Source organism: Meriones unguiculatus, chromosome 4 (assembly GCF_030254825.1).
Source record: "Meriones unguiculatus strain TT.TT164.6M chromosome 4, Bangor_MerUng_6.1, whole genome shotgun sequence".
In the NCBI taxonomy this organism is placed as follows: Eukaryota; Metazoa; Chordata; class Mammalia; order Rodentia; family Muridae; genus Meriones; species Meriones unguiculatus.
This window is the reverse complement of record NC_083352.1, coordinates 89143551-89253651: the sequence shown is the minus strand read 5'-3', so window position 1 is coordinate 89253651 and position 110101 is coordinate 89143551. Positions and strand designations below refer to the sequence as shown.

Below are 110101 nucleotides of genomic sequence, written 5' to 3'. Positions count from 1 at the left end.
TCTATGAGATTGTATCTAAAAAAAAAAATCAGAAAAGAGAAAAAAAAAAGAGTTGTGGAGAAAAAAAAAAAACAGGAACTCCGGCCTTATCCACCCTCCAAAAAAACCCAGTCTATCAGTCATTCTCAATAATTTACAGTCGTCTGGGAAAATCCAAATCCAGGCAGCCAAGTGCAAAGCAGCTACAGCTGCTGAACTACGACTCCCGGGATACACTGCGCCCACACCCTTTGCGCACTCTCGAGTCCACTGATTACATAGGGCTGCGTGTTTGAGGGGGCGGGGCTTGGACTTGAGCCGCGAATAGGGGGCGGGACCGGGGCGGGACCGAAGAGGGGGCGGCGCTGCCGGCGCGGCCCGGAACACGCTAGTGGAGCGGAAGATGGCGGCGGCGGCAGCGAGTGCAGCCGGTACCCCACTTTGGTTGAGGTGGAGGAGCCGCTGGCTTTGACCTCGCTCTGGCTCCAGTGCGTGCGGCGGAGCGTTTGCGAGGCCCCGTGCGGCGGGCAGGGGGGGCGGCGGCCAGTGCACGCCGCCCTGAGGAACGCCCCGGCGGTTCTGCTGCGGCTGAGGAGAGAGCCGGCTCCGGGCCTCGGCGTCCTCCGGCGCCCCGGGCCCCGCGCCTCCTCGGGGGGTTGGCGGCGGCGGCGATGTTCTCGGTTTTGTCGTATGGGCGGCTGGTGGCCCGCGCCGTGCTCGGCGGCCTGTCGCAGACCGACCCCAGGGCGGGCGGCGGCGGCGGCGGCGGCGGCGACTACGGGCTGGTGACGGCGGGCTGCGGCTTCGGCAAGGACTTCCGTAAGGGCCTGCTCAAGAAGGGCGCGTGCTACGGGGACGATGCGTGCTTCGTGGCCCGCCACCGCTCGGCCGACGTGCTGGGTGAGTCCTCCGGCCCCAGGTCCGCCTTCTGGGGACTCCGGAGCGCCAGGCTTCCCCGCTTCCTCCGCTGAGCGCGGCGCCCCGCCGAGCACCCAAGCCGCCTTTTCTGCCTCCTGATCTCCCCACTTTAGAAATGGGGAAACCGAGGGGCAAAGCGGTGGAGCCACGTGCCCAAGGTCACCACCGCCTTGGGAATGTGTCCAGTCTGTCCCGGTGCAGAGCCGCACTTTTCTTAGTCACAGCCCCCACGCGACCTCTTCCTCCTGGCTCGGCGACACCTGCAGGCTGCTAACCTCACTTTGCCTTGCTCCCTCCTCCCTCTGTGCACCCCGGGAATCCCTGCTTCTTGGCGAGCTCCTGAAGACATCCCAGCTGCGGGATCCGGAGCAGACCGAAGACGGCGGGAGCCCGCAGCCCTGCCGCGGCTTTATTCCGCTGCCGGGACCATCCCCCGATATCCACGGAAGGGCCTTGGGATGGGGGGTTGGGGGGAGGACGGGACCGCTGGCCTGGTTAGAAATTCTAGCAGTACTTTCTCCCAAACACAACTTGTCTACTTGAGGTCAATTGGGGTGGCAGAAGGTCTCCTTGACCCAAAATAGAATGGCCGGACCTGCTCGTAGGCTGCAGCCAGAAAAGCTTTGGGACTCGGGCACAGCTTTTTAGGCCACAGGTGCTTCCTAAGTGCTCTCCCAGTGACACCTTTGGGGAGAGGAGACGAAGGGGGCTGTCCAAAGGGCTAAACAGTGCACAAGCTATCAGAAACGTTACCTAGGGTATGCCCTTGGAGTTTTTGTGTATGCCATTAAAGCTCTTTCAGGTCATGAAGCTCTCTTCCTTTGAAATTGAAGGACATACTGTCATTGGCTCTAGGTTCAAATGTCACTTTGGTTTCACTTCTCCGGTGACATTGAGTTTTTGGTTACTTAAAGTTTCATATGCTAAGACAAAATTGGGCATTGGAGCAAGTAATAGTATTTGTGGCAGTAATTTCTTTGTTTTATTTCTTTCTTTATTTATTTTTTTCTTTTTGGAGAAGATCTTTTTGTGGCCCACTTCGTGTGTAGTGGAGGCTGACCTTGAACTTCTAAGCCGCCTGCCTCCACCTCCCAAGTGCTGAGGACACAGGTGTGTGCCATAACTCCCAGCTCATGACATTATTTTTAAATCAGATACCAGTGTAATCTTGTAAGTTTTGGTGTTGTGGCATGTAGTGTTTGTGAACAAGATACTGAGAAGGTGGTTCTCATTTTAATTGATGAATAAACTTAATATCTATGCTGAGAAAAACCTTTTCGTGTTTAGACAGCGCTTTGGATACTGACCTTTCAGAGATTAGGTTTGGAATTATACAAATTCACCATGAAATCTGTCTAGACTCAAGTCTTTTTTTGAGAGGCTGCCATTAGCTGCTTCTCCAAGTCACCTAGGCAGCACTTCGCTTAGTGAACTTAATGATCTGTGCTGCCTTTCAAGTTACAGTAGCTGTGGGTAGGCCAGTGTGGGCCACTTCCCTGCCAACTGTGCATGAGGCCTTTCTTCAGGCTCAGCACTACCAAAAAGGTGTCAGAATTGCACTCATTCAAAAAGGCTAAGAGGTAATGAGCCATTACAGCTCATTCTTTAAAGCTGACTATAAGATAGTTTTTGTTTGTTTTCTTGAGAAACCTGTGGTTTGATTGATAATTTTGGAGTATAGTAGTTTTTAGTCCTGAGGTCTGAGAATATTAAATTAAAAAATTCCACGAGTAAACCATTCCTAGGTTTAAGTTACATTACGTGCTGTTCTTAGTAGTGAGGCAGAATCTTGTACATCTACCCAGAGTTGTTCTTTTTTTTTTTAAATTATTTAATTTTATTTTATGTGCATTCGTGTGATGGTGTCAGATCCCTTGGAATTGGTGGTTCAGACAGTTGTGAGCTGCCATGTGGGTGCTGGGAATTGAACCGGGATCCTTTGGAAGAGCAGACAGTGCTCTTAACCACTGAGCCATCTCTCCAGTCCCCCAGAGATCTTGTTACCGTTTTGTTTTGAGACTGGATCTTGCTATATTGCCCAGGATAGCATGAACTTCCGGTCTCAAGAAACCCTCTTGTAGGCCTGGTGATGGTGGCACATACATTTAATCCCAGCACTAGAGAGACAGAGCAGGCACATCTCTGAATTTGAGTGCAGCCTAGTCTACAGAGCCATTTCCAAGTCAGCCAAGTCCTCACAGAGAAACCCTGTCTTAAACAAAAAACCCTCTTCCTGGGAGGCAAGAGTCCTGGGAGTCCTAGGAGTGCTAGGACGACAGGGGACCCTGCTATGCCTAGTCAGGTCCTTTCATTGTTAGTTGTATCCATTTTTCATTAAAGTCACTGAGTAGACATCTTGATTAGCAAATCAACTGAAGATGTAGGGTACTAATTTGTATAGTTTTTATTGCAGTATGTGTTAATCTTAACAAATATTACTATCCTACTATACCTAATTTATAAATCACATTATTATAGGTATATATGTATTTGAAGAAGTACTTAGAGGGTTCAGTATTCCCTGAGATTCAGGCATCCATTAGGGTGAATGTATCCCTGGAGGAGAAAGGGGACTACTGTATCTGAATGTATTAAATCCACATGTTGCTGGGCAAGGTGGCACATACTGTAATTCCAGTACTCAGGAAGACAGACAGGTGGATCTGTGTGGGTGCAAGGCCAGCCTTGTCTACAGAGCAGTCCCAGGACAGCTAGGGCTACCCAGAAAAACCCTGTCTCAAAAAAACAAAGAAAAAAGAAAAAAAAAATCGTGTGCTGGTATTGTGGTATATTTACAGGGATATGGGAGATACTGGTCAGACCTTTTCTAAAAAAGCACAAATGTAATTTCATACCCTGGCATTCTGGCAGAAACCGTGCCTAGTTTGAGGTTAAGCTTTGCAACTTAATGGCTGTGATTTGTGGTCTTGGGTGTACTCTAAGAGTCTGCAGTTCCTTATCTGGAGAAGATGAAAGGAGTGGGCTGTCAGATGTTAAGGCTGAGGCTCGCCTAGCTAGTCTCGCTTTCCTGTTTTAGTCCCTTAGAGCATGCATTCCTATGGCATCGCCACAGACAGCTTCGGTAGACTTCTGGTTTGTGTCTGGCATTGAGCACTCAGTTAAGTTGCCTTGGTTGACTGGCTGTAGTGTCCGTGGCTGTGGAAGAGGCCTCTCCAGAGAAGAAAGCACAGAGGCAGGCTTACACAGACTCTCCAGCCTTCACTTCTGCAGGAAGCTCACCATGTGCCACCGGAGGCACACACTTGAGTGTCTGGTAGAGATCCCCAGCTCCTTTTCTTGCAAGGAATGCCATAGAACAGCCATACACATAGTTGCTTATGTACCCAAGAAGAGATCGGTCAGATTTGACAAAGATTGTGCACGAGAGCATACGTACACACACACCTGCAAATGGGGAGAGGGCATGGGAAGAATGAGGGACAGGTTCTCCAGGACCGTCCTGTTGTGGAGGAGCTCTTCCGGAAAGCCATCCTGGGAGTCACCTGAAACAACTTCCTAAGTTGGCCTCATTTGATCCTTGGCAGCCATGAACCAGTTCACCAGATGGTGCCTGCGCTGATATGAATTATAGGCTGAATTGCATTAACGCAAATCTCTGTGAGTTTGAGTCCCGCTTGGGACCTTGTCTCTGAATTGAGACTCCTTCTTGCTGAGTATCTCTGCAGTTTGTCACTCATTGTGGGCTTCTCAACTCTTAGGAATGAAAGATAGTTTCTTTTTGTATGAGAAATAATTTTTTTTTTATTTTTTAAATTGAAATTGGCAGGGCATGGTGGTACATGGCTTTAATTTTATCCCTTGGGAGGTACAGGCAGGCATATCTCTGAGTTTGAGGCCAGCCTGGTCTACAGAGTAAGTTCCAGGACAGCCAGGGCTACACAGAACTGTTTTTAAAAAAACAAACCTCAAAACAATAAATAAAATTTAAAACAGAACTGTCCTATTAGTCATGATGAAGAGTCCTTCGTGCCTCACACTACCATTGTCCCCACTGGATTTCTTTTAGGAAAAATTGGCTGTGGAGGGTGTGGTGAGAACAAGTACCACTCCCATCCCGTGGAAAATTGGCAGGGGCTTGTTGTCTTTATTGGGCCAGCAGGAGTAAGCCCACATGGGCATAAGCTGTGTGGACTTTCCTTGTACCTTCCTCCCTGAGGCTTTAGCCCTGAGCTTTGTCACTTTGCATGCTGTGCTTTTTTAGGTACACAGAACCATGAAGGCCACCTGATGTCATTAGAGTGCTCCCAGCCCCCAGCTACAACAGCAACATCAAAAGGCTGTTGAGAGCTTAAGACTTCAAAATCTTGAGGTTCACTTTTTCTATGTTTTGGTGATGAGCAGAGGCCTTCAGATGCTTAGGTGACTTCAAAGCACTGCTAGTCATTGGCAGAGACAGGCCTCTCTCTGTCATGCATGGAGGGAGGGGAAGAGACAGAATATGAATGTGTTTATAATTGAGTTATTCTCCCTGACTCATAACTGAGAAGCAACAAAAACTCCCCTGCATGCTAAACACAGTTTACAGAAACTATTTATTTGGAAATGGCAGGCATGGTCTGTGCCATATAAATTCTGGCCTCTAAAGATTGAGCTCTGAAGCCACTCTTAAAAAGCCAAGGGATGTTTGTTTAAGCTTGGTTTAACTTGGAACTTAAACGTGAAAATAAAACAGTTTTCTACTCCAGCCTTTGGTTTTGAGTTTTTACTGGGCCAGAATTCTGAAGTGTTTCTGTGAGTCTTGCCAATCTTAAAAATACTCTTTGGGCATGGTGATGTTTGTGTTTGTGTGTATGTGTGTGCATATTAATTTTTAAAAATATTTATTTTAGTGAGTGGGTGTTTTGCCTGCATGTATGTACTACATGCATGACTGGTTCCCTCAGTGGACATTGGGCTCCCTGGAACTGGAATTCACAATGGTTGTGAGTGCCGGGAGTCAAACCTGGGTCTTCTGTAAGGGCAGCTATTGTGGTCTTTTTGAGGCTCTTGGCTACTGAACCATCATCTTTCTAACCCTGGTTTTGTTTTTGAGACAGCCTCACTATATATAGCCATGGCTGACCTAGAACTAACTGACCTAGGCCAGGCTGGTCTCAAACTTCTAAGAGGTCTGCCTGCCTCTGCCTCCTGAGTGCTGAGATTAAAGGTATATGCCACAATGCCTGACTTTGGAATTTTAACATACAAAGATCAGGTGAGGAATGTGTAGCACTGATTTAGTTACAATAGGTTAGATTCAGCTTGTTGTTTCTAGTCTTTGTTGTTGTATTTTAGAGACAGAGTTTCTCTGTGTAGTTTTAGCTTAGCCGTTTAGACCAGTCTGGCCTCGAACTCACAGAGGTCCACCTGTCTCTCCCTCCCTGTGTGCTGGGATTACAGGTATGTGTCACCACACTTGGCTATGCACATGGCTTTTTAATCTTTTCAGGTATATTGGGAGTGGAATTACTTGGATGTACTATAAGTTGGTATAGCTTGAGTATATAATTACATAAAGAAAAATTTAAATTGCAGTAATTAAATATGTAGATTATGAGATTAATCAGTACTCTAAATATACCTGATGTCGTACTCTCTGTTTTAAAGAGAGAACCATCAGCTTAGTAATGTACGCCTCTGAGAGGCAGAGGCAGGCCGATCTCTCTGAGTCTGAGGCCAGCCTGCTCTCCAGAGCAAGTTACAGGGCTACATAGTGAGACCCTGCATCAAAAAGAAAGTGTGACAAGTATAGATTTACAGAAAGGGCTGCTGAGAGCCGAGTAGCCGCCATGTGGCTTTGCAGCTACTGTTAGAAGATGACAGGGTTGATGGAGAGGATGTCTGCTGTTTGCTGAGCTCTGCACCTCCCCGCCCTGCAGTGTGGGCGAGTTATGCTTTCTGTAAGGTACTTATGAGACACCTTCACTTTCAGCCACTGCCTTCAGCTACCTTTCCTGTTCACCAGTTTGTAATCTGGAGACTTTGGTCTCAACTTGACATTGCCCTGGCTTTGAGCTTTTCCCTCAATTTGTTAATCTCTAGAGGGCTTTTAGATTGATCTTTCTGTAGAGTAAGCCATTGGATTTTAGAAGCATAAATGCTTATACTTTTTAGATATTTGCAAAGACTTGTTAAATCTTAGGAGAATGTACAGTACAGATGGGCTCCCCTTGGGGAGGGATTTGGGTTAAAGGGGTCGGGGAGGCTGTCAGCCACTGCAGTGTAGCATCAGTAAACTGGGCAGCATGTCATCTGAATGGCTGTAGCAGTGTCCAAGTGGACTTGGTGCTGGTGTGTGACTCAGGAACACTACACTGGGTCAGAATATGACCTACAACCATGTCCTTTGGCAGATCAAACACATGTCACCTTCAGGCTAAATGCCACATTCTTTTATGTAGCTCCCCCAGTGTGTTTTCCAGGGCTGCGCCTGGGCTATGGGACTCAGATTTCTCAGGGAAATGTTTTGGGAAAGTAAGTTCACAGTATTTTATTTCTAAAGCAATTGGATTTCAGTTAGTTGAAGATAATGTGCCTGTTGAGTTTTATCTTTCAAAATCTGTACTAACTTTCCACCTCTTTGAGAAATGGTGTGTGACATCTAGTGGGCAGCTGCTGTTAGGAACATTTTTCATGTCTTTAACTGTTGCTAAAAGTTCATAAAGCCAGTCCTAAGTCCAGAGCCTTTGCAAAGTCTGCTGAGGACACTGTGCTGTAACAGGCAAGTTACTGGTCGTTTGGACCTGAGCTGGCCTTTAGTACAGCCCTCTCAGCTTAGCTGTAGATCGCCATGGAAAAAAGAGGTGCTTTGTGTTTCCATAAGATCCCAAGTATGGATTTGGGGGTGGACTGGAGGAGGGAACAGGCCCTTTTGTGTAAGACCTCACTTTGTCTCCTGTAAGCCATGCTCCATACCTAACTGCGGAGTCTGCCGCGTCTCCTCAAAGTGGCGATGGAGATGGCAGCGTAGCTCTGTGGCTCTTTTGAAATCTGTTCAGCTCCAAACACAGCTGCACTCACCTGTCATCTCCTGTGTCTCCTCGGCTGTAAAACTGACCAGTCAGTAGGTTTGGTGCAGTTAGTGTTGAAGTTAGACTTGAACCCAGGGCTCAGTTGTGTTGTCTAGTGCTTTAAAATGAGTGCTTCTGTTTTATGCTTGTAAAGTAACACCTCCTCGTAAGACTCCTGTGTGAAACACCCGTAGCACATACCTTGGCTGTGACCAGCGCAGCTCCCTCTGGTCTTTGTCCACTATTAGGCAGTGTTGCTAGCTTCTCCACCCCGAGTGTTTCATTGTAGGTATTTCTAGACGGATGAGCGGAGTCCGCCACATCTGCACTGTACACCAGAAGTCACTGAATTGGCCCTCTACTTTTATTATGTAGTTGTTCCCAGTTTCCCACTGTGAACTAACAGTGAGGTGAGCCACTGTTTGGAATAGCACCTTAGGGCTGCCTCCTTGAGGAACTCTGCAGCAGGCCAGGAGTGTGTGAGGCCCCGTTGCGCATAGCACCCGAGAACGCTCCAGAAAGATTGCATCCAGGTGCTTTGGATCACTTTCTCCAGTAAGTTTCATGTTGGTCTAGAGGGTGCCATACTTAACATGTATGAATTTACCAGGCTGTCCACAATTTATATCTGTTTTTGGTGTGAATCGCAAGGACTGCTAAGAGACTGCAGCTTTGCCACAGTCCATAAAAAGTGAGGTCCTACAGAATGTGTGTGCCAGGTCCTAGAACGTACAGACAGACTTTTATTGACCGCTTCTTTTGACCTTTCAAGGCTACCATCACCTAGCCCGTTTTCTTTTTCTGGCTTCTCAGAATCGTTGCACATCGTCATTTGAGGTAGCTGCTGAAGGTTGGCTGCACTCAATGAGGCAAACAGAAAAGAGCTTGTGTTTTCTCTTCAGTGTTTGGACAGCAGCTCTGGGTCAGGCTTGAGCTGTTCCCTAAAAGCTGGACTTGAGCTTTGGCCACTAGTGGGTAATAGGTCTCAGAGTTTTCCTGTGAAATGAGGTCTCATCGGGATGTCCCACTCACAGGGTACCATGGCTTTCTTGGTGCTGTGTGACTTCAAATTCAAAACTGATCAGTGTAGAAAAGCTTTTCAACATTTTAGTTAAGTTGCCAAACGTTTTTACTCTCCTGAGTCTTTGTTGACACTTCTGAAAAATATACCCGTGCCATGTGACAAGGCTAAGGGATACTTGATGGGAACCAAAAACCAAGCCTTTGCCTCAAAACTAATTCATGCAGTAAATATAAAGCCGTGTGCGAAACAGGATGGCTGGGCTTATTCACCTCTTGCCTTCTCAGGAGTTTCTAACCCAGGCTTTTTATTCTGGTAATAAGATTTGGAAGTCTGGATTCAGCCCCTCTCCCTGTCTCCTGGTTCTAAAGCCCTTCTCTCCAGAAGCAAGCAGCATTATACTAGTGCCTTGTGTGTTCTAAAGAATTCATATATATATATATATATATATATGCAAATAAAAGGTGGCCTATACATGGAAGGGCTTTGTTTACTGGGGTACATAGACATGGCAGTGGTAACGACAGATGGAGTTTCAGAATACAAGTAGGAGCTGCTGAAAGAGTTGAGCTCCATGGGGCTGTATGAAGGGCGGTTGGGAGGAGCTGGGCTCCAGGCAGTGCAGATGGAATCAACATAACTTGGTGACACAGGACCTGGGGAGAAAGGGAGGGATGGGTGGGAGCTTAGTTTGCACCTAGCAGATTTTCAGGGTTTATACTCTAGAAGTACAGGTTGAAGGGCTACTGTGACTGGCTGGGATGTGTGTGCAAAGGGAATAACTAAGTTTGGGAGTGAAAGGTGGGATTGCTTAGTGGCCTTTGGAGGCAGAATCTCTGCGCTTGTGGAGTGCCTATTGCTGGGACAGTAACACCCATGTGAGTCATCTGTACTGTGCAGGCATAGAGAGGAAGGGCTCTGAGGGACAGGTCAGCAAGACTTGGGAACTGCCAGGTGTTAGCCAGTCACTGGGGTGAGAAGATATTAGCAGCCATTCAGGTTATCACAATGACTGAAGAAAATGGCTTAGACCTTTGTACATTGCTCATTGTCTAAAATTTCCATTTAAAACAGAAGCCCTACACAGTAGGCAGCATGTGCTGAAGAGATGCTTGTTAAATGAAGTTGCTTCTGGGGAAAAGCCTGTTCATTTCTTCCAAGTGCAGGTGTACCTTTTTATTCCTTTGTGTTTTTTTTTTTTTACAGACAAATAAATGTTTCTTCCTTAGTACTTGCAAATGTCACTGTTGAATATTTAATGAGCTATTGAATGACAGGCTTGGGGAGTTGACTGGAGAATGGAAATGATCCTCTCACTCATCCTTTATATATTATCTGTAAGTGGACATTGCCTTTTGGTTGTGACCACTGACCAGTGTCTGGGGAGTTGGTGTCTTACAGATGGGAGTCAGAAAAAACTCCAAACACCTCCCCTGCTCACTGTAGACTGTGCCAGCCTTTGAGCTGCTCTCTAGTTTCTTTTTCTTTTCTTTTCTTCTAATCTTTATTATTACTTTATGTGCATGGCTAAGTCCTGTGTGTACATCTGAATCTGGTGCCCACATTGGTGGGAAGTTGGTATTGGATCTTCTGGGGCTGGAGTTACAGACGGTTGTGAGCCACCATGTGGGTTCTGGGGATCACATGTGGTTCTCTGGAAGAGATACAGTGCTCTTAGCCACTGAGTCATGGTTGTTCCTTTTTCAATCTTCTATTTTGATTGTGCTGCAGGCCTCAAGCCTTGCCATGCTTCACAGTGCTCTGCCTCTGAGCTTCATACATCCCTACCCCATTTTTGAGACATAAGATGTGACTTATTTTGAACTTTCTATGAAGCCAAAAAGCACCTTGAATGCATGACTGATCCTTCTGCCTCTTTCCTCCCAAGTGCTGGGATTACAGGTATGCACCATGATACCCAGCAGCTGGCTTTACTCACAGAGCCAGCTGTGAGCAGCACACTGACCACACAGGCTTCTATGAACCTGCACTCTGAGAGGTGAGTGGAGTATATTGCTGTCCTCAGATGGTCTTGGTACGAGCCTCTTACCTATGAGTAAAGAGGCTGAGGCTGGTTCTGGACACTCGTCTTAGTCTCTGTTTTAGCTGGTCAGATCTGCCTCGGAGCCTGCCCTGGCCCAGAGTACTGATGCTTGAGGGAGACTGGTGGTACTTTGTTTCATGGAGGTGGTTTTGCTGAGTATGAATACTGTGCAGGTGGCAGCTATACCTAAGCTAATAGTGAAACAAACCCCTTGCTTGAGACAAATCAGAGCCTGTGCTGATGTCAGGTGGCGGCAGGTCTGCCTTTCCCTCCGGGGATCTCCTGAGTGCCCTAGCTCCTGTGCTGCATTGTCAGGACTGACTGATGGTGAGAGGTTCTTGGCATGGGTGCAGGACCATTAACGTGGAGGCTGAGTTTCTGCACATGGGACTCTCTAGCCCTGAGCCTTTTTGACTTGTACTTTAACCCTTATTCTTCTTGGTGAAAATGCAGGGAACCTGTCAACATCCCTCCAACTCAGCAGTTCCGTCCCTCCAAGCTCATCTCAGATGCTTTTCCATTAGATACCCAATCCACTCAGGATTTTGTTTTAGTTTTGATTTTTGAGGCAAGGTCTCATGTAGCCTAGGTTAGCCCTGAACTCCTGATCCTCCTGCTTCCAACTCCCTCAGTGCTAGTTATACCAGTAGACTGTCACTACTGCCTTCTGCTTTTTTTTTTTTAAAAAAAATAGTTTATATTATTTTATAGTATCATGTTGGTTTATATCTGTTTTGTTGTATTACAGTAATTTATCCTAATTCTCTAGTCCTCCACCCAAGCACAGTAGTAGTTAGCTGCTTCACTCTAAGTTCCATGGGCAGGAACTCTACAAATCCTAAATCCCCTCAGCTGTCTTTTGCAACAGTGTTTTGCATGCAGTAGACATTGATGAACATGCTGAATAACTCCAGTGTTGAATATGAGCAAAGGATATAGTTTCAACTGAAAAATACTACTACTAAAAGCTTAACAAAATATGTGATTTTTGTTATAAAAAAGTATTAATAGTATTAAAAATCTTCAAAGTATAGGTCATAAAAAGATAAAAATAAATTAGTTGGGGCTGAAGAGATGGCTCAGCAAGTAAAGAAGCTTGCTGTCAAGCCTGATAACCTGAGTTCTGTCCTCAGACTTCACACAGTGGAAGGAGAGAACTGATTCTCACAGGGAGTCCTCTGACCTTCATGGGAGCTGTAGCATTTGCCCACATATGCACACAAACAACACCCACAGTGAATAAACAGACTGTCATGGATCTGGAGAGACTCTGTCGTAGTTAGGTTTACTATTGCTGTATTGAAATCCCATGAGCAAAACATGTTGGGGAAGAAAGACTTAGACTTTGGCTTACACTTCCACGTTATTGTTTATCGCTGAAGGGAGACTGGACAGGAACTCACACGGGGCAGGAATGTGGGGGCAGGAGCTGATGCAGAGACCATGGAGGAGTGCTGTTTACTGCTTGCTCACATGGTTTACTCAGCCAGCTTTCTTACAGAACCCAGGGCCACCAGACCAGGGATGGCCCCTCCTATAGTGATTAACCCCCATCAATCATTAATTTTAAAAATGCCCTACTAGAGCTTATGGAGGCCTTTTCTTCTTTCCTTTCCTTTCCCTTCTTCCTTCCTTCCTCCTTCCTTCCTCCTTCCTCCTTCCTTCCTTCCTTCCTTCCTCCTTCCTTCCTCCTTCCTTCCTCCTTCCTTCCTCCTTCCTTCCTCCTTCCTTCCTTCCTTCCTTCCTTCCTCCTTCCTTCCTTCCTTCCTCCTTCCTTCCTCCTTCCTTCCTCCTTCCTTCCTTCCTTCCTTCCTCCTTCCTTCCTTCCTTCCTTCCTTCCTCCTTCCTTCCTTCCTTCCTTCCTCCTTCCTTCCTTCCTTCCTTCCTTCCTTCCTCCTTCCTTCCTTCCTCCTTCCTTCCTTCCTTCCTTCCTTCCTTCCTTCCTCCTTCCTTCCTTCCTTCCTTCCTTCCTCCTTCCTTCCTTCCTTCCTTCCTTCCTTCCTCCTTCCTTCCTTCCTTCCTTCCTTCCTCCCTCCCTCCTTCCTTCCTTCCTTCCTTCCTCCTTCCTTCCTTCCTTCCTCCTTCCTTCCTTCCTTCCTTCCTTCCTTCCTCCTTCCTTCCTTCCTTCCTTCCTTCCTTCCTTCCTTCCTTCCTTCCTCCTTCCTTCCTTCCTTTTGTTCTCCCTCCCTCCCTTTTCTTCTTTTTCTGTGTGTGTGTGTGTGTGTGTGTGTGTGTGTGTTTTAAGGCAGGGTTTCTCTGTGTAGCCCTTACTGTCCTGGAGCTCACTATGTAGACCAAGCTGGCTCCAAACTCAGAGATCCACTTGCATTTACTTCCACAATGCTGGGATTGAAGGTGTGCCCCGCCACTGACTGGCCCATGTCTGACTTCCATAGAGGCCATGGAGGCATTTTGTTAATTGATGTTCCCTCCTCTCAGATGGTTTTAGCTGTGTCAAGCTGACATCAGACTATCCACTGAGCACAGATGGCTCAGTGTTTATGAGCACTTAACTGCTTTTGCAGAGAATCTGAGTTGTTCCTAGCACCCACATCAGGCTCACAGCTGCCTGTAACTCTAGCTCTAGGGGATCCTACTGCTTAGCCTCTGAAAACACCTGTGTACATGTAGCATTCATAGACACACACATACAGATAAATAAAATAAAGATTAAAAAAACAACATAAAAATGTTTTTGAAAAAGAAGTCGCTCATTTCCTAGCTGCTTTGAGGTGCCCATTTAATGCAGCAATAGAGTGGATGCAAGAGGCAGTGTTGGAGTTGAGGCTGCTTTGCACGTGGCCAACAGTAGGTGGATAGTGCTTTTTTTAAAATTCTTTTTATTTCATGTACATTAGTGTTTTGCCTGCATGTATGTCTGTATAAGGGTGTCAGATCCCCAAGATCTGAGCCACCATGTGGGTGCTGGGAACTGAACCTGGGTCCTCTCAAAGAGCAGCCAGTGATCTTAACTGCTGAGCCATCTCTTTAGCCCAAAGGATGGTGCTCTGAGGGGAGTACTGCACGGGCTGCCTGGGGCTCTCAGCTTCTCTCAGGGGTGCTTTTCTGGTCAAGCCCAGCTCTTTATTTTACAAAGGGATAAAGAAAGCAGGACATGCTGGGGTCAGGTTAGACATACATGGTTTGTGAGGTATCCTGTTTCCTGCCGATTGCATTGGAGAGGTAAGGTAGGAGGATTGAATGAGGTTAGGAATTTAGGGCCAGCCTGCCAGACTTTGATGAAGAGGGTAGGGAGGAGGGAAGGGTGTGCTCAGTTGTTATAAATATTAGGTTAACGCTTAGGGCCAATGGTCTAGATCTAATCTTACAAATTAAAAAGAGAAGGAAAACCCTTCTCATTGGAAGAAGCCAGTGCAGGCAAACAGATACCACATGGAAAAGTAACCAAATGGACAGCTCTTTCAGAGGCCCTCAACTCTGTACACACTTAGTGCCTTAGTGCCAGCACTGATCATAGGCCTGATCCAGGCAGGAAACCTGTCCTCCTAGGTGATCTGTTGGTTGTTTCCTCCAGTCCGGAGACCATTGCTAATGGTACTCAACATTTGGGAAGATTGTGTTGCAGGCCAGAATGAAGTGGCTTCAGAGAGACAGCACTATAGCTTGATAGTGTGTGGAGGGAGTCTGGCCAGAGATTCATTCAGATCTGTAAGTCCCCAGTTCCTCAAGCTGCAGTTGGCAGTTGAGCCAGAGTAGACAATTCCACAGTAAGTCTTAGGCTCTGGGTTTGTTGTTGTTGCTGTGAGATGGCTTGCTGTGTAGACCAGGTTGTCTTCAGTCTCGGTCTGGCTTCACAGAGATCCACCTGTTTCTGCCTCCCAAGTACTGGGATTAAAGGCATGTGCCACCGCACCTAGCTGCTGGTTTTTTTTTTTAAAGGTTTATTTTTATTATTTTTGTGTGTGTGTGTATGTATGTGAGAGTGTATGTGCATGGCAGATGTACAGGTGGCCTCTGAGGCCAGAGACGTCTAATCCCCCTGGAGCTTGAGTTATTGGTTATGGTTAGCTAAAGTTAGAGAATAAACACCAGACCTTTTCTCAAATAAGGTGCAGAGTAATAGAGGAAGGCATACTACATCAGCCTCATGCTTTCATGAACTCACACAAAAAAGTCATTTCAAGCTTATCTTCACACTCTTGTTTCCTAACCCTCTTTTCAGCACCTCTTACTACTTTTAAAGACAAAGAAAAAAAAGAGCTGGGTGGTGGTGCACATTCCTTCAATCCCAGCTCTTGAGAGGCAGAGGCAGGTGAATGGCTGTGAATTCGAGGTCAGCCTGCTCTACAGAGTGAGTCCAGGACAGCTGAGATTTAACAGAGAAACCCTGTCTCAAAAAAAAAAAAAAAAAAAAAAAAGGCCAAGGCAGCTGACCAAAATAACAAAGGTGGAGAGTGTGTGTTGTGTGCTCTTTAGCTTGACTACTGACTACTAAGTAGTCTCCTGTTTACTGACCTAATAAGGAATAGGTGACTTTTCCCCCCTACAAAATCTGAAACCTGAAATAAGTCATTTGCCCCTGCTTTTCATTCATTCATTCATTCATTCATTCATTCATTCTACAGTATTCTACTTGCATGTATGCCTGCAAGCCAGAAGAGGGCACCAGATCTCACAATAGATGGATATGAACCAACATGCGGTTGCTGGGAATTGAAGTCAGGACCTCTGGAAGAACCTTTGAGCCATCTCTCCAGCCCTCCTGCTTAGATCTTGTGACTGTTGCCCTGGGCAGTCCATTTCTTTGACAGAGTCTGGGCTGCTTAAAAGATCGACCCATTCTTCCCTTCTATCCTTCAGCATGATCTTAGATGTTTTGCTTAGAGATCTGAAGACTCAGTCTCTGGAGGGGAAAGACATAGGTTTCTTTGTGGTTAATGCAGAGTGGTTGCTTTGGGGAAGCTTTGTGTAAAGGGAATTCCTGGCTTGTTAAGGCAGGCAGAACATTGTAATCCCTGTAATTTCTCCTCTAGAGAACTGAGGACTGTTAGAGCACATCATATTGTGCAGCTGCTTGATGGGTGAATATATTTTTTATGGTAATCTTGCTCCCCCCCTCCTTTGGGATAATCATTTGCAGACACATTTCCCAGTCCTGAGTCACAGGGGAGTATTCTCCAACGCCCCAATAGTTGAAGCTTCACAGATGTTGGTGTAAATATGACCTGTTTCTATTGTTACAGCATCAGCTGTGCTTAGATCTCACTTTCATCTGGTCATGGTCTTCCTGTTGTGATGCCTTGTCAGGCTTGCAGGAGAGCGGTGGTTTGGATGAGAGCCTAAGTGCCATCTCAGTAGATGCACCCTGCCTATGAGCCTCTACTGTCTGTTATTCAGCTTTTAGGGTCCACCTAGACTCATTAGTTTGTTCTGAAGTTTCCCTTGATAGCAGGTCTTCCAAACCAAGCCACATGAGCTGTGTCACTGACAGAAAACCAATCCCTGAGAAGCAGCTCGTCTCACTGGAATGTGAGGCTCCTGTGTCGATGAGACTCAGCTCCCGGGGTGATGCTACACACCGTTTGCAGTTTTGCCATCACCTGTATTAAATGTGTTGTGATGAAGGAGAAATGGCATGTTTCCCTCACTGGTGTCTATATTAGAACTGGAATGCAGTGCTCTCTAGGCATCATTGTCCAGAATGATCTTATGAATAATTGCAGGTCAGTCTGGGAGGTGTGTGTAAGAGAGAGTTGAGAAGAGTGGTCGTGGGGCTGGAGAGACATGTCTGCTCCACAGTTAGGAGCGTGTATCCCTCTTGCAAGGGAATCTGACACCCTCTTCTGGACTCCTCAGAGTCTGCACTCATGTGGCACTGATATGTGTACGCACACGCGCACACATACACGCGCACCTACCTTAAAAGGAAAACCTCTCTCAAGCTGGGTGTGGTGGCTCACACCTGTAATCCCAGCACTTGGGATATAGAGGCAGGTGGATTGATGTAAGTTCAAAGCCAGGACAACCAGGACTACACAGAGAAACCCTGTCTCAAAAAGCAAACAAAAAAAAAAAAAAAAAAAGGAAAGACAGAAAGAAGAACTCCCGGTACGCGCCTGCCGTGGCTGAGTTGGAGACACGCTGATGGCAGCTCCGTTCACAAGCCTGCCGAGGTCTGCCTGCCTTCTGCAGTGTCACAGTTAGTAGCTGTGAGCAACTAGAGGGATAGAATTTAAAGTGCCACAGTTTGAGTTTATTTACAAAACCTTTCTTGGACTTTTGCCTAGAACAAAACTATTATATGAAATTAATGCAAAGCTTTGCCTGTTGGTGGTGCTGAGGATTGCACCCAGGGCATAGGCATGCTAAACTTGCACTGTGCAGCTGAACACCTTCCCAGCCCTCCAGCGCTGTTTTTATATGGTTGTAACTGTGGCGAAGATAGAATCATGTTAGTTTTAAAAATGAAAATTGTTACTTAGAATTCTACTTACAAAATTAATTAATTAGAGCAGAACAAAGAACAATTTGTTACAGAAAGGTGAGAAAGAACTCCTGAGAATGGGAGGGGCTCCAAGAAAGGAGTGTTCACAGTGGACACCTTTAAATAATGATAGGCAAGGCAGAAATGGCTTTGCTTCATTTCATTTCTTTGCTTGAGGAAGTCAGTGTATGTTTTCCATACACTACATATTTTAAAACTTTTAAGATCTGGGTCTTACAAGTGGCTCCTGTCTGTAATCTCTGGCGGTCAGGCCAGAAAAGAGGATTACTTTACATTCAAGGCCAGACTCAGGTACAGAGACACCCTATCTCAAAAACCAAAATACAAGTCTAATGCTCTAAGTAGTTTGTAGTTGATCGTTTCCAATACGGGACATAGTGCTGTAACTAGACTTCCTGTGCGCCATAGTCTCTTCTCAGGCTTTTGCTCAGCTGTTCTGATATGAAACCATTATCTTAATCTAATAATAGTTGTAACTGGATTGGGGGGGTCAAAGGAAACACTTGAGCCAGCTGTGTGCGCACAGCATGTTACTGCTGGAGACACAAGGTGGTTACAATGAGTTAAAGGCAGCTCTCCATTCTGTGATGGGTCTTTAGATGGCCTAAAAGGCGTTTTCTTTGTAACTCAGCTTACCTTTTCAGCCTCCTTCTCTCTGAGAGAGATTAGATCACAGTCTGAATACATGGTATTTCCTTGAACTCTGTCAGTTACGATTATCATTTGTTGCCTGAAGTAAGAAGGGTGAGCTATTTGGTCAGGATTCTCATTCCTAAAATAAAGTCACTTTGAGGACACATTCCTGCGATCCCTTACTCTTCCCTTCCCTAAGCCTCTCACCCACCACTGTGGTATCAGATCATACCCAGCTCAGTTCTGGCTTCATGCAGACACTTGTACAAGGATGCCTGCCGACCTTGGAGCTGAACACACATCCCAGGAGAGGTTGGAATTGTGCACTGCTCTTGCCATGCCCTTCTAGCTGTACATTGTCTAGTCAGCATTCACTGTGTCTCAAGTCTGTACATAGTGGTACAGGCTGGGCGTGGTAGCCATGTATGCATTAATCCCAGCACTTGGGAGGCAGAGCCCTGTGAGTTCAAGGCCAGCATGGCCTACATAACAAGTTCTAAGACTACGTAGTGAGAGCCTGTCTCAAAAACCAACAAAACCCAGAAACCTCTCGATGCATAATGTGCCGGCGTGAGGTCCAGGAGTGCTCTCTAATTGTTCTTCCGGAGATTGCCTGTTCTAGCCCAGAGTCTCAGCATCTTACACCCAGCCCCCCATTTCTGCCGTCTTCCAGCCATTGTTTGCACCTGCTCTGAGGAGTGTTTTTACAAGACATAGCTTTGCTTGTGTCTGTGATACTCAGGGACTCTGGCTGCTTTCTGTCGTGTACAGCAGCGCTGTCCAGTGGCAAGATTCTACAAGCCACATGTGCAGGCCTGGAGTTCTTAGTAGTTAAAGTCAAAGTGTAAAGGAGCTGGGTGCCACACACCTATAGTCTAGCTACTGTAGAGTTTGAGGAAGAAGCATTGCTTGAGCCTGGGAATTTGCCAGAGTCCTGGCAAATGGTGTAGAGGTGACCTTCATTCAGGTTGTGTTAAGGTGTGTCTCTATATTTGGTTGTTAATTGCTGAGCTGGTGGTGAGCTAAAGGCTAATAGATTCTGGTATTGTCATTGCTATTGAGGAATCTCCTGTTACAGTGCTGTGTAAAAATTACTCTCCAGTTATCTCTGGTTGGTTAATAAAGAAGCTGAAGAGCCTATGACTGGGCAGAGGAGACAGTAGGTAGGACTTCTGTTCCTAGTCTGGGGATTCCAGGTAGAGAAACACACAGAGAGAAGAAGAAGGTCTTCAGGCCACAAGGAGTAATGGGTCATGAGGACAAAGATGGAGCAGGAACTGCCAGGTCGAGACTAGATGGCAAATAGCATGGGGTACATGGCTAGGAAGTAGGCCAGGCTAGCATAGCTAGGTTAGAATAGATTGTTATCTGCCCAGTTATAGTACTTGGAACTTGTTAATGAATGTAACAAGTCTCATTATGCAGGTGCTTGAGTGGCCATAGAAAAAAACATTAATTCAACAACATGATATAAATCTGTTTCCAAAAAATTGGGGCTTGCTGGGTTGTGGTGGTACACGACCCAACAGAGGCAGGAGGATCTCTGTAAGTTCAAGGCCAGCTGAGTTCCAGGACAGTCAGGGTTGCACAGAGAATCCCTGCCTCAAAAAAAACAAAAACAAAATCCAAGCAAAAGAACAAGAACAAGAAGCTTTATTTCATGGCACCTTGTAGGCCGTCGGGTGTGTTAAAATGAAGCTGAGTATCTCCTTCCCAGCCACTGGCTAGCAGATGGTGTGGTATGAGCAACTGGAGCAGAACATCATTTTAGGTACCTGTTGCCTTTAAGGGACAAGGATCCCAGGCAAAATGCCACAGTCTCTTGAGGGGAAAAAGAAACTCAAATAGCACTTCATTTTTCCAGTAAAGCCACAGAGGGGAAATAACTTAGTTTGTTTGCATCTGGCAATCACTCACTAATGTACAAGGGGAAGAGCCACACAGTCTCACATAGCACATGGCCATTGAAGTAGTTGCTGATGCCCTGGGTGAAGAGTGGAAGGCCATGTGGTCTGACTCTATGATGGGAATGACAGTTTTCCCATGAAGGGAGCTATCTTCACCAGGAGCACAGAGTTTCAGCTGTTGAGTGAGGGGAGTTCTTGTTATGGACTGAGGAGGACTGGAGAGAGGAAGCACAAGTGTGTTTGCAGATGCATTGTGGGAGCTAATATGAATGTTCTCAACGTGGTTACTGTAAAACAGAAATAAAGAGGCTATTCCTGGGCTGACAGAGACGACCTGTGTCCCAGCAGTTGGGGCCCCAAAAAGCCAACAGAATCTGAAAGCTTTTCAGTCTCTCTAAAGGAGGTGATGTCCACCAGTTATGTTGTCAGAAGCCCTTAAGAAGGAAGGTGAGAGGCCAGGACCAAAGCACCCAAGATTTAGTATCTTGTTACTCCATGTGTCCTAAAACATAAATGCTGGCGTATTTCTCTGAAGAAACAATGCACTAAGAAACGTGAAGAGGCTATAGAATATGCTAAACTCTTAGCCAAGAGAATGAAGGAGGCCAAAGAAAACTGCCAGAAACAGATTACCAAGAGATGTAGGCTGTGCTCACTGAACGCTTCTACTTCTGAATCCAGTCCAAAGTAAGTCTTCAAGAGTCTCAAATAAATGATCAGACCTCCGGGGAAAACAGTGCAGACAGAAGGCCAGAAAGATGGCTCTGAAGGCAAAGGCACCTACCACCAAGTCTGACGGCCTGAGCTCACATGGAGGAAGGAAAACTCGGACTCCCACATACTATCCTTTGACCAGCACATACATACTTTGTCACGCCCATGGTCCCCCTATTAAAAAATGTAATAAAACTTAGATCAGCAATGCAGTTAATTTTACTTACTGTATTTAATTAGCACATTAGACCTGCAAACTTTTTCTGTGTGTTCAGTAGCAACCCCCTAAGGCTGCTGTGCAGGGTTCTTGTTGCTGGGACTCGCTGTTTCGTAATCCAGACTGTTTTACATTTCACAGCAAGAGGATCTCTGCACGCTGTAGTCACATGAAGGATTGTCTCCCTGTGAGACAGGTCCTTTCCCATGCTCTTTCTCTCTGTGAAAATTAGAGGCCCCTCTAGGGACAGCTGAGTGCCACTTTCAAACAAGACCTACTTCCTTTCCTCAGTGTCCTGTAACATTCTCTGTTCATGCTAGGACTCCAGTCAGAGTTCCTCTTGCAGGCACGCAGGGCTGCTGCGCACTATGACTCCAGCTGCTGCTGTTGGAAAATACTGTGCTGACATCTTGGGGGTCTTCAGGAATCTTCCAGGTCACAGTTTTAACAGTTTGGGGGATTTACCATTTATTCATGCATTTTGAGTAACGACTTTACCTCAGGCTTGGTTTGCCTCTTTCCTGTGGCCTGAAGTTTCACATACACAAGCAGTGCGAGTCATTCTGTGACCCCACACCCACCTCTTCTCTGTAGGTCGGTGAGTGATTTCCAGATGTAAACTAAGCTCTTTCCCCGCTGTGGCTTTATTGGAAAGTTGAAGCGCTGTTTGAGTTTCTTTCCCCTCGAGATATTGAGCCCGTGGCATTTGGCCTGGGGTCCTCGTCCGTTAAAGGCAACAGGTACCTAAACAGTTGTGCTGCTCCGGGAGAGAAGCCTGGCTTGATGAGGAAGGGCTGTTTGGTCACTCAGCCCACTGGTTTGTTATTTAAGTTAATTGTGGTTTTTGGACCAGGGCCTGGTTAAGAACAAATTCTTTCCCTGAGCAGGCAGTAGAGAATGCATGATTCATCATCAGATGGTGTGCCCAGGACTGTAATCTTGGATTCTGTGTTTTAACATAAATTGTTACACTTCAGCCCCGTGAAGTAAGAACTCCTCAGGAGAGGCCCAGTAAGCACACCTCTCTTCGACTCGCACACCTGCTTGAAGGACAGGGTGAAATGCCTTATCAGCTCCTGTGAGGAGTGTCACTGGAGGCTCTTGCCTGCTGCTAAGTTCATGGGTTCCCATGACTGCAAACCTCACCTGGTAGCTCACACTGAAATGGGTCTTCCACATAACAAGCACAAGGGCGGCTTTTCTTTAACTTTGTTATTGTTGCCATCATTTTATTTAAAGTTGGTAATGTGGGAATTTTCCAGTCTATCAAGATAGAGGCATGTGCAGCTCTCATTCAGTTTCAGCAACACTCCATTCATGACCAGGCTTGACTCCGCTGTCCTCTGTCGCCCCCACCTCCACCTCCAGTTATTCTGAAACAGATGCCAGGCTTCATACCATCCCATCAGTTGGTTTGGAATCGCTCCAGAGTGAGACTTGGCTTGCTGGTGGTCACAGAGTGGAAGAAGCTGCTGTTACTGTCCTTCTGTTTCCTTTGACTTTCTTGGATGTGTTTCATTTCTGTTGATAACCACCGCTACCAGAGAGAGTTTGCTGTGTCCATCATATTGAACCAGTTTTGTTCAAGTGTGTTCGTTGAAGATGCCTGTGAAAGTTGCATGTACAAAAATGTGAGTGTTATGTGGGGAGGGGATATTTTGTACTCAGAAGTGTTGAATTTGGCCCAGGGTGGGATCTAGTTGGTAGAGTGTTTGAGCCTTGTAATATAAATAAGTAAATAATTAAATACAAAATAAGTTAACAATCCTACTTTTTTCTTTTTGCTGTGTGCATGTGCATGCAAGTAGCCCAGACTGGCCTCCAACTTGCTATCTAAGTAAAGCTGGCCTTGAACTCTTGATTTTCCACCTCCCAAGTGCTGGAATTATGGGAATGCAGCACCATGCTTAGATTAAAAAAAACAAAACAACAACAACAACAAAAACCCACATTTATTCGTGTGTGTGTGTGTGTGTGTGTGTGTCTTGTCTGTCTGTCTGTCTGTATATCTGTATATGTGTCTGTGGGCATGCATGTGTAAACCACGCATGTAATGTGAAGGCCGGAGGACAACTCATGAGTTTTCCATCCTTACATGTGGGTCCCAGGGATCAAATTCTGCTTGGTAGTTGCCAATGTAGCCATCTTGTCTGCCCTTTCCCCAAATTTAAATATAAAATCTTCGGAGCTAGGGAGATGAGTACGTTGATTGTTTTATGCTCACTGTGTAAGCATGAAGACCTGAGCTTGGTCCCAGCACTCACATGAAAGTCCCCTCGAAGCGCTGGAGGAGGGCAGAGGAGGCTTCCTGGGCTTCCCTGCCAAGCTCCCTGCCAGCTGAGTCAGTGAGCTTACTGCCTCACAAAATAAGGTGGAGGGCCTGCAAGGTGGGTGGCTCAGCGGCCAAGACGAGTGCTTTCTGTGTGAGCGTGCAGGCCTGAGTCCCAGGAGCCACTCGAGGTGGACAGAGAAAACCACCCTAACAAATGTTTCCTAACAAATTCCGCGTGGGCTCCACGGCATACATTCCACATAGTATGTGTACACACGGAGTAATACACTGAAACGATGATGTTCAGGTGGAAAGTGTGGACCTCTGCTCTTCACACCCCTGTGCACATACATAAGGGTACGCAATAGGATAAAGCCATGGCACATAGTTTGGTAAAGTATGATACTTATTCTTGTGGTGCTGGGGATTGAACCCAGTGTGTTACACATGCCAGGCAGGTACCCTTCCCTCTCACCTGCATCCCTATTTACCCCCAAGAGCAATGTTTCTCGAGCTTCCTGATGCCGCGTCCCTTAAATACAGTTTTTCATGTTGTGGTGACCCCAAACCGTTAAATTACTTTCATTGCTTCTTCGTAATTAGGGTTTTGCTGCTGCTGTGAATCATAATGTAAATGTGTGTTTTCTGATGGTCTTAGGCAACCCCTGTGAAAGGGTCCTTCAGCCCCCAAAGGTTGGGACCCATGGGCTGAGCACCTCTGTCCTTTATTTCATTAATTGCTGTCAGTCCCTTATTTCCAAAACAATTGTTAGTATTTCCTCCAGGTCCTTTTGGAACAGCCATGTGTAAAGCCTTACTGATGTGAATGTCTGACGTTTTTCTGTTTCTTTAAAGCAGACAGACAGAAATTGATTTTAACTTTGGAAAGAGTAAGAAGCGTGTTTTTCAGGGGTTGAGATGGGAGGCTGTATAACCCTGCTGTCCAGGTTCTATTGACTGAACATTTGTTTACTGTTGCTAAAAGGAGCATTGCACAGACTCCACACGTAACATCAGCTCCGTGGGCCTGTGAAAGTCCACACTAGTACTACCTCGTAGAAACAGAACGTGAGCCACATACGTGATTTTAAATGTCTTAAGAAAAAGAGGGGAGGATAGGATTGGGAGGGGATGAGAGAGGGGGCTACAGCTGGGAGACAAAGTGAATAAACTGTAATTAATAAAATAATTAATTAATTAAAAAAAAAAGAAAAAGTGAAGCTAAGTGGTGGTGGTACATGCTTTTAATCCCAGCACTTGGGAGACAAAGGCAAGTGTATCTCTGAGTTTGAGACCAGTTTGGTCTACGAGCGAATTCCAGGATAGTCAGAGCTACACAGAGAAACCCTGTCTTAAAAACAAACAAAAACAGCCCCCCCCCCAAAAAAAATAGAGGAAAAAAAAGAAAAAGTGAACTCAGTCTCAGTACTGCATTCTCTATAGTGAATTCTACCCAGAATGTTATTTGTTCAAGGCACCAGGTGTATTGGGCTCAGGGTCCTGTGATTGTTAGGCAGGAGCTCTACCCCTGAGCTGGCTCAGCCGCTAACTTCTTACTTTGAGACAGAATTACAAAATTGCCCAGCCTGGCCTGCACTTACAACACTCCACCTGTGCTACCAGGCCTGGCTCCCAGAATGCCGTTGGAATATCTAGTCAGTATACAGCAGTGAGAACATCCTTCCTCCTGAGTTTTGAGAGTCTACTCAGAGCCTGTGCTCTGACCCTTCAGCACATGTGGACTGGCCAGCTCAGCCCTGTACAGGGCAGCGTTTTTTTTTTTTTTTCAGAAGGCAGAAGAAAGGGGTGGAATATGGTTTTCATTTTTCATTTTGTTTTTTATTATTTGTGTGTGTTTTTTACTTCTGGGATTTGGTTTCATGTGCACGAACACTTGTCCTGGCTCCATTTTTCTTCTCTTGGTGTTAATGGGCAGCTCTGGCCTAAATGTTGTTATCATTAATGTCAGTATTAAAAGGGGGCGGGGCTGGAGAAATCGCTCAGTGGTTAAGAGCACTGGCTGCTGTTTGAGAGAGGAGTCAGGTTCAGTTCCCAGTACCAACATGGCAGCTCACAGAGGATTAGTGCTCTTTTCTGCCCTCTGCATACACACAATGCAGGCAGAACACTCAAATAATCCCAGCGCTTTGTATCCCAGGGTCTCTACAGTGTAGTCCTGGCTGTCCTGGAACTCACCCTGTACACCAGGCTGGCCTCAGACTCACAGAGATCCGCCTGCCTCTGCCTCCCGAGTGCTGGGATTAAAGGTACATGCCACCAGTTACTCATAAATATTCAAAAGACCAAACAGTAAGCGGATGATTTAGCAGTGCTGAACAGATAGCTTAGTTTGTGCCGGGATGCTCCTGAATGAGACTGCATGCGCGCACACACCAGTGTGCCCTGGCGTGAGGGTGAGCTGTTAGGAAGAGGTGGTGACGGTGGCTTTGTGTTGTTTTGGCAGGGCTAGAGAATGAACTTAGGGCCTTGTGCCTGAGAAGCAGGGCCTCTGTCAGTGACTTATGTTCTCAGTCAATAACAATGGTTTTAAGAGCACTTTTTCTTTTTCAGGAGTAGCAGATGGCGTTGGAGGGTGGAGAGACTATGGCGTGGACCCGTCTCAGTTCTCAGGGACTTTAATGCGGACGTGTGAGCGGCTGGTAAAAGAAGGACGCTTTGTCCCCAGCAATCCTGTTGGGATTCTCACCACGAGCTACTGTGAGTTGCTGCAAAACAAAGTACCTTTGCTGGGTGAGTAGACAACTGGACCTCCTCCTTAACTGCACCCCCTAATGGCTAAACAAACGGGATTTTAGCAGTAATCCAGGCTGGCCTCAAACTCAGAGACATGCTGCCCCTGCCTCCTAAGTGTGGGGATTAAAGGTGCATACCACCAAGCCTGGTGTGCTTTTAACTGAGAGAGACCCTTTCTGGTCACTAGAGGCCTTCCTTGCTCACACCTACATTAAATGAGCTTCTGCTCGGTGACACAAGATGTCCCTTGCCTTTGGTCTGAACCCTTCTTCTCAGAGGTTCTTTTCTCATTGCCCTTTGGTCTTCCTCCCACCGAGAGCTCTGCCGGCTTCAGCATGGTACTGCTTTTCTTCCTTTTAAAGTTTTTATTTTATTATCAGGAGTGTATGTGCGTGCGTGGATGTGGAGGTCAGAGGATGACTCAAGGGAGTCCATCTTTTCCTTTCCTACGTGGATCAAACTCAGGGGGTCAGCCTTGGCAGCAAACACTTTTCCTGCAGAACTGGCTCAGCAGTCCACTGCCCTCCTCTTATTACTACATTTTAAAAACGTATTTGTTTTGTGTGTGGAGTCACATGTGCCACAGCACATATGTGGAGGTCAGAGGACAGCCTCCTGGCATAAGTTCTCTCTTTGCAGCACTCAGGTCCTGGAGCTGGGGGACAGGCTGGCAGGCCTTTCCTGTGCTGGCCCCTTGCTGCTCTTGGTCTTAAGTTGGTGAGACATTCTGGATTCTGTTTTAGTACCTCTGTGGGCGCTGTGTGATTATGGGAAAATCACTTAACATTGGATTGGAAAACAGTCTCCTAGACAGTTTCCAGCATGTTCTGTGGGCAAAGGGCACAGGACAGCCAATTACAGCGCAGAAGGTCTTGCTTTTAGCTGCCTAAAAGGTTTGAATTGGTGGTGTCATTTTCTTTTCCTTGTATATTTTCTTTCCTTCTCATTCACCTCCTGTAACTTGGAGATGGTAATAAATGTTTAAGGACATATTCAAGGTTTACTTAGAATATTAGGATTACCATTTCTTCTAACACCCACTGAGATAATCTTTTGTTGCCATGTTTGGCATGCACTCACCTCCCCGACCTAAACCACACACCTCTGCAGCCTTTGTAACTAACCTGGAGCAGTTATGGCAGACTGCGGAAGCTGTGGAGCCATGGTTGGGTATAGCTGTGGACACAATGGTTAGACTGTCCTTTAGCTTTTAAGAGTCTTTTACTACTTTAATGTATGAGTAAATGTCACACATGTGCATGCTCACGCAGGTCAGGAGAGGCCTTGGAGCTGGTGTTGTGAGCCACCCTCCTTGGGTGCTGGCGATGGGACTCGGATCCTCAGAAGAGCAAACTAAGGTGCTCGTAACCACTGAGCCATCTCCCTGACCTGTCTTTGCTTTCTAATCCAGCAATGGCTTAAAAAGCTTACCAAGCAAAAATACTCTAGAGGGTAAGCCTTTGTTGTTGACATAAAGGTCCCCAGAAACCCTTAAATGCATTAATAAGTTCTTAAGAATCCTAAGGGTTAGGAAGGAATGAGAGAGGGGGCTACAGCTGGGATACAAAGTAAATAAACTGTAATTAATATAAAAAACAAACAAACAAACATAAAGAATCTGAAGGGTTGCTGCCATGGTGGCAGTGCCTTTAATTCTAGTACTTGTGCTATAGAGGCAGGTGGATCTCTGAGTTTGAGACCAACTTGGTCTCCAGAGTGAGTTTTAGGCCAGCCAGGGATGCACAGTGAGACCTTGCCTTTTTTTTTTTAAGACCTTGCAGCTAGGTCTCTAATATGCTGGTAGAGCACAGATTAGCATGCACAGTGCTCTTCAATCCTCAGCTCCACAAAAGAAATGAAGCTGAGGGATCAGGCCTAATAAGGTTAGTTAGCTGAGTGCTAAAAATAATTCCACTTTCACCTGAGAGATTTGCCCAGGCGCCTGCCGATGTGGGTCAGCCACCTGAAGATCTGACCCTCATCTTCAGCCTCTCCTCTCCCGCATAATACTGGGGTCGCTTGAAACAGGGGGGGGGGGGGGAGCGTAAGCTGCTAAGCTGCAGGAGCCTTCAGTTTTTCTTCCTGCTCTGGCCATGAAAGTCCCATCAGTTACAAGGACTGTGTTGATTCCACAGGGGCCCGAAATGGTGGCCTGAGGTTGTCACAGTGAGTCATTGGGGTGTTTCCTCAGGAACAGCTCCAAGGCTGTGTCGTTTCTCACTCTCAAGATTTAATTCCATTAGCTTCCAGAAGATCTTTTGTGTGGCTGTTTTGTAATAGTACTTAAAGGCATTTAGGAAAGAAAGCTGACTCCACAGCAGATCATGGAGCAGGTTCTGACAGCACCTCTGGCTGGTTGCAGCACCCATACTTTCTCTTTTGTAGGCACCAATGGGATGTCAAAGTTATGTTTTAGTCAGTCTGCTTCAGATAGTTAACAAGGAAGCTGAATTGCCAAACATTAATGATGAAAGATGCTTATATTCTTTACATTAAATTATACATTTTCATGTATTTATTTATTCATATATTCATATTTTATGTCCATTGGTATTCTGAATATATGTCTGTATGAGGGTGTCAAATCCCCTGGAACTGGAATTACTGACAGTTGTGATCTACCATGTGGTTGCTGGGAATTGAATCCGGGTCCTCTGGAAGATCAGCCAGTGCTCTTAATCACTGAGTCATCTCTCCAGCCCCGAAATTATGTATTTTCATTGGGACAAAATAATAAATACCTAGAATCCCAGCAAGAGAACTGTGACTATCAGTCCCCATGCTCCTGTTTCCTCTGATGCGTCTGGGCACACAGTAGTGGCACTTGGCTCTAAGTGTGCTCTGCTGAGGCAGGCACAGAAGAGCACCTCTTCAGTTGGCTAGAAAGGAACTGAGGCAGGGAGAGGCTGTGTGGCCTGAAGGCAGTGCCCTGGTGTTGACTGAGCGCCCCACAGCTAGTTTGCTTGAGTCTGTCTTTTTTTTTTTTTTTTTTTAAGATAGGGTCTTATATAGCCTAAGCTGGTCTCAGACTCTGTGGCTGAGGATGACCGTGGGTTTCTCGGCCTCCTGAGTGCTGGGGTCACAGTTGTGGGCTACCTCATCTGGTTTACAGGAAACTGGTGCTTGACACAGGACTTGCTGCGTGCTCAGGGCAGCTAAGCTACATCTCAAGCCAGTGCTGGTTTTCTGCGTAATTTATTTATTTATCTTGTGTGAATGTATGTATGCCTGAGTATATGTATGTCCACAGAGGCCAGAAGAGGGCATTAGATGGGTTCCCAGGAACTGGACTTACAGATGGTTGTGAGACACCATTTGGGTGCTGGGAATTGAACCTAGGTCCTCCAGAAGAGAAGCCAGTGCTCTTAACCACTGAGCCATCTCTCCAATCCCCCAAGACTCTTTTAATCTACTTATCTCACTTATCTTCCCTTTCCAAGTGTATTCTTTAACACAGTCGCCTAGTGGCTAACCCAACTTTAAGCATTTGCCATGACTTAACTGGTTTTCTCCTCATGGGTCTCTCAGTGAGGGGTTTTCTTTTTTTTTTTTTCTTTCTATTTTTAAAAAAAATTTTTTTATTACACTTTATTTACTTTGTATCCCCCCTGTAGTTCCCTCCCCCCTCCCCTTCCAATCCCTTCCTTCTTCCCCCTTCTCCACGCATGCCCCTCCCCAAGTCCACTAGTAGGGGCGGTCTTCTTTTCCTTCCTTCTGATCCTAGTCTGCAGCTCTCAGGTGTGGGGCAAACCAGGATGCTCCTCCAGAAACCAAAGATTCCAGTCACAGCTGCTCCCTGGAGTTGAATGATGATGGGCACAGCCCAGGGGAGACCTTGAGCAGATGTCTGTGTTGTTTGTAGGTAGCAGCACAGCCTGCATCGTGGTGTTGGACAGAAGTAGCCACCGCTTGCACACGGCGAACCTGGGTGACTCAGGCTTCCTGGTGGTCCGGGGCGGAGAAGTCGTGCACCGATCTGATGAGCAACAGCATTACTTCAACACTCCATTCCAGCTCTCCATCGCTCCCCCTGAAGCTGAGGGGGTCGTCCTGAGTGACAGGTAATCTTGCAGCCCTTCCTCAGAGCAGGATGTAGCTTATCCACCCTCCCTCTTGTCCTTTTGCAGTAAGACACTGCCTGTCCACAGGACCAACTGTTGGGGCCTTTGCAAGGGGTATAGGTCAAATGGGAATCACAATTGAGCCAAGTTGCCCTAAACACAGTCACCTGAAAGTGTGTGCAAAGGCCACATCAGCTTTCTGTCGTATTTTCACGCCAGCAACGCACTGTGAGTGCATGCGTGGCCACTGCAGTAGAAGCTGAGTTGCCCAAAGGCCTCTGCTGGTGCAGGGTTTGCATACTTTTCTAAGGGGGCTCTGTCAGAGGTCCTCTTCACGCATGCACCCAACACAAGAGACGTGCAAGGCCTGCTGCCATCCCTAATGGGGTCACTAGGGTGTTCTTCTTTTCTTGCTGATTGCTAATGTCTCCTAGTTTATTTTTAAACTTCCAGGAACCTTTCAAAACAACTGGAACACTTTAAAATTAATTTTTAGTTGTTCTTTTCTTAGACTAGAGTAAGGCTAAGGCTTGGACTACACTTTGCTCAGCCACCTTACAGGGGCTGCACACGCTCCCCAGCAACCCCTGAGTGAGCGTTTTAGTGAAGAGACGCCTAGGAAATGGTCTTTTTGCTTACTTCTTTCTTTTCTACCTGTTACCCCTAGTGAATCAGAGCTTAAGGCCAAACTAACATAAAACAGGTATTTCTGCTGTCTTTGCTTTTGGAATGAGGATATTATATAATTAGGTATTGGTGTTTTCCATTTAAATAATCTGCATGGATCCTGCACCTGTAATCCCAGCACTTGGAAGGCTAAGGCAGGAGGATTACCAGTTTCAGGCCAGCCTGGGCTATATATAACAAGACCCAGTCTTAAAAAAATTAGGGCGTTGCTGAAAGAGGGAAGTGCTTCGAGCTCTCAGGTCTGCTGAGTGCCTTAGGTGGGAGAGCATCTGAGCGGACAGGACTGTGTTTATAAACGTTTGTTTCATGTGTTTGGTGGAGGTGGTGTGTGTGTCACAGCACAGGTGTGCAGGTCAGCTCTTTCCTTCTGGCATGTGGGTTCCCAGGGCCAGTGTCAGGTTTGGCAGCAGGTGCCATCCCTGAGCCATCTCATTGAACCAGCTTTCTTGTGCTATTGAGTGGGCTGTGACACACTGTAGCCATCTGGAGTGAAGACCTCGGTGGATACCAAGCTTGGCTGACAGCTTCCAGGTCATGGTGCTTCCTTTTCCTCACTGGCTGCTGCCTCTTTTGGCCTCTTGAGTACCAGATGCCCAGGCAAGCTTTGGGACAGGCAGGCTAGCGGCACAGTCTGCTGGCCTGATGTGAGGTGGAGGTGGCCGCCCGTGGAGCCCAGCTCGCCAGCATGTGACTATGGCTCGTGTTTCAGTGTGGTCGAGAGTTTCCAGCAGCACAGGGTGTTCAGAATGGACAGAGCTGCAGCTGGCGGAACACCAAGCTTGTGGGTGGGAGTGTTAGCAGAGCACGGACTGTCCAATAGGAGTGAGGCTCTCACAGGCGGAATGGCAAAGGCTTTCGTGGGGAAAGAAAAACCTCAGCATAAAACAGAGCCCCCATGCCAACCTGGTTGTTAATCTGCACTTCTCGAACCTGACGCGCTTGTAAAGACAGCAGGCCAGAGTCTTGCATGTTTGTCTGGAATTTTGCAGAAGGAACTAACCGACTTTCCATCATGATGGAAAGTTTTCTCTTCCTGCTGCTTGTCCTTAATTGTCACTCTTATCTATATAGATGTGTGCTGCCTCCTTTGGCCCTGTGAAGTTAAGCTAGGAGTTTGCTCAGGGTACTGTGTAGATCCTCGGGTGTGTACAAGCTTACTCTGAGTTTTTTTCTCAGTGTGTTTTCTATATTACACAGGTTTTCTGTTAGGCCTAGGATGCTCTGGCTCTAGCTCCTCTCTCAATCAGTGTCTAGGGTCTTCTGTTATTTCTAACCTTGGGGTCAGGCAGACCACTAGCTGTCTCCTCTGCCTGCCCTTTCAGACTGGGAGGCAGGGAAGGTGGCCTTCAGCAGTGACTGAGAGCCAGCTTTATGGGGTTATGAACTCCTGCTGCGTCTCCTCAGTGTTAGATCTGTTTCCTTCAGGTTTTGCCAGAAGAAACATCCGCCTCTCTTTCTTTAAAAGTTGTACCCAGATTGGGTATAGTGGCACACATCTGTCATCCCAGCACCCAGGAGGCTGAGACAGGAGAATTATGAGTTCAAGGCCAGCCTGGGCTACATGTTGAGACCTTCTCTCCAAAACAAAACAAAAGTTGTACCAAAAAAAAAAAAAAAAAGACAAGCAGTTTCCTCTGTGCCCTGCTGCAGCCACACATTCTCTGGGGGACCCTGGCACTAGGTTCTCTGCAGATAGACATTCTGAGCTCAGGCGTCTCTGTGTGTCTCTTCCTTATAGAAGTGGTAGTATCCGCCACAGACCCCTGCCTTTTCTGTTTAACCTATTACAGCGTTTCTCCCAGTTGGGAGGGTTACTCTGTTTTTTTCAGTGTGTCATTTAACATGTTCCTTGAAGCTCTACACAGCAGGCACACTTGACAGGGTGGGAGTTATACAGTCCTTAACTGTGCTAAAGCCTCTCTGGGTGCCTCCAGGTAGCCCTTCCTACAGGGGCTCATGTTCTCTGTGGGTGCCAAGTCTCCTGAGAGCCAGGGGAGGGATGCAGTGGTACAGATGGGAGGGGCTGGAATCTGAGGCTGCAGACTGGGCAGGAGAATACAATTCCACAAAAGCTGAAGTTAGATCTGGCTCAGGAGAGAGCCTTCCTCTTGAGCCATGTCATGGGACTGGCCTCACTGCCCGGGCTAAGGTTTACTAGGCTTTTGCTAAGCCTTTGACACTTACAGATGACACTTTCAGCTAATTTTTTTCAAGAATGGTATTTTAGTATGACTTTATGTTGTAAGATGGGATTCGTACTGTGGAAGGAGTATGGAGATCATAGGACACCTGTGGGAGTCAGTTCTCTTGCTTTGACATGTGGGCTCTTTGGTTGCAGAACTCAAGTCAACAGGCTTAATGCTGAACCATCTCAGTAGCCCAACTTTGCTTTAGTTGATGCCATTTTAAAAGCCTCATTACATTGTAAAATGCTGGTAGTGGGACCATTGACACATGTACAGGGCTTCATTCACCTTGCTGTCCCTCCTCTGTCCTTGCCACAGCCCTGACGCTGCTGATAGCACTTCTTTCGATGTCCAGTTAGGAGATATCATCCTGACTGCAACCGATGGGCTCTTTGACAACATGCCTGATTATATGATTCTTCAGGAGCTGAAAAAACTGAAGGTAATGAACTCGGAGCCTGGTGAGTGGGTAGTCCCTGGGAGCTATGGTCTCTGCATAGACAAGTTGGATGGAGCCTGTTGCATTGTCCCTTTGTTAATTTGTAAAGGACTATTTTTTGAACCTTGGGGAAATAATGGATGTAATAGTCCAGTAACATTCCAGGAACATTCAGAAGAGGACTGGGGGAAAGCCCTAACCCTCCTCCACATAGTGATTCAGGGGGAGGCAAAGGGTGCTCTTGTTTTCTGCCTGGTGTTTTATGCATTTGCTTATCCTTCGCTCCTTTTATTGCCACACACACTGCAGGCATGGAGGCTGGAAGGTCAGAAGGAGTTAGGCCAGAGCCAGTCCAGGCAGCGAGGGCCTGGGTGTGGCCAGAGCTGCAGTTGAGGGAAGAGTTTGGCTTCTCCCACAGAAGGTGGCAGGGCCAGAAGCTGGACTTCCCAGATTCTCTCAGCCCAGTGAAAGTACTGGCTGGCAGAAATGGGCCCTTTTGCTCTAGCACCTCACCATTCTGCTTGGGGTGTTTCTTCTGCTGTCCACACAGTAGTTCTGTGTCTGTAATTGGGACATATGAAAGGTCTTGTCCTTCCAGGTGCCAGCAAAAGCAGCCAAAACCATGGGAAGGGTGTCCTGACACCACGCCTGTGCTCACACGTAGTGGGTGCCCTGTGTGCCAACAGTGCTAAGGAGAAAGCACTCAGGCCAGGCCCCACCTTGGTGGGGGTACTTACAGCCTGGAGGAAAGTGGCTGGTAAAGAGATACACTATCAGCTGATGGCAGGTGAAAAAAGGAGAGAAATAAAGGGGAATGCTGCCTGAGACTGGCTTTTAACTTTAATCTCTGTATAAAGTTTGTTTATTTTTATCTTATGTGTATGAATGTATGCCTGGTGCCTGTGGAGGCAAGAAAAGGTTCCCCTGGAACTAATGGAACAGTCATGTGGACGCTAGGAACCAAACCTGGGTCCTCTTCGAGAGCAGCCAGTATTGTTAACCTCAGGAGCCATGTGTCTAGCTGGTTGACACTTAGACTGAAAGACTTAGAAGCTTTGAAGTCAGGGCTGAGGGGTCCTTGTCCACCCATGCCCATTTTATAGACAAAGTGGAAGCAGCTAAGGTCAGGGCCCGGGCAGAGAACACACAGCAAACCCGAAAGGCATTCTCAACCAGCAGGCTGCCTCTTGCTTGAAAAGTAAATATGGCTAGCAAGGTGTGTTCACAAACATGGGGACATCTGAGGCATCATGAAAATGTAGCCAGAATCCATCTTTTCAGACCACTCCATTTTAGCAAGAATACCTTAACATTTTCAAATGGGAAGCAAAAAATGAAAATCTTAAGGAAAAAAATACCTACATTGAAGATCTAGAGCATTTCAACAAAAGGTTTTTTCAAGCAGGGCTCTGATGGGCTTGTTTCCTCTTCCACTCTCTCGATGTCTTTTCTAACTAGAATAAAACTTACGTGTTAGGGGGAAATGTTCAGGTAAATTTTCTGCCTTTAGTGCTGTCTGCACTAAGTGTTCTCATATGAAGAAACCACAAGAGGCATCGTGGTAAAAATAACTCTGTCCTTTCATTTTAGAATTCAAATTATGAGAGTATACAGCGGACTGCAAGAAGCATTGCTGAGCAAGCACACGAGCTGGCCTATGACCCAAATTATATGTCACCTTTTGCACAGTTTGCATGTGACAACGGATTAAATGTGAGAGGTAAGCATTCTCTGGAAGGCTCTGAGCTCCAGTGAGAATGTTTAGGTGTCCTTCCTCTCTTAGCAAGGTGAGGAAGGTGGCAGCCGGTGTGTGTCTGAGGTGCCCTTCAGAGCCAACCTTGCCTGGGTAAGAGACGGGTGGAACCCAAAGCCCTTTACTCCACACTGCCCTGTACCCTGGGCTCCGTTCCAGCAGCTTGATGTTCTGACCCTTGAGTGGCTGACTTGAAACTGCCACCACAGTCTGGAAAGGAAAGCTGGATAACATTGCCTTTGCTTGTGGTGTCTTTATCCACCTCATGATGTGACTGGGGAATTAGACCAGTCCTAGCTGGGTGATGTTGCTATCAGGACTGTGGGGAGCTGCCCAGCTTTTGCTAGTGTGATACTATGATATGCTGAGCACATCTGCGCTCAGGAAATGTTAATGTGGAGAAAAGCACATGCCATAGCTGCTTGGCAGATTAGAATACGGGCTATTCCTAGTTTCCAAACATTGGACACATTTGTCCAAATTAGGGCAGTGCTGGGCTGGAGCTGTCCTGCCAGCTGTCTCACTGATATGACTCTGTAAGTCATCTGCAAGCCATCATGTGGGAAAGCAGCAGGGTGGGTTTAGGGTTGTTGTCTAAAACTTCAGATGAATCATTTCTTTGTTTTTGCTTCTTTGACACACAGTTTTAGATAACTCAAGCTGGCCTCAAATATGTGGTGATCCTCCTGCCTCAGCCCACCAGTGCTGAGAGTGGAGGTGTGCTTCGCCACGCCCTGGCTTCTTGGTGCTGTTTAGCTATACCTTGCTTGTTTTATTTTAGCTTTTGGGGATGATACCATTTAACACAGTCTGGGCTTGAACTCCTGATCTCCCACACTTGTAGCTTGCAGCTTTAACTCTGTCCACTCCGGTGCACTGGCAAGTCAGACCCACTGAAATATGAGCACTTGTCTCTGCAGCACTTACCTGGGCCCTGTCTTTGGTTGACTTTTCCTTCAGGCATACTGATGAGTTTCATTTGTGTTTTAGGTGGAAAACCAGACGACATCACTGTCCTCCTCTCAATAGTGGCTGAGTACACGGACTGACTGGACACGCGAGCGACTCCTGCCTTCCCCTTGTCGCCCCACTTTTCCCTGCCATGTGTGCTGATCCTGCTGGCAGGACCACATTTCTTTGCCACTGATCTCAGTGGCCAGTGATGGATGCTCTGGCCCTTGTTTGAGACCCATTGAGATCCTTGTTGAGAACCACTATTGTCATCCACTAGCCCAGACCTGCTGGTGACTGCCAAGAAAAGTGAGGTGACCTCTTCCTTCTCCCAGAGGTTTTCAAGGCCTTTTACTTTTCAAAAGCAGTTGAAGTTTTGAAAATAAGTAATGTTGGTAAAGTAAATTCAAAATTTCAGTGTGTTAAAGGGATTTTAACATTCAACAAGTAGTAAATAGTGATCCATCTACCAGAAAACACACGATGGTCCCAGGATCGTCCCGTGTCCCAGAGGCGCAGTGTCTGCTAGGACTTGTGCGGCTTTTTGTTTTCTGTATAAACTCGTTTCCCAGGAGCCCACAGTCCTGTCCTGTGCTGGGCTGGGTTGTGACACCGTAGCCCCGGCAGCTTATGTTTCGGTTACAAATCGGGAGAGAATTTTTGTTGTGTGGATGCAAATATTCTGTGCTTTTTAAAGATGCTTACTCGTGCCCCTGTGATTGAGGCTGCGGCAGTCTACTGATTTGTCCAGGTCACAGGAGGGACAGGGAGGAGACTCCTTACCAAAATCTATTCATGGAAATACGCAAAAGTTCAAAACTCCTCAAAGCCTGAGAATCAAACGCTGTGGCTGAAGTGGTCCGAAGTCGTCCGTGCTGCCTGTGAGGATGCCATGGGCTTTCCCGGGAGAGTATGCAGGTGCAGCTCTCAGTGGGGTTGGCTGTGGACAGCTTTGCTCCTTCCCTCAGGAGCCTCCCACCCTAAGAGCATGCCCCCCCGCGCTGTGTCCTCAAGGTGACAGCGTGGTGGCTGCAGCGCCCAGAGCCCACAGGAAAGCTAGTAATGACCTGACACCTGCAGTGACCCCAGCTGAATGTGGGGCTCTGAGTCCAGCTTAATGTTTACAGTTCTAATAGCCATTTGCAGTAGGTGACGTTCCGTCTCAGACTTCCCCATTACCTGCAAGCGCAAACTTATTTTTAAGGTTTATGTACAATTGACTGCTGTAAAGATATATATTTTTGAGTCCGTTCTTCTCCTTCATTAACTTGGTGGTAGAAACTATATATACTTAGAAACCCTTAAGTTAAAGCCGTGTTTTCTGTGCAAGTCAGGTGATATTGGTGTGAAGATCACGTGAACAGCTGCCGCACAGCCCTTCCTCTGCAGGAGACACTGGCTCCCTGGTTACTGCATTGAACTTGTGTTTGAGGTTACCTCAACTTGTTTTTAAAAGATTTTGTCTGTGAGTTTGTATATTGCGTAGTTGTCTCTTGTTTTATTTAAATTGTTTACCATGTACCATGTACATGTCATTGCTCTATCTCAGTGCATCATGCTTGTAACAGGCATTTCATTTGTAAGAATGAGTTACTCATTTGTAAGCTGTTCAGTAATTTATCTACTATTCCTAAATTGGCATAATGTTAGATTCCTATTTTGAATCACCTTTAATTACATGTCAGAATGCCTTAACTACCCTAACCTGACAACACTGAGTTCTTTGGTAAGGAGGTACAGGGGCCGGGTATAGAGGGAGACTGGAATAAGGAGATGTCGTGCTCTATCGATCCCAGAGCATGAAGACATGTAGTTTGTATTTATTTTGCACAAACTCTTTGCAGCGTCTGTGTTTAAAACAGTAAGGTTGCATCCAGACGGGGTGTGTGACTCTAGGACTGACTACTTCAACTCTTCTGTGTGCTTTGTAATTAGTTTTTGGTCAGAGGTATTGTAGCCTTACAATCTGGATATATTTTGCATTAATTTTCCAATGCCGACATTTAATTCCTGCCAAGAGCAGAGCTGGTCAAGTCACTGGCTTTTTTTTCTGCTCTCATTTACCCATCAAGCAATCTTTGTAAAAGTAGATTGGTGTGTTTTATACAACTTTTAGTCAACTCACTTTTCTGAGCAGTGATTGTTAGAAACGGACAGACAGTGAGGCTGTTCTAGTACACTGAAAACTATAGGGCAGGCGTCAACATTCAGAGTGAAAATTACTTTGGGCCTGGCGCGTGGACTAGTGACATCACATACTCCCTTTGCTTCTCCCCTGTCCTTTTTGTTACACTTAGTTTTGTGACTGTCAGAGGTCAGGCGGAGCGAGTGCTGCCTCACACTCCCCCTGGCCAGAGGCTCTGTCACACACCCCTTGCTAGGTCCAATTTGGATCCTGGTGTGCGCACGCGTTGTATTTTAAATCAAGCAATGTAAGCGCTCACATTTGTCTCATGGAGTGAACTTTTATAACAAAAGAGAAAATTTGGGTTTTAATTTACAAATGGCAAATTATTTATCCCTCTGGATGCACCAAAGACCAGTAAAGTTTATAGCTTTTCCATCTATATTTATAAAGCAATACTGTATTATAAAAAAATCACTATTTTTATCACATGCTTGAAATTTTTATTTTGTTCTGTTTTAAAAATGTGCACTCTAAACATATCAGAACCTTATTTCTTCCTATGAACTTAAGCTGCCTGCGCACAAAAAATATAAGATTACCAAATGGAGATGAAGTAGCTAGAGTCCCTAGGCTCTTAAAAACTGAAAGAAATGAGGGCGAAAACAAGTTCTTTGTTCTGAGTTACAGTATGTGCTTGACTTGGTCGATAGGTTACTAACTCAAAGAATCCATTCCAGGTGTGTGTGTCTGGGTTGGGCTGTGTCTGAAGTAGAGAATGGGTATGAGCTTTCCGAGGCGGGAGAGTGCCCTTTTCTGCCGCTGCCCTTGTTCTGGATAGAGTAGCCAGCAGATGGAAATGTCACAGGGCTGCCATCCCATGAGTGTTCTGGAGGTGGCTGGCAGGATTGGCTAGGGCTGTATGTGTTTGTACTTTTGGGTAGGTTCGTGGCTCCTTGTCACTGCACCAGCTCTCTTAGGCAAAATTACAACACTCAGTTTCTCTGGAGACTGTCACATTTTTGCATTTAAAAAATTTTGCGATGCCAAAAAAAAAAATCTGCTTATAAAACAAAATATGAAACAGAAGACATCTGGATTCTGTTTCTTTCAAAAAAGTAAATTTATCACAAAATTGAACTTCTCAATAAAGCAGTGTCCATGTCAAAATGTAACTGTTAGCAGGTAGTTTGTGGCAAAGATGACTAAATGATGAAGCAAATCTGAGTCTGTGTATACTAACGAGCTGCATTTTCTGTTGAGACTATCATTGTTTGTCCTACAAGAGGCAATGACCCGAATTGATGTCTGAAATATAATTTATGCAGGAATAGTTCTGTAAATACATTTAAATAAACTGTAAAGATATTTAATAAATATAGTATTTATACTAACTGCCACTCCTTGGTTTGAATGGTTAGGGACTGAGACCCTGCACACAGCATTGTCTTCGTCATGTCCTCAACCCCAAGCCTCTTGGTCTTTCCACGGTGAGCGGCCCTTCAGAGCTTCATCTTCTGTCTATACCAACTGACCCAGCATGGCTAAACAGCTACTTGTCATCCTCAAAAACACACCAGAATGGACTGACAATTGAGTGTAAAATAGGTTGTTTTTTGTTTTTCCAGCCGGGGTGTTGTACCTTCCAGACAATACTGGCTAAAGCTACCAAAACCTGCTGTGAGGGCTGGGGCTTGGTGGTGGAGTGCTGACCTAGTGTGTGCAAGGCCCTGGAGTCCATGCCAGCACCACACACACCCACACAGGCAGGCAAGCACACACCGCCGCTGTTTGGGCTTTCCAAGCCCTGAGTGCTTCTAGTGTAACAGTGCCAGTGGAGGCTGCTACTGACCAAGGCGGGTGCTTTGGAAGCCATGTTGGTGAGTGAACCCTGACATCCTCAGCAGGGCGAGGATGATGAGAGTTGCTCTGCAGCCATCTTCATCGTTAGGAGTGTCAGAAATCCAGTTAGTCATCAGTGTAAACATGAGATTCATAAATCTCAGCCTACAACAGAGGACAGGGCTGAGATAGGTGGGCATTGCCAGTTTCCAAAAAAAAAAAAAAAAGCTTGGTGAAAGCCCATTTTCATTCACACAGGAACGCCTTGGAATGAAGCTGGGTTTTTATTAGGTTACTGTGGGCAACTGTGACTCATGGCTGAGCTACAAGAACCAAGTCACTCTGGTTCCAGCTAGAACTCTGTTCACACTTCTAAAGCATGCCAATCCACTTAAGCAGCACTTACAGTTTCTCAGACTCTTAAGTTCAGTGGCCTCCTGTTTGATACTTCCTTATGGTTTAATGGTTTTCCAAAGACTTAGCAATAGCATGTTACCAAACGCTCCTTTGTTGGCTTGTAATTGAGTGTAAACAGGTTTGGGTGAGAAAAACACACACTGTAAGATGTTACATAACCTTGCTTTTGCACCAGGTTTTTAATCTGTGTAGGTAAGCAGCTAGATCTGAGAGGAGCAATGGGCAGGCATTTGTCTCCTGCTTACCTCACTCCACTGCAGGCTTAGCTTAGGGGCTGCTGCGTGTGCTGATGACTCCTGACTTGCCTTCACTCCTCTACATGCTTTCTGTACCCCACTGCACAGCATATAGGAACCAGAGCAACCGAAGGCTGGGAAATAAAATTATATGATATATATATATAAAATGACCACAAAGTGAAAGACTAACTATAGAGTTTTTTATTCATGACCTTTTTTCTAGTCTGAAAAAAAAAAAACAATGAACAGTACCTGCCAGGTCACTGCATAAGGAGGGACTGTCTGACTGCTGTCTGCAGTCAGGTACAGAACCCCACCAACCCCGATGCTGAGGAAAGTCTGCTTTGGGGGCCGGCCAAGGACATGTCAAGGCTGCAGAATAAATGGGCATCTAAACCCTAATGGCTAATTCCTGTGCTGCCAGCTCTGTCCGTCCCCCTCCCCCCTGTGGCACATGGATTTTAGTGCACTGTGGTACTGGGAAGAGCAGAGGCACGTACATCTCCAGGGCAGCCTGGGACAGTGTGCTCCATTCTCATTTGGCTTCAAGGAGCCAGGCCCAGCACCCAGTACAGTTATCACTGAGCCTAGGCTGCAAACGTGCATCCACCTGAGTCCTCCTCACTGTCACTTGCTTTGGCGAGGCTGTCCAAGGGGTGGCCAACATGTTCTTGCTGTTCAGAAGAAACTGCTCCAAAGAACATACAGGAAAACTAGAAGAGAAGACAAAAGCTTGCAGTGTATGCTGAAGACAAAGCCTGCAGGCTGAGGGCCCCAGGTGCTGCTGCTGGCTTTGATGGGAGTGAAGAGTAGACACCATTATCCACTGGACACATCTAGGGCCAGAGCCTTTTCTGCCCTCATCAGCCCACGACCTGGCCTTTCTGAATGGTGGTCCTCTCCTGGAGCCACAGAAAAGTCCACCATGAGGCAGAGTCTCTCATCAAAGGGGGTCAATAGTTGGCTCCCCTCCCCTCATATTTGCCCTCACAGGATAAAGCTGACCCCCAACCCCAACCCTCTCATTACGGAGAGCCTTCGTTTTGCTGATGTTTAGATGTCTCATCCTCTGCCCTCTCCAGCTGCTGCCCCTTCCCTGTCACAGAGAAGTGCCTGTCTGTCCTTAGAGACTCTCATCCTCCTTCCTACCCTGTCTTACGCTTCTGACCTCAGCACTGCCCGGAATGAGCCCTGTGCCTGAACTAGCGTCCTGTAGCAGACAGAAGACATAAGTGAGGTCAGCAACAAGACCTTCTGCAGCTTCTGATCCCTCATTGTGGTTATGGTGAGGACAGTGACACCGCCACAGACTAAACCCTAGAGCCCCATCACAAAGGTAGGTAGTGATGGGATCAGGTTCCAAAGATGGCATTGCCAGCCAGGCAGGCTAAAGACTTTGACTGCCTGGCTTGGGTTATAGAAGTGGACTTAGAGCCTGAGAATGCCAGAAGGTGCCAGACTCTGGCCATGGTGGGAGACTGAAGGGCGCGGGCTGAGAGACACCCTGATGTTTAGTCCTGAGAGAACCAGTTCACAAAGGGCTGCAGTGAAATCTGTGGTCACCTGTTAAAAGAGCAGCACCTGGCTTCAGCTCAGCTGGAAGCAGTGTGTATTGCTTCTAAGTCTGGCATTGAGCAACATCAAGGCCCTGAGGCTAGAGATGACTCTGGGCAGCTGCTTCTGTCCAAGGTCTGGCCCGTGTAGTACTTCTCAGTAATTAGTGTTCACAGCATCCTCTGAGGCTGCAGAGTCCAGGCTTGTTTTGGTGTTTGAGCATTGCCTGATTTTGCCCTGGAGTGAGCGCTAGTAGCCACCTGCTCTTGCTCCTGCTGTCTACCTGAGCTTGAAATCTGGCTGGCCAGCAGCCTTTATGATGTCAAGCAGGGATGATGCACACAGTAAGAAAGAAGAAGGCTGGGCTGCAGCTTAGTGGTAGAGCACTCTGCTAATGTGCCAGAAACCTGGCTCTGTCTCCAGTACCACAAAGCAAAAAAAGGTAAGAATGCTGGCCCTGGGTCACAGGGCGACCTGTGAGGCACAGGAGCTGCAGAAATGGCTCAGCGTTTGAGTGTGTGCTGCTCTTTCATAGGACCTGAGTTCAGTTTCCAGGACCCATACTGGGCAGGCTCACAATTGCCTGCAACTCAGGCCACTGGGGATCCAATAACTTCTTGCCTGCATGAGCACATACTCGAACAGTCCCTCTCTTACACACACACATGCATTAAGAAAGCAATATTTGGATCACATCTTCCTGCTAAGATGATGAGGAAGCAGGATGCCTGGCTCTGGCTATAATTTAGGATACAAGAGCTCAACGATTGGCACAGAGAAAAAAATAAGGCCATTTCTAATTGATGATGACCGCTGGGAGAACCGAACAAGGTGAAGAAGACAATCAGGAGTTGGACGTGGTAATGTACCCCTTTAATCCCAGCACTCTGAAGGCAGAGGCAGGCAGATCTGAGTTCAAGGCCAGCCTGGTCTACAGATCAATCAAATTCCGGGACAGCCAGACAGCCAAGGGTATTCTAGGCAACCTAGAAGCAGGCTGCCTATATGCTAACAAAGGGCTCACAGGGAAAAACCCTGTCTCTAAAAAGAAAGAAAGAAAGAAAGAAAGAAAGAAAGAAAGAAAGAAAGAAAGAAAGAAAGAAAGAAAGAAGAATTCAGCAAAGTAGAGAGACACAGAATCTCAGCTGTACACACAAGTTATACAGAAAACATATCTATAGCAGCAACAGTCACGTAGCCCAAGCTGGCATCAGACTCACCATGTGCACCACCACACAGTGCTGGGGATCCAACCCAGAACCCTGGGCATCCTAGGCAAGCATTCTATCAACTGAGTGATATATCCCTGGTCCCCATGCCTCCTGCCCTCCTTTTTATTTAAAGACAGAATCTCATGATCTGGCCTCACCCTCACAAATGCTGTAATTCCTAGTATATACCCCATCCCCAGACAAGAGTACATGTAACAACAGACACCCAAACCCCTATGAAGAGCCTGGATATGGACCCACTTTGGTCCTAGCACTCAGAAGGCATGAGGATTGGGAATTTCCATCTGGGCTACATAGTGAGATCCTGTCTTCAATCCTCCACCTCCCACAGGGAAAAGCTGGGTGTGGTAGTGCATTCCAGCCCTTGGGAGATAGAGCCAAGGGGTCCATCCTCAGCTACAAAGGGAATTTGAGGCAAACCTGGGCAACATGAGACCACGTCTTAAAAAAATTAAATCCCAGCACTTGGGAGGCAGAGGCAGACAGAGTTCTGTGAGTTCAAGGCCAGCTTGGTCTACAAAGTGAGTTCCAAGACAGCCAGGGCTACAGAAGACCTGTCTCAAGGAACATTTGAGAAGTTCTAAAAACAACATTTTTAGAAGTCTGAATTCTAAAACAGCCCTGAGAGACATAGGTGGGCTTAAAGATGAAAACATCACCTGACTACAGGGGCTTAATGTAACAGTGCTTTGCCCAAGTGTGAAGTAGTTCAGACTCCAACAGACACTTTTTATGGGGATGGGTGAGTTGTTACTAGTTTAAGTTACAGGTAAATGTTCATGGTATAAAAAGACAAGTCTACCAAAAGCCGCTGATGAAGTGGCAGTGGATAAGGAAGACACTAATGGATCAACCACAGCAAGTCCAGAGACTGGCACAAGTGTGCCAAGTGTATAACATGGCATAGGAGACACCAGAGCCCTAGGCAAAGCCAGGCTATAATTTTAAAGACTTCTGGGGTAGCTGCAAAGACAAAGTTAGACCCATAATTTACAACATGCACGAAGAGAGACTCCAGATGGCTTAGTGAGTAAACATTAGAGGAAAGAGGTGGATTTCTTAACTGGTGTAGGAAAAGCTTTCTAATTGACTCAAAATCACTTGAAATTGTAAAAAATTTACCATGTACAGGAAAAAGGATTTGCATGGCAAAACAAAAAACAAAAACATCCCAACAACAAAACAAACAACCTACAACAACAAAAACCCATCTATAAGATACGTAGGTGGGTACAGCACTCATCACAGATGGTGGATAACAAGCCTGTGTGTCCACTGAGCACATGCAAAGGGGACAGGGCTGTAGACTGTGCCGTGGATAAGACCGCTTGGTATTCTTCCATAAGACCCAAGTTTGGTCCCCACTATTCCACTTCACTCACCACCGAGAAATGCAAATTAAAGCCATGCTGAGAGAGAGTGGAGACACAGATGAGTAGTTACACACTCTTGCAACCTCAGTTCAGTTCCTATCACCCAAGTTGAGTGGCTCACAGCTGCCTGTAATTCCAGTCCAGGGGATCTGACACCTCTTCTGATTTCTAGGTACTACACACACGTAGCAAATGCATAGACACATAAAGGCAAAAAGTCTTTCATTCTAGGTCTATGGACCTATGAGTTTGAGGCCAGCCTGGTCTACATAATGAGTTCCAGAACAGCCAGCGATCTGTAGAGAGATCCTGTCTCAAAAAGAAATGAAAAAATAGAACTAGAGAGATGACCAGTTAGAGCACCAGCTGCTCTTGCAGAGGATCCAGGTTTGGTTCCCAGCACCCACATATGGGCTTACAACCATCAGTAACTCCAGTTCAAAGAGATCCAACTCTTGACATCTGTGTGCAACAGGCACACACACACGGCACACATGCACACATGCAGGCAAACACTCATATACATAAAAATATTTTCAAAGCAAAAGAAAAGTTTCTGAACTCTAAACTTAGCAGTGATTTTTAAGTTTGGCAGTATGTGCTGTTTGCAGCCCTGGGGAAGCTGTCCCTCTCCCTCCCTGCTGCAGCAAGCAGACACTAGCAGGGTCTGAAGAACATCACACTTGGCTCACACTCTGAGGAAGGATGTACCTAAGGCCACACTTCTACTAATAGGAGATACATATGCGACCCAATTTGTTCTTAGAGCTTTTAATTATTTTACAACAAGGTTTCACGAAACACCCTTGTTGGCTTAGAGCTATATAGACCAGACAGGCCCTGAACTCAGAGATCCTCCCGCCTCTGCCTCCCGAGTGCTTGCGACACCTTCTGTAATTGCAGAATACTGGGGGAGTATAAAAAGCGATGCAGAGCGTGTAACTCACGGAGGACGACACAGCTGCCGTGCGGAAAGCGGTGTCATCCAGCAGGTGGTAAGTGCAGAAAGTAGCTGGAAAGCAGTGTGTGTAAGGAAATATGTGCAGCTGCTCATTTGTTAAGGAAGGAGACAGAAAGTGCTTGCCGCACAAGCGTGAGAATCAGTTTGGACCCAGCATAAAAACCTGGACAACGTCGCCTGTTTCCCTGGGGCTGGGCTTGGAGTCAGGCAGATCTGTGGAGCTCTTGGTCAGCCCGCCTTGCAAGGAACGAGTGTCAGGTTCACTGACACGTCTCAAAAAGTAAAGATGAACTGACAGTGAAACGGCTCAGTGGGCAAAGACTGTATGCCAGGCCCCACATGGTAAAGGACATAGCATGGGCATGCACACACACAAATGTAACTCTAAAGCTGCTGATTCTTTTTTCTAAATATTTCTCTGTGTGTATGCCTATATGTGCACATATATGTGCTCATGCATGCAGGTGCCCATGGAGGCTGGAAGAGGGTGTAGGATCCTCTGGAGCTGGACTTGCAGGCAGTTGTGAGCTGCTGCCTTGGGTGCTCGGAAGCAAATTCCAGTTCTTTGCAAGAGCATCAGGACCATTTAACAACTTAGCCATTTCTCCAGTCTCTAAAAATATATTTTTAATTAAAAAAAAAAAAAAAACCATCAGCATCAACCGTGAGCCTCCAAGTGCACACATGTGCAGGCACACGCACAGGTGCGCACAGCAGACTGTTGGGGGCTGGCCTACTGCTGTGTATTATAACGCTAAAAGCTGGCCTGGAGCCCTGGCTGCAGTAGAGACACAAGTACACCCTTTGCTGTGGAAACTTTGCTTTACCTAACTTAAAGTTAATTGGTTAACTTAGGCCAGGGTCAAACAGAAGGGGAGGAGGACCTCCCCTATCAGTGGACTAGGGGAGGAGCATAGGGAGAGGAGAGAGAGAGGACAAGTGGGTTTGGGAGGAGACAAGGGAGGGGGCCACAGCCAGGATACAAATTGAATAAATTGTAATAAATTATGATAATAATAATAAAGAAATAGAAAAAAAAACTTTAACTAGACAGAAGAGAAGTAGGCAGAGCTTAGGTTCCCAGGCTTGGAGTCAGAGAGGAACCACAAGGCCAGGAGAAGAGAGAGGAAGCAGAAGATGTAACAGGAGGAGAGGAGGGTGGAGAGGAGGAAGTCACCATGGGCGTATGGACCATGAGCATGTGGCCTTGAGGCTGGCCTGACAGGACAGAAGCAGCCCAGGCAGGAACAGTTATGGCAGGTAACGGGGTGTGAAGCTGGGGAATAGCAAAAAAGCTTAGAGCGTTGATATCTGCCCAGTTAGGGTGCCTTAAAGCTTTTATAATTCTAAAAGGTCTCTGTCTCAATTATTTGGGAACTAACTGGGGTGGAGAAGCCCTCTAGAATAGTATCCCTTCAACATACAATGACATACATACACGATACCTTTTTTTTTGGTAAGGAGCACTTGCTGACAAGCCAGTGAGCCAGATTCAACCTCAGAGACCCACAGAGTGCAAGGAGAGAACTGACTTCAGCGAGTTCTCAGATCACCACCCTGTGTGCTGCGGTGTGTGTGCACACATGTACACACAGAGTTTAATTAAAACAAATGTGAGCCAGGACTTTAATGTAAACAGAAACAGTGACATCAGGAGAGAACACAGGTGGAAACCTTCAGTTGCAGGAAAAACCAAGGGCTGTGAAGGGGACTGCAGTCGCTGAGGGGAGAATACCAGAAACTGAGCACTGGCACCTCCTGAGTAAGACGCTTCTACACAGCCAAGAGCAGGGACCGAGCAGGAGCCTATAGACTGGGGTAAAAGCTTAGCTAGCTTTGCATCTGACAGAATCGGTATCTACAATGTATAAAGAACTCAAAAATGAAATATCAAAACAAAACAAAAAACAAGGGGGCTGGTAAGATAGCTCAGCACATCAAGCACTCTCTGCCAAGCCTGACGAACTGGGTTCAGTCCCACATGGTAGAAGGGGAGAACTGACTCCTGCAAATTGTCTTCTGACCTCTGCTTGTGCATGCATGTGTGTGTGCACAACACACACACACAGACCTCAAATGTGAAAACAAAAACCAGTGGCAGGAGAGAGGGCTCAGTGTTTAAGAGCACTTGTTACTCTTGCAGAGGATACAGATTTAGTTCCCAGAAGTGTTATGCCTGATCCAGGGGATCTGATGACTTCTTCTAGCCTCCAAGACCACTGCACACATTTGGTACACATACATACACTCAAGCGCACACATACACATAAATCTAAAACAGAAAAAACTCACAAGAAATGCCAGCAAGGATGCTGAGAAATAGAAACTATTACACACTGCTAGCAGAAATGTAAATTCATCCAGGCTCTATGGAAATCAGTACAGAGATATGAATATATGCTAAGAAATATGAATATATGCTAAGCATGGTGGCACATTTGTAATTATTACACGGGAAGCAAGTCAGGAGGATCAGGACTTGAAGGATAGCCTACACAGGCCAGTGTTCCAGGTCAGTGAGGACTAAAACAGACCCTGTCTGAACACCAAAAAAGAGCCAGCTATGGTGACATATGCCTGTAATCCCAGTACATGGGAGGAAGAAACAAAAGTATCATGAGTTTAAGGCCATCCTTGGCTACATAAGGAGTTCAAGGCCAACCTAGGCCAAATGAGATTCTCTCCAAAACAAAAGCCCTAGAAATGTCTATCACCATATGACTGTCCCAGCTGTATCACTTCTGGCTACTTATGACTGTACAACCATAGGACATACCCCAAGAGATTCCTGCCCATCCACTTTTATTGCACTCTTTTACAGTAGCCACATTATCTATTCTTTAGCAGAAAATGGATAAAGAAACTGTGGTATATCTATGTTTATTCAGGGGGACTGGAGAGATGGCTTAGCAGTTAGGAGCACTGAATGTCCTTCCAGAGGACCTGGATTCAATTTCCAGCACCCATATGGCAGCTCACAGCTGTCTGTCATGCAGGCAAAACACTAATGCATATAAAATAAAAATAAATTATATAAAAAATATTTATATTTAGTCATAAAGAAAACGAAATGAGGACTTGGGGAGGGGCATGGGAGGAGATGAGGAAGGGAAAGTAGGATTGGGAGGGGATGAGGGATGGGGCTATAGCTGGGATACAAAGTGAATAAACTGTAATTATAAAAAAACAATAAATTGGGGGCTGGAGGGATGACTCAGTGGTTAAGAGCACTGGCTACTCTTCCAAAGCACTCAGGTTCAATTCCCAGCACCCACGTGGCAACTCATAACTGTCTGTAACTCCAGTTCTAGGTGATCTGACATCTCTACACCAATGCACATAAAATAAAAAATTAAATAAATTTTTTTGAAAAATAATAATAATAAATTTTTAAAAAGTAAAAAAAAAAAGAAAACAAAATGATGGCATTTGCTAGACAATGAATGCAAATAGAGGTCATCATAGTAAATAAAATAAGCTGGACTCGAAAAATAAGTATTACATGTTTTCACTTGTGGATCATATGGTAAGTATGATTATATATAATATAGACAAATGTGAAAGCAGAAGGGAGGCTTGAAGTAAAGGAGACTAGCAGGAGGGAGGAGAAAGAAGGGTGGAGGAAGAGGACAGTAGAAGGGATGAATTTGCTCAAAGTATGTAATACACTTGAAAGAAATAGTCTCCATGAAACAGGGTGGCCAGGCCAGGACTACATCAAGGCGGATGCTGAGAATTGGGCCACTTTGGCCAACCTCAGCACTGCTCCTTTACCTTTCTGAGGTGTGAAGGTTCTGGTTCTTTCTCCATGTCACTGACAATAGTTTCAGGCACTATGGAGATGTCATCCTGGTTGGTGCTAGCTCTCTTGATCTCTGCTGCAGAGCTGCTATCCAGCAGCTCCTTGGGAAACAGCCTTTTGGGTGCTGCTCGAGAGATGCTCTCTGGGGCCTGGCAGGCTCGGCTTTTACTCACCTGAGCATCTGACTGAATGGAGTCTGACCTGGAATATTAAGAGGAATTCGATGGAGTTGTTTACTGGAAATACATTCTTAAGTAACTGAGAGAGCAATGTGAGGTGACGATGAGCTGTGGATTAAGAAGTCTACAAATAGCCAGGCACAGTGGTGCAGGCCTATAATCCCAGCACTTGTGTGGCAGAGGCATGCGGAGTTCTGTGAGTTCAAGGCCAGCCTGGTCAAGAGTGAGTCCAGGACAGCCAAGGCTACACAGAGAAACCTTGTCTTGAAAACAAAAGAAAACAAACAAAAAACTAAAGGGGAGGGGAAAGAAGTCTACTTCTAGAAGTACTGTGTTCAGAGTTTAGGTCAATGCACACAGTCGTCTAGAAATCCCTGGACAGAGTTGAGGACAGCAAGCCAGTACCCGGCAGACGCGGATTGTGCTCAAGGGATCTGTGATGGTCTGAGTGACAACAGCCCCCAGAGGCTCATCTGTTTGAGTGCTTGGTCCTCAGCTGGTAGAACTTTTTGGGAAGGATCAGAAGAGGTGTGGCCCTGTTGGGGGAGGTGTGTCACAGCAGTGGCTTCCCACCATCCTGAGTGCACTGTTTCCTGTTTCTGGATCAAGATGTGCTCTATCAGCTGCTCCTGTGGCCAGGCCTTTGCTCCACCATCATGGACTCTAAGCCTTTGGAACTGTGAGCACAATTAAACACTTTCTTTTATAAGTTTCCTTAGTTGTGTTTTATCACATCAATAGAAAAATAACTAAGATAGGATCACATCAAACAAGTTCTGCTATGGGCCTGCAAAATGGCCCAGCAGGAAAAGGCACTAGCTGGCGACCCTATGACCTGAGTTTGGTCCCTGGGATCCCGACTGCATGTGTGCCATGCAGACATGCACACACACATACACTCTCAGACATAATGTGTGTGGACATCAGAGGCCAACTTTCAAGAGTTGGTTTCTTTTCCTTCCATCACGTGAGTCCCAGTGATCAACTCAGGTCATCACGCGTGGTGGCTGGCATCTGTAATCCCAATGCTCTAATGTCAGAGGCAGGAGAGCCCCAGTTCACAGACTAACTAGCCTGCATGTGCAACTGTGAATGGGAAGATGCCTTTTGTCAGGAAAAGCAGAAGGCAAGGATTATACCTGAGGCCGATCTCTGATCTCAGATGTGTGGTGGCACATGTGCCATTCCCCAGAGAGTAAAAAAGAAGAAGCAACCGCCTCCAGCCTCACCTTTGTGCCTGGGAAAGACACAGCGACTGTGGTGAAGACACTCTACTTGGGTAATCCCCTAACGTGGCCAAGATGAAGTTCGCCTCCAAGAGCATGTCGTCAATGCTCAAAACGACCGGTCTGGAGAGACAGTCAGCACAGACATGCTCATTTCTGTTAGGAACGTGCTCATCAGTTGCTAGGAACACACCAGCGAGCACCACCAACTTAAGGGTAAAGACACAGCAGGTGCTCCTTCAGTATTCCCACAGCACAGCAGCCCTGAAAGCTGGGAAGCCCTTAGCAACCACAGGAAGCCCTGATTCAGTTTTAGTCCGGAACTACATTAAAGGTTTACATACACAGAGTTCACATGCTTAAGCCATTCGTAATTTACTCAATAGAGACAATCTTATCGGGAGCCAGTCAAATGTTTCACGTTGCAGATAGTCAAAGTACCAAATTACTTATAATAATCCTCAAAATAAAATTATTATTTATTATTATTATTAATTTGGTTTTTCAAAACAAAGTTTCCTTGTATAGCCCTGGCTGTCCTGGCAGTTGCCCTATAGACCGGGCCGGCCTTGAACTCAGAGATCTGACTGCCTCTACCTCCTAAGTTTGGGGATTAAAGGTGTACACCACCAATGCCTGGCCCAAATTACTTATTTTTGATTTTTTGAGGTAAGGTCTAGTAGCACTTGCTGACCTCGAAAGCACTGTGTGGCCAAAGCTAGCCTTAAACTCCTGATCCCGCTGCTTCAGCCTCCCGAGTGCCAGGACTGCAGACATGTGCTACCGCATCTGGCCAAATTATCAATTGTAAAGCACAATGTTACTGCATCTTTCAAACTTTTGGCTTGATAAATATGGCTAATAAAGTTGAGGAAGTTCTGGGGTGTAACATCAACTTTACCTTGCCCCTAAGGCTTTTTTGTTCTGGTGACAAAAGGGAAGACAAACTCAGAGTTCTTAGAGACTTACTTCCCAGGAAGGTCAAAGTAGATAGCTAAGGGAGAGTGTGTCACTTCCGAGAAGGCAAGGATGCCCTGCAGGGAGAGGAGAGAAAAGGGGAAATCAGCCTTTAAAAGTACTAATGAAAAGCTGCCTCTGACTCCCACATTAGCGTTTGCTTACCTTCAGTTCTTTAAAGCAAAATGTTATTTCGGTATCAAATCCCACCTGAAAGAAGTCAAACTCTTCCGGGCCAAAAGACATCTCGCTGTACACAGAACTGGTTAAGTCTGTTTGATGTAGAAAAATACAGATGAAAACAGAGACATATATTCAGCACAAACAGGTAACCATGAGTTCTGCCTTAAAGGTGGGGCTTAAGGCTCACCCAGCCCTGGGATCTGGGTAGCCCTGTGACTGATCTAATCAATAGGAAAAGGCCAGGCCACGGCCACTGTCTGTGCCAAGCCATTTCAGACCTTCATGTGCTTCCAGCTTGCCTTTGTCTAACCACAGCTGATGAGGCCCCAAGTGGTAACCACCCAGCTGAGTCCCATCGGCCTGCAGTCCCGACGGTTAAGAAAAGACTGTCCCTGCTACTATGTTTTGGAATGACTTGCTGTCAGCAATAAATAACCAGAATACTGTATCAACTAAGTTTATTTATTTATTTGTTTGTTTATTTATTAAGTTTTTAGTGAGACAGGATCTCAGGTGGCCCAGATTGGCCTCAAAATTGCGATGTGTAGCCCTGGCCATCCTGGAACTTGCTCTGTAGACCAAGCTGGCCTCAAACTCAGAGATTTGCCTGTCTCCGACTCCCAAGTGCTGGGATTAAAGGCATGCACCACCACTGCCTGGCTTATTTTTAATGTTTTGAGCAACCTTCAAACTAGTTTCCATATGGCCATATTAGTTTGTACTCTCACCAGCAGTAAATAAGGGTTCCTCTTTCTCTACATCCCTCCAACATTTTTTGTTTGTTTGTTTTTTGAGACAGGGTTTCTCTGCGTAGCCTTGGCTGTCCTGGATTTGCTTTGTAGACCAGGCTGACTTGCAATTCACAGAGATCTGCCTGCTTCTACCTCCCCAACCTCTCCAACATTTGGTTTTTCAAAACAAAGTTTCCTTGTATAGCCCTGGCTGTCCTGGCAGTTGCCCTATAGACCAGACTGGCCTTGAACTCAGAGATCTGACTGCCTCTACCTCCCAAGTGCAGGGATTAAACGTGTACACCACCAACATTTACTGTCTTGACTACCTTGGCTGTAGCAATAAATTTGTCTTATAGTTTTTTGTTTATATGTTGGTGTTTTGAGCTTTTCATTACAAAACTGCTTTGTCTGGCTGAATGTGGTGGCTCAACCTTTAATCCCCAGCACTCGGGAGGCAGAGGCTGGTGGATCTGTGAGTTCAAGGCTATTCTGGTCTACACAGAAAGTTCTAGGCCAGCTAGGCCTAGATATTGAGACCCTATTTCAAAACAAACAAAAAGACTACTTTAGTAAAGCTCCATGGTACAGGGGTCTGGGGAGAGAAGCATATTTACACAGAGAAGACCCCTTTTAATATGTCTTAGTGCTGTGATGCCTTCCCCAGGCTCCTGGAGCATGCAGTCTCAAGTGTGGAAGATGCTTTACAGTTACCCCAACAGCTCGAATCGTAGCAGAGGAAAGGCAATAACAAGATTAGGTAGTGGCCAGTCAACAACAGCTCTAGCACTCATTAGAAAGCTCCTCTTGGGCAGTGCTTATGGGCTACTAAACAGCCACTTCAATTCAAGCAGACCCTTTCACCACCATGTGTATCTTTTCCAGGCCATACCTTCTTGAGCTGCATACCCAAGGGACGCCATTACACGGTGCACTGGTAAGGAGCCATCCCCTGAAGCCTGCACGTCTACACCTTGGGCTCACGGGTGACTACCTATGAAGTGTGACCCAGGCAGGCCACATGGCTCCTCTGTGCTTCCACTATTCTTATGTTAGTAACTGCTGGGTTCACAGACCAAGTGACTCCTGACTTAAGCCAGGTAAACACCACAATCACTGACCCAATGTAAACCCTTCACCTATTGGCTTTTCACCTTAAATACCTCCTGACCTAGCACAGGGCTCAGCAGTAGAATGCTCATCAACTGTGCAGGGGCAGGGGCACGAGGCCCACCACAGGATAACCATGCAGCTCCTCTCCCTCCACTCTCCTACCACAGTCACAAGAGGCAAAAGATCCCTGGGGAAGCCACTGCACAGATCAAGCTATCCCATATGGGTGTCTCTTCTCCAAACCTCATCCCCCAAATGCCATGCTACACAGCCTTGGAGTGACTTAGTCTTAGGGAGTGTTCGCGTGTTGCCCTGTGTGCTTGCCATCTGCGATACTTTAAAGTTCTAACTTCAAGGCACTATTTTTTCATATGTAGTCAGAGTTCATCTCAGTCAGATTGCTGGCCTCGTAGTACAGTAAAGGATGAGACCCAGACCTTGAAACCTTACCCACATCTGGATGTGTTAGAGGGAGCCTGCGATGCCAGCTACTTGGGAGGTTGAGGCAAAAGAATTCTGAGTTCTAAGCCAACCTGAGCTACATAATAACACCCTGCCTTAAAAAAAAAAAGGATGGAAGGAAAAGAGGGAGGAAAACAACTGGAAGTAGTCATTACATGAAAATTTTTTTCTCAACCACTCATTTTAAAGTAACCTGAAAATTCAAAGCCATACACTTGGTGAATTGTATAAATTTCCCAGACTTGTCCATCATTTTTACCATTTTTCTACGACTTGCTGCTTCTCAGACAGCAACAACTATTACACCACAGACAGCACTCTGTGAGGAGCCAAAAAGAAGCAGGAAGTACATTCCATACCATTGCAGCATAAGGCGGACATCAGCCTTACCCAGTGAGTCCCCGCTTGAACTCTTGAGGCAAAAGTTCCCTGGAGTAACCGAGAAGGTGACTTCCTCTTGATTTGATGTTAGAAGAGCAATGGCCTCAGCCAGCAATCTGTGAAATGTGATGAAAGGTATGGATGTTATTTGAAAAACAGCTATAATCTTACTGCTATCCAAGTCTTGAATCTGGTAATAAACAGGCCTATTTATTATTTAGGAAACTTCCTCCGAAGGTCTTTTTTTTTTTTATTATGAGTATTTTTAAGTTGTACCTTCCTTGGCAAGCCGACTAAGAGAGCTCGGAGATCAAGGACATTTGAAATGACAGTACTGCCTTAGGGAACATGCAGAAGCTGCAGTGTGAGCTGGGCGCTGGATACTACCTTCCATTCTCATTCCATGCCAGAAAGGGAGACAGTAGAAGATGCAGCTACTCAAATACAGCCAAGGTGAACTAAGCTAGGCACCCATGTGGTGGTTTGAATCGAGATGGCCCTCATAAGTCTTGGGTGTCTGAATACTTGGTCCCCAGCTGGTGGAATTGTCGTATTCCTTAATTTGAAAAATTAAAATATGTACATGTTTGCATTGATACCTATTCTTGATTTATTTTTGCCACTCCTCAACCAGAAGAAACTGCAAAAAATGTTATTGCTCATTGTCTACAGGCTTTTAATGTTCTAAGAGTTCCTAAGCAATTTAAAACTGATAATAGAGCAGGATATACTAACAAATCTTTTAAAAAAGGGGGAGCCACTCCCCTGGACACCTAAATTTTCTAAAAAATTTGGATAAGCATGGTAAATCTGCAGCAGGTAGATTTTGGCATACAAAAGCCAAAAAACTTCTGCTAAAGTAAAATGGAGAAATCCTTTAACAAATCAATGGCATAGACCCAACCCTGTACTCATATGGGAACAAGGAGCTGTCTGTTTCTTTCACAGGAAAAGGATGCAGCTTGATGGCTACTGGAACGCTTGGTGCAACAAGTGGATGAGGAGTTTTCTCCTGACAGTGATAATGATGTCAAAGAAGACCCCTCCAGTCAAGATGACTGCTTATGTGCTGCCCTTAAGGAAGAGTGTTGCTTTTACACAGATTATACTGGGATTGTAAGGGACAGTATGGCTAAGGTTAGAGAGGGCTTAGAAGAGAGAAAGAGACAGAGAGAACAAGAGGAAAGTTGGTTTCATAATTGGTTTTCAACCTCTCCCTGGCTCACCACCCTTCTTCCTTCAATCTTGGGACCCTTGGTAGGTTTCCTTCTTCTCGTATCTTTTGGCCCATGGGCCATTAAAAGACTTACTGGCTTTGTAAAACAGCAAATTGACTCCCTGGCATCTAAACCCATACAAGTTCATTATCACAGACTTGATTTGGCTGACAGAGGCTTAGCTGAACCAGAGGAAGACTGCTGACAGTCCATCACACGGGTCTTGACTGCTTATGTTTGGCTCTCATGAAAACAGCATGAAACTCAGATAAATGCTTTCCTGGGCACCTGTAATGGGGTGCAAGATGACATTGCAAGGGGAGGGCCCAATTGCCTGCTTCTAGTCCCCTGAGAAGCAAACCTGATTACATAGAGGTTGGTGTCTGATTACCCCTAACCACAACCTGCAGGGGATGCCCTCAGGTGTTAATAGGGTCTTCTTCTCCTCCCCAAAAAGGCACCCAAAAAGGCTGCAAAAGCCTTGGGAGGATCAGGTCACTACTTCCCCCCTCTGGTTAATGCCCACCTTCTGCAAAAGACCTCATGTTCAAAATCTACCTGCTAGCCTCTTAAATTGTTTAAGAAGGGAGGAGATGCCGGGAGCCAAAGCTATCGACTGAAGCTAAAGTCAAACAGTGAGCCAAAGCTATCTAGCAGAGACAAAAGTATCTACGGAAGCCAAAGTCAATTAGTGAGCCTAAAGCTATCTAGTGAAGACAAAGGTAGTTACTGAAGCCAAAGCCAAGTAGAGAGTGAAGGTCATTTAATGGAGACCTAAAGCTATGTAGTGAAAGAGTTATCTAAGACCCTAAATCATGGGTGATAGATTGTGAGGACATCCGTTTATTAGAGCATCGGTAAGATATCTTTAGAAACCATCCTTATGATATCTTGCAGGTACAATATTTAACCCATGAAAGCACTCTTCCTATCTCCTGCAGCAGTAGATTAACCTTCCCCTTTCCTGCCTTCTCCCTATATAAGTTGGGTGAAAATTTCTAATAAATGGAAGCCTTGATCAGACGAACAGACTTGGCTCCATTCCTGTGTCTCTCGTCCCTTTCCCCCCATTCCTTCCAATCTCTCCACCTTAGGAACCCCGTTGGAGCCCCGCAGGTTGGGGCAACAACCATCTGTAACTGCAGTTCCAGAGGATCAGTGCCCTCTTCTGCTCTCTGAGGGCACCAGGCATGCATATTGTCCATAGACATATATGCAGACAAAACATCCATAAAATAAAAAAAATGCCATGTTTTGGGGGCTGGAGAGGTGGATCAGTGGTTAAGAGCACAGGCTGGTCTTCCAAGAGGACCTGAGTTCAATTCCCAGCAACCACATGGTGGCTCACAACCATCTATATTGGGATCTAATGCCCTCTTCTGGCATCCAGGTGTACATGCAGATAGAGCACTCATACATGTAAAGTAAATGAGTCTTTAAAAATATTTATAAAAAGTACATTTAAAATTAAAATTAAGTTAAATTGCATTCTAACAAAACAAAGAGAAACTGCAAGGTCCGCCATCCTTGTGTACTTAAGGTGTTGTTAGATAAAAATGACATCCTTAGAATTTATGCAGTCTCAGTTGTTAGCCTGATGCTAGACAATAGTTAACAGTGTATCTTGATACCAGAATGCCAGGAACAACTATTAAATTCATCTGGGGACATCTCCCTTGCTTAAAGGGGAGGTGTTATACAAATGCCAAATAAACTTGCTCTGAGCCCAAGCCTTGCTATGTAGCTCAGGCTGAACTTGAACTCATGTTCTTTTGCCTCAGCATCCCCTGTGCTGGGGCTCCACATAACTTTTTTCTTTTGTGTTTATAGGTATCAAAGCCAGAGACTTGTCTACATTAGGTAAGAGTTCTATCCCTTTGTTACACCCCAGACCACAAGATACAAAATAAAACTTGATTTTAAAAAATGGCAACATTAATGTGTAATTCAAAGGGAAAGAAAACTGCCAAACACAGCACATGCCAGAGTCCCAGCACGTGGAAGCAGAGGCAAGGGGACATTTAAGTTCAAGGCTCATTTCAGGTGTGAGACCCTGTCTCAAAAGAGTCTTAAAAAAATAAATGTGAATAAACATATTATTCTCAGACTCACTATTAACAATGAAAATGCAACGATTTTACCTATGTGGTTGTCAAAACTTGTAAAGAGTTATTATGTGTCCTCTATTTAGAAGAACTCTTGCAGGGCTGGAGAGATGGCTCAGCCATTAAGAGCACTGACTGCTCTCCCAGGGGTCCTGAGTTCAATTCCCAGCAACCACATGGTGGCTCACAACAATCTATAATGTAATCTGATGTCCTCCTCTGGCATGCAGGTATACATGCAGATAGAGCACTCATATACATAAAATAAATAAATAAATATTTGAAGAACTCCTGCACTGGTGACAATGGGAAGTGACAGTAACTATTCAGGTGGTAACTGAGCTGGCAGAGTACACAGGAATGTAAATGTTTATTGGCCTTTGACCCACTAACCCCATTTTAAGGACTCTATTGGGCAGCCTGTACCACAGCCCTAATGATCCCCACTTTCTTTCCCTTAAGTTCGAGCTGGACTTAGACTCATTTCCAAGAGCAGATCACAGGAGCTATGGCTGAGTTCTGACACGAGAATGTAAAAGGCCTGAGGTTTCTTTCTGTCTTGGAGCTCTCTCATCCTCATCTGGCATGGACTTTTCAGGTAGCAACCTGCACCTTTGGGAATGGATCTTCCTGAGCTTCCAGCAGCCATACCAATGAGTTCCGCAGCGTCTCCTCCAAGGTGAGCCTTCACACGACACTGTATAATTCTAGTGCTACCTGTCTTCAAACTCAGGAAAGACCTTGATCCAGGAATATCCAGATAAGGCCCAGCTATTTCAACAGAGTCATAAGTGCCTAATTTGTGAAGGCTCTACATTTGGGGAGAACGTGTTCCACAGCAATAGATAACAGATGCTATTCTGTGTATTATACAGCATTGTTTCCAACAGCGAAAATGGGGCAGCTACCTCAATGTTCCCCATAAGGTAATCAGTAGGAGACTATAGCTCAGGCACAATGCAAAGAGAAAAGCAATTACTCAAGATTGATGTAACTGAACTGATAGCAAAAGTTCCTCACATCTTCAGTTTCAAGAAGATGGCAAGAGAGATGGCTCATCAGGTCAAGGCACTTGCTTGTCAAGCCAGACGACCTGAGTTCCATCATCCCCAGGACCCATGTGGAAGGAAAGAATAGACTCTGGCATGTTGTCCTCTGACCTCCACACATGCGCAGTAGCATGTGCATTCACACACACATCCTGGGGGTTGTCGGGTAGGGAAGATGTATGCTGAAGGGAGAGTCACCAGATTGCTAACAGAGCTGCCCTGCCAAGTGAACCACAAAGGATAGCAGGGGAGCAAGATTTTTCACTCTTTAGTACATTTGGACTTGTTACAGGGCACAAGGATTCCTTTTGTGATTTAAAAAGGCATTAAGATAAAATACACTTTGCTCCAGTGTCATGCTAATTGGTAGTCAAGGCTGCAACTGATGGAAATGGTTGAGCATCCTTCGCTCATAAATGTGGCTCACCCATTACCTAGAAAACAATGGAATAAGAAAATCAATTTGCATAAAATTGTTCAAATGTCCTCAAGCTGTGTGTTCTAGGAATCAAACAGAAGTTGTAGAGATGTGAAGTATCACAATTGATTTTCCTCTTTGGTTGCATTTGAAGTGTGAAGCCATGAGTGGGGCATTTCAGAGCTAACTTGCCACCTTTAAGCAGCTGTCACCTGTCTTTCTAAAAGTTTCTTTGTGACAATGTCAGTGATTGTGCTAGCCTTCTTAAATAGTGTAACCAGTGGAGGGGGCTGCAGAGGGGATACAAAGTGAATAAATTGTAATAAATAAATAAAGTAAAAAATAAAAATAGGTAAAAAGTGAATTTGGAATAAAATAATGTTAATTAATTTGTTTTTTTTAAAGTGTAACCAGTTAGAAATCTCTAAAAGGATGTGGGGGCAAGAGAGGGTAATGGGGTGAGTATGACCAAAGTACAATGTACACAGCACGAAATGTCATTTAAAGCCCCAGCATTTTGTGTGCTGACTTAAAAATAATCTCAAAAAGGAAAGAAAAGCTCCAGGGTGAGTTGTTCACTGCCTGAGGACGCTGTGTTCAGAAGTGAAAGAGGCATCAGGAGACCCTTTACCTTGGTTTAATCGTCAGGATATTCGCACACAAGCTCTTTTCAAAGAGAATTTTCAAGGGCTGGCTGTCTTGGAAATACACATTGTGAGTTCTTTTAATGCCTTAAAGAGAACAAAGCAACCTCTTAATAACTGTAAGTGCAAAATGAACAGGCTTTAAAAGCCTGCCTTTCACAGCTAAATTAAAGCAATAAAATTAATGTTTCCTGTGTGGCAGGTGCATCAGCCTGCTGTAGAATGTGGCCTTAATTATGAAACATATTGTCGCCCCCTAGTGTACAAGAAGCAACACACCACATCCTCTGCGAAAATAGACAGGTCTCACCCAGAACATTGCTTTCAAACTCGGTAGCAGAGGATAACCTTGAACTCTGATCCTCCTGCCTCTACTTCCCAAGTACTCGGATTACAGGCATGCACCATCAAGCTCAGGTACTGGAAATCAAACCCAGGACTTCTTGCATGATAGGCATGCACTCTGCAAACTTAGCTGTCTCTAGTCCCTTAAAAGAAACTTAAATGTGTGTGTAACAGTAACTGGTACTACAGGTCATACATCTCAAGTCTTTTTAAATTTTATTTTATTTTTTCTTTTATTCAGACTAGTGTTTCCTTGTAGGACTTTTGGCAGTTAGACCTCTAAATCTGGTCTGTGATTTCTTTTTGCTTTAGGAGAAATAGCAATGCTTAGTGTTTCAGGGGCTGGAGAGATGGATCAATGGTTAAAAGCACTTGTGCTTGCTTAGGACCAGGGTTCAGTTCCCAGAGCCCTCATACAGCTGACCAGTGTTTATAACTCCAGTACCGGAGTATCTATCCATGCAGGGCACACACATACATACATGCATGCAGGCAATACAGTCATACACATAAAATAAAATGAAAAAAATTTTTTAGTGTTTCTTATTTGTAAGGATTTTTTGGAATGTTTTTAAGGACTTTATAAGTTTTATTATCCTAATCTGAAAAATTTGGGGAACTTTTAAATTCATACTTTCAAAGTAAAGTGCTTCAAGCGCATTTGTATGCATTTTACATGCATTCTTCCCCCCCCCCCCCCCCCGCAGCCCTTCAGGGGAGGGAGGGACTCAGTCTCAGAAGAGGAAACTGCAGGCTGGTGAATCTAAGTGACTTTTCAAGCTATAGTACTCTAACAAGTACAGAGCCCATGATGATAAAGGTGGCTGGCTTTCTTAAAGCTAGACTGCAAGCAGCACCATGCAGTAGAAACCAAAAGCTCTAACCAGGACCAGAGAGATGGCTCAGACAGCTGGCAAAAGTGCTGGCCACCAAGTCTGATGACTTTAGTTTTAATCACACCCAATGTACACACACATTTTTTTTTTTAAGTTTAAAAACTCTTTTAAAACTGCCAGACATGGTGGTGTATGCCTTTAATCCCAGCACTAGGGAGGCAGAGGCAGGCAGATCTCTGTGAGTTCGAGGCCTGCCTGGTGTACATAATGAGTTCTAGGCCAGCCAGAGCTAATCAGGCCTCATCTCAAATAAATAAAACTTGACACATTTCTCAGCTTCTGTGTTTGGTGAGATTCCTTGTTGTTTTGTTTTACTGAGTAACAAGGACTGACTGACTGACTGACTGACTGACTGACTGGTTGGCTGGCTGGCTGGAAACTCACTATGTAGACCAGGCTAGCCTCAAACATCAGTAAACCTGTCTTTGCCTCCGAGTTCTCAATGTGCACCACTGTACCCAGCAATTATTAACTTAATAAATAGCCAGATTTGTGTATTCTCAAGTTTTCCTACTTTGGCTAACAGACCACACTGAAATTGAGTTCTTCGTAAGAGCAAACACCTGTTATTTCTCATGACTCTTCTGAGAAGCTCTTGAGGTCTAACCTAGACACAGCTGTGAAGGATCATCTGGGGTGGGCTAATTGTCTGTCTGGGGCCTCAGTAGAAGCAAAGAGGGTGGCTGTGCCATACGATCTATCCAAGAAGTCTATTCCTAGTTCGTTCTCCACCCAGTAGAGAAGTTCTGAGGCAAAGTTAAAGCCAGTAAATAGGCTTTAGGAAGCCTAGGCTAGAAACCTCTGCAAACCACCGTTGGCATCAAAGTAATGCCATGGTAGGCTGGGGCTGGAGAGGCAGCATGGTGGCTAAGAGCATTGGCTGCTCTCCCTGAGGACCTGGTTGAAGTTCCAGCATCTATACAGCTAACCCAACCATTCAGAATCCCAGGGCTGACGCCCTCTTCTGGCCTCTTCAGGCATTGCACACATATGATATACAGATGTAGTTATGCAAATACCCTTATACAATGAAGGTGAAGGAGGAGAAGGAGGAGGAGGAAGGAGGAGGAGGAGGGGGAGAAAGAAAAGAAGAAGAGACTGAGATTCAAGGTAGGGAGACAGATTCCACTTTTTTGTTTTGTTTTTCCAGACAGGGTTTCTCTGTGTAGCATTGGCTGGCCTGGAACTCACTCTGTAGACCAGGCTGGCCTCTGCCTCCTGAGTGCTGGGATCCAACTTTTGAAGTGAGGTGTTACAGATAATTTGGCAACTTTTGATGGCAACCACAGAGGGATGATCTTAGGAGCCTGATGTACTGATAAGAAGAAGCTGGAATGGTAGGCTGAGGTTAGAAAGGGTCTCCCCAGCTTGCTGAGAAATACTAAGTTGCACATAGTAGAATTTAGCTAAAGGAGAGAATGAGCAGTACTGACCATGCTCTGCAGAAACGGAAAGAAGGAAACACTTGTACTTGAACATAATTGAAGTATAGGTTTGCTGAGCTTATGTTTCTGTTAAGAGTGTTCACTAAGTTTGCCTCCAACTAGGCCCTATTCCCATAACAAAAGGAGTCACCCCTAGTACGGGATGGCCATTAGACCCATGCCCATATCAAAGAGCACACAGTGTGCTTCAAAGTGGGCATTAAATCCAGGGTCTCTTACCAGAAATAGCATCATTCTCCCAGCCAGGCAGGGCAACCTTGTTAACAACTGCGCTGGAAGAGCAGCCCTGGATTGCCCCAGGGTAACTATGACAATATTTCACAGTGTGGTCTAATCTCTCCATTGTCCAAACAGCTAACCCTTAGAATTTCTGTCTCCGTGACACATGTTTAATTGTGCAAATTGTAACTTGGGACCATGTAACTACGTAAGCTGATGGGGTTTTGGTTCAGGACTAGTTCCCTTTTGTGCATTAGTCAGAACCAGTCGCCTGCTTTTTATTAAGAGTTTTTCCTTTATTAACCTCTAAGCACTGGCGTGATTTCTCACTGGGAAGCTAAATTAATTCTGTAACACTAGCAGAGAACAAAGCAGATAAAACTGTGTTCTGAGACCTTTTTATTTTTAAAAAATATTATTTATTTATATGTAAGTATGTGAATGTCCAAGTAGGTGCCCAAGAAGGCTAGAAGCAGACATTAGATGCCCTGGGGTTGGAGTTACAGGTGCTTGTGCTGCCCATTGTGGGAGCAGGGAGATGAATTCTGGGCCACTGAAATAATAGCCAATGCTCTTAAGCACTGAGCCATCTCTCCAGCCCCCAAATTTCTTCAGGATTTGTTTTTGTTTTGTTGGGGGAGCACATGGGGATGTACCCTGGTATGTGTGGAGGTCAAATGACTCCTTCTACCATATAGGTTCCAGGGATTGAACTCAGGTCATCAGACTTGGCAGCAAAACCTCTACTTGCTAAACCATCTTACTGGCCCCTCAGACCTTAAGAAACTGACAGGGGTTTTTGGTTTTTGTTTTATTTTGTTTGTTTTAATTGTAGAACAACAGGCTGTGGAGCTGAACACACACAATAGGAAACATGCAGAGAGCTCTTGGTCCCCAGTCAACAGTATAGACCATTTGAAGGTCACTGGCTTTTCCCTAGGTAAAATGAAAAGATATTTCAGAGTTTTGAACTCTTGAATTCTATAATCAGAGCTCCACCTGCCTCTGCCTCCTGAGTGTTGGCATCAAAGACACCACAACAGGCCTCATCTGGCCCTTTTTGGGGGGAAGGGATCTAGACAGGGTTTTTCTGTCCAGCCTTGGCTGTCCTGAACTCACTTTGTAGGCCAGGCTGCCCTCGAACTCAGAGATCAGCATGCCTCTGCCTCCGGAGTGCTGGGATTACAGGTGTGTACCACAGTGCCTGGCTTCATCTGACCCATTTCAAAGAAAGCACTGGGGCTGCTGTTTTGGGAAAACACTAAGCTCCCAAGTTGACAAACCTTCCCTACTGTAAAAATATTTCTGCGTCACTTATGCTGAAGTTAAGTCTTGGTGCACACAGCACCAAGAAACTGGGAAGAAACCCTCACAGAAACAGCTGCTGCAACAGCTGTCGGGAGATGTGCTTTAGAGTCATCTATCTCAACTTCTCTCAGTGGTGCCAGAGAGCTTGGAGGTGAAGAAGCAGTTGAGCCAAGGTTACCACACACCTACTTTATCTGTGGAGCTTGTGCTTTCAAAGGCAGGGTCACCTTCAAAAGTGCTCAGTTATTCAGGTTTGTTTTTTTTTTTTTTTTTTTTTTTTTTTGGTTGTTTGTTTTGTTTTTTGAGACAGAATTTCTCTGTGTAGCTTTGCCTGTCCTGAACTCACTCTGTAGACCAGCCGGGGCCTCAAACTCAGAGATCCTCCTGCCTCTACCTGCTGCGTGCTGGGATTAAAGGTGTGCTCCACCACTGCCCAGCTTATTCAGTGTTTTTTAATGAAATTGAAGTTATTAGCACACCTGTAGGCTACCTTGCAACAAAAACCTAAATGACTCCTCACTTCATAAATATGTGTGTGAGTCAGAGCTTCACTTTCTCCAGAATCACGGAACCCTTTTAAAAGGCCCTCTCTTTGCAGACCTGTCTCAAGCCAGCAGAGAACATGGGTGAAGACCACATTCCTCAGGGACACTCTGAACTGTGGCCGGTGCAGAAGGAAAACAGAGGGTTGGGCGAAGTATCAACAGGTGGACTGAATCCTTAGGAGGACCACAGTCTTTTCTTTCTTAGCAGATGTCTGTCAGTTACCGTTCTGGATGCTCTTTGTGGTTAAAATCAAAGAAAGCCCATTGTGGAGGCTCATGTCTGGGTAATTGTTTTCTTCTAGCAAAAGAGCTAAACTGACTTTACTAATGCTTGATTTTTCCCCAAAGTCCCAATCTGTATCTACAGCAGCTAACTGAATTATCTTCTCAGAAGACTTTTCTCAACTGAACTTGAACAATCTTTCTCCACCAGCTGACTGGCATAAAGTTACAAACATAAACTGCAAATCACTGCAGCCTAAACAGAACTAGCCCAGGACTGGGGCAGCATCCCTGTCATGGCTCTTTCTCTGGTCCTCCCTCCCTTCCAGCCCCAGGACCCTTTGGCCTAAACCTGTACAGTACAATGTGGTCCAGATACGGCTTTTGGCCAAATGGATGACAACACTACCCCCTGGCTACCAGGTAGAGTCCAGGTTGGTCTAGTCATAGCAAAGTCAAGCATTTCTGTCAAGGGATGTACAAAGGAAAGTTTTAGGAAGTTCTTCATGTGGAAGAAGCACCTAGTCCCTTACAGCAAAGTCACCTTGTTATAAGTTTTGTTGTGGTGGTACTGATATATGCTGTGACTCAAACCCTGTGAATAAAGAAAAAGGAAACCATGAAGAGGGGGAGTAGGAAGAAGAGAAAGGAGGGAGGAGAGGAGGGGAGAGAAGAGGAAGAAGGAGGAAGAGGGAGGGAGAAAAGGAAGGAAAGGAGAAAGGAGGAAGAAGAAAAAGAAGAGGGGGAAAGAATTAGAAGGAGGTACGAGAAACAGAAGCAGCAGCAGCAGCAGCTGGAGCAGCCTAGACTGCAAGTACCTGTACCATGACTTCAAACTTTCATCCTTACCTGATACAAATGTTACTGGGCTCAATTGTCTGATTTTCCGTTTCTTTTCTTTATATATATATATATGTGTGTGTGTGTGTGTGTGTGTGTGTGTATGTAATTTTATTTTTTATATTAATTACAGGTTATTTACTTTGTATCCAGCTGTAGCCTCCTCCCTCATTCCCTCCCCATCCCACCCTCCCTCCCTCATCTCCTCCCTGCCCCTGTCTAAGTCCACTGATGGGAGGCGTCCTCCTCTTCTTTGTATCTTAAGGCACGCTACATAATAAAAACACCCTACAAAACTATCCTAAATGAATCAATCACAAATATTTTTGCTTTAACTTTTGCTTTGTTTTAAGACACGCTCATAAAAAAATTTAAAACTGCAGGCTCATGTATTCTGGCTGGCCTGGAACTTGCTACGTGGCTGAGAATAACCTTGAACTTCTGATTCACCTGCCTCTAACCTCCTCAGGTACTAGGATTATAGGCACACAGTACTAAGCCTAGTATAGAAATATTTACTGGGAATAGCTCTAATAGAGCCATGTTTGAGATACTTCAGATCCTGAACAGTTGGTTCTCTGAAGTCCACCTGGACAGAAGGGACAAGGAGACTGCACTAACGTCATGGTTGAAGAGCACTCAGTCTGCATCAGGCCTGTTGCTCTGGGGAAGAAGACCTCACTTTTTCCCCACAGCACCCTGAGGCATGAGGGTAAAGCCAGTGCCATTGTACATAGCAGACAGGGAAGGCTCCTGGAGCTTATGTTCTTCCACAAGGCCAACAAGCAGTGGAATAGAAGTCACAGCTACATTTCGTGACAATCAGCCTTGCGGTCCTTTGAGTACACTCTGTACATGGTTTGCTGTTACATGGATTTAGATTCAAAGAAGGGAGAAATAATGCTATACCATTTATGTTCAGAGAGAAAATCTAGGACAACCAGGGCTATTCAGAGAAACCCTGTCTCAAAAAAAAAATTAAAAATATGATTATAACAGTTGTATGGAAGTGAATGGAATTACCCCTGACCACAAGACCATTCCCAAAGAAGATTTGGACCAATGTTACAAGTATGAATTATTCTGAGGCAGGATCTCACTATATAGCTAAGAGCCTAAAACTGGCTACATACATGCACTAGCCTCAAACTCATGATCCTGTTGGCTCAGCCACTTTAGTGCTATGTTCAAAGATGTGTGCCATCACATCCAGCTAGAAAAACCAATTCAGATTCAACTAAACATTTGTGTAGGGGGCATGTGTCATGTGCTAGTGTGTGCTGGAGTTGGAGGCATGGCATGAAAGACAACCTCAGGTGTCATTCCTCGGGGACTGTTGACCAATTTTTTTTAAATTTATCTACATTGGTGTTTGACTGCATAAATGTCAATGTGAGGGTGTTGGATCCCCTGTAACAGGAGTTACAGACATTTGTGAGCTGCCATGTGGGTGCTGGGAATTGAACCTGGGTCCTCTGGAAGAGCAGTCAGTGCTCTTAACCGCTGAGCCATCTCTCCAGCACCCCCAATTTTTTTTTTTTTGTGGTTGTTTGTTTTTTTGTTTCCCTGAATATGGAACCTCACACAGGGTCAAGCTCTTCAAGCAGGGTAGGCTGGCCAGAAGATGAGCTCCAGGAATCTGCCTGTCTCTGTCTCTGCCTCTACAGCCTTGGAACTACAAGCATGTGCCACCATACTTAGATTTTTTTTTTTTTCTTACATGGTTCTGGGGATCAAATTCAGATCATTTCCTTGCAAGTCTGACTGATCCATCTCCCCAGTTGGACATTTTTAAAAGCTGCTTTGTTTTACATGCAGGCAAGCTTGTGCCATGAAGGCCTATGGAAATAACAGGGGCCACCTTGCAACACATCTGCAAAGACAGGTGCCACACCCATCATGCTCCAGACCTGTACCCCACCTCATAGCAAGTCTGCAGCCTGCACGCATAAAAATGCCAAGGAACACACAGTTTTCAGCTGCACCTACCATGCCTGCAGAAGAACTGAAAGACGACTCTGCCTTTATCCAACCTGCTGACTATGTTGCACTTCTCTACACTCCTTTCGAGGTAATTCAGACATCTAAAGATTGGCAGAATTGACTGCAACACAAATACATTGGAAACACTAAACACACAGTATGGCTGGCCCATTAGCTTTTAAAACCCCAACAGATGAAAAGCCTATGTATTCATGAACAGCACTGAGATGATTAAGTATAGCACAGCTGTTATGTCCCATATAAGAGAAAACCAACTGCTTTTACCTTTATTGCCAATTTGCAATTTAAATTCAGTGGTATGTCATCACTCATCGTGGCTGAGGGTGACCACTGATAATGTTGAAAAAACACAGACGAGAACAAGACATAGCCATATGTTGAATGACAAGAATTCACAGATCTCAGAGCAAGCTGGAAAAAAATAAGTTAGCTATTTCAGAGAAAACCAACTTCTATCCTGAATTAATCCTACTATGAGTATAATGCAACAAATATATTCAAATGAAACCATGTGCACTGAATTTGCACATGGTCACCTATATGTATGTATGTATATTGAACATATTTACAAAATCTGTAATATTAAGCTCTGAAACTGTAAAACTATAAATGTCCACAGTGACCATAATGCTAATGAATGAAGTGGTGGAAAGTGAGAGAAAAGAGCCTTGAGTGACTGACAGTCTCATACCTTGTCCAAGGGGAGAAGCTATCACTTAATTGTCAGGTTTCTGAATTTTTAAGTGCTTAGGATTTTACCCACCACCCCTGGCTTGGACTTGGCTCTTTTAAACATCTTCTCTTGCTTTAATATATGATCAGTCACTTAACATTCTTTTAAATTGAATTGGTTTTGGTTTGTAAGACAGCTTCTCATAGTTCAAACTGGTCTCAAACTTGATATATAGTTGGCTGTCCTCTGCCTCCCTGGTGCTGGGATTACAGGCCTATGCCCTTACACCTGGCTTTTTTTTTTTTTTTAAAGGCCTCCCCCCCACCCCGTCTTTTTCCCCAAGACAGTGTTTCTCTGTGTAGTCATGGCTGTTCTGGAACTCGCTCTGTAGACCAGGCTGGCCTCAAACTCACAGAGATATGCCTGCCTCTTCATCCCAAATGCTGGGGTTAAAGGTGTGTACCACCACACACAGCTGGCTTTTTAAATGGACTTACTTACACCTTTCTCAGATGGGTCTAGCCACAGCTCATCACTCACTCGTGACAGAGTTTGTATTGCTTTCCCAAATACTATGGAGGAAAAGAAAGGTGCTGTTTATAGTTTCTCCTAGCAGTAAAGATAACTTACAAAACTCCTGCATTCACAGGACTCAAATGAAAACTGGAAAGGATAGTGGGATCAACTGAACAATTTAACCATGCCTGTCAAATTCTTCAAGTTGAGCTCTTTGGTACTGCCCTGTGGGTCAGATTGCCAGAACTAGAAATGAAGTGTTTTGTTTTTTTTAAGATTTGTTTATTATGTATACAGTACTCTTCCTGCATGTGTGCCTGCACATCACAAGAGGACACAGATCTCATTACAGATGGCTGTGAGCCACCATGTGGTTTCTGGGAATTGAATTCAGGACCTTTGGAGGAATAGGCAGTGCTCTTAACCGCTGAACCATCTCTCCAGCCTGAAAATAGGGTCTTTTGATATTGCAGAGACCCCATCAACCAAAGTACTAATTATCTGCAAATTGTTGGCAACCATCCTACCCAAACTTCAAGGCCTAGTCTATACCACCTCCTTCAGTCTGGTTCTACCATTCATCTGAGCTTGATCTTGGGCAAAAGGCTGAAAACTAACCAGTTACCAGCCACTTTGATTCATGGGCTATATATATATTATAACAGTCAGTTGTTATATTTATTTGGCCCAGCAGCCCCATGTGACTCACAACCACCTGTAATAAGAGCTGGTACCCTCCTATGATGTGCAGGCAGAACACTGTATACATAATCAATAAATAAATCTTAAAAATTATTCAGCTGAGCCACATAGCATTTTGTAGACTAATTTACATTAGGAGATACCATAAAACACCCTTAACATACATAGTAAAAATTCATTAAATTTTCAGCGTTATAAAAGTCAACAAAATTATTTCCCCTACAAGCTAATTTGCATGGTAATGCTTTCATTCATTTTCTTCTTGAGTTCTCCCAACACTCTGCGTGGGGGCCAGGAGCGGGGATATCCAACCCAGGGCCTTGTACATGCCAGGCAAACTGTCCATCTACCCACAAACCCTGTCCCCAGCCCAAACATTCCCTTTTATAAGGCTGTTTTTTTTAATAATTTCTTTAATTTTTATTTTATGTCATTAGTGTAAAGGTGTCAGAGGCCTTGGAATTGGCATTACCAACAGTTGTGAGCTGCCGCGTGGGTGCTGGGAATTGAACCCAGGTCCTTTGGAAGAGCAGGCAGTGCTCTTAACCACTGAGCCACCTCTCCAGCCCCTGTCCTTCTAATTATTGAACTCATTACATGTATTTTTATATCACGCTTACAAGAAACTATCAACTAAGTCTCATTTTCTGATTGAGGAAACTGAGCTTCAAAGAGACGCAGTAGCTTGTTCAAGATCATGCATTAAAAAAACAACCACAACAACAAATTCTCCGGCATAATCTCAAATAAAGATCAGGTTGTTTTGCCTGAGCTCAAAACAACTTTTGCTCCTCAAATATTGTTCTCCCCTCAATTTCTCCCCACATTAGACCTCATCTGAAACTAAAGCCCAATGCCACAATTCATTTCATGGCCACCAAACTAAATACTAGGCGTAAAGGAAAGGGACAGCAATGCTACTCGAAGCCCAGCAAGGCCCTCATGAGGGGCGCTATGGCCAGGCTTCGCGTCCTCAGTCGTGGCGAAGAATGGCGGAGGAAGCGTTAAGAAGACCCGGAGACACTTCACAGACGTTAGCCTTTCCCTCTTCTAAGTGACAAAGCAAGAATGGCCGCTCCACCTTTCACCTGACCGCCCGTCATCTCGCACTTCAGCTTGGCTACCGGGAAAGCAGCCATGGCGGGCGGAAGGGCTCCAGGCGGAGGCGCCCGGATGCTGCCCGCGCTTTCCGCGAGCTCCGCCTGCACCTTGCCCCACCCGCGAGGGTTTTCTCACAGCGCGGGGGCGCTCTCTGACGGCGAAAGAGCCTTAGCGGCCCCCGTAGGACAGTCTCCCGCAAACTCCGCGTCTCATTGGTGGAGGAGGAGGAGGTGGGCGGGTCACCGAGGAGCCTGAGGAAGAGGGCGGCGGCGTTCGTGGTGACTGAACGGAGCCCGGTGACAGGATGGTGAGCGGCGGCGGCGGCGGCGGCGGCGAACCGGGTCGGGCCGTGACGCTGCGGCGTCGGGAGTGCGGGGGGGCGAGGAGGATGCGGAAGGAGGCGCGAGCCCGGGAAGGCGGCGGAGGAGGGACGGGAGGATCGCCGCTGGCCGAGGGCGCGGCCGGGCCTGGCGTCGCCGCTCGCCCCGGCGGCCAGAGGACGTGCGAGGCGGACCCGGCCGCTCGTCCTGTCACGAGACCGGCTCGCGGAGGCCGGGGAGGCTTCGGGCCGTCCGCGGGAGCGCACGGCTCTCTCCCCGCTGCTCCGCCCCGTCTTGCTGGGCACAGCCGGCCTCGGTGCGGGACGCGAGGCTCCGGGAGGGGACCGCTTGTCTCCCGTCGCTGCGACCCCCTAGAGCGAAGTCGTGGCGATCGTTTGGAGAGCTTCAGCTTCCCCAAACTGCAGCAGGCCTTTGCCCCGCAATAGGTTGCCGACCCTGCGACCTTTCTGGACGGCGTCTGGGGACCGGACGCGTGCCTGTACTCAGATTTTTGAAGGCGCTCCTCTGCTCTCTCAAGTTTGTAGAGGGTTCCTGTAGGTGTTTGCAGTTTGTGCTGGTGAACGTTAAAGTGGAGGCACCTCTCTGGCTGATGGACGTGGGGGTGCGCGTTCACAGAGATTAGTCTTCTGCAAGGGACCTTTGAAAAGGTGGCTTTATAAGCGTTCCGAAGATAGATGCTTGAGGTAGCCGGGTTTTTGCTTTTAAACAGTAGACTAGTTAATTTATGGCATTTTTGGAGACACTTCCAGGGGAGAAGAATTTGCTCCTACGATCCTTGTTCATGTTTGTGAAGTCCTTTTGAAAGGTGAACACTTGTGCTTAACAGTCGTTGCCCTGTTATTCGTCACATTTTTTTTAATCTTATTTAAAATTTTTTTTTTTTTTTGCATGTGTGTCTCTTGCTTGAGTTCACGTACAAGTGCCATTGGAGGCCAGGGGTTGGGATTCCCCCTGGAACTGGAGTTGCAGGCAGTTGTTATATACCATGTGGGTGCTGGGAACTAAATCCGGGTCCTTTGCAAGATCAGCAAGTGTTTTTAATTGCTGGGCCATCTCTGTCAGCCTACCTCAAGTTATTATGATATAACCCTGGCTAGCCTGGAATTCACAGAGACCTGCATACCTCTGATCTTTCCTTGACATTTTCATCACTTGATAATCACATGCTAGTAATATCCTTTGTTGCAAATAATAACCTACCGGGAGCATGGTTTTTCACTACTAGAACTTCAAAGATAAAAAATTATAACCAATGTATCCAGAGATAACAAGACCCCAGTAACCAGAAAATACTAGCTTTAACCTATCCTGATAAATTCTTCAAATTATAAATATCTAATCTTACAAAGAGTAAACAGAATGAGAAATAAGGGGACAGGAGTCTATGTGGAAAGCAAGATTAGAAAATGTAGAATGACATTGACAAATTGAATTTGCTGTCTGTGGGTGTTTGTCCTTTGTTTAAAAGTAAAGTGAGTGGTTCTTTTGAAACTATGTTCATCACAGCTGATTTTTAACATTTCTTTCCATAACATTCAGAAATCATTAACAAATTTTGCATATTTGGTATGTTTTTTTTTTCCTTTTAACCTTTGTTGCTTCCTTTTAACATTGGTCATGTTTCACCCTTTTTTTTTTTTCATTCCCCTGTCTGCAATCAACTTCTTCATTCCACTAAGGCTGGGCACAGAGTAAGTTTTTCTTCGCTCCTACTAACAATGGTGGTTGGGTGGCTGATAACTGACTGGGTTTCTCACCCTTCCCAGCTCTGTCAAATAGGAGGTAACCAAATCCCCACGCTTTGTCTGGGCTGTTCCTGTAGATAGATTTAACAAGACATCAGTTTCTAGATCTTTTGCGGCCTCTGCTGTCTGACCTGATTTGCCATTGTGGAATTTAGGTAGGGGCACTCTTTCTTATAACTCGGTCACCAGCAGAGAACCACAGGATTCTGTACTAATGTGTGGACATTCATCCAGTCACAGCTCTCACATGTTAATAGTCAGGAATTGAAGTCTTCAGTCATGACAACACTACTGAGTCTCACTACTGTTCTTACTGGTACATTCTGACTGAGCAATTCATTTTTTGTCCAAGAGATTTTCAGCTTGTTTTAGACAGACATCCTCATATGAATTCAGAAGTCCTTCTTTTAATACAGAAATTCTCTTTTCTTTTACTTTTTCTCAAACATCAGCGTCCCACATTAACTGTTCTTCAATCTACATCTGAAGGGACCCCCTCTAAAATGAAGATTGTTCTATGCCAAGGTACTTGTCTACTAATGGAGGTTGGATACTCTGCAGTGGTTTGAGCTTTAAAAGGCTTTCCCCAAAGTAGACTCACTCTGACCACCTGTCACTTCAGCTACTCTGTGTCTTCATAACAGTAGCTTTTCTTTGCAATCATTCTTATTTTTGTTAGGAGATTAATCAAGCTTGTTTTAGTAATCATTCTCATTTCATACATTTTGGGGTTTTTTGGTTTTGCTTTGATTTTTGGTTTTTTGAGATAGGATCTCTCTGTGTAGTGCTGGCTGTCCTGGAACTCACTCTGTATTCCAGGCTGTCCTCAAGCTCACAGAGCTTGTCTGTCTCACAGAGCTGCCTCTGTCTCCCAAGTGCTGGGATTAAAGGTATGGGCCACCACCACCTAACCACAGTTTGGGTTTTGATTGATTTTAAATTTTAATTAAGATTTTTGTAATTAGTTATTTTATGTGGATGTGTTTGTCTGCATGCCTGTCTGTGTACTGCATGTGTGCCTGATACCCTCCAAGGCCAGAAAAGGGCATCAGATCCCCTGGAACTGGAGTTGCAGACAGTTGTGAGCCACCATGTGCTGGGAGTTGAACCTGGATCCTCGGAAGAGGAATCAGTTCTCTTAACCACTGAGCCACTTTCCAGCTGCCAAATTAGCTATTTTTTTAAAAATATTTATTATTTATACAGTATTCTGCCTGTATTGTGCCAAATTAACTATTTTAAATTAATTTTAACATTATGGTGGCAAAACTTTGTTTTATCATAGTAAATATGTAATGAATGCTCTCTTTGATACTGTTCAGTTATAGTCGTGCCTTGAAAAGCAGTTAAAGTGTGTGTGCAGTAATGAATGGACAGTTTGTATGAGGAAAATCCTGTAAGGTGTCCTTTTATTAGTCAACATGAAAAATCTCTTCTGTTGCTCTCAGGGGGACATGTGTTATCTTTACATGAACTTTTAAACTATGTCAGGTTATTTTGTTCAATCTTGAAATTTCTTAAAATTTCATAGGATTGGCTCACTGTCACCCTCCACCCCTAGGACAGGATTTCCCAGTGTAGCTTTGGTTTATCTGGAATGCTATATAGACTGGGCGGTTTTGAACTCAGAGATCTGGCTCCTTCTTCCTCCTTAGAGCTGGGATTAAAGGTGTACGCCACCATGCCTGTTTTAGGATTGCCTTTTTAGTTCTTTGATATTATTTTTGTCATCTGACTTTGTGGCAACTCTCAACTATCTCCTGCTAAACTTGTGACACAATTACCTGGCCTTTTGTTTTACTTCTCTAATGCACATAACTATGAAAGTATTAAGTTTACAAGCTATACCGAGGGGATAGAAGAAGCAGCTTTATTCAGGTAATACGAATATGACAGTGATGATTTCTAATGAAAGAAAGTGAATAGAGCAAAACCTGTAAGTCAGATCACATATGTGCCTGCTGAGACTCTAAAGCGTAGGTCTTTGTGCCCTGGAGCATACTGCTAAGAGTTTCATGTAACTAAGTCAGTTAATCAGAGCTAATGTTCTTCAAAGAGTTCTTACATAACTACACTATCACTATTAACCTTTTCCCTAATGTTTCATTTTTATATTTATATACACATACATATATGTGTATGTATGTATTTTGTGAGTGTGATAGTTTCACTTTGTAGCATTGGCTGGCCTAGATCTGGAACTTGCTTGCCGTGCAGCCCAGGTTGGCCTTAATCTAGTAGTCTTCATGTCTCAGCTTCCTGAGTGCTGGATTTATAAGCATGAACCACCATATCCAACATTCCCTCTCTCCTTTCCTCCCTTACTCTACCTCCTTCCCTCTCTCCCTCCTTCCCTCTCTCCCTCCTCTCCTGTCTCTCTCCTCTTTCTCTTCCTCCCTCCCTCTTTCTCCTTTTTGAGACAAGGTCTCACTATGTTATCTTAGGCTGGCCTGGAGCTTTATTTGCAGACCAGATTGACCTCAAACTAATAGAGATCCATCTGCCGCTGCATCCTGAGTGCTGGAATTAAAGGCATGTGCCACCATACCCAGCCATATTATTCATTTTTTTTAAGTGTGTTTTTCTTGCATGTGCTGTTGTATTACATTACAGCACATGCATACAGTACCTGAGGAGGTCAGAAGAGGGCATCAGACCCACTAGAAGTGGAATTGGATTGTTTTGAGCTGCCTTGTGGGTGCTGGGAACTGAACTTGGGATCTCAGCAAGAGCAGCCAGTGCAAGAAACATCTTAACCATCTCTGTGGGCCCATATTATTTCATTTCTGATAATTTTCTTTAACAATGCTTTTTAAGTCAAACAGGTTTTTTAGTATACTTGCAGAAATAAGAATTGTGTCATTCTTCAAAACTACCAAATGCTATAGATGCTAGCATTATTTTGTTCACTTTGTAGTTTTCATTTTATTCAATGTAATTTATAAGTTTCTAAATCTTTTAAAGTTTTATTTTTATATGCATTGGTATTCTGTCTGCATGTTTGTGTGAGGGTGGCAGATCCTTTGGAATTGGTGTTACAGACAGTTGTGAGTTGCCATGTGGGTGCTGGGAGTTGTACTTGGGTCCTCTGTAGAGCGTCCAGTGCTCTTAACCATTGAGCTCTCTCTTTCTAGCCCTAAATAAACTTTTTGTTTTTTACGTTTTGTGAAACAGGATCTTTCTGTGTAGCTGTGGCTGACCTAGAACTTGCTCTATCGACTAGGCAGGCCTTGAAATTGCAGTACCCCCTGCCCTGTGCTGGGATTACAGGCGTGCTCATACCTGGCTAGTGAATAATTTTAGAATACTTGATTTTATTCTACTTTTTATTGGTAAATAGCAAAACTTTTGATACCCAAGATAAAGGTGTGTTAGAGCAGACCCAGGACCGTGTGTTTGCTGACCCTTGATAGGAACTGTATGAGTGCCTTCTGCTCTGTTGGGCTCTGGAGTCTCTGACAGGCTTGAAGGGGTAATTGTGGGAGGATCACATTGTTGGAATTGTGTCTAATGCTGTTTTTATTTCTCTGTGACACTGAAAGTTGGTGTTGGTGTTAGGAGATCTGCATATTCCACATCGGTGCAACAGCCTGCCGGCTAAATTCAAAAAACTCCTGGTGCCGGGAAAGATCCAGCACATTCTTTGCACTGGAAACCTTTGCACCAAGGAGAGCTATGACTATCTCAAGACTCTGGCTGGCGACGTCCACATCGTGAGAGGAGACTTCGATGAGGTGCCATTTCCCTTTCCCTCCCATCTGGGCCCTTTTCCTGCTGCTTTGCATAAACCTTATCTTTTAGACTCTAGTTTTTTCATTCTTTCTTCCCCGCCCGTTTGACAAGTTATCCTAGGAACTAGACATGAGGTGGTAGAACACCTCTCTAAGCATACATAATGCCTCAACATCACGCTTACTTGTCTCCCAAGTATAAAATTACAGGTGAAGTATCCTCATTTTGCAGCAAGAAGTGTTATGACTTAGGCATTCTTCGACTTGAGGACATTTGCACATATGTGATAAATTGTTAGGGTTAAGAGCCAGATCTAAACATCACATTCATTTCATTCCTTTATACCTTATGTGCATAGCCAGAAGATACAAAGTGAATTCCAGGCCAGCTAGATCTATCAAATAAGATCCTGTATGGAGGAGGAAAAATTTAATAAGAGTTCTTAAGTTTCAGCTTTGCTCATTAGTTATTAAATAATGTGACTCTTAACAAGTTACTTTTCTTCTGACCCTCAATAAATTATGGTTGAATTGAATTCATAAGAATAAACCAGATTCCAGTATGAAGAAATTACTTTGTGCTTCTAGGAATCTTAAGCTTTTCAAAAAGTATTTAATTTGGTTGGTGCTTTCAAAGGGTTTAGGGCCACTGAGGTGGCTCAGTGGTAAAGGCACTTGCCACCAAGCCTGATGACCTGGTTTGATTCCCAGGACCCACATGGTTGGAGAGACCTGACTCCAGGTTGTCCTTTGACTGCCACAAGTGCACACATGAATTGACACACACAAAATAATTTAAAGATCTATTTAAAAAAAAATGTTTCTTTATACCAAACGAATGAACACACAGTGTTCTTGTTTAGCAGATTTAAAGAAGATTTAGAGTAAATTATGGAGGTGGCATGGTGATGAAAGACTAGGGAGATAGGAAAGGACAGCCTAATTGTTTTGGGTTTTGAGGTTTTTGAAACAGGGTTTCTCTGTGTAAGCCTGTCCTGGAACTCACTCTGTAGACCAGGCTGGCCTCAAACTTACCAGATCCACCTGCCTCTGCTTCCCAAGTGCTGGAATTGAAGGTGTGCACCACCACCGCCTGGTGACAGCTTACTTGTAATTAGAATATAGGTCTAGTGTATTAAAAATATATTAAGGTTTCTTATGTTAAAGACGGTTTAATTAGCAAGGCTAAATTTAATTCCTAATTTGCTAAATGCACAGACTCTAAAGCCATGTAACCAGGCTTTGCCTCTCACCTCAACCACTTACTGCTACATAACCTTGGGCAAGTTATTCCAGCTTCTTTGTATCTTAGTTTCCTCATCCATAAAATGGGTATCATAACTATTAAAGCCTGGGATGCAATTTAAATAAATCTCAGCTTATAAATTGTGTGCCTTAAGTTGTGAAAAATCACGCGTAGGGATAATTACTCTAAATTTTTCATTACAGTATTAGTGCATCCATGCACGTGTGCCGAAGTGGTCGTGTGAAGGGGAAAGGACACCAGATTGCAGAAGTCAGTTCCCTCTTCACAGTGTGGGATCCGGGTTTAGAAACAAGGCTCGAGGGTCAGATGATTGTTCAAGGTTCCTGAATAAACTGCATTGAAAAAAAAAAAAAAAAAGAAACAAGGCTCGGGGCAAATGCCTTTACCTGCTGAGCCATCTCACCAGCCCAGGAATAACTGTTCTGTAAAGCATTCCTTAAACAACACATATTGTATAGAAATTAACTCAATACAGTGGTTTCTTGGCAGCTTCCCGTTTACATCAGCTGAACTGTGTTTTAAGCACCATTGCAGTGTCACAGGCTGAGAAGAAACAATTTATAAATATGTTTATTGTAGGATATTGTCTGAAGATACCTATGAGATTGAATATTTAAACAAAAAGTTTCATTCTGTCTGAAATATATGTTTTCTGTGTCTTTTCTCTATCAGAATCTGAGTTATCCAGAACAGAAGGTTGTTACTGTGGGACAGTTCAAGATTGGTCTGATCCACGGACACCAAGTTATCCCATGGGGAGACATGGCTAGCTTAGCACTGCTGCAGAGGCAGTTTGATGTGGACATCCTTATCTCAGGACACACTCACAAATTTGAAGCATTTGAGCATGAAAATAAATTCTACATTAACCCAGGTTCTGCCACTGGGGCATATAATGCCTTAGAAACGTAAGTGCCACAACTTAGGCATTTAGACCTTTAGAAGAGGCAATAACTGCATATGTGACATTTCATAAAGAAAAATACAACATTTAAATAAGAGCTGGTGTGGTGGTACATCCCTTCAACCCCAGCATTCCAGAGGCAGGCAGCAGATCTCTTCTAGTTCAAGGCCAGCCACTGTTACACAGTGAGACCCTGTGTTAAAAAACAGAATAAATAGGTAAATAAGTTCTTAATTAGCACTTTTTCATTTTTTTTTAAATTTTTATTTAACTTTATTTTTTATGTGCATTATTGTGTCAGATCCCTTGGAATGGGCATTCGGTTTTGAGCTGCCCTGTGGTTGCTGGGAATTGAACCCGGGTCTTTTGGAAGAGCAGACAGTGCTCTTAACCACTGAGCCATCTCTCCAGCCCCAGCACTCTTTTATTGCTGTTCTTTTTTTTTTTTTTTTTTCCCTTGTGACAGGGTTTCTCTCTTTTCCTGTCTGTCTTGGAACTCACTATGTAGACCAGGCTGGCCTCAAACTCAGAGATCTGCCTGCCTTTGCCTCTCTGAGTGCTGGGATTAAAGGCGTGTGCCACCATTGCCCACCTACTGTTGTTTTCAGTGTGCAGGTAACAATCATATTTCTCCTTGTGTGCAATAGCTTGAATTGAAATTTACAGTGCTATTATTTTAGTATAAAACACTGACGTTGTTTATTTTTCTTTCAGAAATATTATTCCGTCATTTGTGCTGATGGATATCCAGGCTTCTACAGTTGTCACTTATGTTTATCAGCTAATTGGAGATGATGTGAAAGTAGAACGAATTGAATACAAAAAATCTTAAAGCCAGGCCTGTCTTGATCATTTTCTCTTTTGTTTTTCCTTTCCTTGTTCAAATCAAATAATTAAACACAAGAGGCACACAGTTGTATCACCTTTGTAATATTTTGCACTAAAAAGTCTTCTCTGTTAATACATAATTGCTCTAAGCTTCTTGTAAACTATAAAAATATATTTAGTTTTCAGTATATGGTTTCTATTGGAAGAGGTCCACCACACAATACAGGACCATGTTAGGAAGTTCACCTTTGTAAATATCTACCTAGTTGGAATTTGGGCTTCATTACAAAATTAGTGCATGAAGACAAAGAATCCGGACTTTGTATATGTTTTCTTTTCTCTGGTAATAAATGTTTACCTTCCATTTAGACTTTCTTGAAAGCCTGTGTTTAATTTAAAAACCATACACTTGAAATCTCAGCACTCAAAAGGCAGAGGCAAGTAGATCTCTTAAGAGCTGTATGCCGGGGCTGGAGAGATGGCTCAGTGGTTAAGAGCACTGTCTGCTCTTCCAAATGGACCCGGGTTCAATTCCCAACACCCACATGGCAGCTCACAACTGTCTGTACCACCAATTCCAAGGAATCTGATACCTTCACACATAAAATAAAATAATTTATTAAAAAAAAAAAAAGAGTTGTATGCCAGTCAAGTATGATGGCACGCACCTTTAATCCCAGCACCTGGGAGGCAGAGGCAGGTGGATCACTGAGTTCGAGGCCAACCTGGTCTACAAAGGAATTCCAGGACAGCCAAGGCTACACAAAGAAACCCTGTCTCAGAAAACAAAACAACAAGAGTTATATACCAGTCTGGTCTATATTGTCAATGCTAGGCCAGCCAAAGTTACATGGGTAAACCCTGTCTCAAAAAAATAAACATAAAAATGAGAAACCAAATGCAACTGCAGATGTTTTAGAGTAAAGGTGTGTATAACTCCAGATGTGTTTCAGAACTACAGTGGTTCTGAACCTGTGGCTTGAATGACCCTTTCACAGAGGTCACCTGAGACCACTGGAAAACATTTACATTACGGTTCATAACAGTAGCAAAATTACAGTTATGAAGTAGCAATGAAAATAATTTTATGGTTGGGGTCACCACAACATGAGGAACTGTATTAAAGGTTGCAGCATTAGGCTGAGAACCACTGTGGTATTGTGAGGCTTGTGGCATATGCCTGTAGTCTCTGCATCAGGAGGCCTAGGCAGGAAGGTCTGGCACGGGGTCAAACATGAGACTGATTTGCAGCTTCGAAGTGCTGTACCATGCTAACAAATCAGTGTGTTTTTAGTTTATTTTTTTGGAGGGTGCAGAGGACAGGGTTTCTCTGTGCAGCCCTGGCTGATCACTCTGTAGACCAGGTTGGCCTCAAACTCAGAGATCCACCTATCTCTGTCTCCCCGGTGCAGGGGTTAAAGGTATGCATCACCACTGCTCAGCTAAGCAGTGGTACATGCAGCTTGAGCATTGTTGCATGTGTGTTTATCTGGGTTTAACAGCAAATTTCTTTTTGAGACAGGGTCTCACTATGTAGCCCTTGCTTACCTGGAATTCAAAGTGTAGATCAGGCTGGCTTGGAACTCAAATCTGTCTTGTCTTTGCCTCCCAAGTGCTAGGATTAAAGGCGTGTGCCACCATATCTGTCTTATCCATAGGTTTTAAATTTGTGTTTAATAGCAAATATTGAGCAACCTACTTGCAAGTTGAGACCTACAAATGCTCTTCAGTTTTCCTAATCTAATCAAGAAAAACCTTATGGAATATTTAACTATTGCTATTTTAGAAGTGATTATAAACTGAAAGAAGGAATAATCCATTGCCATTTAAAAAAAAAATTCAGTGGCCTAGAGAGATGGCTCAGCAGTTAAGAACACTGACTGCTCTTCTAGAGGACCCAGGTTCAATTCCCAGCATCCACACAATGGTTCACAATTGTAATTCCAGCTGTAAGAGTTCTAACACCTTCACACATACACACATGCAGGCAAAACACCAATGCACATAAAATAAAAATTTTTAAAAACTCAGTTTCATGTGTCAACTAAAATTTTAATTGTTCATAGCTAAAAACATGCATACATTACACAGATATCACTGGTACACAAAAGTATATTGGACAAAGGAGGTTGCTGTAAATTTCCCAACAACCAAAACAACAAACTGGCGACTAGCACTGTCCCATACATGGTTCCCAACTGTCCCTTGTCTGCCTCCTGCCCAGCATCTGAATATTTGCTGATAGCTGAACTTGATATGGAGGACTAGACTGTCAGGTTGAGATGAGATGTGTCTTGTTCTTGAATGGACATGGACTGCATGCATTTATTCAGTAGATCATCTTCCTTTGTTTCTTCATTCGTGCCTGGTTGGTAATCATTTGAAGAAACTATAGGGAAGATAAACATTTATAATGTGTTTTGGAAATAAAATTATTTTTTTTTATTATTTATTTGTATGGGTGTTTTGCCTACATGTATGTCTGTGTACTGTGTGTGTGTGTGTGTTTGTGTGTGTGCATGCCTGGTACACACACAGCAGAAGAGGACATCAGACCTGGAACTGGAGTGGTAGGTGCTGGGAATTGAATGCAGGTTCTCTCTTTTTTTTTTGTTTTAAAGATTTTATGAATGAGTGCACCTCTATACCTAAAGAGGGCATCAGATCACATTATAGATGGTTGTGAGCCACCATTTGGTTGCTGGAAATTGAACTCAGGACCTCTGGAAGAGCAGACAGTACTTTTGACCGCTGAGCCATCTCTCCAGCCCAATGCAGGTCCTATTGCAGCTGGTGCTCTTAACTGCTGAGCCATCTCTATAGCCTCATTCACTTATTTTTTGAGACAGCACCTTACTTTGTAGCTCTGGCTGACCTAGAACTTGATATGTAGACCAGGCTGGCCTCCAGCTCACAGAGATTCAGCTGCCTTTGAAGCTTGAGTGCTGGGATTCAAGGTGTGTGCCAACACACACATGGCTGGAAATAAAATTCTAAGCACTACCTTTATTAAGCTTTTAGCAAAGACATAATTCCCTACTGTTTTCAACTCCATTACCCTCCCACTTCCCCCAGTCTTTCTGTCTAGACACAGCACCAGATTGTAGCAGCTACTGCATAGCACACTTTGTAAACAAACTATTCCAATTGATTTTCAAGTCGTGGTTGAGAAGTTAGGAGTTGAAGTGGTTCCATCTTCAGTGTCTCCATGCCCTCTAGTTCTTCCTCATGGCTTGAGGACCTTGGCAACATTTCCTCTGCTGGGGTCTCCGAGTCTTTTTAGACCAGACTTAACCTCCTTCCCTTGGGTTAGGACTTTCTTTGCACATGCTTGGCAGGCATCTAACAAAACACTTCTGAAGCCGGCTATGATGGCACAAGCCTATTCTCAGCACTTGATTATTCAGAGTCAAGTCTGTGCTGGAGAGAGACCCTGCCTAAAACCAACAGTAACAACACATTCTGAAAGACTAGGGAGCAGGTTCATAGGAAAAGCGCGTACCTAGCACAGGAATAAAAACATTTTAACCTCATTCTCTTTAGTGAATTCTTTTGAGTGGAAACAAGCTATTTTGTGTTTAGTTTTGGGTTTGAGGTAGTGTATTACTGTGTAGCTCTGACTGGGTTGGATTTATAATATAGAGCAGGCTACCCTGGAACTTAGAAATTCCCTGCTTCTGTGCTGGGACATCTGTCATGTGCCACCATGGCTTTTATTTGAACAATAGAGCTCATCACACATAATTTAAGTGACTGTATTTGCTTTAGTATTTTTTTAGGCAGTTTTCAAAAGTGCAAGGCAGGGCATGGTAATCCTGTCCACCTATAATACTAGTACTTTGTGGTAGAAGCAGAAGGATCAGTTCTAGATTGGCCTGGGCTATATGAGGCCTTGTTTCAAAACAAAAATCCAGCCAGGCATTGGTGGCACACACCTTTAATCCCAGCGCTTGGGAGGCAGAGACAGGTGGATCTCTGTGAGTTTGGAACCAGCCTGGTCTATAAAGTGAGACGCAGGACAACTATGGCTATACACGGAAACCCCAGGGTTGGGGGGAGTGGAATCCATCATAACTGTGTGTGTGTGTGTGTGTGTGTGTGTGTGTGTGTGCATGCGTGCATGCGTGCTGCGCCTGCCTGTTTAATTCTGCATTTACCTGGTAGCAAGAACAGTCTGCCTGGTCTTCTAAAAATCTTCAGTGACTTGCATTTTGTTTTAGATGCATATCCAATTTTTAACCTGTGATAAAGGGAAATATTTTAATTGGAGACAACAAAGTGAACACTGCTGTCAAACTCAAATCGAATAGATTATTTTTTACTGGCTGCTGGCATTACCAGACCCTTCATTCCCCAGATTCTTCTGTGATCTATTAGCCCTGAAATGCAGCACTATTAGCACACAGTTTGGGCACTGAAGCTTTTGTGTTATTGTAAGCTGTGGGTTTTGTTTGCTTTTTTCGACACAGTTTCATGTAGCCCAAGCTTCCCTCAGATTCACTAAGTAGGACCAAGATGCCCTTAAACTCCTGATCCTATCAAGTACTGGCTTATGGCAGTATACCTGCTGATGCTTTTCTCCTCCTTCCTGGCTGTATTGTGTTCTCTCTCCTCTGAAGGAGCACTATATATGCTTCTGGGGGCATTTGCATTATTTTGAATTTGAATGAGAACAGTTTATCTCTAGCTGATCCAGAATTTGTTTTATTTAGTATGTTTGAATATGGGCATGTGTGCTATGATACATGTGTGGAGGTCGGAGGACAGCTTTGGAGAATCTGTTCTCCCGGATTCTACCCTGGACTCTAGGGCTAAAACACAGGCCGTTGGTCTTGCATAGCAAATGCTTTACCTGATGAACCATCTTGCTCTGATCAAGAAATGTTTACAAACCCACAAATTATACTGTGAAAAAAAGTGGTATGGCTGGATATGGTAGCACACCTGTACTGCTAGCATGTAGGATTAGCATGAATTTGAGGCATGCCTGGGCTATATATCCTGTCACAGAAACGCAAACTCCCTGAAGTGTCACATCCTACTCATCTCAGTGAAGAAGTGGCCTCCCTCATCTGAGTTTAGCAGAGTGAACTTATTAAGAAATAGGAGTTTTAATCTCAGGAGGATTCCTCTTCACACAGAACTGGGTCCTTTTTTTTTTTTTTTTCTTTTTTTTTTTTTAAGACAGGGTTTCTCTGTGTAGGCTTGACTTTCCTGGACTCACTTTGTAGACCAAGCTGGCCTCAAACTCACAGAGATCCACCTGCCTCTGCCTCCCTGAGTGCTGAGATTAGAGGTGTGCGCCACTGTGCCTGGCTCATTTTTTTCCTTCTTAAACTCAAGAAACAAACCCTTCTTTGTGTCTCAGTGGTCGCCAAAGGGAATGTATGATCATTTCAGGTGTTGCAGCTGCAATGCTCAAAGACTCTCCTCTCTCCAGATGATGTCGCCATGTAGTGCAGGGGGAGGTCTGTTTCTGTGAGTAGCGAGAGCTGATATGGCTTCTGTGATGAGTGAGGACACCTGAGACACAAATCACCTATTAGAAGACCCTCTTACTTCTCGTAGGACCTGACAAAAAACTGAGTGGAGGTGCACCTGCCTGGCTTTTGTGAAACATTATGAAACAAATGCATGTACTGCCTCTTCATTAAGGTCCTCAGATAGCTGGAGTTACAGATCTTAGCAACGCTGCACAGGTGGCGCCTCTGGCCTGAGGTAAGTTCTGGGTGCTGAAAGACAGAATGAGGGTTTATTTCTGCCCTGTAGGCGCGTATAGGTCCTTGTGCTCACAGATAAGCACATGGGGCCATCTCTTCTAAGGGAAAGCTGTATATACAAGCTGTGCTTAACAGCTTAGTGACCTTTGCCAGGAAACACCAAATCCCCCCCCCAGACCCTTATTAAGGAAAGACCCTTGAGCCTCTTTTCTCAGTTAATCTGTAGTACCCATCTTCTACTTTACAAAGAATTTTGATGTAGTCATGTCTTAAGCACATGAGACTGAGTAAATTATCAGCAGGAAACATTTTCCTAAATTGTGCTGTGCCTGAAATAAACTACTCGAGGTCAGACTCGATGTTTGAGCCAACACTAGATACAGAGTTGTGTTGAAGTGATCTCCTCATCTCTCACAGACTGACATCCTGCTGGCCTTGATGGTTGCAGAGACCACCCCTCACCCCCCACCCCCACCCCCGGCACGGTAGAATACAGGTCAGCAGTCTTCTAACTGAAAGGATGGATGTGAGGGCTGTCCCACCTCATCTCCGTGGTTCTCCCCGCAAATCCAGCTCTCTCAACTCGGCCAAAGGAGAAGGAAATGGCCATTTTTTAATTAAAACAGGCAAATGGCTCTAGCTACCACCCTATAGTAATTCAGATACCCTTTGAGCTTCAAGAACCAAAGGACCGAGTTCCACGAGGGAACCTAGAACTAGGGAAGAACCTAAAACTAGGAAAGCGGAGATGGGGGAGGATCTGCTCTGTCAACACATTTACCTCCCACCTACCTTCTCAAGTTGGACATTTTGCTCGTGTGTGTGTGTGTGTGTGTGTGTGAGAGAGAGAGAGAGAGAGAGAGAGAGATTTTTTAGGTATAAGATAGTACCCAAAAGCAGCTTAGTTTACTCTGTCTCAGCTAAAGAAACATCTTTTCCAGAAGCAGGCGAGTATCTGTAGCCTAGTGCAATGGCACATGCCTGTAATCCCAGCACTTGGGGAGGCAGAGGCAGGTGGATCACTGTGAGTTTGAGGCCAGCCTAGTCTACAAAGCGAGTCCAGGGCAGCCAAGGTTACACAGAGAAACCCTGTCTCAAAAAAAACCAAAAGAAAAACAAAACAACAAAATAGGTGTAAAATCCTTACTGTCATTTTCTTTACCTGCTCGCTTCTCATTTTATAATCCTTGAGTGAGGTCTCTGGATCTGGGTTTTTTATCCCTGGAGTGTCTTAGTGCTACTTTGAGCTTCCTAAGTAGCTCTGAAGTACCATAAGCCTGGAGTGAACTCTTGTGACAGGGACTCAGTAATCCTTGAAGTCATTCCTGAATTTAATCAACATACTTACTGAATGACTGTGTTTTGGGGTTGGGTGGGTTTGGGTTTGTTTTTTTTAATTTGTTTGTTGAAACAGGGTTTCACTATTTAGCCCTGGCTGCCTTCAGACTTTTTTTTTTTTTAAGATTCATTTATTATGTATACAGAGTTCTGCCTACATGCCAAAAGAGGGCACCAGATTTCATTATAGATGGCTGTGAGCCACCACGTGGTTGCTGGGAACATAGGACCTCTGAAAGAACAGCCAGTGCTCTTAGCCTCTGAGCCATCTCCCCAGCCCAGCTTCAGCCTTTCTATGTAGACTATGCTGGCCTCAGACTCAGAAATCCAACTGTTTCTGCTTTTCCAGGGCTGGGATAAGGCCTATGTCACATGCCTACTCTTTTTGTTTGGTTTTTGAAGACTGAGGGCAATTTTTTTAACTTTGAGGAAAAATAAATTGGCCAGTTAAGTTGAAAATCCTGGCAGCTGCAGCTGGGAGGAGGGAGATGGAGAAAAAGTGATGCCTTTCAAGTTGAGTGTGGAGGTCAGAGATGCAGTGAAAAAGCCTGGAGTGCCAGGGAAAGCATACTTGGGCTTTGGCCAGTATCCAAATGAACGAGCTAGAAGGACAAAGGAGCGGCCAGGCTCCACGGTGTTACATGGCTGCTGCTCTGTAGGAGGCTGCCTTCACAGACTCCCTGACAGTGTGGTGGGTATATGTGTAGTCTGCGGGGCCTTAAATTCTATCCAAGTTGTTTACCTTCAATCACAAGTTCTGGACCTGTAGCTGAGTTTGCTTAGCATGCACGAGGCCCTGGACCTTACATCTGGCATCCTTCAGAAACATTTCAGGAGCTGGCAACATGGCTCAGCAGGCAAAAGGGCTTTGTTGCCAAGCCTAACAGCCTGAGTCTGACCCCTCGGATACATGTGGTGGAAGGAAAGAATTCCCACAAGCTGTCCTCTGACCTTCACACAATCAACTATAGTTTAAACTTTATTTTAAATTCTGCTCTTACCTTTAGAAAAGATGCATCTGTCACTGATTTAGGGATATGAACTGTTTGGAGTTGAGTGGTTCTCCATAACTCCTGCAGCTTGGCAATGTGTGAGTACACTCTATTTCCCTCTTTGATTCTATCTATAGGCAAAGACATTATGTGACTTTCTGAGGCAAATATTATTAATACATATTTATAACTACCAGTGATTATCCCCTCCTGAAGCAATTATAGTATTTTAATCAGCTAAATTTTGCGAGAATGTATAAATATGCCTTTCTGTTTAGAGCACACAAACATCTGGAATTGACAAGTCTCACATGAACCCAGAATCTCTCATTAGCAGTTTGGTGCAAATGAAAATGAGATGCAGGCCTCAAAAGATTATTGGCTCAGCAAGTCTGGCAGCCTGAGAGCAGTCCCTGGACTATAACGGAATGAGAGGAGTGACTCCACAGCTGACCTCTGACATTCCCTACACACAGCCCTACGCCACCAAGGCCAGTAAACTCTACCTCCCCCTAACCCTGCAAAATTAGGAGGAGGCCGTTAGGGGCTTATTTTTCTCTTAACTTCATCAAAAAAGTGTTATTTTGAAAATACTCCTCCCCCCAAAAAATAAAATACTCCCTATGAAATAGTTTACGGTTTTTGAAGCTGTTCATGCAGGATTTTCCCTTTAGTCCACGTGTAAATGATGTTTCCAACCAATGTTAATTCTGAACATAGATCTTTTAGAATTCATTGATCCTTTTCTTCTTTGTTTGAATTGGTTTTGGTTTTTTGAGACAGGGTTTCTCTGTGCAGCCTTGGCTGTCCTGTACTCCCTTTGTAGACCAGGCTGGCCTCAAAACTCACAGAGATCCACCTGCCTTTGCTTCCCCCAGTGCTGGGATTAAAGGCATGTACCACCACACCAGGCTTTCATTGATACTTTTAAATAAATCGTTATATATTAACAAAAGATAAAGAACTGATCTTTGAAACTCTTAGAGGAAGTTTACGGGGAATGTTAAAGTCTATTTTTAGGGCCTCAGCTGAGTAGCTGTCTAGCATGCACAAAGTTCAATCTAGTAAAGTCTTCTTACCTTTGGGAGTCAGGGGAGAAGGCTTACTGGCAATCATGACGAAGTCAGAGAACAACTCAAACAGGCCAAGTCCGTTCTCCCCTTCTACCATGTGGGCCCTGGGGGAACTGAACCCAGCTAGTGCAGCTTGACAGCAAGTGCCCTTTCCTGCTGTGCCCTCTCGCCAGCCCTTTGAGCCTTTTGTTTAAACTCCATTGTTTAATGAGTTACAGGCAAACTGGCTCCCTCAAGTCTGTGTGCATTACCTGCTTTATGCTGCTCACCAGGGCCTTTGGAATTCTGGTGATAAGAATGTCCAGCTGATCTGTTAGAAAAGAACATGCATAATGTATAATCTGGCAGCTTGATAGCCACTCAAGACTGAATGTCTAATGACAGAGACAGCCTCACACGCTCTTTCTTTACTTTTCCTGTTTTCATCAATGTCTTGCAATTTTTCTCCTCCAACTTGGCTATAAGAAAAATGAACCTGAGTGGTCAGATTTGTATCGTACTAGGATGACAGTTTGAGTGTGTGTTACTAGGGGGAACCCATGGCTCACAGATGCTCAGCAAGTCCTGTTTTTACTTTACTAGAAGGTCCTTAAATTTGGTCTCATTTTCATAGCTATTTAGTCTAATTTTTACAGTGAGATCAAGTGTGTAGTTTGGTTCCTGTACTATCCACAGGATATCTTTTTTATTCTTTAATATGTAATGTCAGTACTGAAAAGAGTATGTTATGCTGGAACTATTAAGTTGACCTGTAAAATTTCCAATCTTGTACCAGTTCTTTTTACTGTTCTCAAAAATTAAACTGCTTCCTGCAGTTTCTCAGTGACTTGAGTCCATAGAACCAGCATACTTCCAAACATTGTGAAGAACAGGAAAGAAAAACGGGACCCCATCACATCTTTAAGAAGTCTTAGCACCAAATCTATATGTGCAACAAAATGTACATTTCCTATACGAATATACTTAGTAAACATATATTTATCTCATGGCCACGGACTCAGCAAGAGCCATGGTTGTAGACCTAGTTGAATGCCAATTATCCTGCTGCTCTTGATTTTAAGGAGGAGGGGGACACGGAAGCGTGGCCTCCAGCTGCGACATCAGATTGTCACCTGTCCTCACCGTCCAGGAAATAGTTAAACCCTTCCCAGGCCATGGTGGCCCACAGCAGCCATCCCAGCACTCAGGAGGTGGAGGAGGACGAGGAGTTCAAGGACAGCCTGAACTACCTAAGTGTGCATCAGGAAACCAACCCGCCAAACAAGTCAAGATCCACTGTTTCACTGGCCCACAGCCCCATCAGGCAGAGAGGCGGCCAGCGTCGCAGGGACTGCTTGGGTAGCCGGAGGCCGTAGGGCCCTCGGCTCCCGCTGGGTTCGCAGCTCCCTCTCGCGGCAGAGACGCGAGCGGGCGACGGTCGCTGTCCTGCTCCGAGGCCGCCTCACAAGCCCTTCCCTTAGGCAGCCAAGTCCCCGGAGGCTGCTTCCTCTCTCGTGCCTCCTCAGCAGGAGCTCTCGGGCCTCACCCGTCGCCGCCTTCCGTACAGGCCAATGCGGGCGGCTCCGCGGCCCCGGGCCAACGGCTTGGCATCCCGTCGGCACGCGTGCGCCACACCCACCGTGAGGCCACGGCCCCTGGCTCGACCCTCCGACCCTGCCCTAGTGTCTCCGGGAGGGTGCCGGGAACAACCCAAGACCCTGGAGCCAGACCCGGGAAGGAGAGCTCAGGTGACCAGGCTTCTGCACCTTGGCATCTCTGAGGGATGCGTCAGGGCAAGGCCAACCACACGCTCCCTAAAGCAAACGGGCCCTTCCACCTCAGGATTCTAGACCCTCGGCGGATCTGCAGACTGGGGGCTGTCACCCTGGGAGTCAAACCCCCAAACCGGTGCACCGGGCCCAGGGCGCCGAGCGTTACGCGCGAACCGCTGTCACCCGGGCAACCGCCTCCGCCAGTGGACCAACCGCCAACGGCCCGCAGCTCGCGCTCTGCGCACGCGTGAGCTCGTGCCTCCGCCTCCTCGTTTTTTCTCCGTGCGCGTTTCACAGGTGATTCGGCCCTTGGGACACCCCGTAGTCCGGGGTGCCGCGACAAACAAGTGCTCTGAGTCGCGATTGGCTCGTACCCCGGAAGCCAGTGGCGTCTCGCGGAGGCGGAGGGGAGTGTGGCCGACTGCGGTGAGAGCACGGGCGGCCGGCATGCCGCGGTATGCGCAGCTAGTTATGGGCCCCGCGGGGAGCGGGAAGGTGAGCCTCGAGGAGCCGCAGTTCGTGGGCGGCTGGGACCCGGGGAACCCTGGGTAATTCGCTTCCGCTCTCTCGTTTGGACCTTGTTTTGTTTGGGAGTAATGGCAGCGCTGATCGTTAATGTGGGGCCGCAGAGATGGCTGGGCGCTTGGGAGCTTGTCCTGCCCTTCCAGAGGGCTTGCGTTCTGATCCTAGCGCCCACACAGAGCTGTGACTCCAGCCTCAGGCCTCCACGAACGGCGCACTTATGTACGTGCACCCACACACAACACATACTGTAACAAAAATAATAGTAACGGGAGACTTTTGATTCAGGAACTGCCCTGGTCGATCCGGGGGTTTTTTTAAAACTGAGCTTGGCCCTGTACTCGGTTAAAGAAAACGAGACACAGAAAGGTTAACTTTTTCAGAATCATACAGTTAGTTCTGGATAGAATTTGGTGCCGTTTTCGGCTAAATCTAGAACGAGCCCTCTGCCACACGCCTAGAATGGGGTTTTTTCCTTACTGTTCCTCAGAAGTTTGGATCTTGGGTTCCATTCTAGACGGTGGGGGGGGGGGGAACGATGTGTGATCATCATCTTTGCCTCTCTCCTTCCTTCCTTCCTTCCGTCCTGTCTATCTGTCTTTTCTTTTCTTATTCTTATTTTTTGTTTTTCGAGACAGGGTTTCTCTGTATAGCCATGGCTGGACTCACTTTGTAGACCAGGCTGGCTTCTAACTCACAGAGATCCGCCTGCCTCTGCCTCCCTGAGTGCTGGAATTACAGGCGTGCCGCCGCGCCGGGCTATCTTTGCCTTTTGTACTGTGGTTAGTGTCCCTACTATTATTCCCTTAATATGTATTTACAAGGAAACATTGCATCACAATTAAATATGCATTTGTATTAAATACAGATACAAATGTTTCCTTGTAAATACATATCAAGGGAATAATAGTAGGGGCACTAACCACAGTACAAAAGGCAAAGATAATGATCACACATCAAGTGTGAGGAATTCCTAGAGTCTGTGGCAGCTTTGTGTCCCTTCAGTATGTAATAAAGCCGTCATTCTGGGGACAGGAGATGTACATGTGACTCCTCTGTTTGGAAAGGTGCATCCTGATGCACGGAGGAGTTGACACAGATAGAACAGTGTTTCAAAAGGGAAGCATGGTGGAGGGCATTTCTATAATATGTTAACTTTTTAGACTGTGTTAAGGTTTCCTGAGCCCCAGCCATGCCTTGACCTACAGCTCTGTTCTCACTGCCTTCCTGAGGGCTTTTCCTGAAGGTGGAGCTTTGGCCCAGAGAGCGGAGGAGTGTGTGGAGGTGTGGAGGGCGGCAACACTGCCCTGTGTGCTAACCACACACCTTGTAACGTTGCAGAGCACCTACTGTTCCACCATGGTGCAGCACTGTGAGGCGCTCAATCGCTCTGTCCAGGTGGTCAACCTGGACCCCGCCGCAGAGCACTTCAGCTACCCTGTGATGGCCGGTAAGTCGTGGTAGAGCTGCCTTCTTGAGAGGGCACTGAGAGCTGGCTGCTCAGCCCAGAAACTGAAGAGCAGTTACTCACAGCCTAAACCCTGATTTCATGATTGATGCATGCATTGAGGCAAGGGTCATGTGATGGGTGTTTGTGGGTATGGATGTGATGGCATCCATTTTGGTCTTTCACTGTGAGGCTTAAAGGTAGGTGGGCTCCTGCCTTTCTGCCCTTCCCTGTCGTCTCTCTCTTCCTTGCTTGCCCTGGTCAGTCCATGGTAAGATGGTTTGTATGCAGTAAACAGCCCCAATGGTAACTTGAATGCAATGGTGAGGCTGGGGCTGTGGGTGTGTCTCGGTGGGGGTGGAGGGCTTGCCTGGGCACATGAAGCTCTGGGTTTGACTCTCAGCACCCTGTGAAGCCCAGTGGGGCGGTACATGTTTCTATCATGGGGCTCAGTAAAGCAAAACAGAACAATTGTTTTTCAGTAAACAATAATAAATCTGAAGTAGAAACTGCTCATGTAGATGGAAGATACAAATGTTTGGGCCAGCAGCCAAAAACCCAAAAATCTTGACGCATTAAGCCCCAGGATAACCGACCTCGTGATGGGAGGGAATTTGGCTGGAGAAGAAGGGCTGCGGCTGAGTCCTGAAGCTGCATGTTCTTCAGAGGCTGTTAGATGCAGCGTATCAGGAAGCTTCAGGAGGAACAGGAGGGACGTTTGCAAGAAAGAGGTGTTGTTGACATCAGGTCCGGCCACGCCCTTGTGTAAGACAGTGACAGAAAGTGTCTGTTGGATGTGGGCGACAGACAGTGGCAGCTCTGACCAGAGTTAGGGGTGGAGCAGTGTGGCTGAAAGCAGCCAGGGTTGGACTGAAGAGTGGCAGGTGCCGCAGTGTGGACACTGCCACGGAATGGTTTTTTTAGCTTGAGGTGTGAAAAAGAGTCTCATGTAGCCAGAGCTGTCTTCAAACTCCTTATGTAGCCAAGTACCAGGATGAGCTGGAACTTCTAAAATCCAATTGCTAGAATTGCAGACTTGAGCCCAGGGTGTGGTCATGAGGAGAGTGTGGCCCTCTAGTAGATGGAGTGGGGGAGCACCTTCTCTCTCTTGAGACAAGGCAGACTATTGCTTTGGGACCCTCTGAGCGAAAGCACTGAGGCTTTCTTTCTTTCTTTTTAAGATTTATTTATTTTATATAGTGTTCTGCCTGCATGTGTGCTGCAGGCCAGCAGAGGGCACCAGATCTCATTATAGATGGTTGTGAGCCACCATGTGGTTGCTGGGAATTGAACTCAGGACGTCTGGGAGAACAGTCAGTGCTCTTAACTTCTGAGCCCATCCCTGAAGCTTTCTTAAGTGTAGAGTTGCATTGGAAGGACCTAGGGCTCACAGAATCCAAGAGGGAGACCGTGTGAGACTAGAGCCCAGCCCACAGTAACAGGAGGCGAGGCCAACTTCCTGTATGTTTTCTTTTGATTTCCATAATGAATGAGAACCATCTGTATGCCAGGATGTTTAATACCTTTCTGTAGGTAAGTCATACAGCTCCCAGCCTTCCACCCCAGGGTGAGTGCTCCCATCCCCACCCCCAACTCAACAAGGATCAGGAGGTAACCAGTTTCTTGAGTCATCAAGTTATGAGGCGCAGTTGCTGTCATTTTAGTTTACTTCTTGGTATAGAGAATACATAGCCGAACGGTTCAAAATGTGAACGACACAGAGGAGGAAGAATGCAGAAAAATCACGAGTCGTGGCTCAGCAAATCAAGCCTGATTCTTCAGGCAGCCAGTGTTACTGGCTTCTGATGTGTTCCTCCATAAGCAACTTGTGCGTCTAAATCCAGCCTGGCTGTATATAATGTGTTGGAAGTAGACCTGTCTGTTTTGTTGTGCTGTGTTTTGTCTTTTGCCTTGAAATAGGACCTAGCCATATAGACCCTCTTTCCTCACTCTCTAAGAGCTAAGGTGGCAGGTGGGGGCCATCACTACCAGCTTTTTTCTTCAGTATACCCAATTCTGACAGGAAGTCTGTGCCTTAGATTTTTCACTTAATGATACAACTGGGAGATTATTTTGTAGCAGTGCTTAAAGAGTTTCTCCTCCCTTCTGGTGTGGCTTTAAACACACTAATACTAGGGCTGAGGAGGCAAGTGCCTCTCTCTGAGTTTGAGGCCAGACTGGTCTACATAGATAGTAAGGCTCTGTCTCAAACCAAACATGGCCGGGATGTTTGTGACACACACCTTTAATCCCACCTTTAATCTCAAGAGACAGGAGGGTCTTTGTGAGTGCAAGGCCAGCCTAGTCTACAAAGTGAGTTCCAGGACAACCAGGGCTCTATTACACCGAGAAACTCTCTGTGCGGGGGCGGGAGGGGGAAGTTTCCCCTTCCCTTTTTATGTCTGTATGGTATTGTACTGGGTAGTGTCTGTGCAGTGATGCTCAGTCAGGGGTCTTGCTTTCTCTCCACCGTTGACACGAGGTCTCTGGCTGACTCTGGGGACAGTCCTCAGCAACCCTTCCTTCTACACCCACATGTCTGTAACAGCACTGCAGTTACAGACATGTGGCCATTCCTAGGTTTTTACATGGGTGCTGAGATCACACTCAGGGCCTCATGCTGGTGCACCAGGCACTCTCAGTCACTGAGCCATCTTCCCTTTATGTGCCTGTTAATTACTATTAGGATAAAGTTTCGCAGGTACTCACTCTGGCCCCTGCCTGGCTCTCCAGACATCCGGGAACTGATCGAGGTGGATGATGTGATGGAGGACGATTCTTTGCGCTTTGGTCCCAACGGAGGGTTGGTATTCTGCATGGAGTACTTTGCCAACAACTTTGACTGGCTGGAGAGCTGCCTGGGCCACGTTGAGGACGATTACATCCTGTTTGACTGTCCAGGTACGTCAGCAACACGAATGTGCTGTGCGCCCTGAGGCTGCAGTGGTCGTGGCCTTGTGGGGACAGGAGTGAGTGCCTGCACTGAGGAACCCAGCTGGCTCCAGTTTATCCCTTGAGTTTATCACAAGAGAACAGCCTTGAGAATAAGGGGACCAGGGCCATGGAGCTTAGGGTCCAGCGGCAAGCAATTGGGATAAACAGTGACCCCATGATTAACATTTGTGCAGGGTACCCGCAGAAGGAGCACAGACTGTCCTGCAGAAGAAGGGTTTAGGAGGCAACTGATCAGTTGTCCTTTAAGCTAGGTTGTGGGACAGAGGGCCCAGACAAGCAGCAGCAGGGAGATTGGGTGTCGGGGTGGCTGTGGTGCGTGAGCAGCGGTGTTGTGAGGTGAAGCTGGTAAGGGGCAGGTTAAGTGCCACTAGCTTCGGAAGGTGAAGCACACGCTGGACTGAAGCCTGAGGAGCCTCGCTCATTTGTGGCTCTCCTTTGCTTTCTTTCCCTCTTTTAAACACATGGACCCCCACAGAAACCGTGTGTGAGATAGCTGAGTATGAGTGTGGGTGTTCCCAAGATGCATGCCCCTTTGTGCTTGGATCTTTATTTTTCTGTACTGAGGGTTGCGCCCTGAGCTAGTTGATGCCAGGGAGGCAGGGAGGTGCCACCCCCCTCAAAAAAATAAACAAATAAATAAGTAAGGTCTGCTCGCTGTCCTTGTGCTGTTATGATTGTCCTGGGAGTGTGTGGTGCCCCCTGCACAGCTGAGTGCAGAGCATGGAGAGGTGGCTCAGAGGTTAAGAGCACTTAACTGCTCTTCCAGAGGACCCAGGTTCAGTTCCCAGCACCTATGTCGGGTGGCTTAAAACTTCTATAACTTCAGCACTGACACCGTGGTCTGGCCTCCACAGGCACCTGGAACACATGACATACAGACATACATAAGTCAAAGCAATGAAACTCTTTCAGGAAAAAATGCAGAAAAAAACCAAAAATCAAAACTGTGATGCTGAGTCTGCGGGGGCTGGCGCAGCCATGGAGCACTTGCCGAGCATGCACAGGCCGCAGCTGGGCCACAGACAATACAAAGCAAAGCGCCTGCTCGTCCTCAGCTCCCAGCAAGATCTGAGGCTTCACACTCAACAAGGCATGCATGCACAGTGTGCCCCTTTCACTGGCCCCCAGCACCCTCTGGGGACGTGCTGCAGTAACCGGGCTCCTGACTGCTCTGGTGCTCCCCTTGCAGGTCAGATTGAGCTGTACACCCACCTGCCCGTGATGAAGCAGCTGGTCCAGCAGCTTGAGCAGTGGGAGTTCCGAGTGTGCGGAGTGTTCCTTGTCGATTCTCAGTTCATGGTGGAGTCGTTCAAGGTATCTCCAGTTATCAAATTATTATGTGAATAGATGCTCAGCTAAGAGAAAGATTTAGCTGGGTGTGGTGGCTGCCACCACCCGCACTCAGGAGGCAGAGCCAGAAGAATCGATTTGAATTCAAGGCCAGCTTGTTCTACAGATTGAGTTTCAGGCCAGCCAGGGCTCCCTGTATCTCTCTCTCTCTCTGAAATATATATAGTTCATATATATATGTATATATTTTGTATACATATATATTTCATATACATAACTATGTACATGTATATGGGGGAACTGATTATGAATTAAAAATTGAGGCACATGGGCATTGTATTAGTGTATTTAAAAATACTGAGCTGAGTATGCGGCTCATGCCTCCAATCCCAGCACTCAGGAGGCTGAGGCAGGAGGGTTGCTGCAATTTCAAGGCCAGCCTGGGCGATAGAGTTAAGATAGTATCTCAAATATAAAGATTAAAAGTAAACAGAAGAATCTATTTTTCATTTTCTGAGGACATTTTGTTTATGAGTCACAGACTTTTCCCATTAGTAGCCCTGAGGGATTTTAGTGGGAAAGCAGGCTAATGTCATGGTCAAAATCAAGAAATGTGATCCACATAGGTTGATTTATTGATGGATCTGGGACAGAGTCTTTCTGTGTAGCAAAGGCTGGCTCAGAGCTCGCTCTCCGTCTGCTCAGCTGAGATTAGAGGCCTGCCACCCGTGCTGGTCATGTAGATGAGGTCCATCTTCCCTTTCTCCTTTGAGACCTGGTCTCACCTTTTAGCCAGCATCTTCCCCTGTAAGATCACCGTGTTGGGTGGTGTGCCAATATCCTTTGTTGGCATTAACTCATCTTTTCTGTTCTCTTTCCTTCTCCAGTTTATTTCTGGCATCCTGGCAGCCTTGAGTGCCATGATTTCTCTAGAAATCCCACAGGTCAACATCATGACGAAGATGGATCTGCTGAGTAAGAAAGCCAAGAAGGAAATTGAGAAGTGAGTTCAGCGCTGTCTGTGCCCAGCAGGACGAGCCTTCTGTCCCTCTTAGACAGGCTGCAGTGTAGGTCTCTTTGCTCATGCGGTCCTCCTCTCATTGTTGCCCTTCTCACCTTAAAGGTTTCTAGATCCAGACATGTACTCTCTGCTCGAAGACTCGACAGGTGACTTAAGAAGCCAAAAATTCAAGAAGTTGACGAAGGCTGTGTGTGGGCTGGTAAGTGTCACCAGTGGTTCCTTTTAGACTGTCAGTTGCTCCTCGGTGTCTGCCCTCGGCCAACTGTGTGGGCCATGCAGCCCAGCTCTGTTTCCTACAGAAAGCAGGAGGGACGGGAGGGACTTGACTGTTGTTAGTTCAGGCGTTGGACAGCTCAGAGCTGTCACACTTCCACCACTTCAGGTGAGTATGCAATTGAGACAGATATCAGTGAAGCAGCTCCTGGTTCCATAGGAACCAGCTCTGTGATAGCTGGTCGGAGGTCAGCAAGGTCAGCCATATCAGGTCCCATCTGTCCCCAGCGCTCCCTTCCCCAGTCCAGTCATGTGTTTACTTGTCTTTTACATTTATTTATTTCTGTGTGCGGCATGCACACACGAGCCCTTGCAAGTGTGCATGCATGCATGCCTGGGTGTCAGAGGACAGTCTGCAGGAGTTGGTTCTCTCCTTCCATCATGTGGATTCTGAGACTCAAACTCTTAAAGCTTGGCAGCAAACACCCTAGCCCCTGAGCATCCTGCCAGCCCAGCACAGAGTGAGCCTTTCTTGAAACCCACACTCGTAGATCGACGACTACAGCATGGTTCGCTTTCTGCCTTACGACCAGTCGGACGAGGAGAGCATGAACATCGTGCTGCAGCACATCGACTTCGCCATCCAGTACGGGGAGGACTTGGAGTTTAAGGAACCGAAGGTAACCCGGGAATCCGGGCGTGAACTCTCGACGGGTCTCCCCAGAGGACTGAATGCATTTTCTCTTCTGTGTTTCCTTTGTGTCAGGAGCATGAAGAAGAGTCTTCCACCATGTTTGATGAATATTTTCAAGAACGGCAGAATGAGTGAGGTTGACTACAAAGCATCCATCCCACCTGTGGCGGAGTCGGCAGAGCTCTCTTCTCCTGGAGGATGTGACAAAGGGAAGCTCTTTGTTTCTATGTAAAGAGCACTGGGCCCTCAGAGGAAGTGGGGGAGTGAGCGAGTTAGGTAGGGAGCGAGTGGATGCGTGTGATCAAGAGCGAGCCAGCCCGGATTATGCTCTGAGCTCTAAACTGCTGCTCTCTCAAGAGGACATTTTATTCTGACAGCATCATTTTGGATTTAAAAAGAAATCAAACTAGAACTTAATGCGCAAAGACTTGTATATAAATCAACTTACCCCCCACACACTCATCACCTGTGAGGGTGCGTGCTCGTGTGCAGTTCGAGCCAGTTTAACTTCATTCTTATGATTGGATTTTTGGTTTTTGAGGGGTTTTCTTTTGACTTGTTTTTAGAGAAGTACAAATTATTATAACAAAATATGTATCTACATCCAAATAAAGAATTGGAAGGATAGTTGTAAATTTTATTTTCCCAAATAAAACATCTTATTTATATAATTAAAGATTAAAACTGTGTTGTGAGATATATATATATATATATATATATATATATATATATATATATGAATGGGTGTATAGGAGAGAAACGGGCCCTCTTCACAATCTTGTTTTCCAGTCAGGCTTTGAAATACACATCTCAGAAGAACTCTTAAAAGATTAATTTCCCTGGGGTTCGAAGTGTAGGCAGTGACTGTTTAGAAATCTAGTATCTGTCTGTGAGCGTGGTGGCTTATGCCTGTAGTCCCAGCATACATGAGGTTGAGGTAGGAATACATTGTCATGAGACCAAGGCTGCTCTGAGCTACATAGTGAGGCCCTGTTTCAAAAAAGAAAAACCCCAAATTTGGTGTTTATGTAGTCTCTGATAATTTAAAAACTTAGATATCCCTTGAATTCTGCATACCCTAAACAGAAATAATTTTTCATTCTTGTTTGTGTGTTTTGGGACAAGGTTTCTCTGTGTAGTCATGGCTGTCCTAAATTCGCTCTGTAGTCAAGGCTGGCCTTGAACTCAGAGATCCACCTGCCTCTGCTTCTGCTTCTGCCTCTGCCTCTGCCTCTGCCTCTGCCGGGTTTAAAGGCCTGTACCACTGCACCCAGCAGTAATTTTTACTTTTAACTTACTGCCACATTGAATTCTGTTGAGCTTTTCAGAGTCCATTGTCAGCAGGTGTGATGCAGGTCCTGGGGAGCAGCCAGCTGCCAGGTTTTGCTCTAGCACCCCTCAAAGGCCGGGCTCTGGCAGAGGGAGGCTGGATCCAATTCCCAAAAGTTGCCTCCTGATCTTCTTACAAGCTTGTACACACCAGGTAATTAAAAATGTAATGTTCTAGACATGCAAATTCTAAATGTTTTCCTTGTAGCTTATTTCCACCTCCCTAAATGAGGTAAAAAACTGTGGTCTCCATTTTTAGGAGAAGAACAGAGGCGCAGAGATGTGAATGAACTTGCCCAGAATCACACAGCTAGTTATTTTGGAACTAGGATTCAAACCCAGGACCTGTTTCCTCAACTGTTAAACAAAGATTGGCAGTTACACAGTACAAACTTGCTTTAAAATGTAGGTTTTTAAGTAAATATTTATATATGTATATATATGTATTCTTTTTAACTGCTTTGTTTCTGGGTTCTTCTAACTCTAAACAATATCTTTGTTGGGTCAGCTCAGGTTCTCCTGGCTCAACTATCACCAACTGTCTTCTCACTCTGCCTGCTCAATCCACTCTCAACTGTCTCTTACCTTCGCTCTGCTCAGTCTCTTCTCTCTAGCCCTACTCAATCAACGGTCATCTCTGACCCTACTTTTTTGTCTTGTGGATCCTATTCCTGCCTATTCCTCTTTCTTCCCCCTCTCTAACTCTTCCTCTCTCTCAGCCTCTGCTGGCTTTTATATCCTCTCCTTTTCCCAGAAGTCCAAGAGCCAACTGACACTGAAGAGCATAAGGCCATTTTAAAGGGCTAGGTACATAAAATATTTCATACTACACAAGCCAGGCATGGTACATACCCAAAACTTGTGAGATCAACATGGGCTACATACATAGTTAATACCTTGTCTCAAAAACATAAAAAGTGGTTAGCTGATTCAGTCGTGGTGGCACATGCTTTTAATCCTAGTGTTAGGGTCTGTGAGTCGTGGAAGAAAGACCCCAGACTCAGATGGCATGCAAAAACAGAGCATTTATTCTGCAGAGGACTCCAGCATGCTGGGGTCACCACTTTCACAAAATAGCAACCCAGAAGTGAGCATGAAGGCTCCCAATGTGGTGAGGTAACCTTTATGCTGACTGGCTAGTGGTAACTCGGGGTACTGGGGAATTTGGGATTGGTCAAACAATTGGGGATTTCCAAAGGGATCCTTCGAGGCTGCTGAATCATGGTGTTTGGCTCAAACTCAAGTGCTGACTTTGATTGGGATTGGCTTGTGCCCATGGAGGCCACATGATCCCTTTGGGACTGGCTGGCTCTTTGGAATTAAGACCTCTTACCAGTGCTTGGGAGGCAGGGACAGGGGGATCTCTGAGTTTTGAGGCCAGCCTGGTCTACAAAGTGAGTTCCAGGACAGCCAGAGCTACACAGAAAAACTGTGTCTGTCTCTAAAAATAAAAAATAAATAAAAAAGTGGTTGAGTGGGTGTGGTGGTCACATGTACCCCTAATCCCGGTACTTGGGAGGCAGAGGCAGGTTCATAGCAAACCTGGCCTACAGAGTGAGTTCGAGGCTGGCCAGAGCACTGTACAGACACGCGATGATGTAAGATGATTGTCAATGGTATGTTTGTTGTCATCTTTTCAGACACCTGGCATCTTATAATACTTGACTTTCATGTCTGCTTAGTCCTTGCCATGATAGGGTAAGAGAGTGGGAATGATATGATATACATTTAGTTGATGACAGGTCAAGGTGTAGGCCCAGGGTTTTCTGTCCTTTATCCCCATGGTCCCTGATTGTCTGCACATGACAAGGAAGACAGGGACACCACAGGTGGCCATCATAGAACTAAACAACAACAACAAAGAAACAAAATGGCGTGATGGAGCACACACCTGTAATGCGAGAATACAAGAGGAGGCAGATGGATCATGAGTTTACATATATATATATATATATATTTATATATATATATATATATACTTAAAGGATGGGGAGTCGAGATAGCTCAGGGTGTTTCTGAAAACCTGAGTTCATCCTTAGACAAGAAGTGACTTCCCCACGAAGTCACTGTGTTAAAAATAAACTAGACGGGCTGGAGTGATGGCTCAGAGGTTAAGAACACTCACTGTTCTTCCAAAGGTCCTGAGTTCAATTCCCAGCAACCACATGGTGGCTCATAACCATCTATAATAAGATCCGGTGTGCAGGCAGAATGGTGTATAAATAATAAATAAGTCTTTAAATAAATAAACAAACTAGACACGGCAAAAGAATAAAGGGAACTGAGTGGTATTGGATTTGAAGCTGAAGCCGGGAATAAGGAGGAAACAGAGGTGATTATTAACTTCTGAAACGGATTCCTTAATTCCAGAGACCGCTGTCTCTACGCGAGCGCTTTACGCATGCGTACACTCAGCTCCTAGCGCTCGCGCGCCCCCTGGCGTCCCTCCCGGTCAGCGCATCCGCAGCAACCAGCCGAGGACTAGAAACCGGAGGTGCGTCTCTTCACTTCGACCGCCTCTTCCGGCTCACTTCCGCCCACTCCACCCAGGCTTGGTCCCCGGAAACGGTTCGCTTTACCGGGATTCTACTTCTGTGGATCGAATCCGAACGCCGCCAAAATGCCGGTAAGGCTTGGAGCCCCGGGGGCGGGGGCCTGAGGAGAGGCGGGGGCCCCGGCGCAGAGGCCAGGCAGAGAGAGGAGACCTCCGCCCTGCTCTCTAGCCCCGGCCCTTTGCCTCCAGCCACGGCTCCTTTCCTCGCCCCGCTGCTTCCCCCCCTAGTCCTGCAGTGTTCTCAGATCCCACCCTGGAGTCTCGAATGCTAAGAACACGGCTTTTAATTCATTTTAAATCTAGGGTCCAGCTTCTTCTTTTTTCTCCCCCTTGTCAGTGCCACTTCCTCCTCCGACTCTGGGAGTGTGTCGGCCTGCTGCTAATCACCTGTCACTTCCTTCGTGCTCCCTGCTGTAGCTTCTATCCTCCTCCAGATCACCACCGCGTCAGCGCTTGTTTCCAGGAGTTTCCTTTCTCCTGTGCATTTGAGTGGGAGGATATCTCACTTGATGGTCTCGATAGTCCTAACACCCGACCGCCAGTCTCTGTCCCGGATGATTGAATAAAGTCCACGTTGGGATAAGTGTCACGGAACTCTCACTGGGAAGTCAGTACTTTCAGCAGCATCGACTAAGGCCCACTCAGGGAGCTCACATTTTAACGGGTAGACAATACCATGTAAATATAAATAGGCAGTTTCAGATCTTAACAAATGTTAGGAAGAAAATAGACGGATGACAACAGTAGCCTCTATGGTGGCACTTATCTCTCATCCCAATACTTGGATGCAGAGGCAGGAGGAGTGCAAAGTCAGGCTAAAGTGGACCATGTAGTGAGTTCTAGGCCAGCTTGGGCTACAAAGCTATATAAGCCTGTCTCCAAAAAGGGGTGGGGGAGAGGATGGGGAAAGTACTTGTGGTACCAGAGGTGGGGTTGGAGGGCAAACGACGGGCAAATCCTCTGAGCTCATTGGCTAGCCATCCTAGCCAAAAATCAGCAAGTTCAGGCTTCAGTGAGAGACACTGCCACACACACACACACACACACACACACACACACACGTGGGGGCTGAGGAGGTGGCTCTGGGTGTAAGGTGTTTAGTGCACAGCGTGAGGACCTGAGTTTGAATGCCTGGCACCCAAGGAAACAGTCAGGGGAGGCAGCTCCTGTCTGTGATTCCAGAGCTGGGAAGGTGCAGAGAGCCCTCAGGCTCCTTGTCTCGAAAATAAAGTGGAAAGCAGTTAAGAAAGAAACCTCTGGCTCCCCGTGTGGACATACACCACACACACAAAAGCTAGAGGCAGTTGAGGAAGACACCCAACCTTGACCTCTGTCCTTCCCACACAAGTACATGCATGAACATGTGCAAAACAAAAACCCGGTGACAGGGAGGACAAGAGGATGTCGAGGTTTATTTGTAGTGAAATGAGAGCAAGCATCACTTTCAGCGGTGTGTTTTGACAGCACTGGGGAACTGAACCCAGGACCTCATGGCATGCTATATAGACCCTCTTTTACTGAGCTGTATCCACATCCCTTTTCCCTTTTATTTTGAGACAGGGTCTCATGGAGTTGCCCAGGCTGACTTTGAACTTGTGATCTTATTGCCTCAGCCTCCCAAGTAGCTGGGCTCACAAGCCTGCATCACCATGTTTAGCTTTGTAAGATGTATGAGTCTTAGAGTTACTGAGTTACCAGAGTTACTGTCCAGATGAGGCCTGGACTCTCAGGATGACACTGTGGAATAGATATCCACCTTGTTAGTGCTTTGCGGAAGGAACTGGCCTCAGAGAGGTTAAATGACTTGTGCAGTGTGGCCCATGTGTAGTAAAGCCAGAGTTTAAAGCAGAACTGAAAAGCTCTGTTCGTTCCAGCCAGGCCAAGAAAGCTCTGGACTTAATCTATGATTTCCTATTTTATGTCTGCTTTCTCTATTAGCCTGAAACATATATATACTTATATATGTGCATGTATACATATGACTTCATATCAGGGCCTAGAGAGTTGGCTCAGCAATTAAGAGCACTTGCTGCTGTTGGAAACACAGGAACAAAGCAAAAGTAACTCGCTAAGGTAGTTTTCTTTTTGGCAAAAAAGGATGCACCAGGACCTGGACCCACCCTGAGCTAGCAAGCACACTGGGGTGGGAAGTTCATGCCGTTTTTATTCCAACTCAGGTAGTGACTGGGTCTTTTCCCCCCGTTGTCTGGATCCAACCTCATAGTCTTTCATGATTGGCTAGTAGGGGATGAAGAAAAGAGGGAAAGGGTCAGCCCTTCAGGCTGTCAGGTTCTTACAGTGCTGCAGTAGCAGAAGTGTTACCAGCTGGGGAGATTAAAAGACACACATAAGGCCTGGAGAGATGGCTCAGCGGTTAAGAGCACCTGCTGCTCTTTCAGAGGTCCCGAGTTCAATTCCCAGCGCCTACATGACAGCTCACAACTATTTATAATGGAATCTGATGCCATCTTCTGGTATGCATGCATACATGCAGATAGAGCATTCATTCATAAAATATATAAAAAAATTACTTTTTTTTTAAGTACTTAAAAGCCTTACTAGGTGGAGCAGATTTATGGAATATTGGCCCTTGAAGGGCTAGCTACCATTGACAGGGAAGAATCCCCAACATTCTCACACAGTTCTTGAACACTGGAATTTTGTTCCCAGCATCTATAACCAGCAGCTCACAGCTGCCTATAATTCCAGCTCCAGGGAAGCCAACACCCTCTTCTGGACTCTGTGGGCCCTGTATACACATAGACATATTCAGACACATAGTTAATAAACTATTTTCTAGTATTAAAAAAAATTACAATGGCAGCTAAGCTTGGTGGCACACTCCTGTAATCCCACCACTCAGGGAGGCAGAAGCAGGCAGATCTCTGTGAGTTTGAGGCCAGCCTGGTCTACAAAGTAAGTCCAGGACAGCCAAGACCACACAGAGAAACGCTGTCTCGAAAAAAAAAAAAAAAAGTCACTCATTCTATCTTGCATAGAAAAAGGGCTAAGCAAGCATTTGATGAATGAATGAATTTGTTCACAGCAGACATAAAAAGCAAAACTAGGAACCAGCATATGCAATTGCTCATCAATAAGATGTTCTCTTTCAGTTCATACCTATTCACCAAAGGTGTAACTCATTTTACAGGTTTAGAAACAGTCCAGTGGGAATTGGGGTAGAGCTTAGTTGATAGGGCACTGGCCTCGTGTGCCTGAAGCCCTAGGTTTCATCACCAATACTGTGGTTATCTAAACTTGTCATTCGGCACTGGGTAGGTAGAGGCAGGAGGATAAGTTCAAAGCCATCCTCACTTACATAGTGAGAGGCCATGACACCCTGTGGGAGCTGAAGGGGGTGGGGTGGAGAAAGAGGCTCAAGGAAGGATCATGCTGTCATGATTGGAGATGTGAAGGCAGGAAGTGGCAGATTTCAAAACTAGGGCTTGGGTCCTGGCTAGCTGGGGGGTGGGAAGCCTGTCCTGTGTGGGCTCTGTAGTGGAATGCTCCTGCCAGCTGCTTGCATCATGTCCCTGGAGGCGGCACTGGAGGAAACACATCCCCCCACAGCACATTCCTAGCCTGAGGATATAATCCCAAGCGGCAGAGGCAGAGGCAGGTGAATCTCTGTCAGCGTGAGGTCAGCTTCGTCTGCCTCGGAAGTCCCAGGCTAGCTGGGGCTGCTTAGTGAGGCCCTGTCTCAGAAAGAGCAGGTGCTGGGGACAAGGTTCCTATGGTGCAGCGCTCGCCCCTCAAGCATGGGGACCTGAGTCCAGTCACAGACTCCGAAGAGTGGCCAGGTGTGGTGCTGTGTCCCTGTAAACCCAGTGCTGGGGAGGCAAAGACAGGAGGGTCCCCAGGGCTTGCGGGCCAGCCATCCAGCAGTTGGTGAATTTCAGCGTCAGTGAGAGACCCTGCCTCAAACATAAGGTAGGGAAGCAATTGACGTCACCTGACGCTGGCTTCTGACCTCTGCACACATGTGCGCCCACACGGAGACACACACACACACATATATGTATATATGAGAATGTGAACATAGACAATGAAGCCAGGCACTCAGGAGGCAGAGGCTTGAGGATCTCTGTGAGTTCAAGGCCATCCTGTTCTGTAGAGCAAGTTCCAGGACAGCCAGAGCTACATAGTGAGACCTTGTCTTAAAAATACAAAACAGCAACAGAAAGAACATAGACAGTAGTAAAATGTAAGTGCTTAAAATGGTGAGATAGTAGGCACTATCTTTGACTTTAGTTTGGGGAAGTGGCCTTGCTTATCAACCAGCTGACAGGATGTCTCAGAATCTAACGGTTGGTGTTCTTGAGTCAGGAGTGGCTCCCCATTGCTGCCAGCCCTCTCCTCCCAGAGCTGGTCTAGAGTGGGTGTTTTTTTATTTTTATTTTTGTTTTGTTTTGAGCACTGGCCTCGTCACCTGGTGACACTGGTTCTCTTTCTTCCCTGGCTTGCCACTGCAGGCTTACCACTCTTCTCTCATGGACCCCGACACCAAGCTCGTTGGCAACATGGCGCTGTTGCCCATCAGAAGTCAGTTCAAAGGACCCGCGCCCCGAGAGAGTAAGTCCCAACATGCTTTTGTTTGGGTTCAGAGCATCCAGCAGATGTGCCGGTGTGAGAGCGGGGAAGAGCTTAGCTTGGCTGCCTTCACTGCCTCTTGTTATCCTTTCCGCTTGGCGGCGTCACCGTCGCCTGCTCTTCTCCCCAGGAAACTGCCCTGTCACTTCTGACTCCTCCAGGATATTTGGGTGAGCTAGAAGAGGAAATGTGTTTCATTCTGGCCACAGTCCCCGTCAGTCATTTCATGCTAACTGAGGGGCCAGCCCCTCAGCCCCCAGCCTCCTGATGTCGCCACCCTGGAAGCACCATGTGGGCATGGCGCTGTACTCGGGCTGAGAGAGGAGGCGGCTGGAGTCTGGTCTCAAGACCAGCCCAAGCGCCAGTCAAGCCTGTCTCCAAAAGCAGGAGGAAAACAAACCTTTCCCCACCAAAGCTTTTGCTTCTTTCGTCACCTTTTAAAAGAGTCCTTTGCCTTTGATTATGAGTGCGTGTTTGTGCTTGGGCCTTCATGTGTCACAGCACATAATTGGAGGTGAGAGGGTGATTAAACCACGCCTGGTTTTCACACGAGTCCCGGGGATCCTAACTGGTGGTCAGACTTCCTCTGCAAGCCCCTTTACCCATTGAGCCGTCTCCATAGCCCTACATCAGTTTTTTTACCCTACCCCAGTGAGAAGAAAATCTTCCTGTAAAACCCTGGTGGGCCAGGGTTTCAACCCAAGTCATAGCAAGCTGGCCTCAGTTTGTGGTGATCCTCCTGCCCGTTTCCCCAGTGTTGGGAGAAGAGACATGTACCGTAGGCGTCTGTTTTTGATTTGTTCTATTTGGGTTTCTTATACCTCCTTTCTCCACCCTTTATCCCTTCCAACACCCCAACACTAGGTAGGAGAGAAAGAAGGTAGTGGGGAGAAGGGCGTAGTTCCCTCTAGCTACTTCCTGCTGGCTAGGGCCATTGGGTTCCTTGGGGCAAGCCCAGTCTTCGTTTCAGGAGATCTCCAGCTTCTGGTCAAACCACATTAACAGCAACCAGGAGGAGCAAAGAGGAAGCCGCAGCCTCCCTCTTCTTCCTTGGAGTGTCACCGCCCCTCTCTGGGCTCTAGCATTTATTCCCGCTCAGGGTCCTCAGAATTAAACTGTCTGCAGCTGGCAAAGATCACATCCCTCTCAGAGCCCACACGAGGCAAATAGTGTGCTGCTGTGGACAAGCTAAAGCAGCTGCATATCGCACACCGGGGATTAAAACAAAAACATGTTTATATAACATAACTTAGTTGGGGTTTTTGTTTGTTTGATTGGTTAGTTTGGTTTTTGAGACCTGGTTTCTCTTTTTTAGCCCTGGCTGTCATGGAATTCACTCTGTAGAGCAGGCTGGCCTCAGACTGTTTTTGTTTTTCAAGACAGTCTTTTTGTAGCCCTGGGTGTGGTGGAACTCACTCTGTCTTGGCAATCACAGAGATGCACCTGCTTCCGCCTCTCCAGTGCTGGGATTAAAGACACGTGCCACCGCCGCCTAGCTGATTGATAGCTTCTTGGTTTGGGGGTTTTGTTTTTGTTTTTCGGGACAGGGTTTCTCTGTGTAGACCTGGCTCTCCTGGACTCACTTTGTAGACTAGGCTAGCCCTGAATTTACAGCAATCTGCCTACCTCTGCCTCCTGAGTGCTGGATTACAGTCATGCACCATGGAGCCCAGCTTGATTGGTAGTTTTAATTCCTTGTGTTTAACTTATGCAATTCCTTGTAAAATATTGTTTCTCTGTGGCATGGACTATCCTGGAACTCACTCTGTAGGCCAGGTTGGCCTCAAGCTCAGATCCACTTGTCTTATTCTCCCAAACGCTAAGATAAAGGGCATGCATGTTTAAAGCTACTATACCCAGCTCTATTTTGATTTTTTCATATTCAATCTCAGCTTTGTTTCCTAGTCTGGTGTGAGGATTTTGGAGTTACACATTTGTCACCTGTCCGTTCGTTGTTGTTTGTAGTCATCAGGATGGAATGCGCACTCTGCCCTCAGCTGCACTCCAGCCCCCTCCATGTGCTTTCTAAGGCACTTTTTCAGAGTCCGGAAGCCCCTTTTCAAACACTGACATGTCTTGAGATGCTCCGCCAGCAGTGTCTGTTGTTGCGAAGCACCCAGACCCTGCAAATGTCTGGCCCGAGTTCTAGCCGCGGTCTCCACGACCACAGTTACACTTCCCACCTGCGTCCCCTCCACTGCCCTTCCTCTGACAGATGATTTGACTTGACTTCCTCCAAAATGAATCTGTTTTCAACACTGATTGAAATAGAAATAAACTCAGTAGACTTGGTGAGTCGCCACAGTTGTTACTTGATTCTGAGAAAAAGGAGCAGATGGAAAAGAGACTTGAGAACAGCTATCATAAAAAGTTACAGCCTAAAGAAAAAGAAGGTTGGCCTACAAGCCCTTTGTCACATTGTTAGAGAAGACACCTTTCACCCACAGACACAGCCAGCCCAGGATGGAGAGAGCTCTAACCACCTTCCAGATTCTTGAATCCTCAAGAAAGACTGAGACCCTGAGGAGTAACTGTTCCTCTTCCCAGAGGGGCTCAGATGAACTCTGGAGCAGAGGCATGGCCCCGAGATAAAGCTCGTGCATAGCACGTGTGAGGCCCTGGGTTCAAGCCTCAGCTGTGGAAAAATTGTTTACGCCTTTGTGTGCCAAGCTCTGTTCTAGTCCCCACTCCTCTGCTCTCTCCTCTCAGGTGCCCGGGAGAAGTTTCCTTTTCTGAGGAGCAGAATTCGGAGACCATG

General features: G+C 45.7%; 6 protein-coding genes and 1 pseudogene across 11 annotated transcripts in view; 5 read left to right on the top strand and 2 right to left on the bottom strand.

The window, feature by feature from the left end:
- Positions 1-335: 335 nt before the first annotated feature.
- Pptc7 (protein phosphatase targeting COQ7) lies at positions 336-39531 on the top strand. Its single transcript, XM_021631340.2, has 6 exons — positions 336-879; positions 25753-25932; positions 29798-29996; positions 33188-33311; positions 34899-35028; positions 36052-39531. Exons 1-6 carry the CDS (start codon positions 651-653, stop codon positions 36108-36110), a joined length of 921 nt encoding a protein of 306 aa, XP_021487015.1. The 5' UTR covers positions 336-650; the 3' UTR covers positions 36111-39531.
- On the top strand, positions 17933-25732 carry LOC132653697 (small ribosomal subunit protein eS6-like; annotated as a pseudogene).
- A 1383-nt stretch (positions 39532-40914) lies between the features above and the next one.
- Positions 40915-71245, bottom strand: Rad9b (RAD9 checkpoint clamp component B). The gene is made up of 11 exons (XM_021631395.2): positions 71019-71245; positions 69221-69291; positions 68311-68457; positions 68032-68146; positions 60210-60309; positions 54799-54905; positions 52085-52191; positions 51932-51996; positions 50966-51085; positions 49530-49758; positions 40915-41348 (listed from the first exon to the last, which is right to left on the bottom strand). Exons 1-11 carry the CDS (start codon positions 71074-71076, stop codon positions 41223-41225), a joined length of 1245 nt encoding a protein of 414 aa, XP_021487070.2. The 5' UTR covers positions 71077-71245; the 3' UTR covers positions 40915-41222.
- On the top strand, positions 71198-80222 carry Vps29 (VPS29 retromer complex component). 2 transcript variants are annotated; one of them, XM_021631343.2, is made up of 4 exons: positions 71198-71345; positions 76667-76858; positions 78795-79030; positions 79741-80222. In XM_021631343.2, exons 1-4 carry the CDS (start codon positions 71343-71345, stop codon positions 79856-79858), a joined length of 549 nt encoding a protein of 182 aa, XP_021487018.1. In that variant the 5' UTR covers positions 71198-71342; the 3' UTR covers positions 79859-80222. The 2 variants fall into 2 exon arrangements, with proteins under 2 accessions (XP_021487018.1, XP_060238404.1); XM_060382421.1 differs by lacking the exon at positions 71198-71345 and adding an exon at positions 71546-72062.
- A 1671-nt stretch (positions 80223-81893) lies between these two features.
- Positions 81894-90989, bottom strand: Fam216a (family with sequence similarity 216 member A). 4 transcript variants are annotated; one of them, XM_060382420.1, is made up of 7 exons: positions 90723-90989; positions 89229-89287; positions 87914-88035; positions 85457-85586; positions 85206-85377; positions 84012-84094; positions 81894-82243 (listed from the first exon to the last, which is right to left on the bottom strand). In XM_060382420.1, exons 1-7 carry the CDS (start codon positions 90728-90730, stop codon positions 82119-82121), a joined length of 699 nt encoding a protein of 232 aa, XP_060238403.1. In that variant the 5' UTR covers positions 90731-90989; the 3' UTR covers positions 81894-82118. The 4 variants fall into 4 exon arrangements, with proteins under 4 accessions (XP_060238403.1, XP_021487059.1, XP_060238401.1 ...); XM_021631384.2 differs by having other exon boundaries at positions 90503-90988; XM_060382418.1 differs by lacking the exon at positions 90723-90989 and adding an exon at positions 90231-90495.
- Positions 90990-91070: 81 nt separating this feature from the next.
- Positions 91071-99554, top strand: Gpn3 (GPN-loop GTPase 3). 2 transcript variants are annotated; one of them, XM_021631394.2, is made up of 8 exons: positions 91071-91223; positions 92592-92700; positions 95431-95598; positions 96842-96966; positions 97830-97945; positions 98066-98162; positions 98728-98856; positions 98943-99554. In XM_021631394.2, exons 1-8 carry the CDS (start codon positions 91176-91178, stop codon positions 99003-99005), a joined length of 855 nt encoding a protein of 284 aa, XP_021487069.1. In that variant the 5' UTR covers positions 91071-91175; the 3' UTR covers positions 99006-99554. The 2 variants fall into 2 exon arrangements, with proteins under 2 accessions (XP_021487069.1, XP_060238400.1); XM_060382417.1 differs by having other exon boundaries at positions 91126-91276.
- A 3113-nt stretch (positions 99555-102667) lies between these two features.
- The window catches only part of Arpc3 (actin related protein 2/3 complex subunit 3), a 14128-nt gene continuing 6694 nt past the window's right edge, over positions 102668-110101 (top strand). Inside the window, exons 1-2 of the mRNA XM_021631386.2 lie at positions 102668-102825; positions 107226-107325. Of these exons, the coding sequence (XP_021487061.1) occupies positions 102820-102825; positions 107226-107325 (106 nt within the window). The 5' untranslated portion in view covers positions 102668-102819. The remainder of the gene's footprint in view (positions 102826-107225; positions 107326-110101) is intronic.

Coding starts and splice junctions, on each gene's coding strand:
- Pptc7 (XM_021631340.2), top strand. CDS start 651: ATGTTCTCGGTTTTGTCGTATGGGCGGCTGGTGGCCCGCGCCGTGCTC. Junction 29,997..33,187: donor GGGGTCGTCCTGAGTGACAG/GTAATCTTGCAG, acceptor TCCTTGCCACAG/CCCTGACGCTGCTGATAGCA. Junction 35,029..36,051: donor CAACGGATTAAATGTGAGAG/GTAAGCATTCTC, acceptor TTTGTGTTTTAG/GTGGAAAACCAGACGACATC.
- Rad9b (XM_021631395.2), bottom strand. CDS start 71,076: ATGGCTGCTTTCCCGGTAGCCAAGCTGAAGTGCGAGATGACGGGCGGT. Junction 68,458..69,220: donor TAGACCCATCTGAGAAAGGT/GTAAGTAAGTCC, acceptor ATTTTTTTCCAG/CTTGCTCTGAGATCTGTGAA. Junction 51,086..51,931: donor TACTTTGACCTTCCTGGGAA/GTAAGTCTCTAA, acceptor CTGTCTCTCCAG/ACCGGTCGTTTTGAGCATTG.
- Vps29 (XM_060382421.1), top strand. Junction 76,859..78,794: donor TGAGAGGAGACTTCGATGAG/GTGCCATTTCCC, acceptor TTTCTCTATCAG/AATCTGAGTTATCCAGAACA. Junction 79,031..79,740: donor GCATATAATGCCTTAGAAAC/GTAAGTGCCACA, acceptor TTTTTCTTTCAG/AAATATTATTCCGTCATTTG.
- Fam216a (XM_021631384.2), bottom strand. CDS start 90,567: ATGCCAAGCCGTTGGCCCGGGGCCGCGGAGCCGCCCGCATTGGCCTGT. Junction 84,095..85,205: donor CCACTGAGACACAAAGAAGG/GTTTGTTTCTTG, acceptor CCTTTATCACAG/GTTAAAAATTGGATATGCAT. Junction 82,244..84,011: donor CAGACTGTTCTTGCTACCAG/GTAAATGCAGAA, acceptor TCTTCCCTATAG/TTTCTTCAAATGATTACCAA.
- Gpn3 (XM_021631394.2), top strand. CDS start 91,176: ATGCCGCGGTATGCGCAGCTAGTTATGGGCCCCGCGGGGAGCGGGAAG. Junction 98,163..98,727: donor CGAAGGCTGTGTGTGGGCTG/GTAAGTGTCACC, acceptor CCACACTCGTAG/ATCGACGACTACAGCATGGT. Junction 98,857..98,942: donor TGGAGTTTAAGGAACCGAAG/GTAACCCGGGAA, acceptor CCTTTGTGTCAG/GAGCATGAAGAAGAGTCTTC.